This window comes from Tyto alba, unplaced genomic scaffold (assembly GCF_018691265.1).
Source record: "Tyto alba isolate M040663 unplaced genomic scaffold, T.alba_DEE_v4.0 Super-Scaffold_20, whole genome shotgun sequence".
NCBI classification, from domain to species: domain Eukaryota; kingdom Metazoa; phylum Chordata; class Aves; order Strigiformes; family Tytonidae; genus Tyto; species Tyto alba.
Window position 1 is genome coordinate 7,358,246 of NW_024881283.1, and position 140,204 is coordinate 7,498,449.

The 140,204-nt window shown below is 46.4% G+C and overlaps 6 protein-coding genes and 1 long non-coding RNA gene across 14 annotated transcripts; 2 read left to right on the top strand and 5 right to left on the bottom strand.

Moving 5' to 3' along the window:
- Positions 1 to 1,199: 1,199 nt before the first annotated feature.
- LDLRAP1 (low density lipoprotein receptor adaptor protein 1) lies at positions 1,200 to 19,267 on the bottom strand. Of its 6 annotated transcripts, none has more exons than XR_006165433.1 (10): positions 19,111 to 19,267; positions 16,322 to 16,464; positions 14,639 to 14,751; positions 11,790 to 11,904; positions 8,898 to 8,970; positions 8,374 to 8,457; positions 6,872 to 6,999; positions 5,354 to 5,388; positions 3,577 to 4,188; positions 3,200 to 3,283 (listed from the first exon to the last, which is right to left on the bottom strand). XR_006165433.1 is itself a non-coding variant. In XM_042793717.1 (9 exons), the coding sequence occupies exons 1-9, from the start codon at positions 19,193 to 19,195 to the stop codon at positions 3,139 to 3,141; spliced, it is 924 nt and encodes a 307-aa protein (XP_042649651.1). In that variant the 5' UTR covers positions 19,196 to 19,267; the 3' UTR covers positions 1,200 to 3,138. The 6 variants fall into 6 exon arrangements, 3 of the variants coding, with proteins under 3 accessions (XP_042649651.1, XP_042649654.1, XP_042649652.1); XR_006165432.1 differs by having other exon boundaries at positions 6,872 to 7,002; XR_006165434.1 differs by lacking the exon at positions 19,111 to 19,267 and adding an exon at positions 16,594 to 17,414 and having other exon boundaries at positions 6,872 to 7,002.
- Positions 19,268 to 29,652: 10,385 nt separating this feature from the next.
- LOC116964248 lies at positions 29,653 to 44,688 on the bottom strand. 2 transcript variants are annotated; one of them, XR_004408639.1, is made up of 3 exons: positions 44,628 to 44,688; positions 36,115 to 36,234; positions 29,653 to 29,716 (listed from the first exon to the last, which is right to left on the bottom strand). It is a non-coding gene; the product is annotated as an uncharacterized LOC116964248 (long non-coding RNA). The 2 variants fall into 2 exon arrangements; XR_006165443.1 differs by lacking the exon at positions 29,653 to 29,716 and adding an exon at positions 33,456 to 33,540.
- Positions 44,689 to 57,371: 12,683 nt separating this feature from the next.
- Positions 57,372 to 88,248, bottom strand: MACO1 (macoilin 1). Its single transcript, XM_033003279.2, has 11 exons — positions 87,945 to 88,248; positions 78,844 to 78,985; positions 78,020 to 78,146; positions 75,762 to 75,885; positions 73,380 to 73,558; positions 72,417 to 72,915; positions 63,415 to 63,573; positions 63,038 to 63,220; positions 62,068 to 62,188; positions 60,399 to 60,573; positions 57,372 to 59,286 (listed from the first exon to the last, which is right to left on the bottom strand). The coding sequence occupies exons 1-11, from the start codon at positions 88,022 to 88,024 to the stop codon at positions 59,084 to 59,086; spliced, it is 1,992 nt and encodes a 663-aa protein (XP_032859170.2). The 5' UTR covers positions 88,025 to 88,248; the 3' UTR covers positions 57,372 to 59,083.
- A 3,216-nt stretch (positions 88,249 to 91,464) lies between these two features.
- On the top strand, positions 91,465 to 103,084 carry LOC104361316 (RH-like protein). Its single transcript, XM_009967433.3, has 10 exons — positions 91,465 to 91,719; positions 92,921 to 93,107; positions 93,334 to 93,484; positions 94,125 to 94,266; positions 96,931 to 97,091; positions 97,399 to 97,536; positions 97,775 to 97,905; positions 98,800 to 98,879; positions 99,999 to 100,072; positions 100,684 to 103,084. Exons 1-10 carry the CDS (start codon positions 91,590 to 91,592, stop codon positions 100,708 to 100,710), a joined length of 1,221 nt encoding a protein of 406 aa, XP_009965735.2. The 5' UTR covers positions 91,465 to 91,589; the 3' UTR covers positions 100,711 to 103,084.
- TMEM50A (transmembrane protein 50A) lies at positions 102,748 to 106,259 on the bottom strand. 2 transcript variants are annotated; one of them, XM_042793599.1, is made up of 7 exons: positions 106,145 to 106,259; positions 105,738 to 105,849; positions 105,215 to 105,327; positions 104,776 to 104,843; positions 104,479 to 104,571; positions 103,379 to 103,439; positions 102,748 to 103,083 (listed from the first exon to the last, which is right to left on the bottom strand). In XM_042793599.1, exons 2-7 carry the CDS (start codon positions 105,828 to 105,830, stop codon positions 103,038 to 103,040), a joined length of 474 nt encoding a protein of 157 aa, XP_042649533.1. In that variant the 5' UTR covers positions 105,831 to 105,849; positions 106,145 to 106,259; the 3' UTR covers positions 102,748 to 103,037. The 2 variants fall into 2 exon arrangements, with proteins under 2 accessions (XP_042649533.1, XP_032859082.1); XM_033003191.2 differs by lacking the exon at positions 106,145 to 106,259 and adding an exon at positions 106,014 to 106,132.
- An 86-nt stretch (positions 106,260 to 106,345) lies between these two features.
- Positions 106,346 to 111,466, top strand: RSRP1 (arginine and serine rich protein 1). The gene is made up of 6 exons (XM_033003189.2): positions 106,346 to 106,541; positions 106,734 to 106,789; positions 108,026 to 108,649; positions 108,994 to 109,148; positions 110,349 to 110,432; positions 110,940 to 111,466. The coding sequence occupies exons 1-6, from the start codon at positions 106,453 to 106,455 to the stop codon at positions 111,123 to 111,125; spliced, it is 1,194 nt and encodes a 397-aa protein (XP_032859080.1). The 5' UTR covers positions 106,346 to 106,452; the 3' UTR covers positions 111,126 to 111,466.
- An 801-nt stretch (positions 111,467 to 112,267) lies between these two features.
- On the bottom strand, positions 112,268 to 114,719 carry SYF2 (SYF2 pre-mRNA splicing factor). The gene is made up of 7 exons (XM_042793598.1): positions 114,619 to 114,719; positions 114,411 to 114,518; positions 114,076 to 114,201; positions 113,692 to 113,809; positions 113,479 to 113,569; positions 112,784 to 112,882; positions 112,268 to 112,674 (listed from the first exon to the last, which is right to left on the bottom strand). Exons 1-7 carry the CDS (start codon positions 114,673 to 114,675, stop codon positions 112,509 to 112,511), a joined length of 765 nt encoding a protein of 254 aa, XP_042649532.1. The 5' UTR covers positions 114,676 to 114,719; the 3' UTR covers positions 112,268 to 112,508.
- Between the last annotated feature and the right edge of the window lie 25,485 nt (positions 114,720 to 140,204).

Here is a 140,204-nt window from a genome sequence, read left to right on the forward strand (position 1 = left end):
CTATATACACCCCGTGCCAATGCAGGGTGACAGACCGGCATTTCACAGCACACCCACAGCCCACACCACCACCTCTGCTGCTGCGGCTGCTCCAAGGGAGGAAAACGGGCAGCAAAGTCCCTCCACGTCCCCCCCGGAGCAACGCGGGTCTGGGGTGAGCGGAGCCAGCGGCTCCCCCGCTGCCTCTTCGTGGGAAAGCTGCATCTCACCACACCGAGCCCCTTCCTCCCTCCCTCCTTAGCATGCAGCCATCGCAGGTGAAGGAAACCGATGCTGAAAGTTTCTTAACTGGTACTTAAAAAAAGGTCACATCAAAACTGAAAGATCAATTTGTTCCTCGGCATCGCCATCAGTTATGCATGAAGGCGCAGGCTGCTGGTACTCAGTACTCATAATCTGGGACATCTCCTCACACTGGAACAGGCAATTTAAACAGAAAAATGAAGTTTCATTGAATTTTTTTTGTTGTTGTTGTTGGTTAGTCTAAGACGGTGGGAACAGAGACGTCTCTGCAAAGCCCCTTTGCTCTGCCCACAGCCCTGCCCTGATACCCCAAAGGGAGCATGGTGGTACACACAGGTTAGATCTATTTGTCAGCATCCTCAAATTAATTTCTCTGCGTGCTTCCTGGACGACTAGCCAGTAGCTGTGGGAGCCCAGTTGCTCCAAGCTCACAGCCAGCAAAGGCAGGAATTGCAGGAGGAGGCTGAGCTCTCTGGGCTGTTTTTATTTAAAAGGCAGCTGTACAAATTAAACTCCCCTCAAGGGAGAAGCACTTTACACAGCGACTCAAAAACTCTATCAATTAAGAGATTTTGTTTTTTGATGTTACCAGCACCACCTTTATCTGCAGATGAGCCCGAAACACCAACATCCCTCTTCTCATCCATCGTCACACCCTTACCTGGAGGCCAATCCAGCGACAGACAGATCTACTCGACAGACAGATCTACTCGTGGCCGCATCCAGCCCCGTAAGCGTTTCCTGGAGGCAGCACCATGGACTGGTGTCTAACCACAGCCGCCTTCCCGCCCGGGTGGCCCTGGAAACAGCCTCCTGACAGACTGAAACCTCCCGGGGATGTTTACCATCGCTTACTGCTACGCATCAAGAGAGACAGAGAATTCAACCAGTTAAAAATACAACGGCTCCTACACATTAAAAGAACCATGGAAAAACAAAGTCACCCAGCACAGAGACTCCAAAAAAAATGGTAGAACTTTTATTTTTCCTCAGTTCAGATACTCTTTACAGCATAAGGTTTTCTTAAAAAACTATATACATACATATATAGTATTGTGCACTTCAGTATATGCTCCTAGAGTCTCTAGAAAAGGAGAAAGATCAGTGTACAGGGAAATCCTCACAGTCCACTCTCACCACTCCACGGGGCTGGGACAAGGCGCTTGCTACAACCACTTCTGCGCAGTTCTGGCATCGCTTACGCAATAGGTTCATGTCTCTATCATGTGCCTCTGTAGCATGGACAAACTTTGAATAATTCCTTCAATCGCGAGAGACTGATGCTATGCAAAAGATCAAGTAAGTCATGGGCACAGTAGTTTCAAGATATAAAAATGCTTTGAACACAATTTTGCAGGATAAACAGAGCACACATTTTATTAAGAGACATGATGAGTCAGCTTCACAAGTCCTCAATACCTTATCACAATCACACTTAGGGGGAAAAAAAAAAAATCAAATCTAAGTTAGAGTCACTCAGCTGTTTCCTAATAAATTCTTACAGCTGACAAAGGGGGTTTTATTTTTTTTTTTTCCTGCAAGCAGTTTTAAGAGAGTTATAAAGAGCTATCTGGGGAATGAATTAGTGTTTCAAAACCAAGTTACAAATCTATAAAACAGATTAGTATACTTCACGTAAGGCCACAAACACTGCAAACTGTCAGTGTGACTATTTAGGATCATTAAACTTAATCTTTTAATTAGCATAAGCTTTATACCTCCATTACTTATTTTCAATTCCAGGAGCAGATGAAGACAGCTTCCCAAGCCTCACGGGAGAGGCGGCTGTCGGGGGGGAAGAGGATCGGAGTTCTGCTGGAAGGGGCACCTCTCGCTAATTGAACATCCAGGTATTGGTCTTGCCTAATCCAATTCCATTTGAGTCTATTGAGTGAGCAACAACCAAATGGTTTTGAGACAGTAAAAAGGCATGCACAGCCAAATCCACTTAGCAGAGCTAAGAACACAGATCTATTGCTACTGGGTTCACCCAACCTGCAACTTTCAACACGCTTTAGCAAAACAAATTGTTACTCCCTGGTGGTTTTGCTTTTAAAGCCAACAGTGCAACGGAGCTTTAGTATTTCGAGTTGCACCCAAAACGGTACATGTGAGTAGTCAGTTTTGAAACAGACCTGCAGCATTGTGGGGTTGGGGTATTTTTTGGGGGTAACTAGCTTCTGAAGAGAAGTTACAGGCACTGCTTACCTTGACAATTCGGACCATTGCTTTCAGTTCAAGTTTTAAAGTGCAAAACTTCATAGAGTCTTTGGGTAAAAGAGTGTCAATTCCCATACAAAACTGGCAAAGAAACAGCCAGAACACACGGGGTGATTGACAACTGTGAGAGTATCACAGACATTCACAACAAAAGCAAGATCTCTGCTACCTCTTTGATTTTAACACTGTTAGCAGCTGCTGCAAATCTCCTTCCCTCTGCCTAGGCAGGTGATGTGTTGTTCAAGAAACAGTGGATTAGTAACAGTTGTGCTTGCAATTGCATTTGCATCTGCAGACCTTTGTCTAGAAAAGTATATACAGAGAGACTTTGGTGTTGCATAGTCTGTTTTCAGAGAGGAACAGGCACTGCTGAAGGTTCTTCCACGGTATATTGCCACATAATACTGTAGATGCTCTACACACTTTCCAATAATATATGTAAACTGTAACAGCTAGGAATAAATATGTTCAAGAGCATCCCATGGTTTAGATAAAAGCAAGGTACAAAAATCTGCATTAGATTTCTAAAGCTTTGGTCTAAACTGTGCTGTAACATCATCTGACTTGGTGAAGAGCCCTCAGAAGAGTCCCTTGTGTACAGCACCCGGAACAGCATGATTCACTCCATAGACTTTTAGTGGTTATTCTCTTGTCAGCTCTTAGATGCATTTGACCTCAAAACATGAACAGATCATCTTTCTCGCCTGTGTTGGAATCTATTTTGTTCCAGTCTACAGGTGAGAGTGTTTCTGCACTCTGGATGTCTTGAGCCGTCAGTCCCGTGTCGAGGACGTGAGGGTTTGTTCTCGACTGAGCCAGTCTAAGAGGAGAGAAAAACAGAAAGTAAGAACACAAATCCATGCAGTTTATAGCCTGGATGCTTGATGCATCCGTAATGCCGACCCTAGCTGCAGTTCTACATTTCAAAATCCTCCAACGGAATGAAATAACTCAGTGAGGGGAGAGCTGGCACATAACATTTGCAGCTCTCTCAAGTCTGTTGCAGCTTTGCTGCTGGTTTATCCTAACGCTTCCCCTACGGGCATCCAGGGAATTTGTAGTCTGGACATCCCGTATATTAATGGTCTGGCAGAACGGTGCCGTTCCCCTCACCTGAGCTATTGCTGGCGGGTGCATCGTTAGCTGGGATCTTATCTCAGCTGTAAAGGCTCTGCTGACCCAAGGAGCAGCCTCATTGCAATGACTCAATTTTCATGGTGGTGTGTCTGGACACGCAGCGAGTGCTGTAGCTCGCTGCCCGCCACACTCCCTGGCCCAAGCATTTAACTCTTTGGGTTAAGACACGGCAGGATTCAGGTGATGTTTAACAGCCCACAGGATCGGCTTTGAGAGGTCTTCATCTCAGCACATCCCCGATGTTTCACAAAACCTAACAAGCCTCGGTTTGCTGTTGCGTTATTAAATACCTCTGTGAAAATGTAACACTGCAGCATCAATTCCTCCAGGGCCAAAGGTTAACTCAAATATTTGGTGTTTCATCCAGGGGAGGCATGGTGTCGAATAAGCCTCAGATTAAACTAGCCACACACATTTTTTTAATAAAGAAGAAAAATGTCCAGCGATGATGATGATGTGGCAGGAACACTTTCAGAAGCATCTGCCTCGGAGGGTGAGCAGTCCAAATACTGAGTCACCAGAAGGCCAAGGGTGATGTGACAACTCGGCATCCAGCAATGCAAAACAAAAGGCCGCAACCAACAATATCTGCTTAATTGAGTAGGGCAAGGAACAGAGGTGAGGAAAATAGACGACATTAAGACATAAATTCAAGCAGCCCCTTTATCAAACACAACTTGGGACACAGCTACCGTGCAAGCAGAAGCTGTAAATTGTTCCTGAGTGCCAAACAAGACACAAAGGTCTGTTTCCTTAGGGCTGAGCAATTTTTTTGCACTGCTGCAAAGCCCGGCAGAGGCGAGCGGCTCTCAGGGAGGTGACGGCACTGTGCTCAGCCCTGCCACTGCCCAACACCCTCCCTCAGCACCTCCCAGCTGGAGGAGGAGGAGGAGGAGGAAGAGGAGGAGGAGGTCGGGCAGATCTCTGTTGCCTGTAGCATCTGCACCCAGGGCCGCTCTTTGCCCAAACTGGGGTCCCCACGGCTCCCGCTGCCCAAACAGTGGCTGGGTGGCTTCATGCACTGATCTGGAGGATGGGACCCCCGTAAACTAAAGCATCCCCATCACCCCGCAGGGGCCAGCCTGCACGGGGACAGGCAGGAAAACTCACCTGAAAAAAAACGGATTTGTTTAACATTGCTGGATCGCTCAGCATGCATGTGCAGGGAAGCTCTGAATTTGGATTGGAAAGCGAACTGAAACACATGAAGCTACAGCCACAAGCTCTGAATGTGCTCAGGCGTCTGGATTCCAGACTGGTGCATCAGAGTCACCCTGATGCAACCACGCTGCAACAAGGAGCAGGGAGGCTCCCTCAGCAGTTGCTGCTGGTTTGGGGACAGACAGGAACGAAGTCCCAGGGTTAGTCCAAACCTCACGGAGAGGCGAGGAAGGACAAAGTCCCCTCTGTCAGAACCTGGGACCAGCATCACCACAGCTAGCATGGGAGCTGGCAACAGGGAGACTCAAACCACCCTGGCAAGCGGGAGAGGACACACCAACTGCTTGGGGAATTAAATTCCCTATCACATACAGCCTCTCTCCGTCCTTAAAAGGTTGTCAAAATATTTGGCTTATCAGCCAGCCTCAAAGCCTATCTTTCAATTAACAGCTGAGGCACTGATGGGGCAGCTGCCTAGGTCAGATCACAGTGGCTGATTAGATCAGAAGCATTATTAAAAGCCAGTCACTAGTCAAGTCTCTCGGGCTGGTCCCTGGTGGCATGAACTTGTAAAGGGAGTTATTAGAATTACCTTGAAAATGCCTCGTCGAGACCATCATCCATTTCCTTTGTTAAAGAGATAAAAAGAGAGAGAAGTAGTTGCTAAGAGAACACACAAAAGCGTATTTAGAGATCTGGCTCTGCACTTGAGCACAGCAGACAAAAAATATGTATGTATTGACTTCCGAGTGCCTAAAGCAACAATCCTCTCGGAAATCTGTCTCCTCTGGGAGGTTTTATCTCACTCTCTGCACAAGCCCCAGGGTAACAGGCACAGCTCCAGGTGGTCCAGGCTTCCCCAGAGCAGATCTCAGGGTCGGGGATGCCACGCTCCCCCCCCACAGCCAAGGCAGGTGACTGGCACATGCTGCGGGCACCTGCCAAGAGGAGGGACACAGACAGAGCTCCACAAGATGCTCCAGACATCCCTCGGGGCTCTTCTGGATCAGGAACCCAGAAAGCAACTCTGCACCAGCCCAGGAGGGACCTGCGCTGCTTGAAAGCAGCTCTGTGATCCTTCATCTCTGATCTGCTCTTAAGGTTTCCCAGGAAAAGCATTTGAGTAGCTTGGTGGAGAAAGGTTTCCCGTATAGGAAGACGGGCTACGTGCAAGAGCTTTGCTACAGATGGACTTGACTATTCCCAAAATCATGTGATGAACTTACAGACTTAATGTAATATGTAAAGTATTAAAACTCTGCAAGAAGGGAGGGATTGGAGACCATGATAAGCCTCCAGGATTCAATATGACTTAGAGTTGATCTTCAGGTTTAACCTGAAAAGCCTCAGGCTCAGACCCAGAAGACTCGAGAAACAGGCTCCAGGCAAAGGCCTTTATCATTCAGTTCTCCAAAAATTGTGGTGGGGTTGGTGGGGACAAGGTCCCAGGTCAAGTGGAGCTTCAAAGATCAGCCCCAGCCCGGTCAGTGATGGAGCACTTGGGTGTGGAAGAGGCTCCCTGAGGGATGCACACCCAGGCACGTGGGCTGAGTTGTTATTTTTCTATTAGTCCATGAAACAATTAAGCCAGATGACTGAGGACATTTCAGAGAAGCCACCCATGCTCATAGAAGCCAGATACAGCCGCAAACAAGAACAAGGGAAAAATAACAGTAATAACGAACATAAATATAACCTGGCTTTAGTGAATGGTAAACAAAAGCCATCAACATAATGATTTTTTCCCCTGAACAGAGCAGTTAGGTGGTCTCTCAATTAAGTGACAAACCACTGAGAAATGCTGCTCAAGAATAAGTAATATTCAATTATCTGACAGCGGCGTTTCTCAGAGTGCTTTGCAATCTCATTTTTATTTACAGAGCCTAAAAAGGGCAGTAGGTACTCGAACGCTAATCAATCATTTCGAGTAGGACACCAAAACCCAGCTTGCTCAGCATCTCTCAAACCCTGCCTGAATGGCTCAGCCACCCCAGAGCTCCTGGTTTCTCCAAGAAAAAGGCCTGTGATGGGAGCTGGAGGACACGAAATGGAGGTGGCATCGCACCCCCCCGGCTCGGCAGATGCTGCGGTGCCGCCGGCGCGCACTTACCCACACCACGTTGTTATTTACAGAGGAGCTGGGCCCAAACATGCTGTTATCTAAGTGTGGGGAGTCTGTGCTGCTGCTCAGGGGTGATTTGGCAGGATCTTCTAAATCCAGCAAGTTCCCCGTGGCTGCTGCTGTGGACAGAGCGGAGAGGGAATGAGGCAGGGGAGGGGAAAACAGAGATTACACGAAACCAAACCAAGCCTTTTGGCAGTAATCTCTTCCCATGAAGAGGGGAATAATCAAAGGATTGCATCAAATTCCTTCAGGATGGCCCCAAATTTCAGCGTGGAGGAGTTGCTTTCACCCCAGCAGGGGCTGTGGTTTCAGCCTGAATAATTCATGATGCTCAGGTCAGGCACCCAAGACCCTCTTGACAGGGATGCAGGGGAGGATGGGCTGGCTCGTCCCTCCAGCAGCCATCCGGGGAGACTCCCGGGTCCCCGTTTGTGTTCAGGATGAGTCAGGATCAGCCCCGGGCAAAGCTGGCACATCCCACCCCAGGACATCCCAACCCCAGGGTGGGAACAGATCCTGGGCGATATCCTCAGCTCAGCCCACGGCATCGATTCAGCACCTTACAATGACACCTCATCATTTTACAGGACCAAGGGCAAATCCTGCATTGGCTGGAGAACAGTTTATGGCTTGGGAGCTGCCGGTACACCGCAGGCTGGGTTGTTTCAGGGAAGCCTTGAATCCTCCCCATCACCCTGCAGTAAGGGCAGATGCAGAAGTGCCCCAGCTGCGGAGCATCCCCCAGGCAGATGCCCGAGCCCATTCCTACACCTGTGGCAGCCCCAGGCCTCACTTATCCCCATGTGCCACCATCTGTGACAGATTCCTCCAGTCCTGGGCCTTTGCTTGAACAAACGAGACGTGGCAGCCTGGAAGGAAGCCCAATTTAATGCTATTTTCCTCTGTGCCAAATCCTCTTATCTCCATGGCCAGCATGGCAGAGAGATTAGCCTTTTGTCCCACTTCTCCCTGGCTATGCATCCTGTGTTTCAGAGGCAGGAGAAGACCCATGGCCAGGCACTGAACTACAAGGGGGTTTATTATTTAATTGTTTTATTTTCACACACGTCTCCTTCCTTAGAGGAGCTGGAGGCAGAGTGGCACCTGGATGTCCATCTCCTTCAGCCGATGGGATGGCAAGTGTTTCAGGTCCAAAACAAATCCCAAATTAAACTGAGGATGTGGGGCAGCATGCTAAACTCATCAGCCAATTTGCCTGGGGTAGAAGTAAGCAGATTTGGGGTGGCAGCAGCTGTGTGTGAGGGGCTGCACGAGATATTTAAGGGAGAGATGGAAGAAGTTGGGAGGAGGCCACCGCGTCCCAAGTGCTCTGCTGAGGGCAACATCTCCACTACAACAAAATTGTTTGCTCCTCACTGGTCTTCACAGCCCTCCCAGGAGCCTGCCCTGTTCAGGGAAAACCCTGCAGACCTCTGGCTGTTCCCCATCCCTGAGCCTGAAGCAAAACTCTGCTGTTGGTGACTTACGTGTGTCAGGGTGGGCAGGGGCTTCTGAGCTTGGGCTGCTTGTTCCTTCACCTTCCAAGATGGACCTTTCCCGCTTCTCCTTCTCTGCAAAAAACGGAGACCCCGTCACTGCTTGCAGAGAACTTCCCTGCAAGCTTTTAGGGAGGAGGGACAGGGGGACAGCTAGGACAGACCACCAGGTCTCCTCTGTCCACAGCAGCCCAGGCTCTGGGTAATCTTTATCATCTCGTGAAAGGTGAAAGCAAGAATCCCGACAGCAGCAGGGCTCTGAGGTATCACAGACAAGCACCAAGTCCTCCACACCCTGCCTGCAAGAAAGGAGCACAGCCAAAATTTGGCTGGATTTACAAGGCTGTCAAGAGAAACCTGGAAGATGGTTTAAATCACACCAGAGTTTGGACCAACCTTAACAGCAGCCTGGAAATTTGGAAGGCAAGGGGAAGAGGCACTGGAAAGCTGGAAAAAGCCAAAAGTCATCCCTTGAACTTTCACATGAAGAGCAAGAAAAAAAAAAAAAACCTCACCTTCCTTAGCCGCTTGCCAGAACTCAAATGCGATTTTGAAGGCCTGGGCTACGGTGAGGGTGACCGCTTGCGCCTGAAAAGACAGCAGTGAGGCAGCATGTTAATCAGCAGGTCCTCATGTAGATTTAAATCATTTGGAGGTTTTGCTTTGCAGATTCGTGTTAACCTGGATCCAGCCAGTCCTCCGCTCCGCACGCTCCCCGTCTGGCTGGGGAGAGGTAATCAAATATTGATGGAAGCAGAGGCTTGCTCGGTGTAGGACACGCAGCTTGTTGTAGACACGTCTTTAAGTGTAATGGGAAGACGGAGGAGGCAGGGACATGGCTGCCCCAGGCGTTGTGCTGATGGATGGGGAGAGGAGAGCTGCTCCGGACCGCGGGGCGCGTGCAATTCTTCCTGCACCCCCACACCGAAGCATGACCCAATCGATGCAAGTGCTGCACAGCCCCGGGCTCATCCTTGCTTCAACCCGAGGGACGTGGCTCCTGCTCCAGGGCCCAGCTGCACTGCACCCACCACAGAGCATCACCCACCAGAATAACCAACGTCTCAAAGGGAATCAGCCCCCCCGGGCCGGGCCCTGGACCAGGCCGGTGCTGGGGAGGGACGCGCAGAGCTGCGATCCATCCCTCCCCGGCACAACCGCGCGCACAGGGACGCTCTGGGAGCAACAGGGTAAAACGCCACAAATTTGCAGCTCTCTCCATCGGGGAGAAATCTTAGAGGCAGGACAAGAGAGACCCCAGGGTGCTCCCCTGGCTCCCCCGAGCTAAGCTGGGGTCTTGCTTAGACCAACAGCCAGGGCAGGGACACCTTCCCCTTCAGTCCCTCCATTCCTCCCCAAGCCATGAGCTGGAACAGCATTAAAAAAATCCACCACCTTAAATAGCCTGAGTTGCTGGAGATGTATAAATAGTGACATAAATGCCAGTTTCATTAGGAGAAGGCAGAGCTCACGAGCAGTTTAAGTGCAAGGAGATAACGAGTAACACTCTGCAAGGCTGGCGCGCTGCAGGAGCCTTGAGGCGCACGTTTGTTTTATGAAGTTGCAAACTAAACAAACCCAGATCTGGGTCCGTAACCGCAGCCCCTGGTAGCTCGGAGGATGGAGAGGTGGGGGGAGCACGAACAGAGCACGGGCGTCCCCCAAAAGCCGGGCGCTCCTGTGCAGGAGGAACGAGGACACCCAGCAAACCTATCAGTGCCAATTAAGCCTCGCAAAGCAGGAGAGCTCATTTGAATGTCGGAGCTATTTACATCTTTGATGGAAGTGCAAACGCTTTATGGCAAAAACTTAAATATGGTAATTAAGTATGAAACTCCTCACAGCTGTTTACAATTTAAGCTGTCACATCTGAATCAAGTTTAATAGACCCAGCTACCGTTGAGAATTACCCATGAACTAAAAATACAGAGTAATTATATGTCCATGACTGGTAGCTGTGCGTACATTCAGGGACCCTGCCCTGGGGCAGGGACAGTCTGGGAGCAGGGCATCACCTTACCAGCATGACATTCATGCATTCTGTAGACAAGGAAAAAAAATAAATTTCTAGTTTTTGCCACAAAAGGCCTTGGAGAACTTTATTTGGAGGGAGACGCACTGAGCTGATGTACCACTGAGATAATTCCTTTAGCACTAGAGAGATTTAAATTTTAATTTGCAGAGTGAGGCTTATCTTCGCCGTGCAAGGATGAGAGTGCATGCTGCAGAAAGGAGAGACAACTTGTAGCTTCCATTATTCTGTCCCCGGGATAAAAAAATAAAAAACCAGAGGAGTCAGGCAAAGCACAGAATATTAACAGAGCTGCGGTGGCCGCACTCCGGGCACAAGAATGCCCGTAAGGACCCAGGAATCGCCGCGCTGGGACGCGCCAGGTGGGAATGGCTCTCGGGAGGTTTGTTTCCCTGTGGATTCAGGAGATCCTGTTCTCCGCTCAGGCCCTGCAGCAGGTACCAGGGGAAGGATTTCTGGGGGCAGAGGGATCCGACCTGCCCCTCTCCCCTAAAGCCCCTTCCTGCTGTGGGGAGGGGGCTCAGCCCCAGCTTTGGCTTCACTGGAGAGACCCCCCAGGGCTCTCCTTGCCCCAGCTGCAGCCGGTGCCCAGGGACCCTTTTCTCTCCCTTGCCAGCTCATCAGTGCTGGGTCCCTGCCCATCCTGATGCACTGAATCGGCAGGAAAAAAAAAAAAAAAATCCCACGAGCGGGTTCAAAGCAAGAGCCAGAGCCCGTTTTCTATACGCAGGCCTCTGCTCCCAGCTCCATCCCCGGCACGTAGCAGGGTCTCCTGTGCAGCTCCCGTGGGGAGGACGTGACCTCAATCTGCAAAGACGCCGCTAAAAATTGGACAAGGAGCTTCAATGGCAAGAAGTGGAAGGAAGCCAGGGCGGCGAGCCCAGAACCGCTGGCTAAATGCCTCCCATCAACGAGGCCACCCCCGGGCACCTCGCTGCCAGCCTCCCCGGAGACCCCCCCGCCTGCCAAAAAGCCTCACCACACGCTGGGCTCAGACCGGCTCCGGCAGCCCGGGGAAGTGGATGCTGAGCAGGGCAGAGTCCCAGCAGCCGGGACCGCGGCACGGCAGCGGGGTTCGAGGTGCCGGTGCAAGGGCCAGTTCCTCTCACCCCTGCCCCAGACCTTGGGGCTGAAAGGGTTTTACCTGCGCCAACACGATGGGCTGGATCCAGCCCCGAGTTACGCCCGCTCGAGAGCGACGTGCCTGTGGGCAGGCGGTGAGGGCAGCAGGAGGGTGGGTGCTCTCCCGCAGCCGTTTGCTGGGGCAGGGCCCCCGCCTTGCTCTAATTAGGGGCAGAGCCGTTATCTCACCGGCACAGCCCCTCTCTGCTTCCTCCTCCTACAGCCACATCCCCATTTCTTCCTCTGGACTGACCATTTTCCGTTTGGTACAGAGGAAGGCATGGCACTCCAGGTTCTCATTGAGCTGGTTCTGGGCAATGTAGGCAAACACTTTATCGTGGATCTTGTCTGCCGTGCAGTAGGATATCCTGAAAGACAGAATGAAACGTCTTGTCCGGGGCACTGCGCACACGGGAGATCAACCAACCCCTCCTCTGACCTGCCAGCAAGCGCCTACCCCAGGGCTTCCAGCTCCGGGGCCAAGCAGGGGAGGCAGAGGGAGCACAGGAGCGTTACGAGGCTTCACTGCAGCTCCTTCCCAAAGCAGAGGAGTCGAGGCCGCTGGCCTGAGCATAAAAGAAACCCAGAGCAACTCCCGCAGCCACGGCATGAACCACATGCATCACACACAGAGGCAGGAGAGAAGAGAAAATGTTTCACCTTGCGGGAAAGGACAGGTTAGAGAAGGTAAAGACTCTGCGGTGTGCCAGCCTGGGACTATGCCTGACAAATGCTCTGCCTTCAGAAGAGACACTCGGAAGATTTTCCTTGGAGGATAAACTTGCAAGGAGAGAGGACTGTTCTCAGCTTACGATTTAATCTTGAGGCTCGAACCAGGGAAAGAAATTGATGCAGGGGTGCCCAAGAAAAGCTGTTGCAAAGGCTGAAATTCAGGCTCCGAGAACCGCAGTAGCAGATGCACAGGATGCTCCGAGAGCCCTGAGCACTTGGGGAAGGAGGCTCAGCCTCCTCAGCAGAGCAGCCCCAGCACCGCCGTGTCCCTCCCAGCCCCTGGGCAGGGCAGGGCTGACCCTGAAATGCCAAATAAAGCTCTGGGAGAGCAACAGGCTGACCTGTGCGGGGAGCCCAGGCTGTGACCGAGGGCTCAGCTCCCTTCTGCAGGGCAGCAGGAGCCTCAGCATCAGCCACCACCGTCTCCCACGGGTCCGTCCATGCCAGGAGCTGCAGGACTGAGCATCTCGTCTGAAGCCAGCGAGCACAGTCCCGAGCGGCCCCCGAGGTTTAGTGCAAGGCAGCAGGCATCAGCAGCGAGCAAAGCCTCTTCTCTGGGCAGGCGACAGATCAAATGGGTGTTAAGGAAAGAGAAAACCCAAGGAAAAAGCAGGACACTTTGGTGAAAGTTTTCCCATGGCCCCATATTGCCCCTTCAGCTCCTGCTCTCACCGCCCCAGGGAGGTTGCAGGGAGGGGACCAGAAGGTCCCAGTTCCCAGCAAATGCTGCGACTTGAAAAAAGCCACATTCAAAATTTATTTACACTGCATGAGCTTCTTGTCGTGCGTGAGGATGCCTCGGTTCAACGGCCTGTGTTCTGTTTTCCAGAGCTGAGCTGTGATCTGGACTAAAGAGGCACTTGGAAGTTCACTCCTTTCTCCCATTTTTCCCGAAACTGCATGGCCACTCTTTTAGTAATCGTGACAAAGCCACAGGAGGTCGTCTGCGCAGGCACGTGGCCCTTCCAGCAACCCCCAGCACTCTGCTCAATATTCGATGGCCGTTAATTTCCAGGGAAAGGATAACTCACACCCACCCCTGAAGCGAGACAGTTTTACGACCGAGGCCTCTGGCAGCGGCCTGTCTGGTGACAGTGGCCACGTTTTAGCCGCAGCCACCCTGTCCTGCCCCAGCACATGATCCGGGGCGAGAGCTCAGAGCCGGCAGCACCCCGGTGATTAGAAAAGCTGAAGAGAAGGCGGCAGAGGTGTTAGAGGAAACGCTGGGACCGCCACCGGTGGAACACGCCCAGACCCCAGCTTTTGCCGTGACCCCCACAGCGCCAGCATCACCGGGGAGCAGCACCAGTCCCCCCATCAACAGCCTGGTTAGGATGTGCTGACTTCAGGCAACGGAACTGAGGGGATGCTGGTACATGAGCAGTGACCGGGAAGAACAGCTTTATCGACTGCTGTTAAAGCATCTGGGGAGAAGTTAAGGCAGCATTTAAAAGCCCCGGCCCCACGGTTCTGCCTGCTTTTACACCAGCGCAGTGATCCCGATCTTGACGTGGCCGCTTCGCCCAGCTCTGCTCTTTAGCAGCAGGTTTATCTCCTGGGGAGGGCTGGGGCTCAGCCCCGGTGGCTGTATGTGACTGCTTAGTTTAATCCAGAGAAAAACAAGTGGGTTAGTAGTCTGGTTAGAGAGAGTGCCCCAACCCAGTGCTCCCTGTCCCATGTTTAGCAAAAGAGGACAGAGCAGCAGGTGAAGGACAAAAGCGGAGTGTGGGGGATGTAGAGGGAGAAGGGATGGAGGAGATGGAAAGGGCCAGATCTGAGCTGAGCTCTGTTCCACCAGGCCTGCCCCTACCTCCGGCCTCTTTGGAAGAAATACTCGTCAAAGCCAGAGGAGCGGGTATGGGATAACCCATCCTCACCCTCCCCATGCTGGTACCGGGTCTCAAGAGCTGTCCCAGCCCTGCTCTTCCTCAGAGCTATTTAAACGTGGCAGAGGTGCAGAGCAGCCAGCGAGGGGAGGGCAGCCCCGGCCCCGGTGCTCGCGTCCTCGCCCGCTCAGAGATGCTCTGACCACCCTCCGTACTCTACTCGTGCCATCACCCCGGATGCTTTGGCGTTTCTATTGCCAAAACCAGGCGGTAAAGCCACGCGTGGCCATGGAGTGCTTGGCTGTGGATCTGCAATCCGTGCAGATGACACACCCAGGCTTGTTACATCTTTCCTTATCCCCGGCTGGACACTTATTGCACCAGATGTAAGTTCACCTTAAATTTAGCAACCACCCACCTTCCCCCACCTTTGCTTTCCATCAAGCCGTGGCGGCCAGCGAGGTTTCAGCTCAGCCTGGGTGGGGACGGGAGCAGACGAGGAGCCTCGGGGCACACCCCCACTGAGGTGCATCCCGTAACCCACCTGTATATGGAGACGTTCTCGATCAGCTCGTTCGTTCCGCTGTCGTTTAACACGATCCCTCTGGGTGAGACTTTCAGAGTCACTTTCTGCAGTTTCTTTCCACTTGCTTTTGCCTTTGGAAGGAAAAGAGGAAGGGGAAAGTTACAGGCTTTTGACACTGATACATCCAAAGGTACGTGAGCAGAGCAGACTCTAGATACTCAGTACCTAATAGGCATATTATTAGTGCTCGTTAGTACTGGAGACTGGATTCCCTATCAGATGTGATAAGGCACTCATTAAAACTTTTCCTTCCCTGAAGCACTGATTTTTGCTGGCATTAACGAGACAAGGACACACACCCTCCACCCCACACTGTGCAGAGACACTTCCAGCCCAGCCCCTCCACGAGGATTTCCCCGCGAGCATCCGCACAAAGCCACCGCTGCCCTGGCCGAGCCCCGCGAGCGCTTGGTGAAACCCTGGGGAGTTTTGTCTTTCAGGCCAGCTCCGGAGCAGTGGGGGACCCCAGCACGAAGGAGGGAGCTGTGCTGGGAGCAGGATGGTCCCGCAGGACGTGGGCTCCCACAAACTGTGCTGCCAAACCCCACTCGAGCAGGAAAGCATCCCCTGCGCCAAGGTCAGGACGCCGGCTTAAAAAGTAACTAGACTTTTAAGTGCCACTTTCTCTTGTTTCCTAGTCTCATGTTTCCAGCCTTCAGGTTACATTCAGCTCTATACCCAGCTTCTCTCCAAAAAAATATAAGTACACAGCTAGCTAGTTACAGACTGCAGGCCTGGATCCTCAGCCCTGCTCCCTGGGGACCTCACTTGAGCCATGTCCAGACGGGCTGGCGGTCGGGCCTGCCCCTCCAAGGCTGGCCTCCGCCCTGGGGCTTTTCTTTAGAGGCTCCATTCTCAGTTGATCAGAACAGACACGAAGGGCTCTGCCAGCAGCTCCCGTTTCATGCGAGCGCTTCCCTCCCGTCCAGCTCAGCACATGCCAGGAAAGGAGCCGTCATTATCCAGCACAGTTCGCCACCCCATTGAGTTTTACGATGGTTAACTGTACGATTGGGTCTTTGCCTCATTCAGTTTTATAAGGGCTTAAAGAAGCGTTAATTTTACTTGGAGGCAGGTGAGCAGGGGCTCCAGGGAGGCTTGGTGTTAGAAGATGGCTGAAAATTGGTCCCTCTTGCATCAGGGGTTACAGCAGGATGGCAGCTGTATTGGCTGGGAATCAGAACAAGCTGTCCTTCTCCCTTCTCCTCTTTAACCCTCCAGATTCTGAGAAGGAAAACCCAGAACTGCATGCCAGCTCCTGGTCACGCGCTGGCCGCGCTCAAAACACCGTCGCTGCCTTTACAGCCTGGGGAAGGCTGATTTCACCAGGTCAGAGGCTTCTTCCCCACCAAGGGTCACCCAAGCTTATCAAGAGGAGCCAGAGCTCAGACACATAACACCAACTTCCCACAGCCTGCCCCATCCGTGGCCCCAAGGGCTTCCCAGTGCCGCTGTCTGCATTTCTACCTACACCACCAGACGCCTGCTCAGCCCTGGAAGGGCTGGAGCTGCAATCCTGCCACCCCCCAGCCTGCAGACGGACAGCACTGCCTCCAAGACCTGCCGCTTTGGAAACTCTCCCCAGTGACAGGCTTGTTTGAGCAGCAGGAAGCAGGGCTCTGCTCCAGCACGGACACTCACGGTGGCGACGATCCTTTTGACGGCGGCCGCGGAGAGCTCCTCTCCCTTGGGCTGCTCCACCAGCGTCATGCCCATGTACTTGAGGCTGAAGAGCATCCCCTCCAGCAGCGTCTCACGTGTATCGGTCCAGTTCTCCGGGAGCTCTAGAGAGACAAAGAGGCTCTTGGATTCCCAAATGCACGAGGATACCCCCGTCAAGCCCTGAGGCAGGGTGTAGGTATGAGCAGGGTGTTGGTTTAGCTACTCCCATGCCCAAGCAGCTGGGAACTCACAGTGCTGCCACGGCTTTCACAAGGTGCTGGGGGGAAGGAGATGGGGCAGTGATCCGGCTGTCAGAGGAGATGACAGCACCCTTCAGCCACGCAGCGACCGCGAGGCGTTCACACCAGGGGCATCATCATCAGCCTCTGTCCCTCTCCAAGGCACCACAAACAATCCCCCCGCAAATTTTTTCCGCAAGTCACAGCAAGTAGCAGCAACCCTTTAACAGCCATCAGCTCCTCAGTTTAACTGAGTGCCCCACAGCCAAGGGGATCCTGAGCATCAGCCCCAGCCAGGCGCAGGGGAGGGCTCGGTGCCGCCCCACGCACGGCAATAACCTCACCCTGTGCTAACCAGCACCTACCCACTGGGGCTAAGACGGGATTTGCCGCTAGCTAAGCCCACACACACCTGCAGGGATCCAGGTGATGTGCTGCATCTTGCTAAATCCGTCACCAACAGCCCTGAGGAGCCCATCCCACGGGTGAAACCATGGAGAGGTCTCTGCTCTCCCCTGGAAATCACCAAAGAGGCTGCCAGGCCCTTCCCTGATGTGCTGGGGCGGTGGGAAGGAGGGTCTTAAATACAGAGATAAATTTGGGACCAAACTGAAAGTCAGGTGGGTATTTCTAAGCCTGAAATTGCACCACAGGAGCCAATTTCCAAACACAGAGCTGGCAACCCAGGATCTGCAGCTCTTGCGTCTAAGCAGGGTCTTGCTTTGAGCAGGAGGCAACAAACCGCAGCCCTGGGGAACGATGAGGCTCCCAGAGAGGAGACTGCTCGCCGCAGACGAAACATGTCCCTGAAGGCTTCACTGCCTCGTCCTCAGCCTCCTCCAAGCATCAGGGCCAAACTTTGCAGCTCCCTGCAAACCTGCAGCACCGGGAGGGACTGACGTGCCCCTGGGGTAACCGCCAGTGACTCAGCCTCCCTGCGAAGGCGAGATGGGAGATAAGCTGTAAACCCCAGCACCACTCCCTGCACCCGGCATGGGTGCCAAGCAGCGAGCCACCCCAGCCAGCCTGGCCCTGGATAAAATCGAAGTCACGGAAGCCGGGTGGGAGCGGTCCCATGGGGAGAAAAAGGTTTGCAGGAGGGCAGGGGCTCCGCACCCGACACACAGGTCCCAAACCTGGAGAGGGAAAGGAAAAACCAAGGACGGGGCAGGGGAGGGATGCTGCATGCGTGTCCCAGCTAGAAACTGTGGGTGCCAGAGAAAAGCCTGGATTTTTCAAAAGCCAAAGTGAGCTGAAGCCCGGTGACGTGCTGGGGTGGAGGGTGGTTTGAATGTGATGGCCAGGCAGCTGCTGGCCCCACGCTCCCTGCATCTCTAGCCAGGCACCGGCCCCGTACCGAGGACGGGGACCCTCCGGGCACCCCACGCTGCCTGGGATGATGCCGGCTGCAGCGAGGCCCCGGGCACCCCCAGCTCGTGCTGGCCTGGGATGGAAACAGGGGTGGTTTAAGCGCAGCCACCGAAGTGCTTTCAGAAAGGAAGAAGCACCCACAGCAGACAGACAGACGTTCCTCCACGCATCCTGCTCAGCACCGCTCGCCACCACCTCGCCCCTCGACGCCCAGGACTGCGCCCAGGCCCACGGTGGGTCCGTCCCGGGGGTGAGGGCGATGCCCCCCCCCCAGCCCAGCGAAGGGCACGGGGGGCAGGTCGCAAGGTTCCCCCCCCCCCCCACCGCAGGCTCAGGGCTGCTGCGTCTCGAGGGGCCTCTCTGCCGGGCACGTCCCACGAGGCCACGTTGGGGCAGCACCCCACATCGGCCGCAGAGCCCCCCCCACCCCCCCAAACCCGCCCTCCAGCCAGCCGCTGGCCCTTAATCCTGGCGAGGTGCAATGATGCCGGGTCAATCTCATCAGATTAGTAAAATCAAAAAGTTTGATCTTGCTTGCGGGTGGCAAGGGGTGCAGGCAGGGCAAGGCTCCCTCCGCCTGCCCGCTGCAATGCTGGGGGGCTCCGCGGGGTCAGCCGGGCTGGTCCCCCCTTCCCCGGGAGCAGCGGGATGACGCCCGGCAGGGGCCAAGTGGCCACTTGCCCAGGGGCCATCGATTGTGTGACAAGAGCCAGTAGTGGGACGAGGCCAGAAACCACCTGCCGGGCTCCAGCTCTTGTCCCAGGCTGGGGGACGGGGACAGCCCCCCCACCCACGCACCCACCCACTGCGGGACGGGGACGGTCCCCCACCCACCCTACCCCACTGCTGCATGGGGGAAGGGGCGCAGGGGGAAAGTGAGGGGGGGGCGCAAAGTGGTGGGGGCAAAAAGGGGGTGCATGGGAAAGGAGTAAAGTAGAAAGGGGATACAAGGGGGGCACGCAAAAAAGGCGGGGAGAGCGGGAAGGAGGGAGGAAGAGGAAGCTCAAGGAGGGAGAAAAGCGGGTGCAGGAGGTGAGAAGCGGGATAAAGCCGGGAAGGGAGAAAGGGGGAGGGGGGTGTTGTAGGACAAGGGGGTGCAGGGGGGTAAGGGCGGGCGGAGGGGGGGGGGGGGGGGGGAAGCGGGGCGGCGGGTCTCACTCTTGTGTCGGCCGCCGGCCCAGGAGGGTTTGTGGACGCTGGGGCTCCGCAGCAGGGCGCGACCCGCCGACTTCAGCGCGTCCATCCCGGCCCCGGCCCCGGCCCCGGCCCCGCTCCCGGCCCCCCAAACTTTCCTGCGGCGCCAGCGCTGACCGCGTCCGGGGGCGGAGCCCGTATGCAAATCCAGGCTCCGTGACGTCAGCTAAACCCCGCCCCCCCCGCTCCCTGCGGAGTTCCGACGGGGGGGGGGGGGGATGTCCCAGGGGCTGCGCGGGTGTCCGTCCGTCCGTCTGTCTTTCTGTGTGTGCTGCGGGGGGACCGGCTCCCCCTAAAGACCCCAGAGCGCTGCGGGAACCCCGAGACTCGGCCGAGATCTGGGGGTGCCCGGAAAGCTGCTGGTCGTTCCCCCCCCCCCCCACCAGATGCGAGGATCTGCTGCTCCCTATAGTCTCCCCGTTGGAAAATTTGGGGACCCCCGAGATCCCCAGAGCCACCCTCCAAACACCTGCGGGGGGTGTGTGTGTGTGTGCAGCAAACACCAGCTCCCCAGGGGTCCCATTTTCCCGGGGGGGGGGGGGCGGGGGGGGGCGTCACACACAGATTCAGGGTAGGAAACCCTTCGCGGGGCTCGCTGACAGCGTGCCCCAAATCACCCCGCTTCAGCATACTCGGGCGATGCCAAAAAAAGTTGTGCTTGCCCCAAGGAGCGTTCGATTACCCTCACTCTGGAATGAGAAAATGTGATATTTTACTATCATGTTTGGTAAAGGTTAGCCTGAGCACGCGCCCCCCCCCCCCCCCCCCCCCCCCCTCCCCCCGCGTGTCACTGCGGCCGCCAGCGTGCTTTCAACTCAGCCTGAACATAATTGTATGGATGATTAAGGCCCTCCAAGGCTTTCCAAAATTAAAGGGATAATAATGAGGAGGTTAAACCCCATATTTAGGATTTGCGGAATAATGCCTTACAAAGCCTATTATTCACAGAAACATTTGTGTAATTGAAAATCCCTTTTTAGTTAAGTTTTAACATTCCCCTCTCATGTTTGGATCCGGCAGCCAACGCAAAGGAGTCACCGAGTCGAACTGCCGGGCAGAGGGGATGGCAGCGGCCGGTTCCCCCCACAGGACACGAGCGGGTGGCAGAAGGGCTGAGCAGAATCTCTTCCAAAAAGCCCAATCTAAAATCCATCGCCATTTAGTGCCTGGTTTGAATCTGAGCACACAGGGGGTGAGCTGAGGACAGTGACCGAAACTCGAAAGAAGAAACTTCCCCCAAGGGCTAACCACATCGAGCGGCTCTCTAAGGGCAGCACCACTCAAATACCAAAAAACATGAAAAAAATCACTGTGTCAGGAACAAATTTAAGCATATAAATAGATCCATCTCCGTGCAACGACTCACTTAAGCATCCGCACTTACTTCAAGCACATGCCCACACCTAACTGAAGTCCAGGGTTTTAAGCGCGAGCTCAAATGTTTCACTAAATCGTTGATGAAGCTCGGCTCCAGCAGCCTGCAATTCACTGGAGGGCTTTGCGCTTGCCAATATCTGATGAGTTAAGGCAGACACCTTTGCAATTAATTCATTGATAAACTAGCCTGAGAAAGCCACCTGGCAGGTATGGGACACATCTGTAATTTATCTTCCTATTTCTGTATTTTGCACCACCGCTGGCTAAATATATCACACCATGCTCCGGTTTGCTCGGGCAGAAGCTTCTGCACTCGCGTGCTGCCCTGCTGCTTCCGTCCCAGCGTTGCCTCCGCGGCAATTTCACAGGGCAGTTACTGGCCATGATCCCAACGGGGAAAGAGCCGCAGCGTTCCCGCTGCAGCGATCCTCCCCTGCTACAGCCGCTCCTGCACTGACCTTTGTAGCTCCTTCCCAGGCGCACGGGCTGTATTCCCGTTCCTCTGGTTGTTATTGCAAAGGGTGTGAGACCCAGCTGCGGCGCTGCCTTCCCCAGCTGAGTTTTCCCACTGAATCCCAGTGCTGGCGTCGATGTTTGCCCCTCGCTTTGCTGAGTGCGCTGGCTCAGGTGGGTGTCACATCGTGAGAGTCGCAGAATGTATTTCTTCCAGCGTCACCGCTCCAGCTGGAGGGTGAAGGACCATGACAGCAGCCTGGGAGAGAGGAGTCATCAAATCAAGGTCTTGAACGCGGCTGCGCCATCCAAGCCAGCCTCCCTGAAAGTCATCATTTGAGTTTAAAATATCCCTGTAACGGTAAAAAACCTACTAGTGTCATCCCCCCGAGGAAGGCAGAGCATCAGGCAGCTCAAAATCACAGCTCTGCACCCATCTACCTGCTCCCACGCTGGGCAGCCCGGGCTTTCCTCCCCGCAAGAGAAGCCCACGGGCAGACGGGGTCCTGTGGGCCAGGCCAGCAAAGTCAAATCTATTTATTTATGTCCAAGGGCTGAGCATGGCACAGCAGCGATTTTTTGGAAACCTTGCTTTCTCGCTAGCTGTGAGCGCCATGTGGCTGACCTCCCCAGCCCCACCACGCTCGGCTGATCACCCACCATCCATCTCCTCGTTAATTGTCGTCCCTCCTGACGAGACACCAGCTCTTTCCACACGTACTCTCTCAGGGTTATTTCCAGCTCTGCAGCGTCACTGAAACACACAACTTTGCATCTCCAGTATTGCAGTAATGGAGCTGCTCCTCTCCACTGTTTCTAGCGTCCAGCATCATCTCTTCTATCCAGGAAATACAAATAAATTCTCGCCACCGTTCCTCCCTACCACGGTGTTTGCATCCATGAATCACCATGAAATAAATGCAACTTTTCACTGAAAATTCTGCATTTTTTTAGTAACGCCGATGTGTTTTCCCAGCTGGTGGGGCCACAGCCGAGTGAGCCAGCCCTGATTTCTTTGGAGCAACCTTTACAACTCACACGCAGCCCCAGGTATAAGTTCAGTGACAGTCGTTACATTTTACTGTGAGAGTGGGTGTTAATTTGCTCCCTGCTTTGATTAATCAAGTTAGCAAAGCCGTGCTGTGCCCCCCAGCCAGGGGCACTGCATGCTCCTGAGGCTTTACTCACACACTCTGCTGTCTTCATATTTATAGCAAAGTGCGCTTATAGCAAATTAACATATCTGGGCCTGGTTAAAAGGTGATCACTAATGGAAATCTGAGCTCCTTCCACTCTGTCAAATCCATCCGAGGTTTACCTCCTAATAAATTGGCATCTTTGCTGAGAAGGCCTCTGTCTATGTGATAAAAGACCAATTGCTGACATTTGCTGCTGTATTCCTTTCCTCTGACATTTCATTACGAAGGTAACACCAGCAACTATGAATGGGCTCTCAATGACGTTTGTTGGCCATAACGTTGCGAATCGCCCTGATTAAGCGAGTAGCTGGTGAGGGGGACGTACCCTGTCTCCACGATGACAAAACCCCCCTCAGTCCTCCCACAGCCGAGCAGCGTCTTGGGGCTTTGCAGAAAAGGCTGAGCCACCCCCCGTTAGCTCCCCCGCTCCGAGAATCACCTTAACTCACCCCACCGCCACGAGGCTGAGCTGTAACCAACCCAGACCTCAGATCGTCACTTCAGTCCATCAGTAAAACTTCTAATTTATAGGCGTGCTTAGGATTTAAATTGCCACAGTCATTAACACTTTGCTAATGAGTCAATTAACATGCTTTGGGATTTATGGAGAAAGGGCATTATAAATATGCATAGTATCGAATATTGCAGAAAAAAAAGTATCTGAGTGTACCAGTATTTGGCCAGGAGCTGCTGTTGGCTGCAGCGAGCGCACGGGCTCCGCTTGGTCACGGGGGATCGGTCACAGCAGCCGTGGTGTCACCCGCGTGGGGGGGCCACAGATGGGGCCAGCCCCCACCATCACCGCGCACGCCTTCGGTGTCAGCGCCGGGCTGGGGACGGGAAACAAACACTGACATCAAACACTCATTTCAACAGCAGCCAAACGGGGGCTGGTAAAACAAAGCATGGGGCTATTGCTAGCCTGAAGTTTTTCCCACCCAGAAGTAAGGTTTTTAAGCATCCATAAGAAGCCTGGAGCTGCATCCAGGCCAGAACCAGGAGCCCCCTCTCTGGCAGTGAGGGATATTGGATCTCCCCCTCCCACGTCCCCAGTCTGGCTCGTGCTGCCCCTCGCTCTGCTCCGAACAACTGCACAGAGAGCAAAGCCCCCCGCAATGCAGAGGGGCAGCAGGTGGGCTCACCCCTGGGGATGCCAAATTAGCACACTAATTACCCTGCCTGCTGCTAGCACTGTCCTCGCGTGCCACCCCCCAAATACCATGACCTGAATTTTCTATTTTTTTGTGACCTCTTTTGTATCATGCTCTTGAGCCCTTCTCCCATCTCCTCGCCCAGCTGACTTTCACCTGGATGACGGATAAAATCAGGCTGACGGCTGCGCAGGCTGAACTGCCCCTGCTGATGGAAAACAGAGCCGGGGCAATGAGGAACAGCAACTTAATTGCAATCAAGGCCCGTCAGCCTCCTCAGCGTGACCGATCAGCTGCAGCTGATGGGCCAGGCCTGTGAGCTGAGCATGCAGCAGAGAAACCGGAGCTGTGACTGCCGCTGCAGCATCTTGCTTCCAGGGATGCTCAGTGCCAGACGCAACAGAGGATGGTTCAGGAAATTTCCTAAACCCTAGTAATTAGAGGCTGGCTTAAAACTTAAAGCCTGTTACCAAATTTTGTATGTTAATTAGCCCAGCTCTGCAGACTCTTGGGTACCAAGAAGTAAATCTCGGTCTTTTTTGGAGCTCTGCACACTTTTTGGTCTGAACAATGTCCTGCACTGGAAATCCCACAGCCTAGCTGCTCTCTATGGCCAGCGCCAGTCTTCAAAAATCCAACACCAAAGGAGCTCTCATGCTTTGGCCTGACAGCAAATTGTAAATGAGGCAGGAGCTCATGAGAAAAGCAGCCTCCCTCCCTGCTCTGCTGCTGGTGGAGTCAGTAGGTGCCTTGTACACCCCGTCACTGAGACACGTCCCCCATCTTTGGAGGGAAGAAAGGCTCCTGTGACTGAGGAGAAAACCGAGCTCAGCGTGACGGGAAGGATGAGGGTTGGAAAAATCCACATCAGCATTGCTGTCTCCCAGGGAAATTTGAAGCTGTGCTTGTTCCCGGTGTGTGTCTGTGGTTTGTCCCCCTGCAGACTTGTTTTTTTTTTTTTTTCCCTCTGTAAACACGCGTTTGCACGCCCAGCACATTGTCCCCTGCTTCCCTGGGGTGGCCCAGCGCAGCTTCGACTGCTGGGCTGAGCTGCAGGAGCCGAGCGTGCCCTCGGACACTGGGAAGCAATCCTGACCTGGCGAGCAGCGGCCGGGGGAACAAATTTCCTGGGCATTCTTTCCAGCTCCATCTCATCTGGCTGAGAGCAGCCTTGGGAGAGGCTGGAGTGGTCCCTTCCCGTCCTCGTGGCTGCATCTCCAGGGTCACGCCTGCTCCTGCACGCCTTGTCCTCCCCGGGGACAGCCCCATGCGAGCTCTTCCAGTTTTTGGCAGCTGAAGCACTGGAGGATTGAGCACAGCCCCCGGGGGGGGGCAACTGGGAGCTGGGTAAGGATGCTGGTGGTCCCCAACCACAGCCTGGCTGGGCACCGTGGCGTTTGGGATAAGCCCCCGTCACACACACGGGCCACCCAGCTCCCAGCGCCAGCTGCAGCCCCCCTGACCCCTGCAGATGTTGACTGAGCTGCTGCAAAGATCAGAGCTGGCAGAAAGCTCCTGGAGTCTTTGGCTCAAAAAATGCCGAGCGGCAGCAGCGCCTGTAGCCGCCGCAGAAGGATTCGCCTCGTTTTTGCTGCCTGGGAGTTAGGTGTCTGGTTGGAGCTAATTATCTGCTCTCCCTCCGTAGTTAGGGAGAAAGTGCCACCTCCAGAGGGTGAGCCAAACCTTGGAGGAGATGAACGCTCTTTGGAGGGGTCTCCGTCTTCTCCTGTTGACTCTGCAGCCAGAGCAGGCCCTGAGCTGACACCACATTTTGCTCACCGACCCAAGCGACGAGGTGCACCCCAGGTCTGTGCGTGCAGCCGGGAGCCTCCCACCACCTCCTCACACCTTCTGTTCTTCATGGTTTGTTTGGCCAAAGTGATTTGCCAAATGAGCATCTAATTCATGAATAATTTAGCTCCCCAGGAAATGTCTCATTGCGTGGTGAACTTATTATTCACCAAAAAGGTTGCTTAGCTTTAATGCAGGTGGAGAGGAAGAGTCATTCCTCCAGTGGCTTCACCAGGCTCAAAGTTTTTAGGAGGCTAAACCACGGGGTACAAATCCTCCTGGCATATGACAAGGATATAGCTGAGAGTGAAAGCTAGCTCTTGTTGATTTTAATTAATTTTCCCAGTGAAAGGACAGTGGGACCAGGTGCTCTTTGAGGGAGTTTAGTGACTTATTTGGGTTAATTCTGCTTTTTATTGCAAGAAATTCAGTCCTCATCTTAGGCTTGCGTTAAACTGGATTAGCTTTACTGACAGTGCTGGAGCTTTCAGATTGACACCAGCATAACTTAGTTACATAATACAGCAAGGATAAAAATACATCAGGGTAAAATATCAACTGGTAGAGGAAATAACTAGAACGCCCACACATTTAATGCCTTCTGAAGAAATGGGGAGAGAAACCACAGTACTGTAATGTACAGTGTTCTGGGGCATCTTTTATCAAAGACTATCAAAGCACTTTACAAATCATTACTTATTTAAGCCTTGTCACATGCTGGTCACAGAAGAGAACAATGCTGGAAGCAGGGCATGAACCCATGAAGCACCAGCAGAGACAGAAATATTTAAACTAAAGAGTTTTCCAATGGGAACTGCTGTTTCACCAAGATTGAAACATTTTGCTGGAGCGTATTGATGCCAAGAAAGTTTTTGACAGAACAATTTCAAAGCAATTCAGCATGAAAATGGGACCTTGTGCAGTCAATATGTGGGAGAGGGGCTGGAGGCTTTATTTCAGCTCAAGGTTTACTATGTCATATGTCTATCCCATGTAAATAGTTGTGGCTGACCTCAGCTAAATGTTTCTTTTCAGTCTGGCTAGTTGTGTGTTTCTGAGCATAACTGTCCCGAGTATTTATTTCCATAACTTGGGAGAAGTTGCTGTGCATTTTCAACTTGACTTGAGAAAATAAACATACTTGGCCATATCAGTATGCCCCTTACAGCATCAGTAGATGGCTCCTTCCTAAACCCTCCTTAAAAGCCTCTGTGTAACTTGCTGCACCTCTCTGTACCCTGAGCGGGAAAGGTTACGTGCTCCTGTGAAGACTCCAGAGTTTAATTCCATTAAAACTGCAATCCTCTTTCCAGAATCTTGCATCCCTGTGCTGACAATTTGATCTTTTAAACTGCTGGTTTGGAGGCCCTGATCCAGTACCCCGATCTCTTCAAAGAGTCAGGGGGTCTGCAGAGCAAGAGGGGAGAAGGGATGATGCAGAAGACACAGCGGGGCTTTCCTGGAAAGCAGACCCCGTCACTCACAACCCATCTGTGCCCGCTGTCAAATCCAAAACCACGCTGCCTGTTTCATCTCCTGGGAGAGCGTTCACTTCCCATTCCCTGATGCACTCGGGGCTTCTGCTTGCTGGGATTACAGTTCAGCTCGGTCTATTCCTCTGCCAAAGCAGCAGCCCAGCCCTCCCATCGACCCTGCCTGCCCCGGGGGGAGCATCCCGGGGTGGTCTCCAAGCGCCAGGTTCTCTCCAGCCCACGAGAGTTTTGTGAGGTTAAAGGCTGCACACCGGGCCTTGGGTTCTGACCCGCGCGCGGTGGCAGATTAAATTCGGGCACCCGGAGCTGCCCCCGCGCCCAACCTGCCCCTCTGCCAGGCACCGCCGCCCCGGCAAACCCGCTGCATCCCCTCGTGCACCGGCTCCTGAGCCGCCGTAAATGAAACGTCCCTGCCCCTGGGTGGTCACATCCATCAGCAGGACGGGGACACCCAACGGCCTGATTTTAATCCACCGGCACATGTCTGCCGGGGACCTCTGCGAGGCCAACATAAATCAGCGTGGTGCTCTGGAAGGGAAAGCGATGCTGTGCTGATTTACAGCGGCTGAAAGCATCTCTCTTCCCTGGTCCTACCAGGTGGTAAAAACTCACTGCAATCAGCAGCGAGGCTGATTATCACCTTGCCACGGAAACAACCTTCGTGATTGTTTGATTAAAGACAGAAAGGGCTCGGCAGAGCGAGGGGATCAAAGACAGGGGATATATTTCCAGCTCGGCCCCTTACCTTGCTCGTTTTGCTTCTGCCTGTCAATGAACGCACCAGGAATAGGTTTCCAGGTCAGACTGAGCCAAAACACCAAACCAGTTCCCAAATGCAGTCAAGGTTCACTCCGGTTTCCAGTGACTTTTGGGAGAAAGAAAAAGACAATGGTCATTTTAGAACAGTCTTTTCTTAGAGCTATTTAAACCTTTTCAATTATTCACCAGGAACAGAACAAAAAAAATTCCATTTTGAGACAACTCTTTGAAGTGCCCTGCTTAAAAAAAAAAAAAAAAAAGCACCCAAAAACCATCCAGTCACTTCAAGTCCCCCATCCTTTCCAACTGAAACCTTTTCCCCTGTTTAGCCCAAGGGATGAAGGATGTTTGCAGTTACCTCTCGTGCTGCTGGGATTTCGGGTGCTCCTGCTCTGCTCCCCCAAGGCTGGCTGTGGCTGTTGGCATCAACTGTTCGGGCCTGGCACCCTGGTGATGTGGCCACGTGCCTTAGGGAGGTGAATGCACCCTGTGCCCAGGGGGATGCGTTTGTGTGTTTTGAGAGAGTTGAAGACCATGAACTGTAAAACAGCGATCAATTTGTGTCTCAGGAACGGCTTGGATGCGTGTCCCCCCTGCACGTATCACCCCCCCCCCCATACCCACAACCCTCCAAGATTGCACTGGACTGCATCCTTCCCTTTCAGAGGCAAATCTTCCCCTAGAAAATAGCCCCATTGCTGAGATGAGGATTTCTTAGGAAAAAGCCTGCAAAATCCATCCCTTGATTTTTATGTATTTCCTTTGAAAAAGGTTTCATCCTCTTCCCATCCCCTAAAGCAAGTTCCTAGCAGATTCTTCATCCCCCTCATCTCACGTCCTTTGCTGGTGTGGCAGCCCTGAGCAACATTTCTCTGTCAGGTTAGCGCAGACGTGGATAAGGGAATTTATTGCACAGGTGCCAAGGGAGTTAATTTGAACTGTGTGAAAAGCCACGGCCGCCTCATGTAATATTACCACACAGCTCAGTTTAATGTGTTCTTAATTATAACCATTTTTCAGTTTTTCCTTAAGAAAACTCTGTGTTATCTTTTGTCTCTGTCCACTCTCCTGTTACATTACTGCATTTAAGACGCTATTTCTCTCCCTCCAGGATTTTTTTTTTGCAGGGCCCTTCTTCGCCAGCTGCTTCCACCCAGCCAGCTTCAATACCTCCAGCACTGCATCACCAGTGTCAGATTTTGCTATTGCTGGTGTTGCTTTACGTTCAGGTTGTACCAGAATATCAAATTTAAGGTGCAGACAGGAACAAAACCATTGAGGCCATGTGGACATAAAACAACAGATGGGCAGTGCCTTGCTGCTCTGGTTGGGCAGATTTTGAAGCTAATAATAATTGTAAACATCTCTCTCCATCTTGTTTAATCCTTATAATCTCCTTACCCTCCAGTCCAGATTGTTGTTTTCTTTGTGTGCTGAGATCGCTCCTCGTAGCCGGGACATGCCAGACCTGTGTGCACTGCACATTGCCTTTGGTGAGGTGTACCCAACTATCCTGACAAAGACTTCTTTAGGGATTTCTTTCCTCACAAAACGTCCTTCATGCTTCCAAGGGGCAGGCAGGGCTGCGGCAGTTTGAAAGATGCCAGCAAGTTAAAAAAAGAAATAAACATTTCATGATGAGTACATCCAGAGAACAGGGGTCACATTTTATTCCTGGTTTTGCTCTGGATGTGCTTTGTAGCTTTTAGAGTGGCCAGTTCTTACAAGCCTGGTTGTTTCACGCACAACCCCTAGGGTTATGTTATCAGATTACAAGTCTTCCCTTCCATTAAAACATGAGGTTTCTAGATTTTTGTGGTTGAAAATATGAAGAAGTTCAAAAATCCAGACAGCAAGCTGAGAAATCGGACTTTTTTTTTTTTTTTTTTTTTTTTTTAGACTCAGGGGAGGAGCTGACTCTGGGTTTTTGAGCTTTTAATAGTAATACAGTAATACTGGAATCTGGTCACATGGCTGGTGAGCTTGGCCTTCCCAAGGCTGAGCACTCGGGTCTCAGCTGACTGCAAAGGGAAGGGCAGGCACTGACCGCTCTAAAAAGCCACGGAATCCTTTTCTGGAAAACGGTCTTGGCCTTTGCTGGCTTCTCTTCCTTTTCTGCTGTGGCAAAGCAAAATCACCTACTCATTTTGATGTGGTTTGAGATCCCTGTGCGAGAGGTGCAGCACTCAGCGATGGTAACGAGCCCGATTCCCTCTTCTCCCACCTCCAAGCAGAGCCAGCGATGGAAGGCGGCACCATGGACTCGGCTAACAACAAATCCACCCAGTCTATACCCGGAGAGCAGCGTTACAGGGAGCAGCAGCTGGACCAAAAGAGGCTCTTCAACCTGGGAGACAGAGACCATATCCAATTACTGAAGATAAAGGTGGATAAATTTGACTCAGAATAGATTGGAGGTTTTTTGTTGTGTTTGTTTTGCTGTTTAAGAATGAGGATAATTGGCCATTGGAGCAATTTATCAAGAAATGGGTTGAAGCCTCTAGTGGTAGAAGAACTTAAGCTAAGCCTGGATGCCTTACTGAAAGGAAGAATTAAGTCCTGTGCCTTCTACTATTCAGGAATTCAGAGTGGCAATCCCAGCCTTCCCCTCTGACCTTTAATTCGCTAAACTGGCTGCACGCTGGGTTTCAGGTTGTTTCATGCCAGGTGCACCTGATAAATCAGTTTGTTCTGAATCCAGCTTCCTTTTCCTGCGGCTGCTGGTCTCCTGACCATATGGCAGAGCTACACTTCGACCCGTGCCCCTGAACTGCTCCTCCGGAGGCTGCTGGTACCTGCATCATCTTTACATCCTGTAACTCGGATAGCGCTGATTCATACTCTGACTCGCTGCGGAATGTCATTCTGCTCTCATTTGTACTGAATCAATTACATTTCTTTGGAAAGATATCTGCCTTGAACCCTGCTAGGAGGTATAACAAACCAGAATAGGGGTATTGATAATTCCACGTTAATAACTTAAAAGGAGAAAGATAGCTGTCCTTGAGCAAAGACAGAAGTTGTTAGAATAATGATCTCCCCAGGGCAGGGATTATCATTCTCTCATGAGCATCTTCAGCACAGAGGAGTGGTCCCCGCTCTGCCTCTGCCATCACAAATGATACGGCTAGAGTTTGGGCCCTCTCCTCCAGCACCGAGACCAGCAGGAGCTTTACTAACCCCAAAAGAAGCCAGACTGGTCCCCGCCGCTGCTTTTAGCTCTGCCACCACACTAAGACAGCAGCCACCCTGCGTGAGTCCACCCCGGGGCTAACCCCTGCTCCCTGCAGCCCTGGGGGATCTGCCACCCCAGGACAGGTCCTGGAGACCCCAGCCCCCCCTTCCCCACAACTGCCTCTCCTCGGGAGGTCCCTTCCTTGCTCTCCTGCGGGGAAGGGAGGATCTGCCACACCGTAAGCTCTTTGGGCAGTGAATGCATGTGTTAAGCCCTGTGGCTATTTACGGTGCTGTTTCCAGGACAGATAATATCACGCGACAAGTGCGTGACCACCCCAACAGCAAATGCGGGGTTTGATTTGTGGCTTTAATTTGAGACTGGCTAGTGCCAAACGCTGGCTCTTCACATTATGGCATGCTCAGGCTGCCCGACTCGGATGTCTGAGGATGCAGAAGAGCACGTGAGAACAGAGATGGACTAATGTCCACCCTCTGCCCCCCCAGTCCTGTCCCCTGCCGCCCAGCATACCCAGTCCCTTCTGCTGCCCCTCTTCTGGGAAGTCCCTCCGGCAGCCTCAGCCTGATTGCGTGGTTCCTGATCCACCAAAAGCAGATTATTTCTGCTGGACCATCTGCAAAAGCTATCTATGTATTTATGAAGTCCATTATTTCCTACTAGAAGCTCCAGCTCCCCCTTCCCCACCCCCTTCCTCAGTCCCAGCTTTTCCACCACATCCGAGCAGGAAAATAAAAGAACAAAGAGCAGTTACCTGGAAAACAAAACAAAAAAAGAAAAGGTGAAAGCCAAGGTGAGTCAGGGAGATGTCAGTCCCATAGCAACTAGAGGTTCCAATTAATCAGATGTAAATTGGGATGCAGTGTAAAGCAGGAAATACATTCGGCAGGGTGTTGGTGGCCAGTCCGCAGCTGCGTGCCGGGCTAAGAGCGGAGAATTGGTGTGGGAGCTGTGCCCTGGGGCTCTCCTCTCTTTGCCCATCAGCCCTGGGTTGCAGGGGGTCACTGGCCACCCTTCAGCCCTGAAATATGTGGCTGTATCGGGTGCTGCTTCTAGTTAGAGAGCAGAGAGGACCAGACAGCCTGTCCCTGCCGTGGAAGAGGCACCACAGCCCCTAAGCTCGGGAATACGAAGCGTACCCGCGTGCGGTACCCTCAGGGGGGAGGTGGTTGTCCTGAGGGGGAAGTACAGAGCCTCTGTCCCTGCCCGCCGTGGCAGACCCTGGATCCAGCAGCCGATTTCAGCCCTGCCTGGCAGAGCGATGAGGTCCCAAAGAAACTCAGTTCCTGCAAGTTTCACACATCCACGGAAGGTGGGGGAGGATTCGGCTCTTCTTGGATGCTAGAGTTGGCAAGGGACAAGCCCGTGGGGAACCAGTCCCTCAGCTGGAGCAGGACACGGGCATTTGCCCCACAGCTACAATGGCAAAGGTGCTGAGCCTGAGCCAGACTTTAGTGTCCCCAAACAGTGGAGAAGCCCCCAAAGCCGTGCTGGGAGATTTCCCTGCAGGGCCTGGGGAAAAGATGCAGGGTCGGGGTGGCAGAAGCCCGGCAGGCTTTCCATCCAGGAGGGAGCTCCTTTTACTGGTGCTGCATGGAAATCAAAGCAGGACCCACCACTGCAGGAAGAAATGTCTTTCCCATTCAGTCAGCAGTCCTGGAGGAAGCCGGGGCTGCGCAGCAGGCAATGGGAGTGTTTGACTCTCTTTTGCTGAAGTCCCGCAGTGTTTGGTTGTTTCTGAATGTGGCATCTCCACTTGCCGGGAGCTGCAGGTCAGGCAGTGCAGCTCCCTCCAGGCTGTAAACCTCCCCAGCCTGTCTGCCTGCCTGGGAAGATATCATAAAATATTGATTATTCTCAGCACACTCCTGTCCTCCAGACGTTTAGCAGCAAGCTCTTCCTGCAGTCATCAGCAAAGCAGAGGCCCCTGCTCCTGAGCAAATCCTTGCTGGGTGAATGGAAGTGCAGGGACAGGTAGTTCAGTGAATGCAAGAACAGGAGAGGGCTTTGAAACACATAGGTCTGGGTCCTTTAATTTTAATGAGGAAAGAAATGCAGCAGCTGAGAACCTTACAGGGGCACTGGACAGATGATGTGTGTGCAAGCAGATGCAGTATCCACAGAGCAGCAATGTACCTCGTCTGCTTGAGAGCAGGACCAGATAAGTCCTGAATCCTGGCGCATTAACCCCTGTCCGCGCAGTCTTCGCAGTAACGCCGCTTGCTCCGATCGCTGAATTGCTGCTCTGTGTGCAAAGCACGGGCTGTGCAGAGCTGGGCCGTGGGTGCCACAGGCTCTGATGGCCCTGCATCAGCCCCAGCTGTGAGAGGACACACGGCCTTTCTTCAAGCTCTCAGCAGTCAACAGCGAGGGAAGGGGCCGTACAGCCCTCTCCTGCCAGAGCCCGCCCCAAATGGGAGCACTGGGGTCACCGCTGACATCCAGTTACTTGGAGTGATGCTTCTCCAGCCTCTCTTGCCACATCGGGAGTGACTGTATCCCGCTCCTCACAGGTTCCCCAGGGCATTCAACACCTGCCTGTGTAGACAGGAGCACTGAAGGGACTTGTCCTGGCCTGCCAGCCACCAGCACAGAAAGTATCTCCTGGATCGCGTCTCTTGCTCTAGCCCTTGAGCGTTTCTACCTTCCCAGCTGCTTTCCACAGATCTACCCTCAATCAGCATGTAAATTGGCTAGGAAGTCAGTCTAATCCTTTTGGAAGAGCCCAGCTTTACTGGAAAACTTTGCTGGCATGCAAAGCAGCCGTGCCCGAGCCATCTTAGCAGCCACGTACCTGAGTCTCTCTGGCTTGTGGGTCCTGATACGGGCTCTTCTCCTCCACACCCTGCAATCCTGCTACTAGTGAACAGCAGCAGGATCTCCTGCAGGATTTCGGAGCATCCCAGAGCAGGAAGATGAGGAAGAGGAGAATGGAAGTATTGCTGCAAAACAGTCTCAGGAAAAGGAGGTCAAAGCACCTGCAAATGAGACAACACATGGCTTTGTTTCCTCTCTCAGCCCCGCAAACTGCTGTGTAAGAACTGCCTTCTTTATTTGGCAATGTTACTGTAAAATGGGTCCCAATGGTGTTTTGAAAGCTCGTGGCTTGGCTATGAGCAGGAGCATCAACAGAGATTGTTGGGATTCCCAGATGGATGGGAAACGTGTTTATTTCTGCCAAGGCATTTTCTACGTGCTCTCTGCATTAATCTTGTAGGAAGTGGCAGCGAGACAAGAGGAGAGAACGTTCAGTGGGGGCCTGGCAAATCCGCAGTGTAGTGTTTCTTCCTGCTCCAGCCCTGCTCCTCTGCTGCGCAGCTTTTCATCTGCAAATTCTCTGATGCTGCTGCCAAAAGGGAAACCCAAAATTCATGGCCAAGAGGGTGAGTTGCAGTGGCAGCAAAGCTGTTTCGTATTTGACTGCAGCAAGCAGCTGTGCCAGGCTCTGAGCTTTTTCCCCCCTGCTACCCCGGAGGCTCGTACATACTTCTGTGCTGCCTGGAGCTGAGAGAGTTGTCCTGACAGAGGTGTCGAGGTGCTCACCACCCAGCCCTGGCAAGCAAGCACTGAGGGTCAGTGCTGAAAGCAGGACCAGGGCACGCAGCACCATCCAGGATGGGCGGGACTGGGCAGAGGAGGATGGGGGCAGCTCCCAAGGCGGGCACCAAAAGGGAGCAAGAGCTTGTTCAAGCCCTTTTTAGCAGCCACTTCAGCTGCTTACCAGCATTTACCGGCTGTAGTTTCAGCAGCTGGTTCTACCTGGTTGGGCAGCACAACCCCCTGCACATCTGCTGCCACTTGAAGCTCCTCTGGAAACATCCCCCTCGTTCGCTTTGGAGATTTAGCACACAGCTCGAAGGAGGAGAGAGGCTGCAAGCCAAGTGATGGGGTAGGGACCAAGCAGCAGCCCTTGATACAGGTTTCTAGCCGCCTGCAGCGCTGCGGGCATGCTGCAGGAGCGTGGAGACACAGAACCTTCCCCAAAAGGCTCCCAATCTAATCCTTAGATGCGATCGTGACTAATAAATGATAAAGTGATAAAGAAAAGATGTTAAAAAGATGACAAAAGACCAAAGGAGACAGCAGTAACCCCGCCGACTTGCTCAGCTCTGATGCAAGCTCCTTTTGACAATTCAATTATAATGTGATGCTAATTACTCTGTTGATGGTATTGAGCGCCAAGGCAGAAGGGCACTACAAGAAAGGGATATTGATAGGGGAAGGTGGCAGCAATAGCACTTCTCGCCCAGAGAGATGCCAAACTGCATCAAGTGAGCACTGAAAAGGAGCCAAGATCTGGGGTGGAGTGTGGCGGGGAACAGTAACGTTGGATGACAGCTCAAAGGGAACGATAATGAATGTGATAGTTGTCTGAAACAGAGGCTGATCTTGCACAGGCAGAAGGCAATTAACCAGGAGAGGGTTTCAGATCCGGGCTGGCGTAGATGCCTTTCTGCTGTCAGCCCTTTAAAAGCCTGCAGCTGGGCATTTGCACTTCTCCTCTCAAATCCGATGCTCCCAACTGAGCACAATCACCACGCAGTGGTCAGGGACCAAACCCAAACCTCTGACATGCCAGAAAAGAGCTGAGGGGCTTGTCCTTAATCAGATGAAAGCCACTGAAGGGTTAAAGTCACTCCACTGTGCCTCAAGTCCCACTGCTCACTGCAACATGCATAACAGCACCTTCCCTGAAAACAGGGTCACCAACACACGCGCTTTCACTAATTCCATATTTAAAACATGGCTTCTCAATCAAAGAGGTGCTATTACTCACAAAGCAGCTTAAATTGTCCCCGAGATTTAAATACAGCCTGTTGCATAAAACATCTTTTTATCAATTTCACTTAGGGCTGACAAGCGCTCCCCCGCGCACATCCTTTTAATAACGTCAGTGCGCTTCGCAGAGCCCGTAAGTGCATTCCTCTGGGAAGCAAATATCCTTAAGGGCACCTTTTGTCATTGTTCGTTTTCTCCAGTTGCTGAAGAGGGATTGTGCTGAGAAGTGCTGGGCTCCTATTGCATCACATCACATTTTGGGAAGAGCACTCTGTGTGCAGTTTCTAGGAGGTGGGTGGAGGGTGCCAGGCTAGAAGAAACATCCTCAGCTGCTGTGCAGGGCATGAGAAGGGATACTCCAGCCCACTGTCTGCCCAGTGAGAAAACCACATTTGGTTGGAGTCTGGTATTAGTGAGCAGAAATTTAGAGCATTGTTACGGTGAGGACAGAACTTCCTTCCCAAGGATGTTCTCAGCACCAGCAAGCCTGACATGGGGACTAAACGCTACAGCCCCACTTGCCCATTTCTTGGCAAAGGAGCATCAAATCCCCTTACTCTGCGCTCCGGTCGCCGTGGCTCTGCTAGTGCCGTGTTGCTTATCAGCCACCATGTGATGTGCTCTTTCCCAGAAGAGGCACAAAGTTTTGAGGTAGGCTGGGGAATCATTTGGGAATTGAGTGTAGCACTCCCACCCTTCAAGAAGAATCAAAGGGAGAAATAGGACAAATTGTATCAAATTGTATAGGGAGAACGGGATGGAAGCAGTGTTACCTTGTGGTCAATGTGCTGGTCTGGCGTTTGGGGAACTTTGGTTTATTTTGGCTTCTGCAGATGGGCTCGGTGGATGACAATTGGTGAAAACGTTGGTCTTTTGTATTTTAGCTTCTCCACCTGCCAAATGAAGAGAACAAGACAAATGAACTGCTGAAGTGTGCTGCATAAGAGAGAGATTAGGTGGTTAATTAACAATGGCAAGAGTTCAAGGTACAGACTTTCATGACATTTTCTCTCAGGCCACAGAACTCTCACGGCAGCATGCTGGAGGGCTGGGTCAGGAGCAAGCCCAAAACCTCACCCTGCCAGCAGCTCGGTGCTGGAGCTGGCTGGCGGTGCAGATCATCTATCCGTGCACCGAACCCAGCCCGGCTTTGTGAGCAGGCTTGATTACAGCATCACAGGCACTGCCAGCAACCGAGGGCCAGACAGAAAAGGCATTGACTGCTCAGGCTGTTAAAAACTGCTCGCTGCTGGCACTGCAAACTTGTATGGCATCCGGACATTGAGTTGGACTTCTCAGCAGCTGCTGTACATAAAGGTTGGAGATGGAAGGGATGGGAAATACAGGAACCTTTTTTAAACTCAAATGAAGGAAGGCTTTTTTAAAAAGACAAAAAAAATCCCCCGAACCAAACGCAAAACCCACAAACCTCATTATTTAAAAAAATCCATATGAAATGTACTGGAAAATCTGTATTGCCTGCTGTTTAGTCAAACAGCTCCCATCTTGTCATTAGCTGCTAGAACTTCGTTTGTCAGAAGAACTGTGCATCTGTAGAACAATTACTTTCATATTAATGCCCACAGGCTCCCTGCCAGGGAGCTGTGCTCTTCATCAGTTTTTGACCATCTGTGTCCCCTTTGATGCATTGTTTTTTTTTTTTTTTCCCTCCATTTCCTGAGCTTCAGGCTGACATTTGCTCTCTAGGATTAGGAGGTTGCCATCTTCATCACTCAGAGAGAAGGGTTTTCACCCCAGAGTCTTCAAGCCCAGCTTCCAAAACCACTATGGTATTAAAATTACTTGCAAAGGGATGCTGTGCACTTTGAAGTCTCACTACAGTCAGGGCGATGTGAGGATGCTTTTCTCCTCTGCTGGATGAGGCCGTATGCAACCATCAGTGCCTTCCTCCTCTGCTGCTGTTCCCTGCCAGGAGCCCTGGGTGAAACATCTCCCACTTTGGGAACGGGACCTGCACTGAGCTGGGTATTGGATTTGGGACTGAAGCAGAAGTGGAGAGTGAGCGAACCCTGGGGAGGGAAGCTGAGTGGGAGGGAGGGGAAGGTCTGAGGTCGGAGAGAAGGACAATGATCAAGGGCTGGTGCGTGGAGCTGGAGCCAGGCAGGTTTCAGGTGACTTCTCCAGAACCCTGTGGCTGGTTTAGGTATCAGACATCTGGCTATTGCCTCTGGAAGCAGATTCATATGAGCACAGTTCCAGTGATATTCCCTCACTTGTGCATGATCTGCTGTGGCCCAGCTGCCTCATGACAGCGTATTTTCCAGGCAGCGACCAGACAAGCAAGAACACTGTGAGCCTCAGCCGTGAAGCCCACGTATTGCAGCCCATGTGCCAGGGACTCCCAGCAACCTTCCTGCTAACAGGCCAGACATGGATGCAAATGAAATGTGTTTGTAGCTAAAGTCCACCAAGCAGTGTCACAGCTTTCTTTTGGATGGGAGCTGAGGCTTAGCAGGGCCAAACCTTTGAGAAATCGGTTTTCTATTCTTTTTTTTTTCCTTTCCGAAGTGAATTTCAAAGTCTCTGTGCATCTTCCTCTGCTTTCCAGTATAGCCAATGCCGCTTGCCATCCTCCTTTTTAAATTGGCACCCCTGTTGTCATTGCAGAGGTGCAGAGTCAACACAGCAGGAGCATAAACCAGACAGATTGGGGTTAGCACCAGCTACAGTGGCTAAGTGGACTGACGGATGCTTTTAATAACCACAAATGCTATTCTTGGTGTTGATGATTTAGCAGTTATCATAAGATACAGAGGGAATTAAAATGAATCTAAGGAGAGTACTTTTCATCCGTGCCTGCCTGCTGCCCGCTGGCCTGGCTCTGGATCATGCTATTACTGCCGAGAGATACCAGCCTTTCAGCAAAGAATCAAAATCCACAATCGCTTGATTTAACAGCTGGAATATTGCAGTCTTCCTTCTGCACATGGTCATCCAAGGTCACTGAAAAACACTGCAAGGCTTTCTGTTTTGATTTTTGTTTGGGCCTAGAAAAAACCTCCTCAAAAGCAAACAAAACAAAACTCAGGCCGAGCTAAGTTATGTCATTAGTTATTTGGTTTAAATGCATTTTTTTTTAAGTAACTGTACTTGAGTATGTGTGAATTTTCCATACAAACAGTGGGTTGCAGTGTCCCTTTTTAGTCCAAGAGAGATTTTAAGGCCATTCATGAATGGTGGAGTAGCCCCTCTCCAGGTTTGGTTGAAAAGCACAGGGACACAATCCCCTTCATGCAAGCGTGAACTACCCAAGAGCCAGGGCCTCAGCTCCCCGCCCATGGTTCCAGCCTTCCTGAATGAACCTTGCTGCCCTCTGCGTTAGCAATTGGCGTCTCCATAAAGATCATCTAAGGCAGCAGAATTCCATGCACTGAAAGATTTCAGAAAGCAAAGACATTGGGTCTTAGGAATCTATGGCATTGTAACATTTTTTTCCACCAATTCTGAACAGCATGAGTCCAGTAAATCTATTTCTACTCATGCTCTGAGCACTGCAGAAATTTCTGTAAGGCCCTTGTCTAGGTGGCTAACAGTACAGGTTTTTAGGCATGCGTGGTACCACAGCAAAGATAAGCCCAAAAATGAGGCGGCGCCAGAGAATCAAGAAATGAGGCAATTGCAAGAGAACAAATGGGAAGTGAGAGACTAAGGGCACAGTTAAACAGGCACAACTCCAAAGGCAGAAATAGTGAGTGTTGCCGGACAAACGTTGCATCTCTGCTATTAACACCCATGAAAGTGCAGAACACTGGCTTGTAGGTGACCACATTTCAGTGGCTCAGTAAATCTGTCAGCCGATGCCCATCAGCGGTGCCGCGGTAGCTGCCCGGGCTCGCAGGGCCCCGTCTGCACGGTGACGCGCCCCGGCTGTGGGAGCAGGGACCAGGCCACCGCTCAGCGGGGCCAGAACCCGCCCGCCCTCGGTCGGGGTGGCGTGGCTGGCACATGGCACCGCACCACCACTTAAACACTATTGCCTTCAAGTGTGTGCTTGCAGCCTGCAGACGGGACTCTCCGAGGGCAGACAAGTCAAGGCTTGGCTACAACTAATTATTCCTTTAGATTTACCAGTACTGGCTACGCGCATTAAAACTACAAGTTCCTGGGGCAAGCCGGGCAACAAAAGGTTCATTAAGACCAAGTGGGTTAAAAGGTCACCTTCTTGCTTCACATAGATCACTGAAAGGGACAGGGAGAACCCAGCTTCCAGGCATTTACTATTGTATTTTTTCACTGCTCTCCAATAATTTGAATTTTTGCATTCATTAAATCGGCATTATTAATTCTCAACGTTACTTCTTGCCTCATTTCCTCTCTCATACAAGATCTCAATTTATTCCATTCAGATCCTCAGAGACAGCTTCCTGTGTCCCTGTTCTAACCCTCTTTAATGTTTAACTCTTCTCCTGGTACACCCCAAACCTCCCAAGGAGCAGAGGTCACAACTAGCTGCCCTGTGCATCCCCAGCCCTTATATTTCTGGCTGAGGAAGGAACAGCCCATTCCCCCAATTTCCAGCCTGCGCTTTCCTTTGCCTCCTGGGTTAACTTCTCCACCTGCAGCCCCCTCTGCCTCTCCCCATCGTTTAGGCACGAAGTTGATCTCTCAGCTGTAACAAAGGGGAGTCAAGTTTTGCACAGCCTACGGACACAGCCCCATCTCCCCTCCACTGGGCTATTTTGCCATTGTCTGGTTTGAAAGAGAAGGGAAATTGTGTTTGGAACATTGAAAGCATCTTAAAAATGAGGTGACATTGTCGCTGCTGGTGCTTCCATGGCAACCTGCATTTGTTTCTCAGAGCTGTTTCATAATAATTAATACACCACTTCCATTCACGTGGCCCATGTTCAGAGTGCACAGCGCAGCCCCCACTGGGACTTTCCTGGGTCGCATGAAATATTTATACCAAAGAATCAGAAGAAAGAACTTTTCTGGTGTGTTCTGGCCACCGGGACAAAGCAGTGACACGCAGCCATCCTGCCCAGCTAGCAGGAGCACATTTGCTGACAGTAGCTGGGCAGAGCCCGTGATGACATCCCTCCCACGCGATGACAGGGCGGGCAGAGAAGCCCCGTCCTGTTGATCACACCAGGACAGAACAAGGCAGGGCTTGTTACACAGGCGCAGCAACGAATCCAGGACTCTCCCCTCCATGCACAGGCAAACGCAAGCTGCTCTACCTTGCCACGCCGTGCTGACGTGGCCAGACGTGGCCAAAAGCGAGGGGATTCGGGGAACTGCACCAGCAAAATCCTTAGGCACAGAGAACTCGTGTATCGAGCGTTCCCTCCCCGCTGCAGGCTCTGGGGGAGTGTTCAGCTGAACGTGGGAGGGTGCAGGGGAGAAGCGGATCAAAGATGCAGTCGCCTGCCATAGCAGTAATAAAGACAAAGCTGCGAGTGGAGCCTGCAGATGTACTGCCTCTGGGCTGAGATCCTGCCAGATCCCACACGTGAAGAAGCAGGCTTTCAGCTGGCTGAACCTGGAGAGGAATCGCCATAGAGAAAATTCAGGTGCTACAAGCTGTGGCTAGGAAAGATTCAGTAGGTGCTACTACATAGTCTTAACTCCAACAAGAAGCCGACAGGGTTTCCTGCTCCGGCAACTTCAGCCTTTCTGGGGATACATAAAACTGAGTGGTTGGACCCAATACAGCTATCAAATATCTAATGGCACTTTCACAGAAGGAGGAGGGTGAGCCCCAGGGTCCTGGCTGAACTCCAATTTACGTTCTGCCAACCTTCATTCTTTCTGCAGCTTCAATTGGATACGGGATTCGGAGGCTTTTATCTGCTGAGATGTATTTCTGGCCCTTTTTCCTGCTGATTAGACACTTAAAACAAAAAAACAAAATAAAACAAAACCCAACTAAACCCCCCAAATCCCCCACATGTGAAGCCTGGCCTGTGCCCCACCAGCATCAGTCTGGGAAGAAATCAGTCATCCTCATATGCTCTGAAATGCACTTCACAAAGGCACTCATATGAAGTGTGGGTCCCTCTCTGTCACTTGCTGTCCACACCCTTCCATAAACAAGAGGCTCTGCCACAGACAGCTTACACATACTGACCTAGTCCTTGGCTAAATTACTGACAGTCTTCACCAGACACTGTAAAGATCCACAAGTGTCGGACACTTCCTAAAGAGCCTGGCAGAGCAGATGTGCAAGCCAAGAACTCTGCTCTCCCTTGTTGACCTTTCTTCTGCTGAGTGAAATGCTCCAATGGGGGATATTAAGTGATCAACAACAAGCGTAAATTAGGGTAGCGAAAGGGAGAGACCTCTCGCTGGAGCTGTGCCTTGGTATCATTTAAACAGGCTTGAGAGGCTTAATTGTGGGCTCTGGCAGGGTACAGACAGGCTGCTTCACCCCACGCTCGCGTAGTCACAGCTACGAGCAGGAACGGTCCCAAGTTACACTGGAGGTCATTCACTGCCTAGCAGTGCTGGTGCAGCCGAAACATTCCCATGTCCCTGTGAATTATAGTGAAAAGCGGGCTGTTAAGTCTCGATTGGCTGAACATACAAAACCCCTGAAGTCCCAGACAGTGTGTGTTTGTTTGCTCGCTGTTGTGGCTCCTGGTGTCAGAATCTGTCAGGAGATTTCTCTCTGTATTTCACTATGATGGGAGCACGTGCAGTTTGGATTCTGCTCAATACCTTTTCATCGGCTAATTCGAAGCTGCAAAGCAAGGGGCCAAAATCCCAGGAGACAGAAGCTGTTCTTTTGAGCCTGCCTATGAAGATCTAAGAGGTTAATGAAGAGATCCTCAAAGTTGAAAGGATTGCATGGACAGTCCATAAAGTGAAAGAGCTTTCCTACATCAAAAGGTCAGAATTATTTCAGTTCTCTCTCACATGATGATCTCTCACAATCCTGTATCAGACTGACAGGGCTTCTCCTGGTGCTATGTGTCACAGGAGACATTTCAGAAGCCCTCATCCTCTTCCTCTCGGGAACAGTGCTTTCATAACAGACACTTCCAAAGCCCTTGTCAGTTCTGAAAGATAAAGCAGCAGCTTTTATTTCTTCATGTCAGCAACCACCCTTTCCGACTCTGCTTTTACATACTGACTGCATTGTTTACTATAAAGAAGGTTCTTATGTTGTGTCCCTTGTTCGCTTGAGGTGTAGCTGCACCGGGGCATTTGGCTGCTCCCCGCCCTTTTGTTTCTGACTGTTCACCTCTGGCAGAGACTCACCTCTTGATATTCCCCTTCTTACTACATACACTTCCTTTTACAAAACACGCGAGTTTCATTCCTCTGATGAAGCAATGAGCTAGGGACTGTCTACAGGGACTTGCAACAATATCAATGCCTAAACCCCAGCAGCTACATGCAATGCCTTACTCAAAGAGGGTTTTGTTTTGTTTTAAATTGTAAACTTAAACATCCGTTCTCCTAACAACTACAGAACTTGGCAGCACTGTGACAACGCCCTTCCTTTAAGGCTCTTGAGGGTTTTTCTCAAACTTGTACATTATCAGACGAATTTAAATAGGAAAAAAAAAAAGTTCAAAGCACTGACAGGTTAAATGCTTTGCCCAAAACCACAAAGAAAGTGAGTGGCAGGGTTGGGAAAAACTGAGGTCTCTTCCCACCCTTAGTACTACCAACCATCATTTCAGAAAAATCAAAATGTTAAGCCAGATTCTTGATGTCCTTTCCAATTAACTTTCAGTAGAGGAAAACAGTCAAAGCACAGGGTTCAGAATTGAAACACTGTCACAGGCTCCGGCTAGCCTGCGGTTAACCTGCCCCTACGAGCTCGGCTCAGAAAGGCTCAGCAGCGTGCCTTAGACCTAGAATTACTAGAGAATCTCATTCTTCAACTGGAGCAATGGGATGCCCATCTCTTTCAGGGAAGATACCTGCTGGTGCCATTCAATTCAGTTGCACCTGAAGATCATAGATGGGTAACTGCACACCGTGGGTTTGGGATGACACCCGCCACTCCAGCCATGCAGCAGGCTGAGTTTTTGCAGCGCAGATTATTGCTAGACGCTTCTGACTGCACATCACTTCAGCATAGATTATGGGTGTGAAAACATAGCATCCGTTCATTTCCTTTGCATATCTGCCATGTGTTAATCGAGCTCTCAGGAAGCTGTGCAGTGCAGCCATTTGGGCTGCAAAACACTACAAACCACCCTCAGCACAAGGCTCATTTTCAGGTAGGGATCCGGAATGAGGTGCCCATACCTCATTCTAGGAAGCACAGTATCAGATGTAATTGCTCCCACTTAATTAAAAAGGGTGACCTTTTGGGTTGCAGCTGTCCTATGAAAAAACAGCTCTTCCTCCAAGCTCATTGTTTAGGATGATCAGGCAGAGTGTAGTAGAGAGCACTAGTGCATATCATGAAGAGAAGGTAATTGTGCTTTCACCTGCTATTACAGAGACAGGTTTTCTACTCAGGCTTGCAGATGACCTTCTCCAATCAAACATTAACTTTACAGCAAACAATCATTAGGGAGCATTTGCAGCCTTTAATAATTAACACTTTTATTAATCCACTGACTCCACTTGAAGCAACAGGTCTCTCCAAAATTAATTCGGTTGCCATTTAGAGAAGAAAGAAATTAATACCATTTCAAGGCAGAGAAGGAAGAAGGTATTTAGATTCCACTACAGTTTCTAAAGGTACTGGATCCGCTCCTAGAACTGTAATTAGGCAACTTATTAACTGAACTGCCAAACATAAGGCTAAGTAATTTTCAAAGCCTGGGCTTTGAGAAACAGTATTACTGGCAGCCGTGCAATCCAAAATCCAATCAAGAAAGACCACAAACTTTCAACAGGCTGAAACTCCATCAGCTGCTTATTGGCTGCAAAATGCAAGGGAGATGAAGAAAGAGGCCAGCTAAGCAAATTAACTCCTTTAGAATAAGGGACCTGCTTCTCTAAAGAGCCAAGCAATGAGTGGAGGGAGATGTACATCTTCAGAGCTGTACTGCATAGAAAGCCCAGCTGGGAGGGAGTAATTTCCACCTGTCAAGCAAGCTATCTCAGCTCAGTGATTACTTTGGCTTGTGGGACTTCGTGGTTGTGCCGAGAGCCCAAGAAATTTTAAAGGTCAAAAAAAGTGCAAGAGACCACCCCCCGCAGCATGCCGTTGCTCAGTTGTCAGTGATTATTCTGAATCCCTGTCCAATAGCTCTTTTAAGTGCTAACACAGAACAAAGTTGCCGTTTCACAAGCTCACTAGAGAGTCAACCACATCAGATACACAAGCTGGGAAGAACTCAACAGCATTTCTTACCCTCCCTTTTTTTTTGCTTCCTTGGATCGCCATCTGTTTATGAGCAGGGCAGGCACACGGCTGGCACAACTGAAACATGAAAAAATTGCAAAGCAAACTCAGCTAATGGCAGAAGGGAATCAATAAGTGTTGGTTAACGTAACTACTATTAAACATGCAATGCTGAAAAAAAAAAATGAGGAAGTGCTGAGAAAATTCTCCTGTTTAATCCTTCTCCATCCTATGTCTCCTTATTGTTTCTCCAGATCAGCTTCTATGGGGCAAGAAGCTGCCTTATCATTTTTCAGTTAAAAACCCCCTTACTGCAGCACATCACAGTGCCAGGGCTGAGAGCAGAACCTCGTCTTGCTCAGGGCTTTGCAGAGCTCTGCTTGAACCACCAGATAACGTTCCCTTTTGAGTGGTATGGTACATGTGGGATAATTGAACAGGCTCCCTCTGCAGTGAGTAACTCTTGCCTTTGTGTTTGAATACTTGACGAGCGTTTTGACTTTCTAAGTATTGCTGCCATTTAGAAACACAGCATGAGAATCAGACTGTTAATGCATTACTTCATGCAGTAATATGTAGTAAAGCTCATGGTTTCAATTCCGCCAGCTTCTCCCCTGTCAGTGCCTAAGTGGGGGTCCTGCTGTTCTCCACCGTGTTACTACATTCCCCTCCTTTTTTCTTTAGCTATGGTAAATCAGAAACAAATTAAAAAGAGAGGATCAGAAGATATCAGACTCTTTCATTAAAAATATGCATATATTTAAGTTTTCCTTTTGTTGTTACTCAAGTTTTGCTGCTGTGGGCAAGATAAGACATAGGAGGAAAACAAATATTTTACAAAATATCTGCCAGAGAAATTCTTACCTGTAAACCATTACACGCACCCTCGGCATTCCTGTATGTCTGAGCCCAGTGAAGTCCCCCTCAGAAATACTGAACATTTTAGTAATGCTCTAAACTTTTAAAGCAGCAATAAACATGGAGTGAGTTTTAAAATAATTCCCTGAGAAGCCAAGAAACAAAAACCCCATTTTACAGATGGGTAAGCAAGTAGAAAAAAGATAAATTATTTCCTCCAGGATACATACTCATCATGAGGAAGATGGTATTACAGTGATCCTGGTTTCCTGGCATCATTCAAAATTGGCCATGACCCTCTACAGCCCAATATACAAAATAAAGTTTTTGTAGCAAATCAGAGCAGATGAAATGCTTCAAAAGCAAAGCACGAATGGCAAGACTACTGTCTGAGAAGGAATAATGTTAATTTGTTGTCAGTCAAGCTTTTTTTGTTTTAACAAGCACAGCTTGGTTTGTTTTAAATAGGCTTTAACACAAAGTAGTTGCACAAACACACTAACTTGCAGTATCGGCAGTCCTGTGGATATGGGTCTCCTGATGGACTATAAAGCCTAAGAAGACTCGACCTCTACTCAGAGCTCTTTTTGCAGCTGCTAATAGTCTCCCTTTCCTTTGCTCAACTGCCTAGTTTCTCAAAGGTCGGAGGAGCTTGTATACCCTTAGCATTACTGATTTACTGTCAATTTTAATTGCAATTAGCAAACTGATTTAAAAACTAAGCTGAAGCAGATGAACGGACACCCACCTATTTACTTTTATTTCCATATGAAGACCAAGTAAAAGACAGTAGGAAATATACTTTCAAATTTCTGTATTAGAGCCACAAAATTAACAGTATTGGGCTTTAACAGTCTGCAGCTGTAAGGCACAGTTAGTGGCACCCAAATATACTTTTAAAAGATGACCTGTAATGTATAGAATTTTTTTAATGTAGTGACCAAAACTAGGTGAACGATACTCAACCAAATTCAGCAAATTCAAACAGGCATCTGGAAAAAATGTGTCCTTGCAAAACATTAAAGGGATCATTTGTACCTGGTAAGCCAGCTGTCCACTGATGGAAAGAGCCTTAAGGTCTCACTTTGCTGCAAGTGGGTTTGGAAAGTTGTGCTAATGATATGTAAAAATGCCATTACGAAAGGGCAGGTCCATTTTTATACTCTGCACTCACATTGATATACTGACTCCTTGGAGCAGTGGACATGAATCTTTAGATGTAGAAGCAGTTTAAGCCTGAATTGCTAGGTCTTATTCAAGTTGCCAGCTCTGCCAAGGTCTTGAACCTGCCGAAATCCACACAGCAAGATGAGTTTTTGCAAAAAGCTCAGCTTCCATCTGGGCACCAGAATATGCACTGAGCTCCTCCGCAACCCCGGCCGCAGCAGAGCGGTCTTTGCGGCGGCGGAAGAGGGAAAGCAAACCTGGCATACTTGCATCTTGCTAGCCAGGTTGTAAAACGGGAACACTGCTGTGCTGTTCGTTTGATTGATTTCTCCCTCTTCTTCTGCAGGTCCAGGCTCTGAGCTCTTCAGGGCAAAAAGCCCCCTCGTTGTCTGTACACATACAACACAAGGCACAAATGCTCTGGGTTTGGTCCAGACTTGTATGTAGTGCTACATACAGATTACTAATGTAAGTAATAAAAATGGAATTAAAGAGAAGTAGATGACAGGGGGAGGGGGGAAAAAGGGGAAAGCAAATTAATTCCATAATCCTCCTCATCTTCTTAAAGGAATAAACTCCCACCCACCAGCCTACTCAGTCCTGCTGCCCGGCTGCGTGGCAACGCACAGCACAGAGTTTAAAGCCAGGGTGGACGATCACGCTGAAATCAGGGAGCCAAAGGAATGAGCTAACGGAGGTCACAACTCTACAACAACAGGGTGTTAACAGGACACCTTGTGTTGAGAAAATGTTGCAATGCAGTGCTGCTGCACAAGCTGTTCTATCAGCTCTGTTCCCTGTATAGCCCCAGCCCAGGGCTGCATGCGCAGTCAACTGAATAGAGCATTAATAAAATGTTGTAACAAAGGTAATGATGTGCCTGACAGTTCAAAGGATGTTGATGTATGAGAAACTGGCCCTTAGCTACCGAAGCAATGGGAGATCTATCATTGTGACTACTAAGAACTGAGACGTACAGAACTTGAGGTAATCGCCCTTGAAGACTAAAAGAAAACAAACAACGAAGTGGTCGGACTCCAGAACAAGATGTGAAACCCACTGTCAAGATAATAATGACTGATAAAGTATAATTCTGTGTATTCTGGATTAGGTAATGCTTTGTAGGTGCATAAATACATGTATGCGAACTCATGTAAGCTGTCACTCTCTGCGGAGGTGACCCAACGCTGCTGGACCTGAATAAAATCCTAGAGTAACCCACGACGGAGTTCGAGTCTCCTTTAACAGTTTTGGCACCCCAGATGGGACTCTAGGCTGTGACGGGGAGGACGAATAAAAGAGGATCCCGATATTACATCCTACAAACTGCCGGCTACAGAAAGGTGAGTTCAAGTCTCCCCTTGTCTGTGTTTGTGGGTTGGAATAGGAAAGGATCACTCTGAAATACCCCTCACAAAGAAAATTGCAGAATGGGAGGATATCCTTCAGTACCTAAAGGATCTCCCTTGGCAGAATTATTAGCAAATTGGAATAAACTTTCTGGGACAGCAGGGTTGAGTAAAAGTAAAATTATAGTGTTATGTCAAGATGACTGGCCATTTTTAACCAGAATTAGAGGGGCAGGTCCCCAAGAAGTATGGCCACCTGAAGGTACCTTCGATGAAACTAGGTTGAAATGTTTGAGATTGATATTAGAAGATAGGAATCCGCAGCAGATGAATTATTTATTTTTATGGCTGGAATGGGCCGATTTGAGAAATCGTATGGCTCTAAAGAAACCTATGAAAAGAGAAGAATTAATTGCCTTCCTTGATGATCATCAGGGAAAGAATCAGAACCAGAGTTCCCATCCACAATCAGAAGGGAAATCTGTTGTAGGACAATATCCTATGGTAGTGGAATTTCATTCCAATCCTAGAGTAGGCCCCAACTCAGGACCTGAAGTTCCTCCAGTTATTGCAGTTTCCACACACCAACCCTGGAAACCTGGTGATTTAATGTTGTGGCAAGAAAAAATGCCGAGGTTAAGGGACAATGCTGAAAAATGCGCTAAGTTTTTTTTTTTTTTTTTTTTTTCTTCTTTTTCTGACAGTAGCTTGTCATATTCAGAAGAGACATGAATCAGGTTTTCAGTGACTTCAGTGAGCTCCTGCTGCAGTTCGTCAGTTGTTTCCTTCAATGCCTCTTACGCTTCTAAGAGTTGATATTATTTCTCTGAAATACTTTCTTTCAGCTCCACATTAGTCTCCTGATGTTGTCTGAGAGAGCAATGAGCACATTTCAACTCCTCCTGCATCTCTGAATTCTTGCTAATTGTCTCCTGTATGGTTTCTCTTAACTGCTCTCTCTCATTTTGGAGATTCTCTAGTTGTATTGTAAGATTACCATCTCCACTTTCTGTCAGAGTGCTTGCTTCCTAACATTCAGGCAATTTTGGAATAAAATTGCTTCTCTCCAGTTTTTCAGATTCTCTTTGACATTCATTGGCCTTTACTTCCTCCATTTCATGCCATTTCCTTTTTGCCTGGCTCAGCTCTTCTCTCAGAATAAATATTTCTTGCTCAGTAGATTCTTCTTGAATCTGAGGGATCTTGTTTGTTAGGCTGTCCTCCAGAATCTCTGACCGCCTCTGAACCTTTAACAAAAGTTCTTCCCTTTCTTCAGCCTTGATCTTCTCATTGCTCAGAAGTTCTTGTTGACACTTCAATTCCTTCTCAGTTTCGAGAATCATCTGCACAAGGACTGCTGCTCAATGGATACCACCCGATCCCCTTGTCTCCACTGCTGTGAAAATATGCCTTATCAACACTCTCCTGCAGGTTCATCTCCAGTTTGCTCTTCTCTGCTTGAAGTCAATCTAGTAAAGATGTGGGACTTCTGAAATCTGCAACCCCCGTAAAAATTAAGATTAAAGGTGGTATACCCCCAGCAGTTAAGCAGTATCCTATCGTAGCAGAAGCTATTCCTAGTATCACTAAACAAATACAGAATTTTTTGGATAAGGGCATTTTAAGACCTACTGTTAGTCCTTTTAATACTCCCATTTTACCTGTAAATAAAAATCGAAAGGATGAGGATGGAAATCCTGAGTATCGGTTTGTTCAGGATTTACGAGCTGTAAATGAATATGTAGAACCCCCACATCCAGTAGTTCCCGATCCTTCTACTATCCTTACAAAAATACCAATTTGGGCGAAATACTATACTGTTTTGGATTTGACCGGAGCTTTCTTTACAATACCAATTGACCCTGACAGCCAGAATTTATTTGCCTTCACATGGGAAGGTCGCCAGTATACCTGGACCAGACTTCCTCAAGGATTTACTGCTTCACCAACTTTGTTCTCTCAAATATTAAAGAGAGACTTACAAGATCTGGAACTACCGGCTGGGTCAGAATTGATACAATATGTGGATGATTTGTTAATTGCAAGTAAAGATTATGACAGTTGTGTAAAAGATACTAAATATGTATGTCTTAGATTATATGAGAAAGGACATAAAGCATCTCTCTCCAAATTGCAGTTTTGTGAGCCTGAGGTAAAATATTTAGGGTTTATACTAGCCGAAGGTACTAGGAAATTAGATCCAGATAGGGTACAGGCAATTCAGGAAATCGCTAGACCTTTGACTAAGAAACAAATGAGAGCCTTTCTTGGACAAGCTGGATATTGTAGACCGTGGATACTGGGTTTTTCAGAGATTGCAAAACCTTTGGTAGAGACTACTAAAGATGTGAGCCCAGAACCCATACCATGGACGGAAGAATTGGAAACAGCTTTTATGTCCATGAAGACTGCCTTGGTAAATGCTCCAGCTCTTGGGTTACCAGATTACAAAAAACCTTTTAAATTATATGTAACAGAGAACAGAGGAATTGCAAAGGGAGTATTAATTCAGAAGCATGGACCCTACGAACGTCCTGTAGCATACTATTCTGTCACCTTGGACCCAGTTATCAGAGGATCTCCATACTGTCTGCGATCTATTGCCGCAGCTGCTGAGCTGGTGGAAAAGGCAAGGAATATTGTGCTAGGCCATTATCTCATAGTTGCTGTTCCCCATGAGGTTGAACTTTTACTAACTAAATATGCAGAAAAAGCGCTTTCTGCACAAAGGACACACAGATATGAAATTATCCTTTTGCTAACAGAGAATGTCAAACTTGAGAGATCAAAGACTCTTAACCCTGCTACCTTACTCCCAGTGACTGAACCTGAAAGATCACACGACTGTGTAGCTGTCTTGAAAACCATAAGCAAGACTAGAGAAGATTTGAGGGACACTCCGGTGGAACACCCTGATTTGAATCTCTTTACTGACGGATCTTCCTTTTATCTTCACGAATGGAAGAAGATGCAAGCTGTGCAAGATAAAGGGATCTGGACCCTGAATGGTAAACCTCTATTGCCCAGAAGGTATGTACTGCCGCTTGCGCGTTGGTACCATGAGAAGGGGCATGGAGGTCCCGAAGCAGTAGCCTCAAAGGTAACGCAGCTATGGGCAGCACCAGGAATCTTTTCAGCAGCTAAGAAACTGACTGAAGGATGCTCTTTGTGTAAGAGATATGGAGATATAAGGCCAAAAGTAACGCCAGGGAAGAGGCCGCCAGCAGTCTGTCCTTTTCAGAAACTTCAGATTGACTTTGCGGAAATGCCAGCCGCTCTCAGATATAAATACTTGCTGGTAATAGTAGAACAACTCTCTGGGTGGGTAGAAGCTTTCCCGACCCGGAAGAATGATTCAAAAATAGTTGTAAAAATCTTGCTTAAGGAAATCATTCCTCGATATGGCGTACCTGAGGTGATAGACTCTGACCGTGGACCGCATTTTACAGCATCTATTTTATTACAAGTTTATGTAACCCTAGACATCAAAGGACAGTTTCATACTCCGTATCACCCACCTTCATCAGGGCAAGTAGAAAGAATGAATAGAACAATTAAGGAGAAGTTAGCGAAAGTATGCAGTGAAACTGGATTAAAGTGGCCAGAGGCATTAAATTTAGTTTTATGGGATCTTAGAACTACTCCAAAGCAGCCGTTAGGAATTAGCCCAGCAGAGGTCCTATTTGGACGAGTTTTAGCTGTACCTGGTTCATATATTTCAGCAAAAACTGCACTACTGGACGGAGATGAGAATGTCACTCAATATTTATTATATTTACAAGATTCCTTTCAGAAAATTAGAAAATATGCATATTGGTACCAAGGTGTGACACCAGAAGTACGGGTTCATGATTATAAAGTGGGAGATGAAGTGTTGGTAAAAACATTTAAACGAAAGAATAAGATGTTGCCAAAATAGGAAGTAAGCCATATGATGCAAGTTGTGCAACGAGACAATGTATCCTGGGATGTTAGTGATTTATGGCAATGGGCTACTTCTTGGATTCCTGATTTTCCAACTTTAATCAAGAAGATTCTAATGGTAGTCGTTTTAGTCATAATCATTTTGATCATGGTAATGTTTGTATGTCAGTGTTGTGTCTCGTGTTTATCTCGTATACCCACCAGACCCTATTGTATCCGATAGGATAGTGAGTATCCTAAAAGAAAAGGGGGGACTGTTGAGAAAATGTTGCAATGCAGTGCTGCTGCACAAGCTGTTCTATCAGCTCTGTTCCCTGTATAGCCCCAGCCCAGGGCTGCATGCGCAGTCAACTGAATAGAGCATTAATAAAATGTTGTAACAAAGGTAATGATGTGCCTGACAGTTCAAAGGATGTTGATGTATGAGAAACTGGCCCTTAGCTACCGAAGCAATGGGAGATCTATCATTGTGACTACTAAGAACTGAGACGTACAGAACTTGAGGTAATCGCCCTTGAAGACTAAAAGAAAACAAACAACGAAGTGGTCGGACTCCAGAACAAGATGTGAAACCCACTGTCAAGATAATAATGACTGATAAAGTATAATTCTGTGTATTCTGGATTAGGTAATGCTTTGTAGGTGCATAAATACATGTATGCGAACTCATGTAAGCTGTCACTCTCTGCGGAGGTGACCCAACGCTGCTGGACCTGAATAAAATCCTAGAGTAACCCACGACGGAGTTCGAGTCTCCTTTAACACCTTGCCTCACTGGTGTGGTTTCTCCCTGCCTCATGTTAAAATTTAGTATGAAGTGTTAATTTGTCTAAGGTCAAAAAAGAGTATTTGTAAACATGGAGTATTTTTAATGTAGTGACTTCTGACGCTGGGCATCTTTTACTATAAATTGAACTTTAATGAGAAGAATTATTCTCAACAGAAATCTAAACCAGCTCTTCCACACAAGCCAAGATACATGCTGTACTCCTCTGCAAATAGATGAGAGTTTCAGAAACTCGGTTTTAGCCCCAAGAACCAGACACTGGATCATAAATTAGGTTTTGGTCCAGGACTAACTGTTTTTCACCTGCATTTCTAAATAATGCCTTTCTTCTATGGGAGGTGACAATTCTACACTTCTGGATAGCAAAGACAAAATGGCTTGGAGGGTATTGTGAATAGCCATGGATCTCTGACAGGTATTTAAGCTGTAATATTCGTGTTCCTGAGGGAAGAAGGTTGCTGGCGAGCTGCAGCTGAAGCAGGCAGGGCCCCAGTAAAGGCAGCTCAGCAGGGTGAAATACTATAGGTGTATAATACCTAAGTTTTCCTGTATTTGCATCAAACCTCCACCAAGGATCTATAGTGCTTCAGTTTCTGCAACAGAAAGGCTTCTGGATACAGAGAATAAAGCAAAGCCTTCTTTCTTCCCTTCTTTGAATCCCTATATAGTCTCACATGGAGAGAATGTTTGCATATCGATTATACTTTTATTATCACACAAATCCATGTATTTCTGAGCTCTCTGAGCTTCCCAATATGAATTTTCTATTTTTTCACATAATGGAAAGACTATGAAATAACATTCAGATGTCTGTTTAAAAAGCAATTGAATTTTTTCCAGCATGTTGGTGACTGAGTAATGTTCACGATTTGCTCTCTAAGCAGGGCCAGGATCATTCCAGGCATCCTGGGCCCTCTCCTGGATGTTTTGGAGAGGACACAAAGTACTTTTTCTTTCAGTAAGTTTTTACTTTCAGAAAACTCCGAGACATGTTCTCTTTGGGCCCTCCATATCGCAAATATTTTCATTGAAAACTACTGTGAACCACAACATTTAGTTACAGATCCAAATTTACTTGGGATTTAGGGGTATTTGGAATTTTTAAATTTTTCTTTTTTTTTTTTTTTTTTTTTACTTCAAGCTATTCACCAATAAAAGACTACTTCAATTCTAACCTCTTTTTTCCCCATCAAAACAGTTCAACATTTTAAAACTGAAGTCTCTAAGGATGGCATATGATTCATTTCTTTTACAGATGCGGGGCCCTGCTGCCCTCCAAAGAGCCCCAGGGGTCTTGCAGATGGAAATGCATTCCCATGGGTAATGGATGCACCCTACAGAATTGCTTCAGTTTGCTTTTTGATAAAAAAAAAAAACCAAACAAACAACTAAAAGCAGATGAAACACAAATCTTCTCGTGATAAAAATTGCTTGTAATTTTTCTATATGGCAGTTAATTCATAGAGACATCTAAAAAAACAAAACCGAACACCTAAACCTATTTAAAAAAATTACAGACAAACAGGTGGTTTTAAGTAACAATACACCTGAAGAGGTTACAAAAAACTAAGAGAGACTGCCTAAAAAGATTATCAAGAGACCAAATTGTTTAGTCAAGGTTAATGAAAGTTAGAATATAGTGGCAAATGCATGAGGAAACAGATCAGATTAAGTGAGCAATTACAGAGATAAAGATTATAAAATGCTGGTTATTTCAATCTTGTAAGAATCTCGTGGTTTTAGCACCGTCTTAAATTGTCTTTAAAATGCTTGTCATGCATTTTGCATAAGGAATGTTTCAATCAGAATTTGAATGAAATAGCTTGAAAGCAAAGGATAAGAAAATTCACCTGAAGCTGACACTTGGTTTATGATCAGGGTACTGCATTACAGCTGTGTTTGTTAGGAAGAGGAAATTGTTAGGGTAATGCTTTGGGGTAGAGCAAGAAAAAGCTGCATTTCCCTGCAAAAAATGTACTACTCCTGGAGAATTTCCAGAAACATAAAGAGAGCAGGCTACACTTTCACTAACTGCCACTATTATTTTATTATAATCAAACCGTTATTGTTCATACTAGTGAAATTTTGATGGGAAATAATTTCTTGTTAATTATGTAAAACATATAGTTAAGATTTTCATTGTAAGCAGTAAAACCCAGTATTTCCTGAACCTGACACCATGCTCTAGAACTGCATAATTACCATTCAGAGAGATTATAGGTAAATGAGCCACTTACATTTGAACTTGATTGAAATGGATTCTTGCCCTTTTTTCTGCCTATTCTCCTCTATTAGAAATACTTTAGTCAAATGGTTGTGTATTATTTTAGTGCATCACAGATGCTGATTCAATTAAGATACCATGGCATCTCAGATTTCATTTTTATAATCTATTATGTATTAACTTGCTGAAGGTCTATTTCTGACCTTGGCTTCCAAATTGCAATACAAGAACAGGAAGTGTCCAGCAGTAAAGAAACGCATCCCCCACTAACTCCTATGTGAGTATTTAATAACCACTCAGCTTATGACTAAAACTTGTAAGTTTAAAAGAAAAACAAACCCCAAAACAACCAAAACCCCCAACCCCCCAGCAACTTACTGCTGCAGATGATCAAGCTGCTGCACTACAGTGGTGCTCAGTGCCAGCAGCACACACACCTGTTTGGACAAGGCCAAGTGCAGGCTGTGGGTTAGGCTCTCTTTCCACTCAGATGCTGATCTTGGCAAGAGTCTTGTTCTCAACAGCAGGCACTATTGGTAAAGCAAAAGGGTTAAACTTTTTAATAGAGCGTTTTCTATCAAATGCTATTGGGAGGAGACTGATTTTTATTCTGAAGTGCAAAAAATCCATCTGTTGCATACAAATGCCATCAATAACACATTCGGAGCAGCCAGCTCCTGGACACGCTAATGGCAGGATCAGGAAATGCCGAAAGGCACGTTTCTTTTGGTCTAAGAAACTGTCTTGGAGCCAGTTACTCTAGCGTGCAATCCCAGTATGCTTAAGGCAACACTGGGGTAAGCAAACAACTTCCAAATCTGATTTAACAATAAGAAAGAAAAAGGAAAAACAAACCACAAGTTTGTTCTGCTTAAACACTTAATGGGAACTAGCTCCTTCAAGGTAGAGGGAAGTTCACCTGCTTTCCTGCCCTCAAGTTGCTATCTCCAGCTTCATTTCCAACTGGCCATAGAGGACATTTCAGTCAAAGCAGCAATTTTTCACTTTCTGAGTTATCTGATGAAGCAAGGCTGAATTCAATACATGCATTTAAACCCTCTCTTCCCCATCACCATGGAATATGCTAAGAAAGGGAAGCTAGTTCATCTTAGCACACTTATAAAATAGATTCTATGAATAAAGGAGCTTTTCATTAAATATTAAAAATAAAATTACATACTGCTTTCCGCTCTACTTGAAGTTTTAGTGAGGATAAACCCCGAGGTGCTCAGAACCATTACATGGAAGTCCTGTCTTTCCATTACACCTGCTCTTCCTAGACTTATGTTGGCTGGAAAAAGTTCTGGATACTTCAATTTTTCTTTGGCAGATCTCTCGAGAGTATTTATTCTGCAGTAATATTTCAAAATTGACTGTAGAAAAAACAAAATATCCTAGGTGACCCTTCTGCAGTCTTATGTTCTTAAATTCCCCATATATTAATCTTGCAAGTACAATTTATGATGAGTCATTAGGATATTTTCCATTTCAGACATTTAAATATTTAAAGATCCAGAGGTTGGCTGGTATAAGACCGGAGTGCTTAACCTATCTGCTTCCACTCACTCCACTTACCCTGCCCAGCAGGCTGGTGCCTGCAAATACTTTCACCTTTCCTGAAGGAACATTTCCATTTGAACTGAGGAGGGTACTAGAGAATGCAACTTCTGCTGCACTGCCACGTGATCTGTTAAAATTGCAAACTTAACTAAAATGTATTTTGATTAGGAAATGATCTATGTGTATGTCAGACTGGTGGTGGTTTGAGAGCGGAAAAAAAAAAAAAAAAAAAAAAAAAAAGAAGAATGTGTCCTCGGGAAACTGGGAAGTTCTGGCAGTGCTTGCAGAAGAATTACAGAATAGTTGAGGTTGGAATTTCTTGGTACCTGAAAAACTTTACCTGAAGACCTAACACAGTCAGAGAACACCCATGTTAGGACCAGCTACGGCAGTAGCCAAAGCAAAGGTGTAAAAGACAGCTCGTTCACCCTGAATACCACTGCAGGATTCCCAATAAAAAATTGTACAACAGGAACTGCTGCTAAGAGAATTAAGCAGATATACTGAAAAGCAGGGACAAGCTGTTCTTTCTTTTTGTCTAGACAAGAACAGTGCTTAAACCTCCAAATTGTCCATCTCGGCTTTGCTTTTGCAGCAAGGAGAATGGCTGGAAAGGAACAAAGGTTAAACTTACAGACATACTTTGGCATTTCTCAAGAAATGTACTGTTTTTTGTTTTGTTTTGGATTTTTTTTAGAGTCCACAGGCAGGGTAACTTGCTAAGTTTATACATTGAATACAAAAAGCATCTGTTCTTCCTCCTGTTTCATAGAAATGAAACTCTGGTGCAAAAGAGAAGACTTACCTGGAATAACAGTGCTCCTTAAACAAAATGTATTCTTTATACCAGGCTAAATCAGTTCAGTTAAAAAGGCAAAAAAATATTTTTTTTATCTGCAAGAAAATGTTTATTCTTTGTAAACCCCACAGAAAAAAAAGAATGCAGCCAAGACCAAGTATTGAATGAAAATTGTGCCAAAGTAGGCAGCAAAATGGGGGAACCTCAACACAAAAAGTCAGTGACAATATTTCATGTTTTGCACAAAGATGGAAAACCTATGACATTTCTGAGTAACACTTTTATGGTGACAATTACACAAGATGATTCAAAAATGCAAATGACAGCAACATGCACACCTGGCTAAAGCTAGAAGTTTTATCCCAAAAGAATATCTGTGATTAAAATGATGAAACTTTAATACTTCTATTGACTTGCATGTCCTACTTCATTTCTGTTTTTAATGAGGCATACATGCCAATTAACATGAAAACTTTAAAAAAAAAAATTATTTTCTTTTAGGAAGAACTTTGTTCTTCCAGAGTCCACTGCATGTTTGCAAAATCTCAATGTTGGGTTTGTAATTCTGCTAGTTTCCAATACAATTTTGCTTCCCACCCCTCCAATCCCCACCCTCAAAAAATCTGAAACACTTCAGAAGTTGTCAGTGCAAACACTTTTCTATCAATGTATAACATACATTTTAACTTAAACCTTTGTGCAATTTATGAGTTTCCTTTAAAACTCCTTAAAAAGTCCTTGGCACAACAGCTGAAAAATATTCAGCTCCGTTTAAATTGTCAAACACAAGGTGATATAAAGTGTAAATCACAGTTGAATAAAATAAAAAACCCCAGAACTGCAGCTTTTATTAGCCAGCTTTACAGTCTCTTGTATACAGTACATTGCACAGTTCCGCCTTCACAATAACGCTTCCTGTATTAATATTGTGCCTTCCACGATGCAGTATAATCAAGGCAAGTTACAGAACACTGCTGAGTTTATATCAAAATAAACAGAAGATGTAACCTTGGTTTATAATGAACATCCAAATTACCATGTACAATTTGCAGTAGACTCTGTAATGAGCTTGATATATCAGCTAGATGACAGTGAAGGGGGAAAAAATAGTTTAAACTATCAAGTTTCCTCTTGAAATGTCTTTTCCCAAGGCACTGTGAACAAGACTGTTAGCAATTCTCAATGACTAAAAACATCAATGGGAATATAAATATTTCACACAACAACCACCGTCACATCATCATCTATTCTCTTATTCTTTCCCTTAAACAACGCCCCTGAAATTTGTTTGGTCCTTTGAGGGGTAATCAAATTATCTTCTGCAACATCACATATTTTTATTTAATACATCTATCAATCAAAGCTTTGTTAGATTATTTAACCCTTTCACTGTAAAAACTGTTTTTCCTCACTATTTCTGAATGAATCTGCAAATTCAACTTGATTATTTAAAAAAAAAAAAAAAAAAAGAAAGGGTTCAAAATCAAGCAAAGCCCTGTATTTTTCAAGAGGAAACCATGCAAGAGTACATAAAAAGGCAAAATTGGCTACTTGAAAACCAAGAATTGTTTTTAATGCATTGGCCAAGGAAAATAAATTGCAAAGTTCTGTGAGGTTTTCTAAAAATTTACAAGAAAAACTGATGGGCAGTTCTAGTCAATCCAGATGTTCTTTTATCCTGTTTTAAATGACAACGAATACAGTCTCACACAATACAATTTCATCTTGACTGCAAGAGACACTCCTGTGTGATGCCTTCAGCATGACAAAATTACTGGGCAAAAAGAAAATTGGCATTCATTTCTTCAAGGGCTGATAAACAGAGGCATTGGGATCAAGTCCAGAAGGGCTGGTCTCCACAAATTTGGAAGAGTAATGTGGGGAAACAGGACTCAGAGTGCTGGTGGCTGCAGTGTATGTTATGCTGGGCATTACTGCCATAACTTCTGCAATCTTCTGTTTTAGGTCCTTGATTTCCTGATCTTTTTGAATGATTTGCCCTGAAAACAGCAAATAACGTCACTTAGAAGCAGCAGCATGTTTTCACCCTCCACCAACTGTTCAATAAGAGCTGCTGAAGCAAAACACCCAGAAGACATTCAGTGCTCTAATGGGACATCAGTACAAGCACAACTCACATAACTCCTGGTTCGTGTTAACAAACTATGTTTAATTACCTCTAGTTACCAGGTACCACTAGACATAGCATTTTGCATAGATTTTTCATTGTTTGGGTTCACAGCTGCACCATATCAAAAGATTTTTTCTGTGGCTCAACTCTTCTCTGCACTTTTCCATTCACATTTTACAAGCAACTCACAAGAGTAAAAGTGTTTGCTTATTAAATGTGTTATTTATTTTCAAAACTGTCCTATTCTTACCATTTTTCTAAACCCCCTTTGTGCACACTCATGTCACTACAGCAATTTATGAAACAACAAAAAAGAAACGAAACAAAAAAATTTCTCATGCTAATCAAATTATCAAATTTTCCTGCAACCAAGCAAACTTCTGCAAGGAAACTAAACAACTACTAAATCAAAAGGTTATTTAATTTTGCTTTGCAGTTTGCACAGCTGATCCAAGGACAGTCTGGGCAGGGTTTTATGCTGGCTTCACGCTCCCTCTGGTGGCTGCAACAGCAGCCCAACACGGACACCAGTGCCCACGCTTCCTCACCAGTGTGAAGTTTAAACCAGGTTGGGTTATTTCCCCCCCCCATTTTGGTTGTATTTACTTCAGGAGTAATACAATATTCTTAGGATTCAAGGACAGGGGCTTAATAGATGGAAACTATTGTTTTATCTTCCAATTCTTTAAAAGTTCTCCAGCTTTAAGGTAATGCCTTATAAAAATGTAGAAAATCATCATAAATTAACTTAAATGCCCATCCTGATGTTTATTGTCTCAGTTCAATAGCTTGGGGAAATAAGGTCAGCTGGATTGCTTAGGCTGACATTCACAAAGCTGCAGAATACAAAAACCCACTGAAAGCTGAAATGCTGAGTGGGGGACCATAGCCCACCCCTAAATAAAAAGGTAGGATATTCTTTCTGTGCATTTTCATGATTTCAGTCAGTACTACGTGTTGAATTCAACTATCCCATATTACCTTGGGCAATCTCAAGCTGCCGTTTTGCATCTCCTAACGCAGAGAACAGATCCAGCTTGATTCTTGTCTCTGCACTCAGGCTGTTCTCTAAGTGCTGTGTTTTATCCTGCATGGCTGAAAGTGCTGACATTAACACCTCCGTATCCTTCTCATTTTCCTTGTACTTCCGCAGTTCCTGTAGGAGTAATTAGGACAAATGTTATTCTCATCGACTTTACACATGAGATATACTGAGAAGTCTTTCTCTTCCCCACAGCACACCACTGGGCCTGGTATTAATACTGTAAAATTAAAATGATGGTTAATTAAGGACACTGTAATATTACCTCCAGTAATTATACACGACCATCATACAAGTGATTACAGCCATATTGTACAATGCATAATTACAGTGTGGTGAGCAAGTACCATTTACTCTGCTTCTCAGCCCTCTATCATCTGATTCGAGACCCTCCACCCAGAAATCCTCCCCAGCACTTCCAAGTGCCAGCTAAGCAGCCGCAGAGTCCTCTCAGCCAAGCTGTGGAGTATGAAAACACTTCCCACGAGCAAAATGGCTAGACTGGGGACTGATCTCTTGCTAGACAGTTTAAAGTGATACTAAATAAGCATCTTAAGCTGTTTCAGTTGGCTGCTGAGAGGGATTTCTTTATCTCAGAATACTTCCCACATTGAACCTAACTGTGCTGCAATCCCATAAATTTAGAAAAAAGAAAAGGAGGGAGCAAGTATTTTGCACATGAGAGACAGGCACCTTGTGGCTGGGAAGTATGCAATAACATTGTGACTAAGAAAAAAGAAATACTATACACAAAAAGAAGTTCTATACTTTTGAATGAAGACACAATAATACAACAGGGGAAATATTAATGCCTGTACCAAAAAGCTTCTCTAACAGTTTGAACATGTTAATAAAATTTAAAAGCTTGACTATAGCTGGTTTTAGTTCTTTGAAATCCATGCTTATATTTTCCATGTATAAACCATACTTGTTGTCAAGGGTTTGGCAAACCCAGTAACAATAATGCTGCATACGTTATTTGGAAACAAGTTCACAATAACACCAGGTGGATTTTGAAGTGTCTAAAAAACCACAAGACGTTAAAAATACATATTCATGCAAATTGTCAGTTGACAGTCCAAGTACATCTTTAGGAACAGACATTTTGAAAGGGTAAGGTCAACTTTAACTCACACATTTGAGCTCTTAAACTCTAACATGCCAGACAACGTGTCTGCTACAAGTCTACCACAATATACTTTCAATATTCAAGCACTTCCACCCAAAAAAATACGTCTGGCCAGTAATTAAGACTGCACTGAGTAAGCAATCTTACTTGCTAGCAGTGAAATTTATAATGATACATACTGGCAACAAGATAAACACATTAGACAATGTTGCTGAGGGAATTATATTCTCAGTCCAGCCAGACCATTGGCTCGGGGAAAAAATTCTAATAATTTAAACAATTGAATGGTTTGGAGCTGAGACTATTAACCTTTCTCATGCCCACGTTCTTACAAAGTCTGATGCAAAAAATGCAAGACAGACATCTGAAGAGCATAATTCTTGACAGTGTTGATTGCCTCTTATGTAGATCCACCAATTTCAGAGGGCTGAAAGCACTCATTGTGATGCTGATCTAAGCCTCTGGTGCTTTCTCATTACCTGAACTTTCATTTCTAGTTCTCGTATCTGATCTTCTTTCAGCTTTATGTCAATTGTTAGCTTCTTGCACTCTGTCTCCAGCTCTCTGATTCGATTTCGTAAAGTTTCAGTACATTCTCCTCTGCAGAAAAAAACATTAAGAGAGAAGATGAAATAAGAATGAGGCTGTCACTCCTGAACTTTTCCATGTTTATAACATGGAAATTTATATAAATATTGGAGGATAGAAAGAGGAAACTAACTTTTCTACTCAACAAGAAAATTTCCCTTGTAGCAATGCAAAAAGTTGCAAAAAGTTACTCAATGTTATGCCTCAAGTATTAGGAAATTTGGAATATTTATGAGCTATGGAGAACAGAAAAGCAGAAACAATTCTTTTTAGACATTTGGAGCACTGCGCATCAAAGTCATCCACACTTATGCAATGCTTTCATCTCAAAAAATTTCCCATCTATACAACTATGTTACCACTGAAACACCACTGTGCTGAGCACCGGTAGTCATTGGCTTGAGCAGAAAAGTTCAAGATGTGAGATCAAGACAGTATTTTGGCCAACGTCGTTGCGTGAATCCTGGATTCACAGTCCCCACATGAAAGAGGATGGTCCATTTTTTAAAGCAGACAGACCCACGCAGAGTACAACATCTCTCTGTTAGCACAATCAAGGTACAGCAGATAATTTAGAGCCTATTCACCCTTTACACCCTGTAAATGTAGTGTGTATGAGTACTGAGACTCAGCTTCAGAGGAGATCTCCCACTGCCTTAACACAAATAAACCTCCCAACACAAACAAAGCTTTTTTTAGGGGGAAAAAAAAAAAAAAAAAAAATCAAATACAGACTATTCCTTTATGTACAGAAGAGTGAACAATGCCTCCCCAAATCCCCCCTAAACACACTTCAGTAGCAACAGCTATGTTTCAGTAATTTTCTGGAGCTGAGCTTGCTTCTGGGATAGAACAAAATACCTTGTAGCAGCAGCAAAAGCAACAGCACGTGCAGCAGTTGCCTCTTCCAACTTCTTTCTTTTCTTTTCTTCCATTAATTGTTTTTCTACAAAGGCTCGCGCTTCCTGCTCTGCCTTTAGTTTCTTCTCCAACTGGCTGATCATTTGTTTATCTTTTTGTTTCATTTGTACAGCATTGTGTAATCTGGAAGGTAACAGGTATGGGAATTTAATGGATTATTTTATTTACTAAAAATAAATTGCTGTCAATGTTCCCAAACAAGTTGCTGGATTTGTAGACAAGTGCCTCGAATTTTGTAGAATCTTAACATGACACTTCCCCTTTACCAGACTACAGTCATCAGCAACGAATTTACACAGCAACGTAGAAACACATACTTGTTCTGAAGCAGTTCATTTTCTTGCCGGAGCTGTCCGATTTCAGACCGAATTCCCCGCTCTGTGTTAGTCAGAGAACTGATCTGACTACGTAGCTCCTGCTCGATCTGCCTGCTCGCTTGCAGGTCAGCCTTTAACTTTTTAATATCTTGTTCCAACCTAAGAAAGACAATTTTAAAAAACAATTTCAACTATTTCCCAAAGGTTCAAGCACATTATAAAAGTAAACAGAGTAAACATCATGCCATCTGCTAACCTCCCCAAACCCTTCGTACTTAAAACAATCAACTCAGAAATTACGTCTATCCTTGCTAATTAATAATGTTGTATATAACTATACATATATAGCTCTATCTATAGCCATACACACACTTCATAAACTCCCACAGGAATTTTGTTTTCCTCCATGCACTACAGAGTTGTAAAACAAATCCAACAAAATTACATTTTTCCTCTTCAAGCAGAAGTGAAATGGGTAAGGCTCAAAAGTTGTAAATAAGGACAGCTGCACACATGAAGAAATATTACTTTTCTCAACAAATTATGAGTTTAATTTGTTAGTTATAGCTGAGCTATGCAGCATACTGCTGAATTCTCACCTAAACTTTTTTTTTCTCCCCCTTGAAGTACATGATGTGCATGTTGAATAAAGAGTATGTGTTAAGTCATCCACAGTTCAGGAGTCAGTAAATTTAGTTTTAATTGCTCCTGAACAGAGACCATCTGCTATACATTTAACTGTAGCTTCTGAAAGTTCCTGAAGACTCAAGTTTATTAATTAAACTATTTTCAACCAAAATTGGTTAAATAAAGAATGTTTCTAAAGAGAGGCATCCAGCTCACCTTACTTTTTTCCCCCCACATTTTCAAAATAAGATCGAGTCTTAGAATGAAAACACATCACAGGTGAATAATCAACCATTTTTTATAAACCCCATGTTACAAATTTATTTAAACCTAATACACCTCTCAGTCATTCACACGTAATCCTCATTTGCTCTCTCAGTTACTGATTTTAAATTTTTTAAATGTTCATAAAAAAGATAAAGACGTTCTTATTTCCCAAAGTTCCGTACAGAATTAGTGGTAGTTGAACATTGAGACTTGGGAAAAATATTCACAAAATCCCAAATGAACTGCCCTTTTTGACATTCACTAGCACAGATAAATGGTAATAGCTTTTTGTCCTTGTAATGAAAACACTTAGCTCTTTTGGGCTTTAGTGCAGGAAAATCTCAACCTAAAATGCTAGTGAGAGATGTAACAATACGAGGCGTAAGAACATCATGTGTGAATGAATCAAAAGGTTAAATGTGGAATCATCAAACTTATGGAAATTCATAAAAGTACATCTGTAATAGGCTGAAGATGCACTGACGAGGTCTACTGGGTAAATTAACAGCAAGAAACAGCCTATAAAGGAGCGTGATCTATAGTACACTTGTATAACTCAAATGCTCAGATACCACTTTTTACAGGTGCACTGTCTTTCTATTTGCACTTGAACTGCCCTACTGGTAAGAATTCCTTTTAATATAGTATACATTGTGGTCAAATGTACCTTTAAAAAGAAAAAAAACAACTTATACTCATTAGGCAAATATTAATAATACAAAACAAATACACATTTCATATTGAAGATGACAAATCATTTCAACACTTTGTACTCTGATGAAAAGAATTTGCAAACCTAACTAAATATTCATTCAACCATGTAACCATAGCACACAAACAAAAATGGAAAACCCATCAGCAGACGTTACTAGGTATGTATTTTCACCATGCTCAGTATGTTAAGTGATAGAGCTGGACAGTCATTGGGTGATGATATAACTGCTCAGTGTAACCTTCCAATAAACAGCAACTGTTTTCAAAAGAGCAAACTTATTAATTGAAGAGAGTAAGATGCTGAAGGAAGCATTAACAGACTGTTTTCTGCCAACAACTGACTGGTTTTAATATGTTTCAATAAATAGGTGAAAATGGTTGGTAGGACAATGTAAAGGAATGCACATATATCACACACACTTTACACTGATAAGTATCCATAAATAATTTCAACATAAATGTCTACAATAAAGTGATAACTGTGAAAACAAGACAGCTGTGAACAGCCTTTTCCCTATAACTAAGACTATGTCAAACTTCCTCAAAATAAGATATACCAAGATTTATTTTGGGTATTTAGTATTCCAGGAAAAGAAGCACTGATCAGGTAAAGCCCGAATAAATCAGAGATGCTGGCACAGGACAAGCTGAATTTGTATTTTTGGCAGCAGAGTATTGACATTAGTTCAAACTTCTTAAGCCATCTGGTTCATGGCATTCCTGCCGGCTTCAATGAGGGCTCTGTACCTGCAGTGCTCATGGGGCTGGTCCAGACTGTGCTGTAAAGAAAGATAAAACCTGTGTGATCTGTAGGGTGCACACAAACGTGACCAGAAAGGATGCCTGCTTTCCAAGCCAGGAGGAAATATAAGAGGCCACAAGCCTTTCTTTTTCACTCAGCAGAGGTCCAACCAGAGCTGCATACATTAAATTTGTGAGAATCAGGATCGGGAAATGTTGCACACTCATGACACATCATTCAAATCCTGCCTGAACACAGAGCCAATGTCTCCTCCTTAACTTTTCAAGCATGCGCCAAGCGTCAGATATTCATCCTTTTACTCTGAAGGAACACAGGGGACTTTGGGTAACTTTTATAGGAAAATAAGACCAACCTGACATTCTTTATAACTTTCACTGTAAAAACACAAAGGAGTCAGGATTAAACTCAAGAATTGATCAAACTCTGGGTGCTTCCATTGTTTATGAAAAACCAGTAGCCACACCACTAAAACCCATCCAGGCAGACCATGTAGCGATAGAATATTACTGCCTAGGAGCAGCTGGTGCTGTTCACCTGCAACCCTTCCTTCACTGAACACTGCAGAGAGGAGTTTCTTTTCTTAGAAACTGCCAGCAGGTGTAAAGTGGGAACTGAACACCTTATGCATCCATGAAAACACAAAGACTCTCCTATTTACTAGCCACTACAAATGTGCTCACAGTAGCTCAGGAGTGAAAGAGTGGCAACTTAAATGGTTCGACTTACTCTAATCGAGGAATTCCAGTACTTCCACACATCTGATTTTTTCAGACCACCATGCAGTTAAGAGTTTTTATTCTGTTGTGAAACAATCATTCCTATCGGTACAGATGATCTTAAACGGTTGAACTTAAACAGTCAAAAGACAGAATAACATATGTAAAACATGATCAATCTACATACACTGAGTGACCAAGTATTGTAGTGCAGTTCCAAAGGCTCAGAAGAGAATTAATACAGAGAAAACTAATCTCTTTCAAGTCAATGGCAGACAAAATCACTGGAAATTTCTGTCGATGGACTTGTTTAGAAATGTTTTAAAGTAAGATTTTACCAATTTTAATTATTTCTTTTCATGATGTCATAGTTTTTTGCTATAGCTTTAAATACCAGAGCAGATGTTTTCTGCAATTTATAGAGCAAATAAATGCTCCTTACTATCTAAAATGTGTTAGGAAGCTAGTAATTCATCATAATGCAAGGACCAAATGTTTCCTATATGGTTCCTCTCCCAGACCTGCCACAATTAGCTAGAGATACAATTTAATTACCAAAAAAAAAAAAAAAAAGACATGAAGTTTGTTTCCCCTCAAAACCACATGCACTCCTTACATTCTCTGGTGTGTAACCATGTTCTTATCCATCTTATAAAGTCCAGTCAAACATTCTCAGCCTACAAATTTCCTCCTGTTGAATGGCAAGACAAAGCTCTTCTCTGTATATAGACAGAGAGGTCATCCATCATTTTCACAGCAATACAAGGAGATTAAAACCAGCCTTTCTGTTGCTCCCTTTCTAAAATGAAAGAACATCATCAGGGTAAGCCAATACAATGTCATAAAAGAAAGCTTTGCTGCTACAAGCACAGACTAGCGCGTGAAGTTTTCCCTCCTCCTCCCCATAATAGTCTGCACTACTGTTACAATGATAAATGACCCAATAAGACTGCTTTTTTTTATTATTATTATTCTTTCTACCATTTCATTTTCTGCTTAAGTCTCTTATTTCCTGGCTTATTGGAAAAGTTATTTACAAAGGGCGGTTGAAGAAAACCTGCGTTCTAGAAGATACTTTTCTCTATTGCTGCATAAACTACAAGTCATTCTGACACACAACTATTTTTAAAACGAGGGTTTAGTTGCAGATTATTACATTGTGCTGTTTATACAACCAAGGCCAATTTCTTTCGGTTTGTCATTACTATAAATGCAGATTTACCCATTTTCTTTTCTCAGCACTACCACATACCATTCTTGATCTCACTGATGAAGAAAATTAATCAGTAATCATTGCCAAGACTGAGTATTTTTCCAAAAGCTTCAGGGAAGATTGATGGATCAACTTAAAGACAACTCAATTCAGCTTACTCCTAAATATCAGAAACTGGTGAATAACAAATCCTTGTTCCTTAGCTTACTTGGTTAATTCAATTCCATAATCACTTGGCAACTGCACACAAATTAAACACAATTTATATAAAAAATAAAGTTGTAAAAGACCCAGAAGGCACTCAGGTGCTTTTCTAAGAAACCCATTTTCCTTTTTTATGTTCTGGCCCAAACTGTTTGCATAAGCACTGGCCACAGTGAACCTACTTCTCTGAAACAGCCAATGTGATCCCACAGCATTGAGGTTCTCCTGCTGTAACTGATATGCTGTTACTAGCAGCTCCTCAGAGCATTTTTCATTACCAAAAAGACAGTAATCCATAGAGAGAAAGCACAGTTACTTATTTTTTTCCTACGCAGAACTGATCCAAGTAGCTGGCATTTCAAAAGGTTATTCTGTTTCTGAACAGTCCAAGCACCATGTTGACAGTGGCTTGAAAATGGTCTGCTAGAAGGATCATCTCCCAGATTTCTAATTTACATTCCCAATTCTTTTGTTTTTCTATTCTATACTTTCCTTCACTGCCATCATATTGCATGAAACATTGACCATCTCCCCCACTTCAGCTGACAGCAGAAAACCTTCTGGTATACTAATGGCATTTCAGGCGGGGTGGGTAAGGAAGAAGCAACAATCACTTTTAGGACACCAATGGTGCCACAAAAGATGTACAACAATTAGCATCGAATGGACAAAAATTTACATTAAAACCTTCAAGTCGGTCTCTGCAGGTAATATCAAATTTTGGGAAAGTAAAGTAAGATGTGGTAGACCAGCCCTTGCTTCACAAATATTTTTCTTAGTCCAATTGCCAGAAGATGCCATTGTTATCTCAGAGAATAATTAGTACATAAGACAGCTTGTTTCAACACCTCATGTGCCAAAGGCAAGACCTCTGTGGATACAAACAGTTTTTGCCAAGCTGCACTGCCAGTTTTTTGTGTGTGGTTTCTGGTGGGTTTTGTTTTTGTTTTTGTTTTTTTTAAGAGTGCAAATAGCTAGAGGCAGGATGTGATTTTTACTGTGTAATATGCAACACGCAAAAATTCTGCAGCAATTACAGCTTGGACTTGTTCCATACATCAAGGCCCTAAAACATGAACAAAGCCTGCTGCATCTCAGAAGTGACAGTGGGACAGTAACAAGAAGCCAACTTGCTCTGTACCTACTGACAAACAATATTAAAGTAAAGGGATACCATATTTTTCCATCCACTGGGTACCAAATTTATCCCTCCATTGGCCCAATTACCATAGCGTTGCAACATAAGCTGCTCAGATCACAAAGATTTGATTAAATGCCTGACAAACAAACAGCAGATTTCAGCATTCATCAGAAGTAGATATTCAGATGATGATCCCATGGCTGGAGCAGCTCCCCTGGGGGGCCGGGCTGAGAGAGTTGGGGGGGTTCAGCCTGGAGAAGAGAAGGCTCCGGGGAGACCTTCGAGCGGCCTCCCAGGGCTTAAAGGGGGGACAGGAGAGGGGGGGAGGGACTCTGGGTCAGGGGGTGGGGGTAGGACAAGTGGTGACGGTTTTAAACTGAAAGAGGGCAGATTTAGGTGAGATCTGAGGCAGAAATCCTTCCCTGTGTGGGGGGTGAGGCCCTGGCCCAGGGTGCCCAGAGCAGCTGTGGCTGCCCCCTCCCTGGAAGGGTTCAAGGCCAGGTTGGACTGGGCTGGGGGAAGGGGGCCCTGCCCGGGGCAGGGGGGGGCACTGGGAGGGCTTTAAGGTCCCTTCCAACCCAAACCAGTCTGTGAGTCTATGATTCATTTCAACTGTAGGAACAAAAAAAAACTAAGACAGAGATCACTTTCAAGGCTGATCTGCAGGGACAGAGCCTCTTGAACTCTTTGCTCTAGGTATCAGGATGACTATAACATAACATAATATTCACTGAAATACTTAGAGATAGGGATCACTAACTTCCTCTGCAGGAAACTAAATACATATGCACTAACTACCAGACAGAGCAAAAATAAAAACTTACTGTTTCAAATAAGAGTAATATCGTGTATGTAAAATATAAACTTAAATTGATTAGCAGTATCATTTCAGATATAAATGTCACACCAACTATTTCAGAGACAAAGTTAACAAGCATGCAAGACTGTCTTGTTCTCAAAAACCCCTGATCTTCACTGTCTTGAGTAACCCCTGTTAATTCTGAGTCCCTTGCAGTTGTAAGGCATACTTTACATTTAATACTGGTTAGTCAGCTCAAGGAAATAATATGTGAACACAAAAGGAAAGCAGCTTGATTTTGACATCCTGCTGAGACTCTGCTGGACAAGAAGTTATAAAAAGCATCTTCATTTGGAAGCTGAGCAGATCTGATCTGAAAATCAGACACAAATGCAGGACTTTACCCAGCCCTTCTCAGGGTACAGCACTGATGCAGACTGAAAGTTTAATAACAGGAACGAGTACTACTACTGGAAGTGGAAAAGATGATGAACAAATGCCTTACACTCCAGGGACAGGATAACTGACAAGTTAAAAAAAATAAACATGAATTTTTAAATGTAAGTGCATTCTATGCCATCCAATTTGTCAGGTAAGTTTATGCTTCCATTGGTGTAGGAGTTACATACTCAGTCTGAATAGAAACAAGATTTCATGAATGATTTCAGTCATCTACATTTGTAAGAAACTGTGAGCAACAACACACGGGACATTGGTGTTTTAAGTGCTCCTGGCTTGCCTGCAATGGGGAAATCAGTGCACAATAAGCAGCTACATGAAGCACAACAGCCACATCACACCCACGCATCACACAGAAACACTTGACAAACAAGAGACTGGAGTAGCTTAATTCACTTTCAGGGCAGAGTAAGGCTACATTGCACAAAGGCATTTCCAGAGTACACAAATTGTGTACTCCATCCCTACCCAGTGAATTAGGGGAGCTAGAATTCAATGAGGGCACAGTCTAGTTTATTGTATACTCACTTTGTGCATTAGAAAACCCACTTCAGACAATTACAATGATCACGTGGTCTAAGCTCACATTACAGCATATAAAATTTTCAATGTGTAATTTAAAACTTAAAACATGTAAGGTTTAAATCTCATTCCTTGTCATAGCTACATGGGACAAAATTCTTAATCTGGCAGGTCATTCTGTAAAGCATTTCCCTTCTCTTAAGACTTATGAATGATTTTTTGAACTGCAGCAAAGCTGAACTGACCTGTTCTCCTCTTCAGTGAGCAAATAGCCATATAAAGAGTACAGAGATGCCCATCTGAAACTGGCAGAGGAATACAGTTGTCCTGTACATGCTTGTTTAGATATAGCTTTGCTGAAGATAGAGCCATCTGCATCCATTAATCTTGGCTGAATTTGATTCACAGATTAGACTGATTAGCTGATCTCTTATTTGCTTCATACAAGTTCTCTACAGACATTAGGTATCAATTAGTCTGGGTATTTAATTGACAGAGTGATTATCAGAGGATAAAATATTATTTTCATTGAAGTAATTGTAGTCACATAGCACAAATCCTCAGAGACAGACCAGAGTCAAAAGTCCAATCATCAAAAGATACCTGCAGGGAAAGCAAATCTGCCCATTAAGTTAGTCAACAAGGATGTGTTGGCCAAAGAGTGTTCGGCACATGAGGAAAGGAAAAAGAGAGACCTAAATCAGGAATGGGAGGAAAGTGCATAATTGTGCAAGGGTTTTGTTCTAGACGTATCTCTTTGCCCATTCCGAACTGCTACATACTACCTCTTTCTTACAAGTACTTGTTCTGGTAACATATGACACCACCGAAGGTCTCATGACTTACATGCTGTAAGTACTTAGCTGCATTTCATACATACACCTTTATTTAAACTTCAGATAAGCATACGTAAAGATGTGACTTCTTCAATCTTTATAGTTTACAAGGCAGCTAAATTAAATCCCTGTGACCTGTACTTAAACCCATAAGGCAGCAGGTATGCAAGCAAGAACCTGAATTTATCACTTTAAGGAGTTACACAGTAGCTGATACTTTGTATCTATACTTGGGAATTGAAGATTAACACATAAACCAAACATTTAAAGGCGGAAAAAAAAATCAAAACCAACAAAAAAACAAGACAAAACACCTGCTCAGGCTCTATCGAACCCCACTGAATCCCCTGGAGATGTAAAGGTCACTCCACGGAAGGTTTGTCAAGAACACACCCAATGAGCTCTGTAACAGTGATTCTCCACATTTCTCTCATGCCTTCCATCAAATGGTTGTCAAAGCTATTTATTATGCCTCACAACACCCCTGTGAGGTAGGTAAGGGTCGTATATTGAGTTAGAAAGCAAGCAATTTGCTTTCCAGGCTGCATAGCAAACCAGAAGCAAGAATCAGGAATGGAACCTAGAAGGCACAGTTCCTAGTTATCTTATTCCACTACTAGAAAATTAATTTGTTACTGATGATCCCATAAAGACATTTTCCTAAGAAAAAAAAAAGATCTGATGTACTGGAACGAAGGGAGGATAAGACAGGCTGTTACACAATGCTCAGATCAAACTTACCTTACCAGTGCATCTGGTTTGCTTAGCTGGTTATTAGGAATACAATTTTCCATTAAGTCCTTATGTGTGCTTGGGCTCTTGCTAGCACATTTCTGTTTTTTCTCATTTTTAGTAGATGAGGAAGGGATGCTCCCGTTAGTTGCACTGTGACTGCGAGGTGAGGAGTTCACAACTCCGCTGACATTTTTGTAATTTTTGGACGAGGCAGTGCATGAGTCCTCTTTTAAGAGGTTTTCTGTACTTCCTACAAGATCATTATTTAATCTTTTACTATTGATATGGTTTTCCATATATTCAATTTCTTGTATTTTAGAGTCTACAGGTTGCAAAATATTGTTATTTATTCCAAGGTTGTGTTTCTTAGCATCCTTGTCCTTTTCTTTCCCTTTTTCTCTATATTCTAGCTCTGGCAACGTTGCAGATATTTTTTTATTGGCTGGAATGCCTCCATTGTGCTGCAAAAGTATTGAGGAATCCATATCAGATAATCCTTTGGCTGCTGCAATACCAAAATAAAAAGAAATACTTAGTTCATTAAATCAATCAATACTGTGACATACACAGAAAAATCATTAAGTGCACATCAATCATTTTTGCAGAAAACAATCATTATTAGAGTCTATCTAGAAAAGAAAAGCAGAAGTCACATGACATTTTAAGACTTTTTTCTCATTACAGGCAGGAAACAGTAACCAAGGAATTTAATAATAAATACTAGTGCTTCACAGAACACTGACTGACTAGATTGATGCAGTTGCTAATAAAGAAGTAAACAGAGAGGACATAATTCATTTCTACTGTCATACTAACCACTGCCAAAATAATTTATTTCTGGCTCCTCTGTTTCTAAGTCCACTGTACTTTCATCAAAACAACATGGACTAAAGAAGTTCTTCCTTAGCAGGCTTTTTTTTAAAAAATAGCAGATAATAGCAAACACATTAAGTAATAAGTATAACTTGCCTTCCTCTGCCTCCCGCTCTTGCCTTTGTAGCATCTGCTGTTCTGGGGGCAGAGCTTGTTGGAGAAGTTGCATGTAGAACTCATTCTCTTTCTGCACTTCTTTTTGTTTTCTTAAACGCATTTTGTAGCTGACGTAACTTTTAAAGCCAAAGCCCAAAGTCACAACAGGGTAGCCAATACTAAGAAATAAAAGCAACATTATTATTCAAAATATAACCACAAGAGCAAATTAATACATTGTAATAAATTATATAGCTGTGAATACATCTGGATTACAACTTTTCATAGAAAATAATATATAAAATGGGTTTTTGCTGTACTACAATAAAGCTACAGTTCAAAAACGTAGGCACCTCTTTATCAAGACAAAATTACAGTTCATTACAGACAGCAATTAACAGTAGCATGGATTAAAGGAATACGACAATGCAATTGCACTACGCATAGCAACGACAGCTTTTAGACAAGCACCAGAGTAGGAATTATGAATCTTTTAAGGAGATAAGAGCCAAATATAGCAGAAGCTCCCAAGTTTTGTTGTTCCTACAGGGCCATGTAATATGCAGTATGTGTTAATAAACATTCATCCAGGAGAGTGAAAGAAGAAACTGATCCTTAGCCCCATCCTTTTCCAGTCCAAAATTAAGAGCAGATCCCTTGTCCACCGCTCTTTAAAGCCAAGACAAAACAATGGTTTTCCAAAACACCGCCTCTGCAAGAGGCCCTGCGGTACCTTCTCGCTGCAGCCCAGGCTGAGACACAAGAGCTGCAGAAGCCGCTGGAACACAGAGCTTTGGGGCTACTGCACTCCCGGGGGGCCAAGGCTGTGAGCCCAAGTGCCATCACCCACACGGGGTACAGCTAGCAGTGACCCTGGGGGTAAAGCCTCCATAACCACCTGCCTCTGCTGAGGATGGCCACGACTGAGACATCTTCTGTGGGCAACAAACAGCCCTTGAAAATTCCTTGTTTAGGAGACTGACCTTGAAGCTGTAAGCAAAACACATCTAATCTCTAAACCTAGTTCTTCCACTTATCTTACTGACAGATAAGATATGAAGAATTTCACTTCCAGCCAGACTCTGCTGTTCCATTTGTTGATGGGGATGACAGAAGCATAACAGAACTCTGGAATTATTTTTTTTGCGTATCAGGTTAATCACACAGAATTTAAGTATTCTTATTAGCTTGTGACAACTGTACCAAAACAGAATGCTAACAAAACATGCTAGTGTATTTATTAACAAGGATGCTTGATCAATGAGCAAACACCCCTGTATAAAAATAAAAATATCTTTGACAAGTATTTTAACAAAGCACAGTGAAGCTGCGTTTTAAACACTGAAGGTATACTAGATCAGGGGAAAACTCAGATGCAGATGACTATTAACCATTAAAATCTTCTCATTCTTTGCTCAGTAATAGCACTGTGCAAATTGCATTTGTAAGTAAGTTGCCAGAATGCAAGAATCATTTGCATATGCATCTGACATTATCTCTGCCAATGCTTCTTTTGTAACACTGTGTAAAGCCAGCTGTAGCTACAGTTCTAAAACTCTGATGACAAGCTGAAATGTTTGCATCCAATTCAGCAGCAGAAAGACCTTTCTTCACAGCTCCTAAGTGCTTTTGGAACCTATTATAGAATTTAATTAGTGTTTAAGGCATTTATTGCACAATGTAGACAATATAAATTAAAATGGCAGATGTCTAATTTATTAGAGACTGTATCACAGGGAACTGGACCAAATGACTCCAGGAAAAACAGGACACATTTTAAATGTAGCCCAATCAATGCAGACTACACTAAAAACTTGCAGAATAAAAGTGCATTTCTTCCAGATATGGATACTCTGCAGTTAAGTCTTTTGCCTCAAGTCACTCTTATCACTTCCAAAGAAGTGGTGTAGTAAATAATGTTTGGTTTTTATTTTCTGTCATGATTTTCAACCTGAAGCTTATTCACTTCCTCTGGTGAATTATGAAATCAGATGCTCATGAGAACCCTTCTTGTTGGAGGGGAAAAAGAGGAGTGTTTTGTTATAGAAAAATTAGAATTTCATAATGGGATACATAAATTATCAGTAGAAGTAGCAAAAAAATAGTTTCATTATGTATTCATTCACTATATATTCATTATGTAAATACAAATTTGTAAACCAATGACAAGAATTTTCAAGAAATGCTAGGACTACAGCTCACAAACCCTGTATCTTCAGAAAGGTTGCACTTCGTTAGCGTTCAGCATATATTTCTCGTGGAATATTTAATGACAGATGTGCAAGGGGAGAACTGAACAGCCTGAACCAAAATAAAAAGCCCTGAATATTAATTTCCCTGGTGAAATAAAGGTTAATGAGAAAAGGAGAAATAAACACTTACCAGTGTGCTGCAAATGGACGACAAAGGTCTACATGGAAGTTTTTTAAATCTTTAAATCTAATGGCTGCTTCAATATAAACAAAAAGTATCCACAGTGATACTGTTGGTAGGCACACACCCCTCTCTATTGAGAGAAGACAAAAAAAGAAACAAACACCTTAGTAATATACTACAAGCAGCAAATATTTTAAAGTTACTTTTAAAACATTCCAAAAGTCAAGGGAAATTTTCAGACAGACATATAGGAAATTGTAAGAGGTTGGGTTTTTTTTTTTTCAGATGAGAGTACCTGGGATGTCTTTATTTTAAACCAATTCTCAACTTTTGCCTCCTTATCTTGCTTTATTACTTTTATAAGGCATCAGTGAAAAATAACAGATGCACAGCTAATGAAATAGCTTGGCACAAAACCCTATACGGAGAAGGAACACAAATGGAAGAAACTGCAGAAGATGAGGTAATGTTACAGCTTATGATCTTTGAGTCAGAAGTGGTAAGCTTGGACTACTTTTTCACTCCAAGTTAGGTATATCTTAGTAGCAGCAGTGAGCAAATCAGCTGAGAAAACAGGAGTGAGTAAGCACAGTACTGGTTACTCCATATACAGTAATGCAGACAACAGTCCGCAACTCAAAACTCTACATCAGGGGAACATTTAGGACGCTGTATTGATTTCTTTCTCCAGCACTACTGGTGAGAATGTAAAACAGAAGCCAAGCAAAACTGAGGTCTTAAACCTCTTGGCCAATGGAAAATGCCACTGTTGCTTGCAATATAGCCACTGTAAATTTCCACAAATCAATTCCAGTTACATGCCACAAGCTTCATAAAAATAAACAAAGGTCTTGATTACATACTGACAGCAACATATTGTGTGCTGATTTGGAAACAGGTCTCAAATTAGAGACTAAAAAGAGCATTACTCTGAGGCCCTGAAGTTATTTACTGTGGTCTCTACTTTGGTCTCTCTTGAATAGCTGCACCCTGCAAAAATGAGAAACCTATAGCAGAAACTGTCAGCTTAAAGGGACCAAACATTTCAGCTAGGTAGACATAGCATCAAAAAAGATCGTAACTTCCTGAAAAAAAAAAAAAAAAAAAAAAGGAAAGAAAAAGAGTAAGTTCCCATCAACTTAGATGAGCATTTAAGAAACAAGAATCCCTAAGGTTGCAATGATTTAAAATATTAAACAAGCTCAATAGCTACAGTTAAAACTGGCCCATCATGTTTTTCCTTCAGGGTTTCTAAACATCAGCTCAGAGAGCAACTTCAGATAACGCTTTAACATCTTAATACAATCCTAAAAATAACTTCATATTTTTTACGTATTTTAAATTGGGCAGCAACTGGTTCACAGTATCTTCCATTAGCTCCCACATCATCATTATTATAAATGACTAACTTGTCAGAAAGATGACTGCTTTCACCAGTAAGCTGAGAAATGATCTGTACTATCTGGGAAATTCTTGTGATCTGATGGCAAGTCTAACATGAAATATTATAAAAGCCTCAAATCCCAAGGACTTGGGTAGGGAAAAGTTATCTCTAAAATAACCCACAAGTTTTATTCCTAAAATTTTCCGATTGAGGGAAGGACATATATGTAACCTACGTCAAGTATCTGTGCTCACGCAAACTAAACCACCTCCCCCAGTCCAACTGCTGCCCCAGAACCCAAGGATTTATTAAAAGAAACCCCAAACAACTAAGGGTAAAAAAAAAGAAGTGGGGACAATGTGCAGGGAGAAGATTTCTCCATACATGTGTCAAACTGTTGGGGCAGCCACTGGTATTCTGAGCCTTTTTTGCTCAAAAACGGAATCCAGTTGACAAAGATTTGACCAATACGAATTTAAAACTATGATAATATCCAAAATTAAGAGCACACTAATCAGGTAGTAGGAAGAATGTAACACTTTTACAGACTTCTCGTATTGGCTTTGTATTTGCTGAATTGCTGCAGAAGTGTTCTGAAGTCAGGAAAATATTTTTTTTTTTTTTTTTACTGCTCTGAAATTCCTGTTTATACACCTTCAGTACCATTGGTCAAGCTTTAATGATTACTACAAGATGCACCCAGACATGTATCAAGTGCAAATCAACATACTAATGAAAGCAGAAGAATATTTTTAAACTATAACAAATGTGTATTAAAACAAATGTGGTAACAAATAGAAGAGGGTTTCTGTATGTTACTAAAAGCTGTAAGTTATATATATTGAAATCAGTAAGTTGTAAATAAGGAATAGCAACCTACCTGTGTGCCAGACATACTGTACCCAAACATACGTGCTGGCAGCAAAAAACAGCCATTGTATTGGTATGAAGAGCAGACATATTATATTTGATGTGAATGCTACACAAACAAAAAATACTGAAAAGGCCTAAAAGAAAGGAGGGGTGGGGGGAAAGAAGAGTGTTTTGGTTTATTCCAGCAAATATTACCAGTTTATTAATAGTGACACCACAATGATTTCAACATAGAAACACTAGTGTTGTTCATAATCAGGGCAAAGAAACGGAGCAGCCTAGCCAATGCAAGTTGAAGTTTAGCCAACTAAGAGAGAATGGGTGCAACTGGAGAATCTGTGCCCATCCACTCTTCCAACAAGTCCCCAAACAGCTATATTTATTCCTTATTATTTTGTTTAAAGACTTTTATTTACACTGTTGATATAGTATTACAATATTTTCCTTCTGGAAAAAAGAATCACAAACAACCAGCACTGTCATTTATTTTTTGAAAGAGTAGCAAATATCTAAACAGGCATGGGCTTCCATTTTATTTTAAAGAAAACCCTGTTATATAGGGATCTAAAGCAATGCATTAATCTCAGGAATTCAAACAATATTTTACTCTGGTGAAAGTTTGATAAGCTATTTATTTCACTTTCACTTGCCACAGACAAAATATGCAGTCAAAGAAAAAAGACTTGAGCCCAGGTCACCTTGTCACTTGAAAGTTCCTCCTCTTGTGAAAATGATCATCAGTGCCATTAAGTTAGTTGTATAACATGGAATATGCCCTGAGACTTTGCAGGATTCCCCTACAAAGGGACAGTAATTTTGTGTTATACTTACCAAACCCTGGTATCGGAAGGAATCGTAAACACTCCTGATGAAGAGCCAGAATGGCCACAGATACTCAAATCTGAACTCGAGGACAAAATCTGCCAACAGTACTAGGGCCCACACTACCAGGAACTTCAGGTACAGAAAAGTACTGTTAAAAAAAAAAAAAAGGTAATTTCAGGTCAGTATTTCCAACAGAAAGACTTACTTCCTTCTTTTTTTTTCTTTTTTTAATTAAAACTTCTGGAGTAAAAACTTCAGACAACTGTTATACAGATAAGAAAACTTCATCCAAATTAATTTTACAAAATAGGTAGTTTTATTATTACATTAAAATCAGGCCTGGTCTAATGAAGTTAATTATATTCAACTGCATTTGTTTTTAAAGTAGCAAGGAAACAGAAGGCTCGCTGCTCTTACAAGACATTCAGCAACAATTTCTCTTTAGCTTTGCAGCGTATTTTTACAGTGTGAAGTCTTGCCAACAGGTATGCTGTCACAGCTTAAATGTTTCTCTTCTAGCTTGCACTCTTGTACTTGGAGCTCAACTTTCTGTGTTCCCTCTCTTCAACAGACTGCAGATGTTCACTCATTTTCCACATTCAACACAAACTGCAACACCAATAAATTGAGATATATTTTAAGTCTATAACTATAGCAATTAGGAAGACTGTTTTAGATACTGAGTTGTCAGAGTTATATTTGAAAACATCCATATTAAAGTAAATGCATCCATTAAGAAAAAAAAACACCACCAAACAGAAAAATGGAGGCACATGAGACTTGAGGCCAGACAGTCTAACTTCTATTTTTTTTAATTATTTCAAAGCCACATTCCCTTATTATTAGTCCTGCATTTTGAACCACTGATGATCCTTCTTGACTATAGAGCTCAAAATATTTTGAGATCATATCTAACACAGGTGAGTTAAAGGATATGCCCAGACCATTCTGCTAAAAAGGAGGAAGCAAAAACTCAGCAAAACCCTCAAAACCCAGCACCCAAAGATGTTGCACTGTATTGGGTTATAACAAAGGTGAGGGTTTTTAAAATATATTATTATTTTTTAAATCAAGGGCAGTTTTTCCTTCTAGTAACTTATTTTCCTCCCCTATCATACTGCCAACAAAATCAGTAGAAACTTTGCCCTGGAATGTTTACTGATAAGTTGCCAAGAGTTTGCACACAGAGTGCCAGGTAGGGCCAAGTTTCTGTGCTGTTCATGGACTTCTGGCTTTTTTAGGAAGTTGTTCAGTGCTTCAGAGAAGATACAAAATAGAAAACTTCTATGAAAAGTGTTATGTACCACCAAAGGTTTAGAAGCGACTGAACGACTCGTCCAATTATCACTCCTGCTACTTGTCACACAAGGTCAGCTTCCAAACCACACGACCGGGAAAAACACTTCGTCTTCTTGTGAGTCAAAGATTAATTGCATGGGCCTGAAAGCGACCCTTATCAGCTGTCCTGGCCCTCCAGCTTTGTCTGACGGAAGAGTTTTTGTGTAGCTTTCCCACTTGCTGTATGTTATCAGGCTCTCTCCTAGAAGTCCAATGCCAAGGGTTTCACTGTGACTAGACTCCTCGAAAAGAATTGCTTCAGTGGAACTACTTACATAAATGTACTCACATAAGTACATGCTTTTAATCAGCACAAACAAAAAAATGTGCTGATAGAAAATATATTTCGAAGTCTGAGACAAATAGGCAACTATTCCTACATTTAACCAACCTCAGCCTTCCCCCCACACACACCTTTTTGAATATTCTGTATCTGGAGTTTAACATAATGGGACTGAAAAAAAAATGCAAACGAAGAGGCTACAGGAAGCACTTTAATTCAATGGAAACAAACTTAATGGCACACACACTTAAAAAAGTTAAGGTACTGCTTCTTTCAGTTTTTACAGAACAAAAATTACTCTGAGAAGAATGAAACTATAGTATAAGTATTAAAAAAAAAAAAAAAAAAACACAAAAACAACCCACAACAAAACCCAAACAAATGTCATGTTCGTCCTGGTAGATTATGCTTGCATATGCTGCTGTTCTCTGTTTTTTTAAAGTTTAGATCTTCAACAGAAATCTGTAAAAAGCAGCTGCATTCAGAGAATACTTGGACATAAAAGGTGACGGACATTTGGGTATGCCATCATCACTGTGTTCCTTTTGACCACGCTGTTGAATTGTACATGTGCAGGTCTTAAGATTTGAGAAAATATATAAAGGCATCACACCCAGGCAATCATTAGTCTGTCTGTTTAGCTGGAAAAGCAGTTGTGTTGTGTAGGCACTTTTTCTAGGGTTAAAGTTAGGGCTATTGTTTATTTTTCCGCCACTGATATCCGTAAAGAGACTACATTTTTCCTAGTAAATTGGGGTTGTTAGAACTAATGCTTTTCAACTGTTAAGTGCCACTCTAAGTTAAAGCATTTGCTGAATAAGACTTCTGTAATACAACGATTAAAGTGATTTCTAATATTAAATTCATAGCAATCTGAAGGCCATGGTGACATTTACCACCTTTTAAAGTGGAATTGTAACAATACATTTGTAATATGGTTTTCCCAACAATACTAAAGAGCCTACTTCTCAGTCATCTGAAAGACTCAAAAGCAATTAAGAATTTAATGAATATAAGACTAAGACACAAGAAAGTTATTTCCTTTTATAAAAGACTTCATCCACTTATGTTGGCCTCAGCAACAAAGTTCACTGTTGTGTAACATGTTCTACATATGTATTCAACTGCACGAGTCCACATGCATACAGGCACTTAGAGAAAACATTTTAAAGGTACTATACTACATCAATTGGTTGGGGTTTTGTTTTTTTTTTTTTTTTGTTTGTTTGTTTGGTTGTTTTTTGTTTTGTTTTTGTTTTTTTTTGTTTTTTTTTTTTTTACATCAGGACCCCCTGCCCCCTCCCAATTAAAGGACGTAGAACTGCGGAGTCAGAGACTGCAGTCCCTAACTAAACACTCCACCCAGGCTTTAAAGTCGATGTAGGCAGTGGCCTAAAGACAACAGCCCCCTCCTTGAAACGAGCTGGTTTTACAAACTGTGCTGAGCTTCTACACTGCCACAGTTACACACACAGCTGGGTTACAACCAGCTCGGGTGCCTTTGCCGCACACTACAGTCTGCAGATGGCAAGGAGTCTTTGTAGGAGGAAGAAAGAAACACAAATCTCGGCTTCCCTTCTTCCACAAAGGTACACTGCACACCAGTATGCTGCTCCTGGTAAGCACATGGCTCATCAGTTCGTTTACAAGTGCTTAGTGAACAGACACCTCTTCAATGAACACTAAATTATCGATAGCTGAAAAACGTCCAGCAAGAATTAAATCCCAAAGAGAAACAGGTCAACAGACCTCTCCTTTGGACAGGCTCATCACTCTTCTGCTGTTTTGTTTCCTAAACAGAGCATTCAAATAAGATCACATGAATGAAATGACTAGCAAAATTTAGTAATAGCCTTCCTCCCTTTCTCTGTTTTGTACTACCCACTTTTACTCCATCTTTGCTCTTCAATCCCTTGATTCTTTCCAGACTGATTCCTTCCAGACACCGTTCTTCCCTTCAGCTGCACCTCTATTGTTATCTAGTCCCTGTCCCCAGCGCGCCTCCCCTCCAACACGCTCATCCTACAGCTGAGACAGCCGGCGCTCCTTCGGAATCCAGCGCCAGCCATTTGGTGCCTGCGAACCTCCAATAGTCATTGATCTTTCTGGGCACATCCACACATTTCTCCAGATTTGATAGCTGCTGCGTCACTATCCTCACTTAGAGACAATATTCACTAGGCAGAAGTGCCTTCTGGCCTCTGTAGCCCTTATATTGGAAAGGGTCAAATATATTCCATGATGCCAATTATAATTCCAAGTTTGTTCTCAATACAGGGGAAGACTGTTGCAGGTAAATACCTAAAATCTGGGTTATGCAATTTTATGACACACGTCAAAAAAATCTGATTTTAGCGAGAGGTTTTTTGTCAGAGGTTTAAGAAGGACAGGGCTTTCCCTATAAAACTAGCACATGGTATCTAATCTTGTAGGGTAACACAAGACAAGGGGAAAGGATGGACACATGCATGAGAAGAGCAGGGTACCGAACGGGAAAGAGCGGTGATTACAGTGCTGCAAATTCTGTGAAAGGTCAACTGATTGCTAATGTATACTGAATATAAAGATTTATTCATAACCCAACAGTGGCTGTGCTCCCCCTTTGAATTTTCAAACAAATCATTTTCCCCCTTATTCTTCCTCCCCCTGCCTCAAATGCCAGATGCCATTTCCTTTTTTTTTTTCCCCCCTCTTGTTCTTTGTTCTCTTTTTACTGCCCTGCAGAAACAGATAGTGTACTTGCTGTAAGGTGAAAATAAAAATAAAAAAAAAAATATTAAAAATACTAGGAAAAAACAATTACACACCCCAGATCCAAACTGGTAGCAAATTAAGCCTCTATTCTATCTTATTATTATTAACAAGTCCCAAAGGCTGGAAAGTGAATTTTAGCAGAACTGATGGTATGCTTCATTTTGCAGCCTGACTCACACCAGACAATGGAGTGGAAGGCATCTTGAGGCTGGCAGGGTGCCAAATGCAGAGGTAGGCTTTAGAAAGGTGAAGTTTAGCATGTGTGTGAAATTACCAAGAAGTCAACAACCACCAGCTCAAGGTTACCCATCCAATGCCAGACAGAACACTGCGGATGATGACTATCACTGGAGATTTTCTTACATATATATATGTCTGTGTGTTTGATTAGTACTAGTGGACAAAAATGTAGTGCAGAATGAGCACAGCAAGTATGCAAGAGAGAAAACATGACTGCTGGGATGCGGTATGCATACTGGAAACTATTATGTGAAATACTTGCCAACTAAATTTTTGAAAAGGAAGAGAAATGTAAAGAATCCCAGGAAACCTCTCCAACTACTTATTCATTGTCTCGATAGGGCATAGAATGTATCAATCACTGAACTATAGAAGTAAAGGAAGACAAAATAGAAAACTCTTAGGAAGCAAGTGTAATAGACTGCTGAACCACAGTAGCACTAACCAAGAGAAACTGTTAGCCCACTATGGTAACTCAGCTGAAAACACCAGAGTCCAGAACACATAAAATAAAGCTAGAGGAACTGTACTGTGCAGGGAATGAAAGTCACTGGCAGAGGGAAGGAATATTACATGTACCATTGCAGTTGACACAGTAGAACACATTTAAATGTAAGCTAAATTAGATTTGAGACCTAAATTTAAGTTAAAGTCATAAAAGGTAGCACTGCTGGTTTGTTACAGACCTCCAGGGCAGGTTGAGAAGAAAATGTTTTTTGCCATATAAGAAACTTATAAAAAAAGTGCCAGAATAAATCAGTAGAAAGAATCATTATGGTTTAAAAAAAAAAAAAAAAAAAAAAAAAGGCCACATTCCTTGAGTTAGTAATGAACTGGTTTTGTCCTTGGAAATAAGCCATATCAGAAGTTAGATGGCACACAGGACCACGGCAGTATCTTAGCAAAGGGATCGTGGTATCAAGAAATGCTGTCCAGTGTGAGATACCCAGGGGCACAGAATGCCTTTATGCCATCAGTGGAGATTACAGACACATACACATCCTCCTTGGCGTTTGCTTGGCTGCCAGCCCAGGTAATGCCCGTGATAAAGGGCAATATATATATATATGTAAGGCTAAAAAAATCCTAATTCTAAGGGAACATACAGTGTTTAAGGACTACTGTCAGGAAATCCATGATACACAGCATAAATCAGCTGATGTGACAGCATAAGTTAGACCAATAGCATGTGGAATTCATCTTGAAACTTAATCAGCTACAAAACTGGTACCAAGTGCCAATATGACTCAGTAGAGCCAAAACAAGCAGGATCAGCAATAAAGCTGAAGGATTTTAAATAGATCAAGGATGAGGACTGGGAAGACATAGAAACAAGCAGTAACAAGTAAACTTTAATTGCTTAACTGATGACAAGCTGCAGTGAATACTTTAATTAACAATTAAGGTTTTAATGAACGCAGTGTCAAAGGTATAAGATGTTAATCACTCAAGCATTGTAAAACAATGGCAATGGAGAGCTTAAAAAGTGAAAAGGTAAAGTTTTGAATATACACTGTGGAAATAACAAGAGATCTTACAATTCCTACCATTAGTTTGTTGGTTTTGGAGATCTACTGAAAGCACAGTTATGTTTTAATTATTATAATGTTCTTTCCACAGATATTGTAATACTTCTAAATAGCACAAGTCTCTATTGTGCTTGCACTTAATATTGGATTGGGATTCGTTGGGTTTCTCAGAGTACAGGTAGCAACATTTACTTGAAGCAGTGATACCACACCACTAGCATCCAAGGCTTCAGTCGCAGTCCACAGAAGCAAAGCTGCTAATGGCAGTGCTGGCATGACATGTCACACAGGACTTGCACACAGCCTGGAGTACCTTGGAGCTGTAGATGGGGAGTCAAACTAAACTGAAAGGGAAAAAAGGGGTAAAAAAAGGCAAAAAACAAGGAAGGAAAAATAAAAGAATGGAAAAAGCAGTCTGATGAAGAATAGGGAGGGCAGCTTTTGCAAATTTGGTGGGGAAGGGACAGGGGGGAAGATTGGTCAGGAATAACTTTGAAAGTGTTAATGAAGGGCTGAGGCCAAACAGTCTATTTAATTTAGGTGGGGAATGCTGGGGAAAGCACTTTAAAGAACCACAGCCATATAAATTCAAATAAGAAAGGCTGTGAACCTTTAGATCAACTTCTTAAAAGGATAATGCAGAAGTTGGCAAAAAATTAATGTTCAGGGAGACAGAATATTCACATTTTTCAATGCAACACAAGATTTTACATTTCTAACTCTGCTCTGTGACTAGAAATGGTTTTTCTGTGGCTTCTTAAAATTTGCTTCAGATTTACACATGCAGAGAACCCTACCATCAGAATTTTACTGCAGGACAATTCCTTCATTGCTTCACCTGCTCCAAAACTCTTCAGTTTTGCAGCTCTCAGCTATGCTCACATGTGTCTGTTAGTGACAGCTGTGCCTAGCTCTGCATTGAAAGATTGGAGAGGGAACAAGGATGGGAAGATGGGTCTTAATTTAAAAAGCAAACAAAAATCCTACCAGAGTTAAGTATCTCAATCATGCTGTTTGTTCAGCCTAGCTGCTTTGCTTATAACACTATGATGCTACCTACTGATAACTGTATTTACCGGGTTTGTGTATGCTCATGGTGACAATTAAGATAAGTTGAGTAAATAACTATAGTAATTACAAGACTTTAGAAATCTATAGGTATATGAGAAGCTACCTGTATGTAAGCTCTTTGAATTATGGAGGGCAAAATAAAAGAGAAGAATAGAAAAGGAGAGGAAAAGAAACAAGAGAAGGAGCCACAAACCATGCAGAAGTACCTCTCTCTGGTTAGATTTCCAAAGGGGCAGGCCTTCACATTAGTTTCTCTTCTCTTTCTGCAGGGCAATACTTTGAAGACACTGACTACTTCTGTTTATCAAAATACCACCTGAAATAAAGGCTAAAAATCCAATTTCTGAACTAAAGCATTCCAGAAGTTAGTACAAGATGCCAGATGACTCTTCTAGCTGTTCACACGATTACAATAGCTCTACATGCTGAACACACTCATCATCTGGTGTTCTCATCTTTTGCTGGTTTTCCCTCCTTCTTTCACCCCACCTTTCCAGCCAGTCATCTCAAAGGTAATGGAGAGCATATGATTTTGAATGACTTGAAAATGAAGTAATTATATAAGGCACTGCTCATATTTGAATTATTTTTCTAAAACTAGTCATCTTAAATATTAACTTCAAAGCAACGGATGTTTTTTTTTTTTTTCCTTAACATTCCAATCAGTGTTTTCTCAAAAACCTGAGAATCTAAAGCAACAAGATACTCTCTACTCACATAGAGATTCACTGCAACTAGGATAAGCAGTATGAGACAATTTTGTTAGTCAGAGCTCACTATCAACTGTTTCCCTTATGCAAAGCTAACATCTGCACTGTATGAGTTTGCTCGAGTTTCCAGCCACTGCATATATAAACCTCAACCGAAACAGAAATGGGACATTATGCTTACTGTAACTTTCAAAAAACAGCTTTCCAGCCCCTACTAAAACAAACTCCTTTTTATTCAGGAATACATAGTGATTATATTTCATATAAAATTTGGCATACTTGGATACTCAGGAGGGCAGCGCTCTAAAATAGTCTTTAAAACACACACAGCACGCGAACGATTAGGAATCTATGTTTTGGTACATTCTGTATGTAAACACCTGAAAGCATGCCTTTATTCCAAGACACTGCTGAAGTACATCCCATGCCTCAGAACGTAGATCTCATTTCACTAGTTTCCTATTTCGTAGGTCAGAGGCGAGTCAGATACACACCGTGTTCTCACCACCACCTGGCCATCCATCCCTGCTCCTGGCATTTACGTGCACGAGCTCTTGCTCGTATCCCTCGCTGCTACACCTTGCACTCTGCTTCCACCGCAAAGTCCACAGCACAGGTACCTCCATCACCACGTGAAAACCAAGTTTCTTAACGTTAGCGGCTGCCCGCTGAAAGCCAGCAGCCCAGATGCTCGCCTACTCTACCACGCTGCCGAACCCCCGCAGCGCAGCGTTCAGAGGTTTTAGCAGCTCTGGGAAAGCCCGGCCAGGAGAAACCTCCCGCGGGAGAGACAGAGCGGCGAGGGGCCCCCGCTCCGCCGCCGTCCCACCGCACGGTGGGGGAGGCTCCCGCCGGTTCTTGGCTGTTCTCTCCAGGCAACGCCGACAGCACCTTGGCCAGCAGCAGCTCCCCCCGCGCCGCCACCGCCGGGGAGGCGAGTGAGGGGGCGGCGGAGGGGCCGGTGCGGCCTAGCAGCGGCGGGACCAGGCCGCGGGGCGGGGCAGCGCCTGAGGGGAACGGGACGCCATGGCGCGCGCGGCCCCCGCTGACAGGGGCGGGAGGCGGGGCAGCGGGGAGCCGCGGAGAGGCCGGGGGTGCGGAGGGGACCGGGCCGGCGCGTACCACCCCCCCCCCCCCCCCCCGCCATCACCACCCCCCTCACCCCCGGCGGCCGCTCGGTACCTGCCGTAGATGCCCTCGGTGATGCGGTTCCGCTTGAGCGGCCGCCGCAGCTTGCTGCAGTCCGCGCTCCGCCGCTTCATCCTCCCGGCCGCCTCCGGCCCGGCCCAGCCCAGCCCGGCCCGGCCGGCCCCGCGCTGCCCCGGCCCGCCCCAGTCACGACAGCACCATCCGCCCCCCGCGGAGGGTTCCCTCGCGCGGGGCTTTTTTTTTTTTTTTAATTTTTTTTTTTTTTTTTACCCCGGGAAACAAAGAAATAAAAATAATTCCTGGTCCGTCCCTCCCCGCCGCGTCCCCCCGCGCAGCCGCCGCGTAGCGCCCCGCCTTCCCCGGCACTGCCCAATCAAGCAGCTGAGCCCACCGGAATGGCGGCGCGTCCGACCAATCGGCAGCGGAGGAAGGCAGACGGACGGCCGAGAAGGCCCATCGGCGCATCAGAAAGTCGGTCCAGCCCCACGCTATCGCGCGGCCCGCCCACGCCCTTGATTGACGGCCGCGAGAGCCCGTCAAAGAGAAGGATTCGTGAATTGATGGCTTGCAGGCCAATCTCTGAGTAGATTTTGTTCTCCTCCCGCCTACTGTCCTTCTACGCTGGTTCCCGCCCCGTGTTGTGATCAACAGCAAAACTGCCCAATGGAGGAGACAAATAAAAATAAAAGGACAGCTCAGCTATCCATTCGGAAACGGAAGAAGGAGGGCTCAATTTCCTCTGTCACCGTAGCACTGAAGTACCGCCCCTCACACTTGATTGACAACCTTGTTGGCAAATAGGTTGTTGGGAAAGGGAAAATGTAAGTCTCAGGTGCAAACGTAAGCGGAGGCAGCTCGTGGCGCCCTGTGCTTCTCCCACCGCGCGGCCCCGCGCTGACGTCCCACCGGAGAGCAAGAAATCCCCTCAGAGTGACTGACAGACTCCTCCAGCCATTAAAGGACGCATACATGAGAGTGACGAGCGATCGGCCCAATCGCGGGTCAAGAAGCGGGAGGGGGCGGGGAGACTTGGACTCTCTTTCCCTCGTCGGCCCAAAGACGGCCGGTGTCTGGGGATAGGCCAATCAGAGGTCAGGGGGGAAGTCAGCCTCCTGCCAATGGGAGGCTAGTCCCTAAGGCAGGCCGGTGGGAAGGGTCGGGTGTTCAGCCAATGGGAGGCGAGGGGCGGGGCGGTTGGCTGCTGCCGGGGCCTGCCTAGTCACGGCCGGGCCGGGTCGGGCTGGGCTTTGGGCCGCGCTGGGTCGGGGGCTGCTCGCCGCAGCCCCCCCGGCCTTCTTTGGGTTGTGGTAAACCGTGAGGAAGCCAATGGCAGCTGCCAAGCCTGAGGGAGGCCGACAGCGCGGCCAGGCCCGCCTCGGCCCCGCTCCCGCCTTCCGGCTGATTTGGGGGGGGTGGTGCCCGCGGCAGCCCGAGCCCCCCCCTTGCTTCTCCGGCCTCTGGGTGCTTTGGGCCTGCCAATCCTCTCTAGGGGATAACGGGCCACCCTGAGCAAGGGTCATGCGAGAGCTGAGTCTGAGGAGCGCCGGCCCTGATACGGTTAAAACTGACACACAGGAAGGGACGTCAGGTTTCTGGTCCCCTCGGCTGAGTTGCTTGAGACGTTTGGCTGGTAGTGGAGCTCTCATTTGAAAGTTCCTTTGTACTTAAGCCTGCCTGAGAACACTGATCTAATGTCTTTTGGTTTGGGAGGGAGTTTAAGCTGGAAATCCAAGCATTAGCGTTTACAATGTGGTGTGTCATCCTGAGGGAAAAAAATAAGTAAATACCTAGTTTTAATGCATTTTCCCTGAGTGTTAATGCTGACAGGGGAATTGGTAGCATGCCAAAAAAGCTAATTGTGTTCCTTTGACCACGACAAAATGGTGGAAGGAGTTCTGGGTCACTCTTACCCTGGGTTTGTCTTGCAGGAAATGTGAAAGCTAATTAGATACATTGTATTTATAAACCACACAAAGACACTGCATCAGTTAACTAAATAAATTTCTAAATTGCTGTTTCAGCTATTTTTCTAGTCTAGAGAAAGTTCACCAGGTGTTCTGGTTCAGTCTGAATTACCCATGTGATCACAGAATTCCCATCAAAAGGAGAGCTGAATGTAGATCTTTCTGCATTGGGATTTTTCTGAAGTCAGGGCAGCACTCTGCATGTCTGGGAAGGTCCTTTGAACGTTGCTTAGGAGTTTCTGAAATGAGGGTAAGGATACTTACAGTTTTATTAGGCCTAAGTAAAAGCTGGTAAAGCAATTTGATATTGCATGTGAGGAGGGTGCAAGTTATCACCACAAATGCAAACCTTTCACAGACAGCTTAAAAACCATACTTGTGCCATATATCCTGGGTTTGCAGGGGGAATGTCCTAAAATATAAGCAGAACTGGAGTTTGTCTACATATGTGTTTGCTCCATATTTCTGTCACCAGTAGATGGCTTTCTACCCATTTGTATGCATTGTTACTATCTCAAACCGCAGCATGCAAGCATAGCACACAGTTTGAAATGGCCTCCAAGTAGAAAGTCTGAGGCATAATTACAGTACTTTAATCTCCAGGACTACCTGAACAAAGAGAAATCCGTTTACCCAAAGCACAGTGAATACTGAAAATATAGTAATGTTCATATCATGGATTCATAAATTGTCCTTTACAAATAATCTTATCTAACAAATTACGATGTCTGTGCATGGGGATATACTGAGCTTCCACCGGATGGCTCTGCTTGTGTGCCCAAAATGCTCACTCTAGTGGCTTCTGGTTTAAACAACAACAACTAAAAAAAAGCCTCTGCCTTACCAGAAGGCTCAGAACCCATAGGGCAAGGAGCACCTTGTAGTCACAACCTGGTAATAGAAATTGATACACTTCTGGATGAAGGCTAGGTCTGAATCAAAGAAAGAATCAGGAGGGTGTAGGCCTGTGGTTTGGTTCTCAATTAAAAGCCTGCAGCACTCTGAATAGGGCTGTCTGCCTGCTGCTTCCCAGCCTGGGGATTACCAAGGTCTTCCAAAGTGCTTGCTGTAGCTGTTCCCATGGCCATGCTGTAAACAATGGACTGATCTTACAAGTAGCATAGCAAATGCTATGTTTCCTTTCAATGGCCAGAGATTCTTGATTTTCTGGCATTGGGTTGGATTCATCATATATGAGAAAGTTTGTAGTGGAATATGGGTATAGAGCTATAGCCAAACTAACCTGAGAATCACACTGAGAATCTCAACAGAACCTTCCCCGACCTTTATATGAAGGGACTTGGGTCTAGGATGGATACAAACAAGTAAATAAATAATTTTAAAATGATTTTGCATAAACAACATCCTACTCTCACGAGTCCATGTTCTTACCATTTAGCTGACATGTAAAGCTCAACAGCACCTGAAGTACTGTCTGGATGGTATCCTGGAGCATTATGGTATTGACAGCTTGATATGTCTGTGTTCATGAGTACTTTTTGAGTTCAGTCCATGTCAGCTGTGGTAAGTTTGGGCTCCTGACATGCCACAGATAAGGAATTGTTCCTTGCTGACGCCTCTTGGGCGTTTTATCTCTCTGAGTTTTTATTCCTGCCTCCCTACACCTTCTTTACTATTAGTTTGAAGTTACTGGAACATTTTTATAGAAAAAAACATTAATGTGTTTGTGCTACTTAATGTAGTCTAATGCACAATGCCTTCTAATTACCGCAACTTCCGAAGCAGTGTGCCATGGCTAATCCTTTTTCTGGAAGCTGTTTTCATCATCCTCTTTTACTTGTTCTCAGATGACAATTATGCATACAAATCAGCCTTCTACCCAGGTAAGGTCAGCAGCCTTGCTGTGAAAAGACGGGTTAATGCCTGCTTTTATTTGCAGTGCAATAGAGATGGGATTTGGCAGGTTTATGTATTTGTTAGTGAGAAGTAGAATGTTTTTACTGCCCTTTAAGTACCCTACCTTGCCATGTATGCTGTGTATTTATTTTTTTCAAAGCAATGATAGTGAACAAAGACGTAGGTGACACTAAATTGCACTGTTGGTCTGTCTTCTGCTGCCTGTTTGTGGTGATCTAGACTCCTAAGAACGTACCAAACTTCTGAGGGCAGGCACTGTGTTAAATGCCTACCTCTGTGAGGTCTTGGCGTGCAAAGGCATTGTGCTACAAAGTAAGAATTCAGGATGGCTGTATTTTCCATTTGAATGTTTGATGTAAATAAATGAAGTTAATCCAGTGGAATTAAGTGTTTAAATATATTCTGGAGATGTATTTTTTTTGTATCAAAGGAATGTATTAGCAAATGATGTTATGGCCATAGTGTGTAATGTATTTACAGTGTTGTGCGAATATGAGCTGATTAATCCTTGTGACATTCTTGTGTTACCCTCCCTGTTTTATAGCTTGAAAAATGAGCAGTTTGTACTTAACGAGCAGTTTGATATTTTGCTGTAGGTACAGGCTGGCACAACCATATGAGAATATGACTGTTAGCATGTCCCAAGGGACACTTCAGGGCTACAGGTCCAAGAACTTATATCTTGGACAGCCTCTACCTTTTATGCAATGGTACTCGTTTCCATATTAAACTACTTCTACTGCTCTTTCTGTTCCTTCTACCCAGATGGGGACATGTTACAGGTTTTTCTTTGTAACTCATTTCTTCCCTAATGCCCTCAAGGGATGAATCAGCACTAAATCACAGTAACTCTCCCTGAAAAGTCCAACTTAAGCTCTTTAAATTCACCTCAGGAAAAATTAATGTCCAAATTTCACTGCTGTTGTGCTTTTTGACCCCTCAACCCCCATTCTATGGCAGCCATTCTGATCACTTTGTAAAAATAAATTCTGTGTCTGATTATGGATTAGAAAGAAAGCTCTGGAATTCTTTACAAATACAAAATAATAATGGCACCTGAATTGTTATCTGAAGACTTCTTAGTTAATTGTGATTTTTTTTTTTTTAACCAGAAATCCAGTCTGCATTAATAACTGCACTGCTGTCTTGGTCTTTTTGGTCATGCAGCTTTTCAAGATGTCAACTACATGGTGATTTTTGGATTTGGCTTTTTCCTGACGTTTCTGAAAAGATACGGGTTTAGCAGCACTGGATTCAACCTCCTGATCGTTGTACTTGGTGTTCAATACTCCGTGCTCATAGAAGAGTTACTAGTTTTCCTTCCTCAAAGGAAAGAGAAAAATGGTCTGGAAAGGTAATTAGTTCATGTTAGAATTTGAATAATCTAGAACTGCTGATTGCTCTTTGTGGAGGATAATGCCTTGTTATATGGACCTATTTGTGAATTAGCGTAATCATGTTTGTAGACATCTTAGAAGGCTTTGGGATTTTAAGTACATTTTACTGTCTGTCATCCTTTCTTTCTTGGCTCTGGTGGGGTCCCGATACAGATTTTTTATTTTTTTTTTTTTTTATTGCAGAATAACAAGGGCTGTTCTGAGTTCGACTGCTGTGGTCATCTCCACTGGAGCTGTTCTTGGAAAAACTAATCCTGTGCAATTAATTCTGATGACAATTGTGGAGATAATAGTTTTCTATTTGAGCAGATGGATCAACATCAGATTCCTGCAGGTATTGCAGTATGATTTCCAGGCACATGGGGGAAAGTTTCACTGTGACGCTGGAATGTTGCCTTTTGGTGGTTTGCTGATGGGAACTTCAGTGTGTTTTATCTCATCTCAGTTAGATTGTGGCTTTGTTTGCATTAAGAGATGAAGTCTTACTTTGGGCCTATAGTTAAGGACATTGAACTCCAAACCCTGCATAATCTCTATCTATACTCTTGGCCTTAAAGGGTGAGCTGATCTGGTGGATTGGGATGTAGTGCATTTGGCTTTGCCCATGCCCTGACTGTCCCCAAAACATGAAGGAAAGCCTTGACCTATGCTAAGACACTAATTGCTTTTAAACTTTACTCCCTCCCTGTGTCAGTTCAGTCTGGAAGATTTCCAATGTGAATGGTATAGCAGCCCAGTCTGGACAGCAGAGTCAGACCTGCATTTAACGTACAATGTAAACATAGCCCAAACTCTGTGTATATCAACTGTGTGTTTATGAGCTGCATTGAATTAAGTAAATGTCACATAACTCATGCATAAACTGAGGGACTGTGATAATAAATTGCTTATAGGGAGGTTACATGAGCAGGTCTGCATCAAAGGCTTCCTGTGGCCTGAAATAAACCACAAATTTGATTATTTTCTTGATGTAGGTTCCAGACATTATCGGCATGATGCATGTTCACCTGTTTGGAGCCTACTTTGGTCTGGCAGTCTCCTCACGTTTCTCTGAGCCACCACCAAGGTCTGAGAAGAATGCGAGTACCCCGAAGTCGGATTTATTGTCAATGTTGGGTAAGGCATTTGCTTTAATGTCTCAGTTGGAAGAGACTGCAGTGAAAATGTAAGGAAGGTTTCTGGGGGCTGGCCACACCACACTGAAGCTTTTGTATCCAGAATACACGTCTGAATGCAGCTAAGCATAGAAAACTGCTGCTGCTGTGGCTTGTGGTTTCTGACAAAGAGTTGGTGAGTCTCAGCATGTTTCCTCCCAGGCATATAAGCCATTCCTGCAATGGCTGGAGCATACTTTGCTTTTGTCAGTGTCAGCACAAAGGCTATGCCAGGTTAACCATTCCCTTTCCCAGCTAGGTTGTCCCCTTTGGGCTTGTATAGGTGTATTGGTAAGGGACCTGTGCCCCAAAGATGAGGTCATTACTTGTATTTCATTAGTGCTTACAGTTCCCAGCTGGGCCCAGGGCTCAGTTTTGTTTTGCAAGGTGCTGCACAGAGATATAAAAAGGCAGTCCCTGCCTAGTAATGTAAAGGAAAAGATAAAAGCCTGATGTAGGGTGGGGAATGCGATATAGATAAGCACACAAGAAAGGATCTGAGTGATGATAGGCTGAATGTATGGGAGTTCCATTCTTTTTCTTAAAGAAGCAATTTAGTTTCTTTATTATAATGACTTCTTTTACATAAATGTCATCAGCTGAACGAAGATCTTCCTTCCTGCTGAGGCCCACAGAGCCTAATTCTTGGTCCGTCTTCACCCAGTTGAGGGAAAGAGAAATTTAAATGCTGCTCTTTTGAGTCCCTGGAGCTCTTGCTTTGCTACAGAATTTGATGAGATCGGTATTTTAATCTAACTGATCAAGACACCATTAAGACTTCATTATAATTTTAGTGCAGCTTGCTACAACTAAGTGCTTGCTATCTGAAGTAACTATATTGCCATGTCTTGAATAATTCCTGAGGTAAGGTGGGTAGAAAGGAGCAACTGAGCAGGCAAATTCCTCATAGTTTGATTTTGCATCCTGCTTCTGAGGGCTGTGTGAAGGGTGCTGAGGTCTTCACCCATATTTGGACTCATATTGTAACTGTTTTATTTCCATAGCTGAGCAGATACTCATATGAATGCTTCAGTGGCATTAGTAGATGTTTAAATTATTTTTTTTTATGACTAACTACCTAATCAATGGGAATAAGGTTGTCATAGTAGGGATCATTCTACCAGCTCTCACTGCTACTATAGGTTTTGAATTGTCAAAATGGCCTCTCCTGCCTGAGAAGCATGGTTATCACCACCTTGGTACACTGAAAGGTGAAAATTAGAAATGGAAATGGGATTTCAAGGAGCCAAGTTAAGCTTGTACAAAAGGAGTAGCTGCCAGGGTTGCTAGAAGCTGGATTTAACCATTGTGCTTTATAGTGACAAAGGCTGTGTCACTTCTTAATTGACTTGAACAGGAACAGTTCAAATTTTACTGTCAGGTGAATTGCACAAGGGTCTGGTACCTCTGTGGTGTGGAGAACAGAACATTACCTACGGGAGTTGTCTGGACAGCAAAACGTAATGATGAGACAAGGCAAAACAAGCTGTTGCTCGTTGGTGGTGTCAGCTATGTGCAGCTCAGGGAGCAGAGGCAGATTGGCCACATGTGCTCCAACTTGACTTCGTGTGAGGCCACCTACTTCCCTCTGGTGGTTGGAATTTGATCTATGCATATGTATCCATATGCACATAGGAAAAGATGTATCCTGCCAAGCAGTGAACTTGTTTTATAGAGGCTGAGATTCCTAAATGCTGACAATTAGGGCCTGGGTCACAGAAGAAGAAGAACCTGTTTTCATTCCTATTAGTGAAGCCTGTGTGGTCATGAACGTGTGACACTGTGCAGTGATCTCACAGGAGGAAGGTGAATTGTTCTTTTGACCCATATACTAGAGAGTAGCTATTTGGTAGGTAACTCTTTCACAAATAGCTGTTCACAGCTTAAATTTCTTGTTGAGTTGGTGAAGCACGATCACCTCAGCTCAAGCTATTGGTCTTTAGCCCTCCTCTGGAATAATCCTAGTAGAGGTAGAGAGAATTCTGTTCTTATGATCCAGTTGCTCTTTTTCTCTTCAAACCCTGCCAGGAGGCAAGACAACCAGTACCAGTCATACTGGCAGCCAAGGTGAAAGACATTCCGAAGTGCACTTTGTATTTATTTATAGTGATTTGTACCACATGAGCTGTTTTCTCTTCCTCCTTGGCTTGTTTTCATTCTCTCTTGCAGCTGGTTTTGAACAATTATTCCACAGCTCCATGTAAAGGAGCAGAACTTTTGGCGAAGGAGCAAGCCCCTGGTGCATGTGCAAAACAGGCAGGATGCTGATTGTTTGGAAAACAACAGTGAAATTGTTCCCACTTGAACCTGCATTTAAGGGGGTGATAGATAGGATGAAGATGATGTTAAAGGTGTTCTTGAAAAGGGAATCCTGCAAAGGAACAGGCAGAGGCCTGCAGAGCTGTGCTTTGGCTGTATGTTTGGCATTACAGTGCTATGTTTCTGGGAAGATGTTGGTATTGCAGGTAACTCTCAGGGCTGTCTGCATTGTGAATGGTTATCCTTTGTTCACAATATGGGTATTATAGTGAATGCAGAATGTGGGCTGGAGCCCTCCAGAGGCAGCCAGTGGTGGATCCACTGTGTTTTAGAGCAGGCCATGATAGTTGCTCGTCTTTGTCTCCAGGTACTCTCTTTCTCTGGGTGTTCTGGCCAAGCTTCAATTCTGTCCTGACTATGAGCAACAAGAACAAAGCAATCTACAACACCTACTTTGCCCTTGCAGTGAGTGCTGTAACTGCCTTCATGTTGTCTGCTCTGACCACAAAGGATGGAAAATTCAGAATGGTAAGACATGAGAGAAAATTATTGCCTGGAGAAGATTCTGTTACTCTCAGTAATACACTGAAAATATAATAAATATTAAGTAAAAACAAGTCCAACTTTTCAGCCTGACAGTCACCATTAGCCTCCCAACCAGAACACTGAAGCTCTACCTTAGAAATTATGTCCTCAGATTGTAATTTACAGTGTACAGAGGCCCAAATTCACCCTAAAGAGATCTCATTTACATGGGAATGGCAATCTATGATATTAGGCTGCTCTAAGTGATTACTGAATTCTCACTCCATGTTTTTGTTGTTTTATGTTACAGACTCATATCCACAGTGCAGTACTAGCTGGTGGGGTCACTGTTGGTTACGCAGCACACAGTATCAAGTATCCTTGGATTGCAATGATTTTGGGTCTCCTTGCCAGTGTGGTAACCATATTAGGATCTTACTGTTTACAGGTAATACTCAAAACCTGAAACTGTTTTTTGTATAAGCTGTATACATTTCTTTTCCAATGTAAGATACCTCAGGGGAAACCTCTCTCTTTCAAAGAGATTAAAGCTAGGAAATCTGAAGTCTTCAGAGTGCAGAATTGCAACTTGCATAGCCAAAGTTCATTTTCTAGGTCTGCAATAGACCATATGCTGTTACCAACTTGTGTTTTGGTGTATCACTTAAACCTTTTCTTCTTCCCAGAGATGCTTGAATCCTGCTCTCAAGATTCATGATACCTCTGGAGTTCATTTCACTTTTGGCTTGCCTGGTGTGCTTGGAGTTCTTACCGAGGTTGTTCTTGTCATAACAGAAAACTGGACTAATTTACCAGGGTACATAAATTATTGCTATTAAGTAATAAGCTTAGCTAATCATTACTGTAGTGTGCCCAGAGAGGAGTTCTCATACATACAAAAAGCCTGAATGTCATCACAAATAAATCATTTTTTATACCAGATAACCTAAGATAATCTCTGAAGTCTAAAAAAGCCAGTAAAAAAGACTTTCAGAGTTGAGCAGACTTTGGATCAAAACTTTACTACTAGCTTTTGGTCCTGATTTCTATCTCCCTTTTTATATTATATTAAATACAGCAGACATAGGAGATGAAGGCTGGGGATATGCATCCTTCCAAGACTAATTTTGGCTTTCATGATGTATTTTGGGGAGCTTTGTATGCTAATACAGGGGAGGCAGAAATCAGCATTTCTCTTGCATCAGGCTTTAACCCTGAGTCAGGGGCAAGAATGCCAGTTTGGACTAAAGCCAGTCTGGACACTGAACTGGAAACTGTACTTAGGGAGATACCCGAAAAAAAGCTGAAGGGCTCAGTTAAAGATATTCCCTATAGGTTGTTTTGATCTGGCACTGGCATCTCATTTTTGCAAATCAAGCTCATGTCGCGTCATACAAGAAGTTCTCTGATTTGGAATGAACACAGTGGAGCATAAGGCTTTATACTTCTCGTCATGTTCTTATTGAAACAAACAAATTTAGTGATGTTTTAGTACTACAATGATGGTTTCTAAGGACAAAAGATGTCCTCTGAAGTCTGTATTAGGCTTCTGATAGGATCTCTTAAAACAACTAACTGCAGCTGCAGAGCAATATAACAGAATTTTTATGAGAGGCTTTGATGTAAAATGCTGTGTAGATACAGATTAATTCACAGTCTTACTGCTAAATTCAGCAACTGTAAAAGGTGAAACACTTGTTTTGCTTTTCAGACTGGGTTATTGGATCATGAGGGATATTGGTGCCTACTGCCTCACCATCAGTGTTGCCTTGATAACAGGTTTTATTACAGGTCAGTATTGAAAAACATGTTTCAGTAATATCTTCGTCATTTCCTCGAGGCAAGGGGTATGTCACCTTATAGCACCTGCTGTCATGTCAGTGCAACCCTCTGCAGAAAGAGGCCAGCTTAACTGGGGCTCTGGAGTGTGTTTCTATGGGTAAATTATTTGTAGAAGCCATGGGAAACATGAATGCCAGGGACTTTTCAAAGCCAGTCTTTTGAAGAAGAGATGTCTTCAACATGAATAACCTAGTAGCACCACTCTTGCATTGGTGAAATTTAACAGATGCTTAACAGCTGCCTTCAAATTTCAGACAGGAGATCTGTGAGGATGAAAATAGTTTTACATTTGGGTATTGTCTTGGTGACAGAAAAACGCTATCTAGAGCTTGTCACTTTTTAGGCCAGTTGGTACAAATCTGCAAAGTTTCATGAATGTCAGTAGCTCACTTGCATCAGCCAAGCCCTAGGCCTTTGATCACTAGTGGTTTGGGATCATCAGGGCTCATGTGTTTCCCATGTGACATTCTGTTCTATGGCAGCTGTTGTTTTTCTATAGCTGTTAATTCTGTCTTGAATAAAAGAGAAATGGCAGATGAAAATTGCTGTGAAATATACTCCAAAATGATTTTTTTTTGTGCTTTGTCTGAAACCTTTGCATTACCTTAAGTGTAATTAAGAAGTTGAGCTAATCAAGCAGATTTTAAAAAAACATTGAGATAAAATAATCAAGCATTCAGTGTTTAACCAATTGTTTAAAAATCTCGGTGTTTTCATCTGAAATCCCAAGCTACCAGTGGTGGTAAGGCTGACTGCTTTAAATGCACAGCCAGTTTTCATGCAAGAAGTTAATCAGTTTTGATGTATTTTTAGAATCTGACAAGCTGCTTAATGGGGTTTTGTCTAGAATAATTAATTTTTAATAACACAAGCCTTGATCCTGGCAAGCTTCTATGTTTGTATTTAAGGTCAGCTTGAACCAAGGGGCTCTGCTGAAATGTTTAGTTCTGAATTTGTATTTTGATCTATGTTACATCTGGACGGGTGTTACTAAGAAACCTCCAGTTACAATCTTCCCCTTTCCCTGGTGTGTATATTTATATCAGATATATGTGTTTTTACAAATAGGTTTCATTTTAAACCTCAGACTGTTTAAGAACACCCCTGTATCAAAGTATTTTGAAGACCAGCTTTATTGGGAGGTAAGTTTCAATGTAAAATTAACTCTATGGGAGTATATAGAGCACTTTGACCTTGATGAATAATTCTAGGTATTTGAATTAAAAAGGAATAATTCCATTTCACAGTACGTTTTGGATGCCCTGTTTGACATGGATGAACTGTTCCCACAGTTGATTCGGAGCCAGAACATTATAAATGCACGTAGTCTTCAGCTGTCTCATCAGAGCCGCTGGTGGGCATGAGGCTAAATCTGAAATTATCTTGTTTGTTGTAACACGTCATCTTAGGTGCTCAGACAGCCCCTGGGATTGACAGCTCTGGCCTCTGTGCTTCATACACAGTCCCTGAGGAGACTTGAGCAGCATCTAAGAGGGATTTTTAGATGCCAGTGAGTGGAAAGTGCTTTTTATAAGGACAGACCAAGCCTCCTGGCCTTCCTGGGTGCAGAGCGTCTATTCAGTCTGATACACACAGACCTTGGGCACCTTTAGGTGCTGAATGTGATGCTGTATCAGAATTGCAGAAGAAATAAATGGATGAAAATAAGCTTTTAATAAGGTTTTCCATTGCCTTTTTTGTATCATGATTTAATGCGTAAAATATTCTGATACAAGAATGTTTGTCTTCACAGTTTCCCCATTTGGCTGTTGGATTTTGAATGGAGGAACCCAGATGACAGATTTGACCAAGATAAGATTTTCCTATTTGTCACTAGAGAAAATGAATAGCTACGAGGGGTGTTGAAAGAGCACTTACCTACCAATTCTCAGGCTCAAAAAAGCCATCCCAATTGACACACCAAAAATTAGTAATAAACTGTTCTAGTTATTCTTGAAAAATACAGGGTGCAAACTTATAGATGCAAACTTATGACACATTTAGCTTTTCTGCTGCTTTGTTGGTCCCATCTTAAATATCTTTTTGTAGGTTATGTACAAAAAAGTTGGCTGCATTCATTGCTGTAATGGCTTATCAAAGTGCTTGGAAACTATTTTTAGACCCCGAGTTTGAAAGCCAAAATATGTATTTTAAAGCGTAATTTTTCAAGGAATACATCCTCATTCTTACCTAGCGAAGCATTCAAGTACTTGTTTTTAAGCTGAATTAATTCTGTTGAAGGCTTTGTTAAGCCAGGATTTGAGTAAGCTGGATCAGGGCCAGAACTCCGCATCTTCCCTGACTGAACTCTTTGAGTTATCTGACTGCTTAAAGAAAAATCAGTAATTACTTGGCTCAGGCTAGCTATCTCTAAGTTCAAAGAGCAAGAAGTTAAATTTTTCTGCTTGTGGACAGTGCCTCTGCGATCAGTGGTATTCACTCACACTCAAGATTTGGCAGCAAACCTCAGGACAGGCTGTCTGCACCACCCCAAGGTCAGCTGCCCAGGAGGCTAGGGCTGCCCTGAAGGTGTGGACAACCGGAGAGACTGAGAGAACAGCCCGCAGTCCCAGGGCTAAGACCCCATTTCTTAAGTGTCTTACGCTGAGCTGTTTTACTCTGAGACAAGCAGGGGGCTTTGGTGTATGAGCTGGGGCCCAATCAGGCAGAGGATTCTGTGCAAGTGAACCTTTGTTTTTAAATGGATAGCGATTGTCCATGTTTCTTCTTTGTTTTAAACTAGTTGACATAGAAAAACTCTTTCAAAAATGCTTACCTAATAAAAAAGTTAAAATTTGATTGTTTTTATTTATTCAGCACACTTGCTTAAAAATGAAGTAATGAGGAAAAATGCAATATGGAAGATGAGGCATGAGTTCTTTGATGCTCACTGCAGTAATGCATGCTGACCTCAATTCATTCATTAGGGATTAAGAAAAAATAGATCACTACAGTTAAAAGAAGTGTGAGACAGGTTTCAAGTAATGAAAAATAACCGGTGAAGGAAGGGCCAGTGTTCCTTTTTTCCAGGTCACAAAAGAGCCAGCAATCTTCTGAGTTTATCAGCTGCTCCCAGCTTCCACCAGCTGAGGGTGACATTGAGCCTGGACACACTTACACAGGCACCTTATCTCACGTTAACATGCTACTACTGGTCTAACAGTGTAATCCAGGCTCACCTTGTGTTCTTCACTTTAACTTAACTTCACTTTACCAGGAACAAACCAAACATAACTTCTGCAAAACAAGGGCTCTTTTCTAGCAGGAGGGCTTTTAAAGAAGAGTATTTTATTCCCTTGCTTTCCCCCACATCTCTTTTATCATTGATTTATTGTGCAACTAGCTTAGGTGAATGCATAGGAAGGGGCAGATAAACGATCAAAATTCTCCCTGGTCTGAGGAGTACTCTTTGCTAAAGAGAGAACTCTGATCGGAAGAGTACTCTTCCTTTTTTCTACAGTGGTTAGAAACTACTTGGCAGCAAGCTTTGTGGATGAGCTACTTCCATCTAAAGCCACTAAATAATTTGTACTTGTGCCTGTACAATGTCATCCACAGCAACAGTAAGTTGTTACTCACCAGAGATTTCCTCATGAGTCCCATAGGGTAAATTAAATATTCAGGGAGGGGGATGGAATGCCAAACCAGTGCAGTTCTATATTGTGCAAGAAAAGCCAAACCCCATTAAGTTTTGAAACTGAAGAAACAGTTATATTGTCCAGATATAGGAAATATTTAATAAATATATGTTAAAAAGTTATTTTAAAGCATTTTTAGTAAGTCTTGGATTGTAAATAATATCATAGAAACAAGCTGGTTAAATACATCCATTTTCCACTATACTATTTACTGGTAGCAAACGTATCATAAAAGTGACTGCCATTGTTACTTGTAGCATTTTACATTCGTCAGAAACATTACAACATTTAAATCAACATACAAGAGTAAAAAAATTAAACAGAATAGAACCAGAATTTTGAGTACTATGATTTAAGTTTTCCTTCTTTTAGACACAATTGAGGGTCACTGTTTACAAAACGGTTTTACAAAATTTTCAGAGTGTGCAGTTAAAAAACTAGCATGGCCAGTGTACTTCCACCGGCATGTTCATTGCCACAAATCTTCCGTGCGACCAAATTTGAAGACCAGTCCTCTGTTTAAAACAGAATAAAGGGACGTGAGTACATAATGGAGCAAATCAAATACCTAATATTTTAAATACATGATTTCAGGGAGCAAGTCGTAATATTTGTAATTCCAGTTCCTGGACCTGCAACAAAACATGCAGACAGATCCCAGAGACCCGCTGCCTTTACCAGCACTTTATTCACTCACATCTAGTTACAAAAACAGGGCTTAAGAAAGGAAAAAAAAAAATTACAGCAAGTTTCAGTTTTTATCTTTAAAAACAAATTAGATAAGAAACAAATAAAGGAAGATAGTCTTACCCAAAGAAGATGAACGCATTCTGGAAAAACACAGCTATTCCTGGGTATACTACTGGTTTTTCTAACAAAAGAAAAAGATCTCCATAAAATTTTTGGAAGTAATTTTCAAGCATATCTCATCTCTGACATTTTAGAAACACTAAATTGCACTATGTTAGCAAAGATAACCAGTTTCAGTTAAATACAGACATGTGGAGTTTGTGCACTGCGAGCTTACTAAGTGTAAGCCTTAACCCACTCGAAAGTTAATGAGGTGGCTTTTGTGCCTCCCCAAATCCTTTAGCTTTCCAAGTAAAAGAAGTCTCTCCTGTCCTCTCACCCCAAATGTGCATCTCAAATGCAATTCTCAAAGACTGCAATTATCACATGGGATTGTATATCTTGCTTGGAATGCATGTATGAGTATATATACATATGTATTCACATATAACACTACAAAATGGGAGCGCACATTAGTAGCACTACTGTGCAACTAATGCACTGATTCCCTTGAAAATTCCCAAATTTGAAAATTCAGCCAAAGCCGAAAAGAACATAAATTAAACAAAACCACCAGCATGCCCTGACTGGTGTGAAATGTACTTCAGCTCCAGCTACAGGTAGTAGCTTTACATTTACTTAAGTGACCTAACTTCCATCTGAAAACCAGGGAGTAATACACTGCAGTTTTCATGCTTTTCTCAAGACTTGCCTTCACAAAAAGTTACCGTGGTACATGTTAAGGTATGAATTTAAATAGGTGACTTGAATTAATTTTTTCCCTTTTGCTAATGTAGTATATAGGCTTTGGGAGCAATTTGCATGAAATCAGTAATTTTTATTCTGGGAATAGTGTCCACCCAGGAATTATTCCAAGCAGTTTAATATCAGCACAGTTACCAGTTGACCAAGGCCTGTGTTTCTAGTGAAGCTGGACGTCTGTGACTTAGCAGTAGATAAAATCCACCCCAGTAATAGTAGATAGTATGGAATAAGAACCAAAATATTAAAACTGTGCCTGCCTAGAAAATGTCTAAAAATAAGTTCTAAAATTCAATAGTCTTTTAAAATACTTTAAACTTGCAAAACCAGATCAGGGCACATTCCATGCTGTATCTTACCTTTAACAACGTAACCTCCAAAAAGGATCCACATGGAAGCAATCAGAGATCCAAAAGCCATCATAAAACCAATGAACAGCCAGATCCGAGCACCTTGAAAAAGATGTAGGGGTGTTTTGTGCCTGTGTCCAAGTACAGACACTTGTGACCTCCACGTTTCTGTTTCACAGTACCTTCTGTCACACACCAGAGCTATGCACAGATACACAACGTGCACACTGGTACAGCTCTTACACCTCTTCCAAGACTCAACAGCTTCACAGACCTATCGCTACACCGGAGCCTACACCACCGTACCTGTTTGTCCCAGGCACCCTTCACTGTAACTGTCACCCCGCACTTGGCCATTAGATACTGCATTGATCCTGTACGAGCAAAACAGGATAAAACTGGGTAAATACAGGTAAAGCAAGGTGTTTACAAAACAACAGGAGAAACTTCTCAGAAACGCATATAAAAAAGATGATGTTGTGTGTTTTCATATTTTTTTTGGAAGAGAGACAAGGCTAAAATTTCAAAAGCATTTCTCCAAAGACTAATAACACTTGGATATGTACTACACAATTTTTTAAAACAGTTCCTTACTATATCAACAAATAAGACATTAAAGACACTCAGATAGTAACTTGATTTGTTATTCTTAGTTATCTCTCCATTTAAAGATTATGTGTTCTTTTACCAATTGCATAAAATAAGTTCTAAGAGTGTGTAGCTCTAATCAAGGAACTACACTTACATTAGGAATGCAATAGTGGCTATAACCCCACAAGCATGGTATGAATGGTTGAAGTCTTCCACTTCAGGGTATTTTACAGCTGCATCTATGATTATCCACCAACCTGTAAAAAACTATTAGAAAAGAAGAAAAAGCACAATAGCTTAAAATACAGACACAAGCCTTTTAACAATATACAAGGTTACTCTAGAAAACAATGTAAGTATATAAAATCATTCTTACAGTCTCCAACCCAGAGTCAACTGATCGCATAACTAGTTTTGCTATCAACTTAGGAACAGGGTTAAATGCAAAGCCAGAGATTTACCTTCTCCAATAGTTGTCACATGAGTAGAGGCAGTGAAACTTAAGTACTTAACACGTGGATGCAAGCACACAGAACAGACTTTGTTGTTAACTCTGCTGCTACATACAAGGACGATGTAACCCTTTTATTCTTCCAAACGGCTAATAATTTTTAGCTCATCGACGGCTGACTGCGTCTAAAGAAGCCGGAAAGCAGCGCAAGGAAAGCTGTACGCACCAGCACTCCTGCAGCAACAGAAGCGATCGTGTTTCGTTTCTCTCCCCAGTCAACACACTCCGAGCACCTCAAGTTCTCGAGAAAACCTGACATTTTTCAGCGCTCTGAAGAACTGGAGAAGAAAATGGGACATTTCTTTCCAAGAGGAAACTCCACCACGCACCGCGGGCTGGCATGCGGCAATGCACATCCTGCCAAGGGAGGTTAAAACCGCTACGCGCTAAGAACCCCGCAGCCAGGGCCGCTTCCTGAGGGACCGCGGCCGCCAGCACCCACCCGGGCCAGCGCCCCTCGGAGGGCGCCCCGCCGCCCACCCGAGGCCGGGGACATCCACCCGGGAGAAGAGAAGGCACAGGCCCAGCATCCCACCCGGCCCGGGGAAGGTTCGCGCCGCGTCCCCGCGTTACCTCAGGAAGCTGAACGACCGGCGGCTCGCCGAGGCGCGCTCACTGCGCATGCGCCGCGCCCAGCCGCTGCCTTCCGCCAGAATCACGGGACCGGGCGGCCGCGCGCAGGCGGGCTTCAGTGCCTTCTGCGCATGCGCAGCAGCACGGGGCGGGGAGAGGCGCTTTCCCTGTGCGCATGCGCGCTGGGTCCCCGTTGCATAAGAAGGGGGGATTGTTCTGGAAGGTTCGCAGCCGCCCTCAGTCGGTGCTGGGCGGTGCGAGTGTTCGGGGCTGCGTCCCGGTCGCGGCTCGTTCCTTGGCCGGTCGTTATGGGGGTGACTCACGAAGCGGGGCTGTCTCCTCAGGCGTCGCCGATGGAGCAGGATCCGTGCGGGGGAAGCGTGGCGGGCTGGAGCCGGTGGGTTGGGGCGCTGTGGGGGTGGGCGGCTGGCGGAACAGGCGGGGGCCGGTGTGGAACGCGAAAAAAGGCGGCGATTTGGGGAGGGGAGAGGCCGTTTACGTGGTGTTAGTTGAGCGCGTTGGGGGGGTCGCGGTTTGCGGGCTGATCGCGGGTGTGTGTATCAATTAGTCGCGTTTCTCTTCGTTCCAGAAGCGCCCAGGTGTCCCACGGGAACCGGCACCGCGGGTGTCCGGCGGCTCCCAGCGGTAAGTGCAGCCTCGGGCGCGACACCCCGACCCTGGGGGGTCAGGCCGGTGACCGGGGGGGGGGCCGGGCGCGCTTTGCCCGGTGAGGGCGGGTTGTGTGAGGGTACGTGGGCTGTGCCCAGTGCGCACCTTGTTGGAAACAGCGACGTCTCGTGAGCGGAGCCGGGGCGGGGGAGGGATGTTCGGGATCAGAATTAATCGGTTATTTCGCCTTAGCTGTGCTCAGCATAATGCCTTTGACCTCGGCCTTTGTTTAGAGGTGAAGTAGTGACACTTTAGTAGTAGCAAGGGGAATGCTTACAAACTCGCGTAGAACTTGGTACCCTTGATCAATTTATTTGGTAACTTAGGTTGATAGTGAAGCACTGAAGAGAAATTATGTGATAAAGCAAGCTTCCTTAAACTGTGAAGTGACATAACTCAGGGTTTAAGTACTGATGATAAAATAGTCACACCCTAGAATACTGTAATCTTTGTAGATGTAAAATGGCTGCCACTAGAGGGACAACCATTTTAATTATTAATACATAACCTCAACAAGTGTTACATCCTTTACTAGTCATATCTAGCGAATCATTGGCTGCATTTTTCACTAGTTATGTAGAATGTTTTTAATAGTAGCTTGCTCCATATGCTGCTGGTGTGTGTGGAGCTTTGTGCAGATAGTTTTGTAATGTGATAAGGTCAAGATTTTGAAATGGTTACTTTGTACCTTGAAGGTACTTTTTTTCCCCTGTTGGAGGGAAGCAGTAAAACTTAATCTCCATAGAACTGCAGAAGAAAGTGGTTCAGTTTGTACTGATCTGGAAGGCAAATGGTCATTTTACATTGTACATGCAATAGGTTGCATTTAGAATAGATTGAAGGTAAAATACCATGAAAATCCTGTTTGGAGAGAAAAAGGGTATTAGCTTGTATCCCTTTCACAAAAAGTGTGTGTTTACCTAGCAAACGAAGGGCATTAAATTTAACACATGCAAACAAACCTCTCTTCAAAATTCCACACAGAATTGCTCATGGTTGAAACCGAACCCTTTATTTACTTAATGTAGAAGACTGACTATAGGAGAGAAAATGATGAAACTTAAAATTGTCATGTGCAAAACATGATGATAAACTGGATGAGAATTGTTGATGTGTTTAATTATCCTTGACCTTTTTGCCTACACGTCATTGTGTTGTATAAATTACTTGATGCATATAAATTGTTAGCTTCCCTCTCCCCACCCCCATCAGGAACAGAGACTGGGTATTACAGAACAACAATAAAACCAGAACCAACTTCTGAAGCTACCTGCATGGAGAAAATGGCAGTTAGGAAAACTGCTGACATGACAGACTTCATGGATGACTTAACCCTCAGCTCACCAAAGAAAAGAGAGTCGTCTTTGAGATCCAAGAGAAGTTGTGATAGGTCATCAACAAGGTCATCTAGCAGATCCTCTTGCAGTTCACAGTCCAGTTCAAGTAGTTCCTCTTCAGCTTCCTCCAGGAGTTGGAGCCGGTCCAGATCAAGGTCATGGGCTAGAAGAAATGGTTCCCAAAGATACAGAGGATACTCTCATTCCTATTCCAGAAGCAGGTCGAGATCACGTGGCTACGTGAGGTACCGGGGAAGGTACCGTGCCAGACATTACAGAAGGTACCACCGCTCTCCTCCAAGGTACAGATCACGCAGTAGGTCATGGTCTCGCGGAAGATCTTACTATAGAAGGTCCTATTCGAGAAGCAGATCACGTTCAAGAGGCCGAAGATACTATGGATTTGGACGAACAATCTATCCTGAGGCTTACAGGAGCTGGAGAAGCAGATCACGAACAAGATCTCGGAGTAGGTCACCTCTCCATTTGAGTGAAAAAGGTACTTTTTTTTTTGAGACTTTCATTGTGTGAGAACCTCAAAACATACCATTTATATTAAGTAGTCAAGGTCTCGTCCACTTGCTTTAGAGAACATAACTGATTATGGCAATAGGGAAGAAAATATCCATGTGGTTATAAAAATGTATTGAAAAAAAAAGTAGTAGTTCAGAGTATATTCTTTGCACTTCAACTTGGAAAATTTAGCTTCAGTTCTGATGAAAATTCATCACAGTTGATGCTTACCTAGGTGTGGTGATAGTAAACCTGCAGCTTGTAGGCTTGTACAAGTAGGTTCATGTTGATTTAAACATAAGAGAATGACAGTTGTTTTTCCTCTTGTAGACAAGAGGGAACTCCTGGAAATTGCAAAAGCAAATGCTGCAAAAGCTCTGGGAACAGATAACATAGTCTTGCCAGCAAGTTTGAAGGTCCTTACTCCTTCTAAAATGATAAAAAATGAAAAACAGGAGCATGAAGATCCTGGAGAGCCAGCTGAGGTAAGTATGAACTGGAGTATTCTCAGTGAAAGGTAAACGCTTCTTGATACTTGCCATCTGCATAGATGTGTTAGAGTTTTTAACTGTGGACTTTGTGATTATGAATTCAAACCCTTGAACAAAAATTTCAGATTTACCAGAATGCTAAAAGCTACCCTAGAAACCACTGTAGACTTTGTGTTAAGCTGAAGGTACGGTGGACTCTTAAGAGGTGGTTGATCCAGTGAGTACGTGCAGGCTTTCCAGCAGTGCTAGTCTGGGAAGGAGAGGTGGATGTAGTTTGTTTTGAGTTGTTCTAGTAGGATGTTGCCTGTTAGACTAGTTTATGTGTTTCTGACCTAAAACAAAGTGTCCTTACCAAACCTAGTGAACAGTATGGTGGGTTTTTTAAGGTTAAATCTTTCTACCCTTTTTAACTGTTAAATGTGCAACAAACTGTTTCCCAGAAATTACATACCCAAGCACACAATGCATTTTACATACTTTATTTCTGTCTTATAGAAATCATGACTATGGTTCCAGACATGATGAAGAAAATCTGTTGGTAATTAAGGGACTTGTGGGCTATAGCTGCTGTGCATTTAAGGGAGGGAGAAACTTGAGCAGCTTACCGAGTTTGAATTTTAGTTCGGCTCTGTTGTTAAGGTGTGTTAACCTGATTCATGGTAAATACAAAACGGCAATAACTTGTTACATTGATCAGATACTGCTGTTTCAAATGGAAGTAAATTTACTAAGGATTTTAGACAAATGGTACAGGCATCCCTTTCATAATATATGCAATATATTCCAGATGTTGAGAGAGTACAGAAGAAGAGGCCTGCATCACATGCAGATAAGTTTATTGTCATTATCCAAAGCTCTGCAGGACGGATATGCAGAACTTAATGCAGCTTGCTCTACCACTACACTTCCTTGTATGGCAGTCCATGCTTTGAATTGTTTGAATCCTTTTTAAAACTGTAACTGGGGCATGGATATCAGGTCACATGTGAATTGGCACAATTTCATTGATAAAAATATTGAATGCATTTCAAATTGAGTTCAACACTGATCTGTTTACATACTTAGTAGCTTACAGCTACTTTTGATGTAAATACCTGAAACAACTCTACCAGAAAGTTCATACTCTCTAATAACTGCCTTAACTTGCACAGAATAATGTAGCTTCCCACTTAAGCTGTGTGTGCTCTCCTTTAGCAACCCAGAAGAGTAGCTGAAGACATGACCAAGAGCGGGATGGAGAGAGCAACCATACAGAGAAGCATTTCTTTCAGTCCTAACGTAAGTGTGATTTCCCAAGATGGAAATCCAGTCCTTCATCCCTTCTATGTTAGGCTTTTCCCAGCATTGTCTACCAAATTAAAAGATCTTAATAACAGTAACACATTGAATTTAATGGTTTGATAATGACTTTCCTGGTGGAGTTAGATCAGGAGTAAAGCACTGTGAACATAGGACAGCAATGTGTTTAAAATAAATGTTCACCTTTCAACACTGAGTAATATTGAACATCTCTACTGTACTAGACTCAAAAGTTGCCACCAGAGCTAGTTTACACTAGAACTTATTTCAAGTTACCTGTTTTAGTAATGCAAACTAAGGAAAAAGCAACTTCCCAGAATCCTGTGTCAGTGAAGTGTACATAGTTGATACTCAGTTGGCATTGGGTCTCCCATGAGCTGGGAAAAAAACATTTCTCCTATCAGCACAGATAAACCCCTTGAAGTTGACAGGTCTTAGTACACTCTTTCTCATTGTAGCATTTTTAAAGGTAATTTCTTTTTCCAGAATATAATGGCAAAGCCCATACTACAGAAGCCGGCGAGCCATGTTGTTAAAGAACCGGCAATTTCTCCAGGAAGAGAAGATGACAGAAAGGGAAGTCCCTATGGGCAGTGGGTTCCTGTCAAAAAGGAAGAGAAGAAAACATTTTTAAACTTCTCACCTAAAAGTACACTGTTCCGGGCACGCTAGTGTATTTTTCTCACTGTCTCTGACTGCAGCTTTATGCATACTTTGGTAGTGACATCTGAAATTTTCCGATCAGGTTGAAGACTTGTTAATACTGAGTATTTATTTTGAGATCTTAATTTTGGAATCTTAGGTTTCTCTTTCAGATCTAGAACACAGTGATCCAGAAGCCACAGATGGGAATCTTGTGTATATTTGTAAATATTTTTGTATTGCTTTAATGGACTAGAACTTACAGGTGGGTAACTTTTTTCTAAATGATAGTTCACTAGCTGTTACTTTGAACTTGATTTACATTGTGTAACTGTTTACTTCCAGTAAATAAACTTTAATTTTGCACTGGCTTCTCAATGTGTCAACTATTAAATATGTGTGTGATAATAAATTTGCCATGTCCTGTAAATGGTTAGTTCCAGGTTCAGCTTCCTCTTGCCCTACTGTTACCTTGAAGTGTGCAACAGAAGGTGAGTTTTGCATCATTTTGAAAGTGGGCCTTTACCCTGGAGTCGCTCCTGTCCAGGCTGTCTTGTTCAGGGCCTCCAGAGTAACTTCCCTGGATAAGCCCTCGGCAAGGGGTGAGCTTGGACTGGGTGAGTAGGTAATGGCCATTGCACTGGAGCACCTGCCACCTGCTGGCTTCTCATGCTGAACTTACGTTTTGATTCATTGCTTTAAAAACGGCCTTTAAAGGCTCCCTCTAAGCAAAGCGTGAGGCTGTAACTGTTCAGAGCCCCAGAATTCAGCACTACAGAGCCCTGAGCTCTGTGGCTCACCCACACCTCCACACTAGGGAAAGTGTAAGTCAAGAGGCTGCTGCATGGATTGGAGACAATCAGTTAAACACAGTTTTTGTAAAAATAAAGGGCTAGTAGAATAGTTTGACTCCTCCACTCTGGAAGCTTCTTTAAGAAACTATTAAATTGCCCAGGGCAAATGTACTAAGGATTATGGATTTTGGGGCAACAGCCATTAGTGCTTAGGTCAGGCCCTTGTCCCTGCCCTCCCCAGGGTAGGGGCAGAGCTGTGCTGCTGGGGGAAGCTTCTCTTTTGGAGAGGTCACGTGTTCCGGAAGCATTCTTTCATCTTCCTGCTATAAACCTGTGTTTCCAGGGACTTCAGCTACTGAAGAATGAGGATAAACTTTATTTTAAATTCAGTGATAAGAGTTTGTGTTTATTTGGAACACAAAATTGCACAAGTCGGTTACTTCTACAAGTAAAAGCTATATACAGCTGAAGTTTATGTAAATTACTTCTCTTACATTAAATATAGTTGGTTTTACAAATTACTGAAGCCTAGAGCATTTTTTTTGATAAAATTGCCTGCAAAATATCTACCAAACTTCAGTAGAGGTGGGGCTGTATGTGCTTTGCCTGAGGTGATGGTTCAGACTGCTGTTCCTCTCTCCAAGTTCTGCTTAATCTCAGCTGTGTACTTCCCATAGAACCTCTCTGCCTTCTTATTGAACTTGGCGTTTCTCTCATTGATGTAGTCAATGTCTGCGTCATCATTGTATGGGCGGCGGCGACTGTATTTTTCCCGCTTTTCAATTCTGAAACAGAAAGGGCAGCGTTGGAATTGCTGTGGGTGAATCCTGGGGATTTGATTACACAAAGCTGTTCTGTCACACACTTCTCTGCTTTAGCTTCTTATTTACTTACTGTTTTTCAAGATCCGCTACCATTCGATCAACCCCTTCCTTAGATGGCACGTGAGTCCCATGGAGAAGACTGTCGGATGTGGGGTAAAGCGCTTCACCACTGGAGAGAGAATAACAGGGGCAGCAGTTTATGGAACTATTGATCACTCTGAGGTTTCACTGTGTCCATGATTCTTAATCTAACACTTCACGGCACCTCATTTGTATTGAACTGGGGGAGTCACAGATTCAGGTGACGCTTTCATAGTAAAAACAAGCTCTCAATTTTGAGACACACTAGCACATGCCTATGAAAGATACAGAAAAGCACTGAAATGCTAAATCCATCTGAACACAAACTTTGTGTGTTCTCATCTGTTGGTCAGTCTGTTCTCAAGCTGTGTCAGGCTCCTTAAAAACACCCAAAACATTTGGGAAATGAGTCATCTATGCATGCATTTAATAATTGACAAAATATTCAAGCTCAGTAATGCCAAGTTTGAAGAAATAAACCTCTTTAATTACTCTACTGCCCCTCTTCCCTATGGAAACAGTGCAGGATAGATTACCAGGGAGTCTGTGCGTTGTAAGATGACGTTGAAAGGCTAGTTAGTGTCACAGGGTATATGGGAATATGCTGAAAGGATTAGTTAAAGTCTTCAGTGTTTGCTAATAATTTAAAAACATACAATATCAGAGAACTGAAATCAAACTTACTACTGCTCTTTCAGCTTCTCGTACTGCTCCAGGTCAGGTTTGATCTGCCGTGTTAACCTCTGGTACTGGCGCAGCTGAGCAGCCGCATAATCTTTGGGAGAAAATTAATTGGTGTCAAAGTGAAGGTTTTCAATTTTATGGTTCAGTTTGCAGCTGAAATACTAACAAAGGTGGTCACTACACACACAGACAGTTATATAGTTAAGCCATTACCTGAAAATCCCAGATCTGGATTCTTCCTCTTCTTTTTCCTTTCCCACCTCTCGGCATCCTCAGCACTGATCTCTAACAGTTTAACTCGCTCATAGTCTTCTCCTCTCGCTGCACACTCCTGACGTGGCACAAAGAATACTGCAGTTTTAACAGGGTAGTGGCTAAGCATCAAACTTAGAACTACCTCAATCACTCCAGTCAACCTCCAGGGCAGGACAATAATTTAGATAATCAGGAGTCTAATTAGATGGGTTCTGGGGGGTAACATCTGTATAAACTCAAGACTCTCTCACCCCCATGGAGCCAGGGGCTCAGCACTGCTGCAGGCACTTGGACCCAGGCTCAGCTCAGGAAGGTTACAGGAGGCTGTAATTGTGGCTTTACCTTCTTCTTCTCCTCCACCTTCAGCTCCCACTCCAGCCGAGCTTTTTTGGCTTCCCAGTTTGCTGGCAATTTAAGCCTTTTATCTTCTTCCACCACTTCTTGGTGATTCAGTTTGCGCGCCTCGTTCTAAGAACAATGACAGCTTGTCACACGCGGCAACCTGGACAACGGAACCCCCGTGGATCACGGGAGCGGGCCACGCCACGGAAAACACACTGCGTTTGGCGAAGGGCTAAAGAAACCAGCACCCGCGGGTGCCGGGCAGGGTGCGACCCGGCGGCACAACCCTCCCGCGCAGCGCCCCGCCGCGTTGTTTCCGCTCCCGCCCCGCGTACCCGTTTCATGTGGAGCTCGCGGAACTTGCGCAGCCGCTCCTCCCGCTTCTTCTCCGCCGCCGCCGCCGCCGCGTCAGGCCTCGCCTCGTCCTCCGAGCCGGAGGAGCCCTGAAACAACCCACGCTCAGCCACCGACACCGCGAAAGGATCCGGGAAACACCCCCCCACACACCCCCCCCCCATTCCTCCCCCTCAGCCGCCGCCTCACCCCGCCATCGGGCTCGGGAGCCCCCAAACCCCCCAGCGCCGACACCGCCGCCGCCATCGCGCCCCCCCCGACCAACAACTTCTGCTTCCGGCTCCGCTCACCGCCTGCCGGAGAGGTTGCCGCGGCGCTCGGGCGCCCCCAGGCGGGCGGGAGGTGCGGCTGCCCCTCCCCGCTCCCCCTCAGGGCGGGGGCCCGGTGCTCCCCGCCTGGGCGGATAAGGGACGGTTTCCCCTCTCTTTCCCCTCAGAAAAGGGCTCAAACTCTGCTCCCCGCCAGCAGCTGGTAGCCGGATTTGCCTCCGCGGCCTCCGGCCGTCATCTCCCTTTTCCGTTGCCCGATTTAAAAGGGGCCCGGGGTGACGGCGCTGTGGTGAGGCGGCCCCGGGCCTCACTGGGAGCCCTGCTCGCTGTTGCTCCTGGGTGCCCTGCAATCAGCCTTCTGCGCCTGTGAAAAGCAGTGATTCTCCCTTTTTTTTTTTTTTTTTTTTTTTTTTTTTTATCTTTTTTTATCTTTGAAGTCAGATTTAAAGCCTTGTCACTGCATCTCGGAGCCGTCTGGAAAGCAATCTTTAAATTACCCCAGTATTCCAGACCCTAATGTCCGGGCAAGCAATTTACCATGGGCTTGAAGGGACTCCGTGGTTTAGTAAACACTGTTAATCAATCTGTTTTTAATTCTTCCAAGGAATCAATGGGGTGATGCAAACTGTATTGTCAAAGTAAGGAAGCAGCACATGAACCAGATGAACGCTGCAAACCTGGAAGCGCGGGCAAGATCCAAGGTAGAACCTGGTGTAGGATGCGAAGCCAAACAACAGCGTCCCTCTGTCAGTGCTGTCTGTCCTCTCGGCCCTTCTGGGAATCACTTGTGTTACACAACAGGTTTGCTCAGGGAGAAAGTTGCAGCTCTCACAGAAAACAAAAAGTTTTGCTGCAACTTCTGAGCAAAGAAAGTAAACGTTTCCATAATATTGTTGCAGTGGCTAGGATCTTCCAGCCTTACAAAGCCAAATGTAGATTTACTATAAGAGTTTATCAGTAATATTAGTATGCACATACAAATGCATCTATGTGTAATGTCTTTATATTTGTACAGTAAAGGTAGAAGGGTTCAGGACTTATTTTTTTCTTTGAAGAAACAATCCAAACCCTTTAAGGTTAACAACTGCCGACTGACAATATGTTTTTTAAATTGCCCTTGTTGGCTGTGGCTTGTGACTTTCCAGCAGAGGGAAATGCAGCACAAGCGATGAGGGGTTGTGGCAATGGCAGGCAGCCCTGGCAAACGCAAACTATCTCTGTTCTCTTTTAACTTCACTTTCTTCTGCTGCCAAACTCTGATGCATGCTGAGTGATTAAAAATATCAAATACAGTGTTACCCAGCAAGGAGTCCAGTCAGAGGAAAAAAAAAGGAAACCCAACCTAGTGAAGCCAGTGCTGTGAGACAGAGCAGACTGGGGCAAAGAAGGGGAGGCAGAAAGCTTTTATATATCCCCACTGATAATATCTTAAGAAAAAGGAGAGGATTGTCCCAATGCGGTTTGGGTTTTGGGTATCCCCCCCTCACCTGCGTTCTCCACATCCTCACGGCTGGGCTGGGAGTTGTTGGATTTCCATCCCCACAGAACAAGCTGCCACCACACAGAGGACAGGGGCCACTGGTGCTAGAATTGGGGGGATTTCTGAAGGAAGCAGCCAGCGAAGTGGCTGATGTTGCGCAGTAAATTGGGCAGTGCGCTGTCAAAATCTCTTACACGCTTGGGCCACGGCATTACTGACATATCTCTGGTCCGTCTGTAGCTCCCAGCCCCTCTGCCATGAGGTTGCCCCTTAGGTCCCGTCCTCGCTGGCTCCGAGCCCTTTGCAGTGAGTGTCCCACTGACTGCATAGGTGGCCCCGTGGGAAGGATTTTTGACGAAGGATATCAGTGCATGACAGGAGCAAAGAAAAACTGAGAAACATCTTGCTGGCACTGCAGCACCAACCTCGGCCCTGTCCCAGAAAGTCTTGGTGCTTCTAAAGAAGAGCAGCAGGGTCCGGCCCTGCTCACATGCCCTCAGGTGGTGCTGTGCTTCGGGGTCTGTCTCCACGTCCCTCACATGTGGGAACCGGCTGCCACACTTGTGGGTCAGGGAATTTTTGGAAGCAGGGCGGGATGCTGGCCTGGATCTCGGGTGCATGAAACACTGCATCAGCTGCGCCACTCTGCAGCTCCTACCTGCAGTCCCTTGACTGCCCTTTTATTTTCTGGAGCCTCCAGACAATCTCCCGTGACACCTTAGCGCTGGGTCGCTCCGTGTCTCTTCTAAACCCAAGTTAGGGGCAAGCAGAGGGGCGAGGGGCAGGGGAGAGCATGGGCTCTGGGCAGAGGCTGGCCCAGATACCTGCTCCACTGCATGATGTGGGGGTGGCCACAGCTCAGCTGCAGAGTGGGGCCATCAACCGCTTGCGTACACGCTACCCTTTTATTTAATCACGGGAAGCTGGATGGTTTTTATGGTTTTGAGCAGTGCCTTGGGCTAGCCAAGCCCTGAGCTCGGTGGAGCCTCTTTTCCCTTCTCGCTGCCGTAATGCAGTTAGAAAATAAACCCAAGAGGTTTCCCTGGCTTCTGTGGATTTGCTTCTGAGTCCAATGCCAACTCAGGCCGCCCGATTCCTGGTGCAGGTGCCGAGTGCCTCCCCAGCTCTGTGGTACAGCCGCGAATCCCAACCTGGCCTGAAAGAGCAGGGAATTCACCCAAACCCGCCTTGTGCCAAGGAACAGGGACTGGTCCTGCGCGGGCTGACAGTGAGTACATGCAGATCTGCTCTTGCTGTCACTTACAGTTAATTTATTTTTAGATTAAAAAATGTTTTTATTTCTCATGCGCACAGAGTTGGCACTGCTTTTTTGGGTTGTAGCTGACTCCATTGTCTTCTCCAGTTATGCCTCCCCTGCAGTGCCGAAATGAAAAATTCCAGTTACATATTGTACAGGGGATGGGAGCTCGGAGGAACTGACTCATCTCGGTTATATTTGTCCTTTTCAAAGGGGAAGATCCTGGTCGAGGGGTAGAGGGGGAACAGCATCCTTTATCTCCCATCCACTGCAGTGAACGTGATGCCGATAAATCAGGGGTCCGCAGGGCATGCAGCTGAGTTCCCCTGCAAAGGCAGCCGGGTGTCCTCGCGGTGTGAAGCTCCTTGTGCTGCTCAGACCATCGGGGCAGCGGGGAAGGGAGGGGTTTGTGTCATTTCTCAGAAAAATAATTGTGGCTCCAGCATGACAGAGGCCACAGCGCGCTCCCTGGGACGCGAGCCGAGCCCCTGCAGGTAGCGAGCCCCAGCCCCGGGGATGTTTCCCACCCGTGAAGGAGGTGGGTAGGGAGGGTGGCCCCAAGCTGGAGCTGACATGAGCTGCTGCAGCGCGCCCGGTTTGGGACGCTGGGATGGCTGGTCCCTCGCCCTGAGCTGGGGCAGCCTCTTCCCCGAACATCCGCCCTCGCTGCCTCTGTCCCGCAGCGCAGCCTCTGCCTGCCTCCATCTCAGGGGCAGCAGCGGCGTGAGCTGGGCGTGCAGTGCCATGGCTTGGTGTGCAATGCCAAGGTTTGGATGTGTAATGCCATGGTTTGGACATGCAGTGCTGTGGTCTGGGTGTGCAGCGCCATCGTTTGGGTGTGCGATACTATGATTTGAGTGTGCAATGCCATGGTTTGAGTGTGAAATGCCGTGATTTGGATGTGCAGTGCTGTGATTTGGATGTGCAATGGTGTGGTTTGGGTGTGCAATGGTGTGGTTTCGGTGTGCCATGCCATGGTCTGGGTGTGCAATGCTGTGATTTGGGTGTGCAATACTGTGATTTGAGTGTGCAATGCCGTGGTTTGGGCGTGCAATACTGTGATTTGAGTGTGCAATGCTGTGGTTTGGGTGTGCAATGCTGTGATTTGGGTGTGCAATACTGTGATTTGAGTGTGCAATGCCGTGGTTTGGGCGTGCAATACCGTGATTTGAGTGTGCAATGCCGTGGTATGGGTGTGCAATGCTGTGATTTGGGTGTGCAATACTGTGATTTGAGTGTGCAATGCCATGGTTTGAGTGTGCAATGCCATGGTCTGGGTGTGCAATGCTGTGATTTGAGTGTGCAATGCCGTGGTTTGGATGTGCAATGCCGTGGTTTGGGCATGCAATGCCGTGGTTTGGATGTCCAATGGTGTGGTTTGGGTGTGCAATGCTGTGATTTGAGTGTGCAATGCTGCGATTTGAGTGTGCAATGCCATGGTTTGAGTGTGCAATGCTGTGGTTTGGGTGTGCAATGGTGTGGTTTGGGTGTGCAATGCCATGGTCTGGGTGTGCAATACTGTGATTTGAGTGTGCAATGACATGGTTTGGATGGGCAATGCCGTGGTTTGGATGTGCAATGCTGTGATTTGAGTGTGCAATGCTGCGATTTGAGTGTGCAATGCCATGGTTTGAGTGTGCAATGCTGTGGTTTGGGTGTGCAATGGTGTGGTTTGGGTGTGCAATGCCATGGTCTGGGTGTGCAATACTGTGATTTGAGTGTGCAATGACATGGTTTGGATGGGCAATGCCGTGGTTTGGGTGTGCAATGCCGTGATTTGAGTGTGCAATGCTGCGATTTGAGCGTGCAATGCCATGGTCTGAGTGTGCAATGCTGTGGTCTGGCTGTGCAACGCCGTGGTTCGGGTGTCCAACGCCACAGCCCAGACCCTGCAGCACCGCGGGCTCTCGCCTCGGCTGTCGGCGCGATGCTCTGCCACGGCCGAGGCAGCACTCCTCCCCTCTGTCCCGCAGCGGAGCTCACCCCTCCCCAGCCGCCGCGTGTCACAGCGGTGCCGTCACGTGCAACCTGCCACATGGGCTTCTCGCGTGTCAGAAAGGAGCCGTGAGCGTGCCGGGGGATGTGATAAGGCCCCGGCATGCGGTGGCGTGAGTACAGCTCTCCTGCGCGGTCCCAGCAGCTGCAGGAGCCGCTTCCACTTCCTGCCCGTCCCTGCCTGTGCAGCGCAGCTCCATGCTGTTCAACAGCTGCCGCGCTCCATCCTGTTTCGTGATGAAAGGTGCTTTAGAAGCGGAAGAAAGTTATGATGATCGGGAGAAATAATGTACAGGCAGGGCTGGAGACAAGGCAAGCCGGCGCTCATCCCCGGCCCGTGGGATGGGTGGTGGCGGCGGGGGGATGGACATCTTCAGCCGGGCAGTTGGTGCCGGGGACCCTTCCCCGTCTCTGATTTTGGGGGGAACCACAGGGGTGAGCGCGGGTGGCACGTACAGGGTTGGTTTTGCTGCGCTCCCGCTGGGCCGGCTTGCTGCGGTGCCATCGCCGTGGCGTGCTGACATCTGGGAATCTCAGGCCCCTGGCCAAATCTACCTTGTCACCGGGATGAAAACTGGGGGCAGGAAAAGAGGCAGCGCCCGGGATCCCCACGTGGCCGGGAGCCCTGGGGCTGGCACTGGCAGGGTGCTGGGAGTGCCTGTGCTGGGAAGCCCCTTGCAAGCAGAAACGCTGGTTTGGGTAAAGAAGAAGAAAACCAGACCTAAAACTTTCATAGGACCAAATCAAACTTGCAATAACTGCATTAATCCAGTGAGATGGGTGACATACTAATATTGGAAGATAAGATCAATCAGAGCATATTTACTTATTGGAACAGAGCTAGTATACTGCTTTATTGCATGTAGTCATTAACCATGAAGAAATTTGGAGAGAGGAAAACATAAAGATTCTTTGGTTTTTAGGTAAAAGAGAAGCTGGTTTTCTTTCAGTCCAGTTCCTTTCAATCACAGACTACTGTTTGTGTCCTGTTGGGTTGCAATTATAATCTTTCAGATCAGACACATAATCATTGGGCTGGAGAGCAAAAAGTACCTGGGTAATGTGCTTAACAGAAATTAACCTGGTTACGTTTGTACTCTATTGAAAATGAGAAAGTGCTGATGGTCAAAATCAATTCCTCCCCAGCCAAATTACTGCAGGGCTGGCTTAGGGTTTCAGCTAAATGCTCAGCCCTCAAACAATGAGCCTGTTTGTATTGAATTAGGCTCCTGATCATATAGTTCAAATGATGGCGATGGTTTGCCTTTAATGCTAGCAGCGAGCGGGTGGGCAAAATGGAAAATCCACCTCGTTTTCCCTCTGGGACAGCGCGGAAGGTCCCGCTGGGTGTCCCTGGTGCCGGCCAAACGAGGGGCTGTGGGCAAGCTTTGCCCAAACTTTCCCTGCCCGTGTTACCGCCCATCGGTCCGGGATCGTAGCTTGAATTGGGACGATGGGCTGGGGGATGTGGGGCGGGATGGTTTGGGATTTGCAGCCCTAAAGGCTGATAAATCACAGCCTTCCCGGGGGGGGGGTGTGTTGGTGTTTCTTTTGGAGACTTCTTAAGTGCCTGGGGAGCGGGGCAGCTCTCCGCAGCACTTGTCAACTCCTGCCCGGTTACATCTTTTCCCTTAAAAGCCGGAACCTCACGGAGTTTCCTGGATGAGAGCACCTCAGTCATTAACCATGAATTTCAAATGAAGCAGATTTACAGTATATATCACAGAAATACGCCAGTGCAAGACAGCAGGAGAGTGGCCCCGGGCGCTCGACTCTGTGTTTCTCCCCTCGCCGGGTTCTGGCTGGGAAACAGCCCGGCCGATGTGCCACCCTCGAGCATCTCCCGCCGGCACGGCCGCCCCACACAGCCATTTCGGGAGGTGCCAGGCTGGTTCGCCACCAGCCCCTGCAGCCTGGGGATGCCTTTGAGGCTCCCCAAACCCAACAGCAACGGGGATCGATTGCTGGGGGTGGACACTTCCCTCAGGGGAATGTGACGAGTGGCAATTAATTAGTTGTCAATAATGGGGAAGGATGGGAGCTGTGGTCCCACTGTTGTGATTAGGAGGGAGAAGGAGGCTGAAAGGAGGGACGCAGTGAGCTGGGTGGTGTGGAAGGGGGACACTCCTGCTGTCGGTCCCAGCATGAGTAATATTGAGTCCACAGCTGCCCTGGACACTGGGGGTTTGTTTCCCTGCCCGCTGTGGGACACAGGGCTCGGCCGTGGCTATCCCACTGGGTGCAGCCCAGGGATGTGCCAGGATGGACCCATCCCCGGTGGGCAGCGGGGCAGGGGGTGGCTGCAGGGAGCAGCCTCTCCGGGTGTGGAGGGAGGATAACGTAACGTTTCCCCCGATCAATGAAGATTTTGGTTTGTGAGTTATTAGCTCGGTGTCATAAACTATCTCAAAACCACAAAAGTAAAATAATAAATCTCCCTGTTTACCTCCTGCGTGCTGTTTTTAAGTACCAAAGTCCCTCCAGGCATCTGTTCAATATTGCATCGGCCAAACGCGAACACAAATCACAAAGACGAAGCTGGATTTTGGGGAATATTAGTCAGTCTTTGCTGTTTTCCAGCACTTGGCGGTATGCAGGGAAGCTCCATGGGCTTGCCGGGTACCACGAGCAAGTGCCAACCTCGTGGCGAGCTCAGGGGGGCCGGGACTGAGCGGGGCCAGGGATGCGCTGGGCGAGGGCGATGCTGCTGTGGCTTTGGGGGACGTGTCCCTGTCCCGCGTGGGCCCCACTGAACATTTTGGAGGCCTCTTGCCCCTGTCTTACCGTCCCCCCCGCCCGTGCAGTTTTGCCACTGCGGAGATGGAGCTCTTCCAGTCTGATGATCCTTTGCTTGTAACCCCGTGGCGAGCCCCCCTGCGTGGGAAGCACACTTTAGCCATCATTAAATATTAAAGGGCAGCCGGTGCTGGTAAGCAGCAGCCACCTCACCCCCACGCTGTGGTTCGTTGGCAATGCGGAAGGGACAAGGGCCAGCTCCCCCCAGAGCTCCCAGTGCTCCCAGTACACCATCCCTGGGTGCAGGGGGTCCCATGCCAGCAGAGGGGCTGTGCCCTCCTCACCCCCAGCCTCTGCCCAGTGTCTCATGGACGTGTCAGGCTGCCTCCTGACCACCCCTCTCAGCCTCCCTGCCCCTCCCACCAGCCACAGGTTTTCTTTTTAAAGAAGCTTCTGGTCGCTCTTCCCAGTATTTTTGTCTCCTGGCCGCGGCCGCTGCATCCTCCCTCATCATTAACTGCCTGGGTTGGGTTGCTCCGTGGTTTTCCCCTACCCCAGCAGTCTCCCCCCTCATTACCCACCAGAATAAACCTTTCAAAGAAGAAAAAAAGAATGGTAAAGGCTATTTCAGGCAGGGCCAGGGCTGCCGGGTTCCCCTCCGCAGCACTGGGAGCCAGATCTGGGGAAAACTTCCAGCTGCAAAGAGAAACGTGCCTGGCCACAGCCGAGACCGGAGAGGAAAAAGCGGATTGCAAAGGCAGGGGAGGATGACCGGGGACGCGGGAGCTCGCCCTGACGCGCTGCACAGCGCTGGGGAGGGACGTTGGAAACCAAGCCTGCATTTCAGGTGTGAAGCAATTAGGGGCTGGGGTTTGATGGCTTTAATGAGAAGAGTTCAAAGAAGAGAGACAGGGCCACGAGGTCGCTTTTCCAGGGAGACATGAGCTGCGCTTTGCTGATCGCAGAGGAGCGGTCAGTGACGCGGTGCCTTGGGGCACATCACGGCACGTCCTGGCTGCTAACGAGCCCCGGGATGGAGTTGGGGTGCAGGCTGCTCCCCGCGGGACACCCTGAGCCCCACAGCCCCGCACACAACCTCTCTCCTTGCAGCTGGGGAGCGCAGCATTTCCCATCTCAACACCTGGATTTCAGGAACCCCCACGCTGTTCAAAGCCCGAGAGGGGAGGAAGCCGGCCCCTTCCCTGACCACAGGGAACAGGAGCGGGGTCCTGCTCCCCCCCGTGCCCCGCAAAGCCGCCCCACAGCTGGTGCAGGATTCAGGTTCACAGGGCTGGAAAACCAAAAGGAGTGGAGTGGGAGCATTTTTGGGGTGCAAAGCTGAGCTCCCCGCACTCCTCAGCCCCATGCTCTCTCCAGCCGCTGGCAGCGGGATGCTCCCCAGCCAGGCTCGTGTCTGACACACCATAGCAAAGCCCTGCTACTACACAAGGGTTTTTTTTCTTTTGTGGTTGCGGAGTCAGATTCTGCTGGGATGTAAACAGGTGCAGCTTACTGGGTTTCTTCTGAGGCCTGACTTTGGCCCCTAAAGTGTTAAGTGAGTGCTAAGCCCTATAAAATTACCCTTTCAGCTACTATTTCTGCACAAAAGGCTTTCGACAACAAGACATGCCAAAGCATCTGATGAAGTAATATGTCTATTCTCATTTGTGACATTTATTATTAACAGGGAAAAAAAAAAAAACAAAAACAAAAAAAAAACCAGCCAGAAAGAACTCTTAATTGAAGGACTATTGTGCCGTGGTAACTGCTATTAAATTAATCTGCTGCATTCCTTTCCACCCACACACTTTAAAACTTCCTGGTTATAATTAGAACCATTTAAAACCAATTTGACACTCCTTGGATGATGCAGTTCAGCTGCTTAATATGGTGAAACTTTGGTGAAAGGAGCAGAGAGGGGCTGCGAGCAAGCTGGGTTTGCTCAGATCTTGTGGAGGATCAAACCCAGGAGCTGATGCTCGTGCACAGGGATGTTCAGTCCCTTGGGGAAGTGCAGGTTTAGGTCCAGTCCCCTCCAGGGCTATGAGTCCCCCCAGAGCCGTGGCCTGTCTCAGCCCTCTGCAGTTGTCCCATGGGAGATACTCCCACAAGAGCTGCCCAAAGCATCCTTTGCCCATGGGTGCTGGGAGGGCTCGGTGATGCTGGTCTTTGCTGGAGGGGTGCAAATGCCTTCCCCCTATTTTGGGAGGCACCTCGAGCAGTCGCCTCCTCCTTTGTGCAAGGTGATAAATGCCCCAAAGCCAAAAACGCGCCAATGCAAAAGCTTTTGGGTGTTCAAGTGCTGTAAAAAGACATCTAACTGCAGGACCAAAAAGGGATTTTTTGGCAGCAGGAGACCTTAGAGGTGTGCTGATGCCATGCAGCTCTGCACCAACGCTCTGCCTGCCTCGAAACCTTGGTCAGGGTTAGGAAACCCTCAGAGGGTGCTAGTCCAGGGCTGGATTTGGGAAGGGATCTCTGGCTGTGCGGGAGCTGGGGCAGAGCTGTTCGCTGGGAGAGTAAACAGAGAAACCACCAGGCTTGGCCAAAAAACTGGCGCTGAGCCCCGGCGGGTGTCACTTCTGCAAATCTGTTCCTGCTCGGCCGCCTTTATCTGTCATTCTCGTAACCACCTGGGTGGCATTTCGATGGTATCTGCGGGGCCGCGCGTAGCTCTCGAGCACATCCCCGACCACCTCAAGGCAAAGCCAGTTCCTCTAACCGGCCCTGGAAGATCCCGTTAGTCACGGTATCTTTACTGTCACCTTCTGTTTCCTTCTCCATTTGGCTTTCAGTTTTGCGACATGTGTTAACCAGGACTGTGTGCCGGATCCAGACCCGGCCCCGCAGCTTCCTCACCCGCCGCTGGGACAATTTCCTCCCGGCACCCACCTTGCGCCCGGCCAGGGGTGTGATGGCTTCAATTCTCAGGTTTTGGGGGCAAAATATGGTGTTTTGTGCTCTATACCCTCCGTTCCACAAGGTTTTCCCTTTGGGGAAGGGCTGCGATGAAAACCTCGAGGGCTCAAGCGTTGTCCCTGGTTCCCTCCGCTACAGCTCAGTTTCAGGTTCCCACTCGGGCTGTGGGGCTGTGGCTTTTTGGGTGTGCTCTGTGTAGAAATTTGGGCTGTCGTGGCCCCGGCAGCTCCGCAGAGCCCACCCTCTTAACCGGGGTCGGTAACGGCTCCTGGTCCCTGCTGCTGCCAGCTCACCCCCTGCACCATGTACAGCTCCAAGCACCTCTTTAGCCATTCTGACCAGTGCTGTGTGCCCTCCTTTCGAGGTCAGACCCCCTCCTTCCCATACCAGCACCTTCCCTTTTCTTTGACCTCACTGCTCTCCCTCTTGCTGACATTTTCTGTCTCTCCCAGATGCCCTTAATCACCCTCAGCTTGTCCTTGTCTCCCTCCCTTGTGCTGCCCCATCCAGGGCTCAGCGCGGTGGCACGAGGTGGGGACGAGCTCTCATGCCCCATCCAAGCGAGTGCTGGGGTGGATCTGCCAGGAATGGCAAGGAGAAGGAAATGTGGATTTTTTTCCCCCAAGCAGGCCCCCGCTGTGGGGCAGGGACCCCCGGTTGGGACTGAAGATGGGGAGCTGCAGCCGATGGGTTGTCTCTGCAGGGATGGAGCACGATGGGCTGGCTGGGGCTGGCGTCACTGCGTGTGCAGATTTTGCCTTTTTTTTTTTTTTTTAATAAACAAACTCCAATTTTTCAGATTTTTAATTTCTTCCCTCCTTATGTCCTCTCCCTTCTTCCGCTTTGGAGCACGATCAACCCCCAAAGAACAGAGGTTATTTATGCATTTGTCTAATCTGTGTTAGTTGGGTTTGTTGGTTTGTTTTTTTTTTTTTTTTCCACTCTTGCTACTTCGTAATTTTTTCCCAACTTTGGAAAAGCGACAGAGTGGCCAAAGGAAAAACAAACCAAGGATATTTCTGCTACCCTGTAACTTTGCAAAAATGCTGCGTGCCTGCGCTGGTGCGCGGCGGGGGGCGTAACGAGAACCAGGGGCTGCGAGCACTGGCCAGACAGAGTAAAATTAGCCGAGGAGGCGGGAGAAGGGGAAACATCTTCATCCCGGGAAGCCTCCGGAGCCCAGATGGGTTTGTACAGAGCAAGCGGGATGTGGACTGTGCTCTCCCCTTGCAGTGGGGCTGCTGAGCCCGAGCGTGATCTACGAGTCCCCTCTGAGCGTTTAGCTCTGCTCGTTACAGCCTCCCCATCTGTCTCCCTTTGCCAGCTCTCCTCCCTTCGAAACCCAAGCTGGGGATGGTTGGCTTTTGCTTCCCTCCAAGCTGCGGCGTTTCCCCGGCTGCTCCCCCAAACTGGGTGGCTTCAGCTCTTCCCTGATGGTTGCACAAAGCGGGAGCTCCTGGAAGGAGCCGTGTACCCGTGGCCATCTCTCCCAGAGCCCCGTCTGCCCGGGGCCGAGGGGAGCCCACGCAGGGGAGCGGGGACACCGAGTCCTCCCCGGCTGCCCGGGGAAGTTATTTCACTTGTTGTTTACAAGCGACGTCTTGGCAGGAGGCGTCAGTTCGGCGCGGTGGCCCTGCCAGGGTCTGTCACTGCGCTCGCGCCCGCTGCTCTGCAGTGCCAGTGGCCGTCCCTCTGCGGCGGCTCGCTGTCCGCGGGCAACGAGCGAGCAGGGGCTCGTCTGTGCGCATGCCTGTAAAATGTGCTTGGATTCGGGTCTTGGGGAAAAAAATTGAAATTAAGAAATGATCCAAACTGTGTATTTTTGGGTGTAAAAATCCCTCTGGGTCCCCAATGTGGGGCTGCGCCTGGCCCTGACACTCGTGTGGTTAGACACACTCTCTGATTATTTCTGAGAAACATCATGGGCTGTGCGATTATTCATAAATATAAATGCCTGTTAAAGTAAATGTAGAGATTAGGATGTGAGCAAAGGCGATTAGGGAATCGATGCTGTCAGATCAGAGGTCTGGGCAGAGGACTCTACTGGAACTGATTTAGGCATCACAGAGCGAAATTGAATAGGATAAAAAGCCTGTGCTTGTTGGCAGGGGGTGGTAATTAAGACACACGGGAGCCCGGGCTGGTGTCCGGGTGGCACTGCGGGTGCTGAGGGTGCAGGGGTGGCGGTGGGAGCGGCACGGGCGTAGCACAGCACTTGCTTCCTTCCTGGGACTGGAGAAGAGGGATCGGTTGAAATCAAGGGGGACAAGGAACAAAACAAGCCTGTTCAAAAGCTGATCCGATCTGACATGGTCTTCTGAACTCTCCGAGTGGTGTTTACTGCTAAAGTTATGGCAGAGAAAATAAATCTCCCGGGCGTGACAGCTTGTTTTAATTAATAACATAACCAACCACTTGGCCAAGTGGGATGGGAGGGTTTCAGCACTGGAGGTACCAAATCTGGGTGATGGGTTAGTAGAGGGTTCTGCAGTAAGCTAAAGCAAAAAAAAACCAAACCAAAACAAAACAAAAAAAAGGGGGGAGAAAAACCCCAAAGAGCAACAAGTAGACACTTGTGATGATCCAGGCTGTGCCGGGCAGACCCTGCTGATGGCACGGGGCAGGAGGAAGATGCTCAATCACTCTCCTTCCCGTGGCCGGACGCGCTTATTGATCACCACTGCTCGCAGCCCAGCCCAGGGCAGACGGAGCTGCCTCCCCAGACGGGGCAGCTTGGCTGAACTCCCCAGGAGAGCAGGATAACTTATATCTGAAACAAGGAGCTGCTGAAAGGGAAGGGGCCAGGTGCTGGGACACACAGGGATCCTGTGGCATTGAAATCCCCAGCTGCTCCATCCTGCCAAAAACATGGGAAAAGCCCAGACCTGAGCATTTAAATAAATGTAAAGACCCAATATTCTTGTTTTTTCCCTTGGTTCCAGCCCCACCATGGTGCTGGGACCCTGCAGCCCTTGCAGAGCTGCCCAGCATGGGCAGATACTCCTGTGCTGCAAGCCAGCACATCCCCCAGGGTTGCATGAGGCAGCTTCAGCCCCTTGGTCCCTTTGGGGCAAATTTTCCTTTCTCAGGCATCATGGCAGGGTAGGAAGGGTACAAAGCCAGCGGTGTGCTGCAGCCTGGCCCCTTCTCAAACCTGTGGATTCAGAAACGAAGCCCAGACCCGCAGTGTGGAGCTGGCACAATTTGGGGGGTGATAAGAGGCAAGGTCGAACGCCTGGCACCTGAGCTGCCCCACAAGACAGCTCCAGCGGGACGGGGTGGAGGCAATTAGGGATTAATCAGCTGCAGATGGCAGGAGGGAGGGAGGGAGGGAGGGAGGGGAGGTGATGTGATGGCTGCTCAGGATCCCAGCTGTGCCACACACCATTTCTTCAGAGAGCTGATGGAGGGGCTTTTGGCTGCTCCCATGCTGCAAACGTGAGTCTTGAAAAGCTGCTGCTGCTCCTCGGAGCTGTCATATCTCATGATACGCTCGGGGTCTCTGTGTGTCAGAGCCCTGGGAAAAGCAAGGGCTGGCAGGCATCAAAAGGGGTAAAATTTGGGTGGCCCTGGCCTGGGGCTGGTGCTGGGGAGTGGAGGAGGAATTGGGTGGTTCTCTGTGGTCTCTGGCCCAGCAGCTTTAGGGGGTCTCTGCACAGGGCTGGGATGGGGTGGCCAGCAGTTAACCTTGTATTTGGCTCCCTGGAAATACCTGCAAAGCTTTTCAGCTAACTGAAAGAAAAAAATTCAAAGTGTTTTCTTTCAGATTAGTTGGAGATGGCTTCTGGACTGCTTTACAAGGCTGCTAAGGAGCGTTTCTAAGCACACACGCACAAAAAAAGAAAGCTTTTCCCACCAAAAAGTGGCAGTGCTTTGTTTTGAAATGCTGACATAACGTGCTTGACAGTTTTAAGACAACAGCTCTTGAAGTAGAGGGAAACTTGCCGAGTGTTTGGATGTCACTAAATGTGCAGGTTCAGCCCAGCAGCTCCCACTGGAGCTTCATCTGCTGCCGGCACACGGGGCTGCGCCGAGCTGCTCTCCTGGCACTGCCAAACCTCCAGACGAGGAGCAGGGAAATATCAAGGAATCCACTTATTTGTTTGAATAAGGCTCTTTTATAGGAACAGCCCCTGATGTACTTGGGCTGGAGAAACTTTCCCCCTTGCCTCCGAAGCTTGGCCGGTCCCAAAGGTTGTCACCCAGCACAGTGACACTCGAGCACTTAGTGGCCTGCTGTCAGTCCCCAGATGAATTATTTCTCTTTAGTTTTTCTTCAGTCGGATTCTCTCCATTTGGTCTATTGATTTGAATTTTAAAGTGAGGGGGATAATGTTGGTTTTATTGTGCTGAGCGGGGAGCTGAGGATGCTGGTGGGGGGTGTGGGCACTGCAGAAATAAATTGAATTATTATTGCATTACGGTGAACGTGAAGCTGCCGTGGTGGGGGGGTGAAGGTGATTTGGGTGATTCAGCCTTGCAGCACTTTGGGGTGGTGGGATGAGCTTTTCCCCACCGGGAGCCTGGTCCTCGCTGGATGCCCATAAATCCCTTTCATCCCACGTGAGGACCACGGGAGCAAAACCAACACAACGAAGCCCTGCGCACCTTGGGTGGCTTTGGCATTAAATATATATGGGGAGAAAATTAGCTTAATCAAGTTGAAACAGAATTGATTAATATTTTAGTAAAAATGTCAAACTCATGTTTAACATACTGGTTAAATCTCAGCTGGAAAAAAACCACTGTGGTTCTCCACCGTCTTTTTTTTCTTAAACCCAGACTGGTTTCCATGGCCCCAGCTCTGCCTACGGGGGCTATTGGAGCTGCCGACCTCCAGTGGGGTTGCTGGGGAGCATTAGACGCACGCAGCTCGCCGAGCTGTTTGCCCTTTAGCTGAACAGATAATTAGTAGCGGTTTAAAAAGGCCTTTTCTCCCCCTCCCTGCTCCCTTTTATAGGTACAATAATCAGATAAAATATTTCTGGAAGACTATTTACAAACTTCCCCATACCCATCAATCTTACCGTTAAGAAGGAACGGAGGAAGATATCTAACCTCAAGAAGCTGCTAATGCAACCGAGCTATTTAATGGTGGGGTGGATTTTTTTTTTTTTTTTCCTGCTGCCATTACTATGGAATACATAATAACATCAATAATTAAATATAAATTGGATTTAATATTTTATGCTGGCGACATGTAATTTACACTCTACCCGAGAAATCAAAAGGTCACGTCTGAAGTAAAGGCAAGAAGTAGGGGGAGATGGGCTTGTCCGTGAAATGAGTCCTGCCGTCGTTCTGACGGGCTCTAACTCTGCTGAAAGGGAGGCTCAAAAATTTCTCCAGGGAAGGAAATAAGAGCTTTGTTTGGGGTAGAAAAGGAGAGTCAGTGGTCGGATTGCAGGTTGCATGACTTTCCCTGCTGTATTCAGTCCTGGATCTGATGGTTCTTGATGCGGTAACGCTCTTATCTTGATTTTAAGCATCTGCCGGCGGCGATGGCCATCGGGCTGGGCTGGGAGGCGAGCGTGTGCTTGTTTGTAACGCAGCCCCCGTCGCTGCTGCGCCTGAGCAGCCTCGAAGAAACGCTGCTCAGGAGTCCGAGAAGATGCCGAAGTTATGGCAGGCTGGCAGCGCTATCGCTGCATTGATTTTTGTGGGATTACAGCAGATTTCGGTGGCTTGCCAGCAGAGCAGTGTCCATTAACGCGGTGGTAATTCAGGAACTGCCTGTGTTATTTCTGGAATGTTTGAAATGTTTTTGTTTTTTTAATTATTTTTTTTTTTTTATCCCCGCCATCTCAGCTCATCAAACACCTTGTCTAATTTTCACGTTTGTACATGGAATTTTGCACCCACACTGGGTCTCGGCAGCCCTGGCTTTCTTTGCCATTCGCTTTGCATCTTCAATTAATGAAAAATAGGAGAAATCAAACATCTCTTAGGCAGATGTGGGCTCTCCCAGCTTTCCAACTCCCGTTTTTCATCTCCTCCTTTGTTCCCCTGGGTTAGGAGCTCCCCAGCAGCATTGTGCCCCGTTTGCAGGATGAAGACCCCCCTCAATAAGACCTTATAGCAGCTGGATGCACGAGCAAACCTTGAGCTTTCCCAGGGGTCAGGCCGTGCTCGGCTCGCCGCGGCACGGGGAGAGAAGATCCCCATCGTGGCTGGGATAAATTATTGCTCAAGATTGTGGGCAGAGAGGTTTGGGGCTTGTCTGGGCTGCCCAAAGCAGGTTTCTTAGCAAGTGAGGCTTCTGCTTTTTTAAAGGTTGTGCAATGCATCTGGGCAAAGCCATTCTTGATTCTTCTTCTTCTTCTCCCTGGAGTGGGTTAAGCTCTCGGGTGACACGAGGAAGTCGGGGAAAACCGGTTGAGATAGTGGTTGGTTTTGGTGTCTCACCTGGCACGAACGTGGGGGGGGGCAGGTAGTGCTGGGACAGAGCTGCAGCGCCGGCGGCTGAGTGATGGGAACTGCTTGTTATGTGGATGTGAAAGGTTTTGAGCCTGAAAAAAGAAAAGTTGGAGGTTGGGAGGGGGTATAAATCCCTTTTGTGTGTCGGGGGGGGGGGGGGCAGCTGCCCTGAGCTGCTGTCTGGGATTTGGCTGTCGCCTTGTGCAGGATGGGGTTCAGCTGCCTGTCAAAAGGGGGGCATGGCTGAAAACGTACGTGTGGATGCACTTTGAGGGAAGTGCTTTAGGGAGACCGTGGGCAGGCGAGGAAAACCCACTGACACACGGGCACTGCCGGGTGGCCCTTGCAGGGTGGGCGAGGGTGGCACATCCCCCCCTTCCCCCTCCCCCCCCCCCCCCCGGCTTTCCTCGTTGGGGTGCCTGGGATGTGATGATAGAAATGCCTGGATTTTATTTTGAGTATGTTTCATCCAGGTTTAGTTACTACCATCGAGTCGACGAGCGCAGCCTGTTCAGGAGGATGTGCTGCCTGTGACCGAGGTGGAAAAATCCTCACCGATGCTTGTATTAATTGAACGTCTATTTCATTTCTTTTCACGGCCAAGTCAAATAAAAGCCTGCGATAACCGACTTTCCACACCCTACAGGAGCTATAAACCTGTGTTATGGTTGCTCAGAAGTGGGCAGAAAATGCCTTGTTTAATTTGGCAAGCCGCGGATGTGGCCAAAACGTCTCTGTTTGGCTTTTTGTCGAGGCAGACCCCCACCAGCTGAAAGGACCTCGGGGGAGCCCGGCATTTGGAGGCATTTGGCGCTGGCTGGGAGGGCTGGCTTCTGCCTCCGGACCTGGATCCCTGCTGAGGTTAAGCCTGATTTGTCTTTTTGCATCACCTGGAGGGGGGCAATCGCTGCCTTTTAGGGGCAAAGCCCTTTCGGGTGCCTCATCGGATGGCGCGGGCCGAACTGAACTGCCCCCAAAGGCACTCGGGGCTGAGGTTTATAAGGTCATTCCACTTTTGGTGCCTTTTTATGAGGCTTTGGAGTCCACTTGGAAAAAGAGCTACTTGTTTTTTGTTGGGGCTAAATGGTTTTGATCAACGAGGCGGCATTTTTTTATACCTCCTTCCCTTGCCTGACCCATGGGTGAGATCAGCACCTGCCTCCGCAGGAGGAAGGATCTAATGAATTGCAAAAGGATGCGACTGTACCTGCCTTCTCAGGGCTATGCTTTAGTGGGCTCCTTCCACTTACATTTTTTTCCAAGTCAGCTATGGAAAATCTATATAAATCCCCTATTCTTGCAGCTTATGGTGCCCCTGAAAGTGAAAACACCTGGTTTCAAAGGGCAATCCTGACTCTTAATTGCTCTTAATAGCATATTTTGATTTTATGGATAGGATAATGTGACTTAGGGGCTTGCTCGCTTGGCAAAGGAAACACTGGGCTTTTCTGATGCTTTGAAGTTTGACTTCAGGAAGGTTTTTGGTGGAGGAGTCTGGGCCCTTCCCTACGTGTCTCTGTCCCCTGTACAGGCTGCAGCAGCTTTTCAGTGACATAACTGCAACAAATACAGTGGGGACAGGTCAGAACGAGTCTCAGAATATATATTTTTCCACTTTTAATGGACTAAAATCCAGAGGTATCTTGTCCAATTCCTGTTTTGAAAGGCTGAGCAACTTTAATTCTTAAAAGATTAATACAGCAAAGTTGCAATACCATCGATATACTATTATTTTCCATCTTTATTCATCCCCAGATGCATCAAGAATGGCTCCCTTCAGGCCATTCATAATTGGCAAATGCTTTTAAGACCTTTAACAGTCGCACGCTCCATTTTGCAAGGTGCCTGGTTTATTGTCTGAAAGAGTCGCTCTGAGAAATTACTTCACTAATGTTTTGCAAGGGACCAAACTGAGTGATTGATGGACAGGATTCAAGTCAATGATAGCCAGTCACTTAATCTGCAATCAGGATTTTCCTGATCAATTTGAGAGGCAGCGGGCTCGTGCACAGCGAGGAGGAGATGCAGAGATTTACCTTTGCTGCAGCAGCTATTGAAGGATTATTGCCCAGAGCAGCCAAAACCAGGGCCAGGTTGTCTGTGGGAGATGGGGAGGTTATTCCCAGCTAAGGATCTGGATTTTTGCCTTTTATATTTAGGCTTAAGGATGCTCTGCTATGTCTTTAGCTATGCCAGCAGCACCACTCTACTTACTTGTTGCTTGCGCACTTCTGATACCTATAAACTCTCCCTGCCCCAGGTAGAGGCTTTTCCACCACATCTCCAAACTCCCCTTTGCTTTGTAACAGGTCTTTGTGGTAGAAATTATGTGTATTTTGACTGTCCTGTTGCTGTGAAAAACTCCTGGGCTGAGACGAGTGGGCTGGGGTACCTGTACAGACCCAACGGCTGGGCTCGTGCCTGGGCTGCTGGATTTACGCACCGATTTTCAAAAGTCAGCTTCAGAGGGGGCTAGGGGACAAATTCTTTACTGCAGCACCATTATCTCACCCGTTTTAACTGAGCCTCAACAGCAGTTCGATTTGCTCACAACCCTTTAATTTAAAACCAGCAACAGGGTTCGGGTAGCCGGGGATGCCGGAGCTCTCAGCAGCCCCGGGGACAGACACGAGGGGGTGGATCCATCCCAAACGCTGCTCTGATGGCAATTCAGGCACAAACCCCGTTGGACTCTCCTTGCTGGGGTTTAACTCTTTGTCCCCCTTGCAGAGAGAGACGGTCCCTGGCTGGGATTACTCCCAGACAAGAAAAGTTCAGCAGCTCTTTGTTTTGCCGCTGCAATCTTTGGCAACAGAAAGCAATTACAGCTAACGGCTCTAAGGCTTTACCTCCCCAACTTGATTTGCCTTGTCACGTCCCATTAACTTTGAATTCAGCACTAATCCCTGCCCTGAAATATATAATGAAAGACATTCAAAATATATCAAAATGGCATTGGTATTGATTTATTAATGCTAGGGAATGCTGCCCTAATTGAATTTAGGTCCAGGAAGTAAGTTAATGCAGCTGACAGTGATACAGGAATCCAATCTCCCCAGCGCACAGAGTTAGGACTTTTTTTTCTCTCTTTGTTGTCAGTTGGATAAATAACAAATCAATTTAAATTTCAATGAGGTTGCTAAAAACAAGGCAGCACCTGCCTGGGCCAATCACTCGGCCGGGGTTTCAGCTGCCAGCGAAGGTCAAGGAGGTTCAGCAGGGGACGGACGGTGTCCTCGGGTCTTGCTGGGGGTTTCTTGGTGCCAACCCCTCCCTGGAGGCTGGGGACTGTGTTTCTTGCTGGGGTCCAGACTGGCGATTTTGTTGGTAAATGTGGTTGTAGGTAAGCGTTGTTTTCCCATTACTCCTAACCCAGAGGACTTGGAGGCTTCTCCTCCCTCAAACCCCCTGGACTGGGACCTGCAGGTGCTGTCTGGGGGCAGCAGTTGTGGGGCTGTGCTGCAGCAACACGGGTCCCTTCCCTGGGCTCTGGGGTTGTCTCTATGTCTGATCTGTCCAGAAACTCTTATTTTCCCTTTTTTTGGGGGGTACAGTCAGATGCCTCTGCAAAGCAGCAGGAGCTGCCGTTCAGTGCTGCCTCCAGGAGATGCTGTGAGCATCCCCATGGTTGTCCCTTGACTTTTAGCTGTTGAACACATTCATTAGCATTTGGTTCAAGTTTAGGCTCAGCAAGTCACAAATGCTTATCGCTAATCAAGTTTAGGACTGAGCAAGCAACATTGCCAGCCTGGAATTTCAGAGCTCAGTTGTTCAGTCATCTTTTTTAATTTCTCAGGGCTTTTTTTTTTAAACCCTGAGAAATACCCAGGGCTTGTGTTTGAAATCCAGCCCTGCTGGGGTTGGTATGGTCAAGAAGGCAGAGGAGCCTGAGTTAATTAAATCAACAGCTAACAGTGGAGGTTACCCACAAAAGTGAACCTTGGTGCCCCTAAAACCACTGACCAGAGAATGGCTGGAAAAAAACAAAACCACAGTTGGAGTGAAATGGAAAAAGAACTCTTCAGCTCTATATCACTTCAGCTAGCCACAGGTATCAGAATATTAATTGCTCTTCGACTTGATTTTGTTGTGGGATTAAGGGCACATTGTGGCTTATGAAGATATTCTAGGAGCCACAAGGATGGATGCAAAATCCATCTGTTAAGCGTTTCTTTGCCTGCTGAAATCCGGGATGCTGCTGCAGTAGCTCCAGCCTCCCGCTGCAGCCGCTCTCCCGGCACAGCTGGGGACACCGAGCAGCCGCCTCGGCTCTCCCAGACCTCCTGTTCCCCTCCGGCAGCCCGAAGCTCCTTGTCCCTGTGGGGAGATCGGGGACTGGGCATAGTTCTCCCTACGGTTTTGGGTGCAGTATTGATTTGCTTGCTTTGCCCTCAGCGAAAACTCTGGTCGGTGGAGGCTGGTGCAGGGTCCTGCCTCCTCCCTCTATTCCCAAATGTACAAATCGCTGATGGATGGACCAGCACGGAAGTTTGTAGGGAGGTACCTGTGGCGGGAGGCTATAAAACACATGGGACAGTTTGAGACTGGGATGGGCTACGCAGCAGGCTTTCCTCTCTCCTCCAGCGAGCTGTCCCCACCTCTGGTGCCGGCTGGTACTGGAGGACCCTTCTCTTCCCCCCGGGTGTCCCTGCGATGCTTTCCCCAGCGCGGCCGCCCTGCACAAAAGCATTGATGGATGTGAAAAACGATCACAGCCTGAGCGTTGCTTGGGCCGGCGTGCGGCCGGCGGCGGGGAGGTTTCCTGAGGACAGAGGCAGCACAGAGCTGCCGAGCTGCAAACTGAGCTGTCTCCAGCCCCGTGTTTGCGGAGCCGGGAGCCGTGGAGGGAAACGGGCACCTCGGGGCCGTGTGTCGCTCCCTGCCCAGCGGCTGGGTGCCGGGGGCTGTCGCTCGGTGCCTTTTTCAAACTCATTAATCCAAGAGATCAGAGCAGGGGGATCCAGTCCAGCCCATAAGTCACGGGATGTCAAATAAAACCGCGGACGTTAAAACTTTACTGCAGTGAATAGTTTTAATTTCCTGGGTATAACAGCTGGGTTGACGCTAATGGTAGATGAAAGCGGAGATTTCCCGGTCGGTCCAGCCCCAGCCTGGACAGACGCAGCCAGGAACACGGGCTGTTAACAATGCGGCTCTTTATCCCCTGAAACTCGGATCCATTAACCCCAGAGATGTTAATTACAACAGAAATTACCTATGAAAGACCTTGCTCAGGAGCGTGAACATTTGCAGCCAGTAATAACTTTATTTTTTCCATAACGCTGGTGGTGCCATTTGTTTGGTAGGGGTTTGAGGTTGTTTTGATTTTTGTTTGAGGGGTTTTTGGGGTGTTTTTCTGTTGGTTTTGTTTTAGGTGTGTTTCACTAATGTAATAATTAACATCTTCTGCCTGGTCCTGACTGTGGCCCAGAGGCTTTGTGCCTGCCGTGGGGGTTCATGCCCTTCAGCAACCTCGGAGGAGGATGATAAATGGGTATTTAGAGGATAAAGAAAAGATGTTGGGTGTTTTGGGATTTGCAACTGCTGGGAGCTGCTGTGGAAGTGCTGGGGGGGTTGTGTCACTGGCTGTGCTGTGGGCAGCCCACGGGGATGCTCTGCAGCAGCTTCGCCTGCGCCGTGGCACGGCTCCACATGCAGCCAGGGCAGAGCAGGTTCGGGCTGGGCTGGAGCTGGCACACAGCGCCGGGGGAGAGCTCGGTGTCCCCGGGAAGCCTCAGGCTCAAACACCTTCTCAGAGCCCTGTCCCTGATCCACATCCCTTTGTGCCACAAAGAACTTGCCCTTTGCAGGGTCTCTGCAACCGCTGAACAGCTGGGATGAGAAGGAGCTGCACGTCCCAGCTCTCAGCCAGTCACTTTTTCTCTCACTGGGATTTTAGTGCTTCTTTTCATCTCAAAAGCCCGTGGGTTTGGGGGAGGGCGTGCAAGCTGGGCCCTGGCACAGTGTGCTCAGCTGCTCTCGGCTCCACCACCGACACGGTACCGCCAGAGATTGTGACCTGGCAATGGCAATTCCATAGGGACACCTGATCCAACACCCTTTGGAAGAGATGGAAAATCTCCAGCTGACATCAGGGCTTGGGTCAAGCCCTCGTTTCCAGCCTGTTCCCTGCCTTTATTTTTCCTCCTGGGTGGGCTCCTCCTTCCAGACACGAGGGATGCTCAGAGGTGACCTGCTCTCCTGGAAGATGGACCAGACGATGGGTCAAGGCACTCACTGAGCCCGTTCTGCCATGAGCAGAGAGGATGCTGCTTATGGAAGTGGGAGAGGAGCCAAGACACTAAAGAAGAAGTAGGACGTCGGCAAACCACCTTGTCTGGCTTTGTCTCAAAGAGCAACCCCGAGAGGCGGCTGTGCGGTGGGTGACGGTGACCCTGTCCGCTGCCTGCTCAGCCGGCGGAGCCGAGGGAAGTCGCATTGGTGGTCGAGGACAGATTTTGGGTTCACGGTGGCCCCGTTGTGCCCTTGCCCTGCTGAGCAGCCTTGGGTGCTGCTTGGGGCCGGTTTCCCCTGGGCAAGGGAGAAGCCCTTTGTAGAGGGTGCCCTGCCAGCTGCGCTCGCCCTTCGTCTGTGCAAAAGGGAGTGGGGAAGCCATCGGGTCATGGCATGTGTGGAGCCAGGGACCGGCATCATCTCGGGCCAGGAGCAGAAGGGGAAGCAGGGAAAGGCCACCCCGCAGGGTGACTGCTGCTGGGAACAGGAAAAGAGAAGCGAGGGGCCGTCACTCGGCTGTGAGGGCTGCCGGGACCTGGTCCCTGCACCGGTGCTTTACCCGCTCCAGGAAACAAGGTGCAGGGTTTGGGACAGGCCAGTGGTCAAGTCAGCCCGTCCTGGGAGCAGTGTGGTGGTGAGGGCTGGCTCAGTGCCAGGTGGGCACTGACTCGCTTTCCTGGGATTTCCCAGGGTTGAGGGCAGCTTTGGCCCAGCTCAGTGATCCCGATGATTTCTCCTGGCCCTGGGGAAGGGACTTTCCTGTCCCTGTGCTGTTGGGGACAGGCAATGGGAGCGGTGGCACAGAGGCAGCAGTAGGTAGTCCTTGTCTAATTCCGTTCTTCCTCTTGGCTCTCCCATTGCCACTGGCCTTTCCTGGGTGACGTTTCCCCTGCAAATTCCTGCGACTCCAAACCTGGTGTCAGTGGACAGCCAGCCCTGCCCTCCGCAGACAGGCATCGGCACAGTGACAGGCAATGCCATTTCACATCCGACCCCCAATTAACAGAAAGGATTTCTAGCTCCCTGGAAAAGGGTATGACATGGACCCTGGAGAGACGCCTGGTCCTTGAAGCCGAGGCAGAAAGTGGGGGCTCAGGCTGTGTGTGTCTTGCAGACGAGGATGGGCTCTGCCCGCTCTCCTTGCTGGTGAATAAAGACAATTCCCAGCCAGTACAAACAGTTTGGCACACATATCCCGTTGTGTTTCATACGATATCACCCTGTTATTAGAATAATCTTGCTGGTTCTTTATTAGGTGCTCCTCCACCTTCCCGCGAGGCCGAGCCTGATTCCCCAGGGGCTGAAGACAAGGTTCCCCGTTGTGAGTGTGACTTTGACCCTGTTCACTAGCAGCTTCGAGGCAGTGGGACAGAGGCGCCGGTGCCCGTCTGCTCCTGGCGAAGCCATGATGGCTCCCCTGTTAGAGAACCTGGTGTAAGGTCCCAGTAAAATCAGAGAGGGTCCCAGCATGGAGCAGCATCCAGCATCCGATGCAGAGTCGCACTGGTTAATTCATCAGTGGTTAATTTTACCTTGTGATTTGGGGCTTTTTTAATTTTTTTTGGTAAGTAAAGTTTTGCCTCTCTGGAAAGGTTGTCTGTGTGCCTGTGTTAAAATTGCAGTCGTGCACCTGAAAGTTGAGCTGCAGCACCACCATGGCCTCCTGGTCCTGGACGGTCGGCACAGTGGCAGGATTGGACCTTCCTGCTCCCTTGGCTGATCACCTCATCCTCCAAACACTCTGGATTGACCCCCACCACCTGGTGAGTGATTCCTGGTGTTTTGGTGTGGTTTGAAGGGATCTGGGCATTCCCTGGCACCGTTCGGTTCCTCCTGGCTGCTGGTGCAGGGCAGCAGAGCCTGGCTTGTCACTTGTTTTTAGGCATTAACATCTACTATCACAGAGCCCCCGGGGAGCTTGGAGTGGAAAATATTGTGTTCCTCATCCCAGCACACCCCTTGCTTAATGAGCGCATTAACAACAAGACCCCGTTTATTTATATCAATTTCAAAATCTCCGAAGACGCTCCTATATATAAGCAGGGCATCAGATCCTGTCCCTGTAATGGGTCATTAATGTATTTTAAGCAAGAGAGGCAAGATCGTGTTGGCAGAGAGGAGGATCAAAAATGCTTTTATAGCAAAATGACCAAGAGTGCCTTTTTGATTGCCTCTAAATTCCCAGTGAATAAATGAATAATAGAAAAATAAATGAATAATAGATATATCAGTGGATTAGAATTTGCAATGCAAGGATAATAAGTCACCCTGTACCCCTGCCAGAATATTTGTTTAACAGGACAAACTGGGAAAGTCGATACAGAAGGTGTGTGGGGACGTGATAAAACTCTCCTGGTTGCGTCGCCGCAGGAGACGAACTCCATGTGCTGCTTCAGGGGGGTGATTTCTTGGGGTCCTGTGTCCAAACTGTGCCCTAAGAGGACGGCAGCTTCCGCTCGGACACGTT

Excerpts from the sequence above, each read along its gene's own strand:
- RSRP1 (XM_033003189.2), top strand. The coding sequence starts at position 106,453 with ATGGGGGTGACTCACGAAGCGGGGCTGTCTCCTCAGGCGTCGCCGATG. Across the intron at positions 106,790-108,025 it reads GTGTCCGGCGGCTCCCAGCG|GAACAGAGACTGGGTATTAC; the intron begins GTAAGTGCAGCC and ends CACCCCCATCAG. Across the intron at positions 109,149-110,348 it reads ATCCTGGAGAGCCAGCTGAG|CAACCCAGAAGAGTAGCTGA; the intron begins GTAAGTATGAAC and ends GCTCTCCTTTAG.
- SYF2 (XM_042793598.1), bottom strand. The coding sequence starts at position 114,675 with ATGGCGGCGGCGGTGTCGGCGCTGGGGGGTTTGGGGGCTCCCGAGCCC. Across the intron at positions 113,570-113,691 it reads TCCAGATCTGGGATTTTCAG|ATTATGCGGCTGCTCAGCTG; the intron begins GTAATGGCTTAA and ends TTTCTCCCAAAG. Across the intron at positions 112,675-112,783 it reads GTAGCGGATCTTGAAAAACA|AATTGAAAAGCGGGAAAAAT; the intron begins GTAAGTAAATAA and ends TTTCTGTTTCAG.
- LOC104361316 (XM_009967433.3), top strand. The coding sequence starts at position 91,590 with ATGCCTTCTAATTACCGCAACTTCCGAAGCAGTGTGCCATGGCTAATC. Across the intron at positions 93,108-93,333 it reads GAGAAAAATGGTCTGGAAAG|AATAACAAGGGCTGTTCTGA; the intron begins GTAATTAGTTCA and ends TTTTTATTGCAG. Across the intron at positions 97,537-97,774 it reads TAGGATCTTACTGTTTACAG|AGATGCTTGAATCCTGCTCT; the intron begins GTAATACTCAAA and ends TCTTCTTCCCAG.
- LDLRAP1 (XM_042793717.1), bottom strand. The coding sequence starts at position 19,195 with ATGGACGCGCTGAAGTCGGCGGGTCGCGCCCTGCTGCGGAGCCCCAGC. Across the intron at positions 14,752-16,321 it reads TCAAAAGGATCGTCGCCACC|GCAAAAGCAAGTGGAAAGAA; the intron begins GTGAGTGTCCGT and ends TTCCTTCCAAAG. Across the intron at positions 11,905-14,638 it reads GAGAACGTCTCCATATACAG|GATATCCTACTGCACGGCAG; the intron begins GTGGGTTACGGG and ends TCTGTCTTTCAG.
- MACO1 (XM_033003279.2), bottom strand. The coding sequence starts at position 88,024 with ATGAAGCGGCGGAGCGCGGACTGCAGCAAGCTGCGGCGGCCGCTCAAG. Across the intron at positions 78,147-78,843 it reads CCTTCCGATACCAGGGTTTG|GCCTTTTCAGTATTTTTTGT; the intron begins GTAAGTATAACA and ends CCTTTCTTTTAG. Across the intron at positions 63,221-63,414 it reads AATGAACTGCTTCAGAACAA|ATTACACAATGCTGTACAAA; the intron begins GTATGTGTTTCT and ends GTTACCTTCCAG.
- TMEM50A (XM_042793599.1), bottom strand. The coding sequence starts at position 105,830 with ATGTCAGGTTTTCTCGAGAACTTGAGGTGCTCGGAGTGTGTTGACTGG. Across the intron at positions 105,328-105,737 it reads CTGTTGCTGCAGGAGTGCTG|TTTTTTACAGGTTGGTGGAT; the intron begins GTGCGTACAGCT and ends CTTTTCTAATAG. Across the intron at positions 104,844-105,214 it reads GCCACTATTGCATTCCTAAT|GATCAATGCAGTATCTAATG; the intron begins GTAAGTGTAGTT and ends TTGCTCGTACAG.